At 43.3% G+C, this 123,227-nt stretch overlaps 16 protein-coding genes, 3 long non-coding RNA genes and 1 other non-coding gene across 27 annotated transcripts; 7 read left to right on the top strand and 13 right to left on the bottom strand.

Annotated features, from left to right (window-relative positions):
• Positions 1–3,963: 3,963 nt before the first annotated feature.
• Positions 3,964–5,687, bottom strand: LOC127762416 (FCS-Like Zinc finger 3-like). Its single transcript, XM_052286926.1, has 2 exons — positions 5,319–5,687; positions 3,964–4,431 (listed from the first exon to the last, which is right to left on the bottom strand). The coding sequence occupies exons 1-2, from the start codon at positions 5,579–5,581 to the stop codon at positions 4,260–4,262; spliced, it is 435 nt and encodes a 144-aa protein (XP_052142886.1). The 5' UTR covers positions 5,582–5,687; the 3' UTR covers positions 3,964–4,259.
• Positions 5,688–9,095: 3,408 nt separating this feature from the next.
• LOC127762415 (heavy metal-associated isoprenylated plant protein 20-like) lies at positions 9,096–10,683 on the bottom strand. The gene is made up of 2 exons (XM_052286925.1): positions 10,467–10,683; positions 9,096–10,103 (listed from the first exon to the last, which is right to left on the bottom strand). The coding sequence occupies exons 1-2, from the start codon at positions 10,657–10,659 to the stop codon at positions 9,808–9,810; spliced, it is 489 nt and encodes a 162-aa protein (XP_052142885.1). The 5' UTR covers positions 10,660–10,683; the 3' UTR covers positions 9,096–9,807.
• Positions 10,684–11,278: 595 nt separating this feature from the next.
• Positions 11,279–16,794, bottom strand: LOC127762403 (aspartic proteinase-like protein 1). The gene is made up of 10 exons (XM_052286911.1): positions 16,283–16,794; positions 15,800–15,935; positions 14,145–14,377; positions 13,291–13,518; positions 12,988–13,126; positions 12,838–12,908; positions 12,588–12,687; positions 11,736–11,799; positions 11,583–11,654; positions 11,279–11,499 (listed from the first exon to the last, which is right to left on the bottom strand). Exons 1-10 carry the CDS (start codon positions 16,579–16,581, stop codon positions 11,279–11,281), a joined length of 1,563 nt encoding a protein of 520 aa, XP_052142871.1. The 5' UTR covers positions 16,582–16,794.
• Positions 16,795–26,174: 9,380 nt separating this feature from the next.
• LOC127762414 (uncharacterized) lies at positions 26,175–27,097 on the bottom strand. The gene has a single exon (XM_052286924.1). The coding sequence runs from the start codon at positions 27,020–27,022 to the stop codon at positions 26,339–26,341; it is 684 nt and encodes a 227-aa protein (XP_052142884.1). The 5' UTR covers positions 27,023–27,097; the 3' UTR covers positions 26,175–26,338.
• Positions 27,098–32,366: 5,269 nt separating this feature from the next.
• On the top strand, positions 32,367–35,852 carry LOC127762417 (membrane-anchored ubiquitin-fold protein 3). 2 transcript variants are annotated; one of them, XM_052286928.1, is made up of 3 exons: positions 32,367–32,766; positions 34,319–34,486; positions 35,324–35,852. In XM_052286928.1, exons 1-3 carry the CDS (start codon positions 32,634–32,636, stop codon positions 35,377–35,379), a joined length of 357 nt encoding a protein of 118 aa, XP_052142888.1. In that variant the 5' UTR covers positions 32,367–32,633; the 3' UTR covers positions 35,380–35,852. The 2 variants fall into 2 exon arrangements, with proteins under 2 accessions (XP_052142888.1, XP_052142887.1); XM_052286927.1 differs by having other exon boundaries at positions 34,319–34,489.
• Positions 35,853–36,277: 425 nt separating this feature from the next.
• LOC127762408 (tRNA (carboxymethyluridine(34)-5-O)-methyltransferase) lies at positions 36,278–38,901 on the top strand. Of its 2 annotated transcripts, none has more exons than XM_052286917.1 (3): positions 36,278–36,717; positions 36,898–38,019; positions 38,640–38,901. In XM_052286917.1, the coding sequence occupies exons 2-3, from the start codon at positions 37,001–37,003 to the stop codon at positions 38,722–38,724; spliced, it is 1,104 nt and encodes a 367-aa protein (XP_052142877.1). In that variant the 5' UTR covers positions 36,278–36,717; positions 36,898–37,000; the 3' UTR covers positions 38,725–38,901. The 2 variants fall into 2 exon arrangements, with proteins under 2 accessions (XP_052142877.1, XP_052142876.1); XM_052286916.1 differs by having other exon boundaries at positions 36,279–36,717; positions 36,994–38,019.
• Positions 38,902–39,172: 271 nt separating this feature from the next.
• On the bottom strand, positions 39,173–41,564 carry LOC127762404 (pentatricopeptide repeat-containing protein PPR5 homolog, chloroplastic). Its single transcript, XM_052286912.1, has 2 exons — positions 41,128–41,564; positions 39,173–40,799 (listed from the first exon to the last, which is right to left on the bottom strand). Exons 1-2 carry the CDS (start codon positions 41,443–41,445, stop codon positions 39,630–39,632), a joined length of 1,488 nt encoding a protein of 495 aa, XP_052142872.1. The 5' UTR covers positions 41,446–41,564; the 3' UTR covers positions 39,173–39,629.
• A 164-nt stretch (positions 41,565–41,728) lies between these two features.
• TRNAW-CCA (transfer RNA tryptophan (anticodon CCA)) lies at positions 41,729–41,800 on the bottom strand. Its single transcript has one exon. It is a non-coding gene; the product is annotated as a tRNA-Trp (tRNA).
• An 818-nt stretch (positions 41,801–42,618) lies between these two features.
• LOC127762412 (ATP synthase delta chain, chloroplastic) lies at positions 42,619–44,255 on the bottom strand. Of its 3 annotated transcripts, none has more exons than XR_008015524.1 (2): positions 43,318–44,254; positions 42,619–42,937 (listed from the first exon to the last, which is right to left on the bottom strand). XR_008015524.1 is itself a non-coding variant. In XM_052286922.1 (2 exons), exon 1 carries the CDS (start codon positions 44,165–44,167, stop codon positions 43,436–43,438), a length of 732 nt encoding a protein of 243 aa, XP_052142882.1. In that variant the 5' UTR covers positions 44,168–44,255; the 3' UTR covers positions 42,619–42,923; positions 43,393–43,435. The 3 variants fall into 3 exon arrangements, 2 of the variants coding, with proteins under 2 accessions (XP_052142882.1, XP_052142881.1); XM_052286922.1 differs by having other exon boundaries at positions 42,619–42,923; positions 43,393–44,255; XM_052286921.1 differs by having other exon boundaries at positions 43,393–44,254.
• Positions 44,256–46,306: 2,051 nt separating this feature from the next.
• On the bottom strand, positions 46,307–47,996 carry LOC127762406 (uncharacterized). The gene has a single exon (XM_052286914.1). It carries the CDS (start codon positions 47,649–47,651, stop codon positions 46,503–46,505), a length of 1,149 nt encoding a protein of 382 aa, XP_052142874.1. The 5' UTR covers positions 47,652–47,996; the 3' UTR covers positions 46,307–46,502.
• A 132-nt stretch (positions 47,997–48,128) lies between these two features.
• On the bottom strand, positions 48,129–50,110 carry LOC127762405 (transcription termination factor MTERF8, chloroplastic-like). The gene is made up of 2 exons (XM_052286913.1): positions 48,754–50,110; positions 48,129–48,514 (listed from the first exon to the last, which is right to left on the bottom strand). The coding sequence occupies exon 1, from the start codon at positions 49,979–49,981 to the stop codon at positions 48,782–48,784; it is 1,200 nt and encodes a 399-aa protein (XP_052142873.1). The 5' UTR covers positions 49,982–50,110; the 3' UTR covers positions 48,129–48,514; positions 48,754–48,781.
• Positions 50,111–54,475: 4,365 nt separating this feature from the next.
• Positions 54,476–56,831, top strand: LOC127762419 (putative laccase-9). Its single transcript, XM_052286929.1, has 5 exons — positions 54,476–54,680; positions 54,790–54,941; positions 55,038–55,282; positions 55,392–56,495; positions 56,589–56,831. Exons 1-5 carry the CDS (start codon positions 54,573–54,575, stop codon positions 56,717–56,719), a joined length of 1,740 nt encoding a protein of 579 aa, XP_052142889.1. The 5' UTR covers positions 54,476–54,572; the 3' UTR covers positions 56,720–56,831.
• Positions 56,832–59,695: 2,864 nt separating this feature from the next.
• Positions 59,696–71,180, top strand: LOC127762401 (exocyst complex component SEC6). 2 transcript variants are annotated; one of them, XM_052286907.1, is made up of 25 exons: positions 59,696–60,077; positions 61,894–61,932; positions 62,097–62,185; positions 62,312–62,402; positions 62,548–62,637; positions 62,772–62,851; positions 63,265–63,357; positions 63,518–63,544; positions 63,865–63,972; positions 64,523–64,661; positions 64,758–64,805; positions 65,216–65,271; positions 65,702–65,810; positions 65,981–66,121; positions 66,200–66,379; positions 66,499–66,582; positions 66,670–66,756; positions 67,410–67,454; positions 68,662–68,740; positions 69,166–69,235; positions 69,712–69,799; positions 70,054–70,143; positions 70,343–70,459; positions 70,560–70,622; positions 70,799–71,180. In XM_052286907.1, exons 1-25 carry the CDS (start codon positions 59,955–59,957, stop codon positions 70,928–70,930), a joined length of 2,268 nt encoding a protein of 755 aa, XP_052142867.1. In that variant the 5' UTR covers positions 59,696–59,954; the 3' UTR covers positions 70,931–71,180. The 2 variants fall into 2 exon arrangements, with proteins under 2 accessions (XP_052142867.1, XP_052142868.1); XM_052286908.1 differs by having other exon boundaries at positions 59,697–60,077; positions 64,526–64,661.
• A 2,809-nt stretch (positions 71,181–73,989) lies between these two features.
• On the top strand, positions 73,990–74,719 carry LOC127762421 (uncharacterized). The gene is made up of 3 exons (XR_008015526.1): positions 73,990–74,107; positions 74,207–74,314; positions 74,688–74,719. It is a non-coding gene; the product is annotated as an uncharacterized LOC127762421 (long non-coding RNA).
• Positions 74,720–74,761: 42 nt separating this feature from the next.
• On the top strand, positions 74,762–76,983 carry LOC127762420 (uncharacterized). Its single transcript, XR_008015525.1, has 2 exons — positions 74,762–75,480; positions 75,616–76,983. It is a non-coding gene; the product is annotated as an uncharacterized LOC127762420 (long non-coding RNA).
• An 824-nt stretch (positions 76,984–77,807) lies between these two features.
• On the bottom strand, positions 77,808–80,479 carry LOC127762411 (shikimate kinase 1, chloroplastic). Its single transcript, XM_052286919.1, has 10 exons — positions 80,176–80,479; positions 79,619–79,665; positions 79,477–79,531; positions 79,300–79,372; positions 79,126–79,213; positions 78,914–78,996; positions 78,684–78,813; positions 78,393–78,471; positions 78,181–78,245; positions 77,808–78,073 (listed from the first exon to the last, which is right to left on the bottom strand). The coding sequence occupies exons 1-10, from the start codon at positions 80,378–80,380 to the stop codon at positions 77,972–77,974; spliced, it is 927 nt and encodes a 308-aa protein (XP_052142879.1). The 5' UTR covers positions 80,381–80,479; the 3' UTR covers positions 77,808–77,971.
• An 8,734-nt stretch (positions 80,480–89,213) lies between these two features.
• LOC127762456 (uncharacterized) lies at positions 89,214–99,435 on the bottom strand. 3 transcript variants are annotated; one of them, XM_052286978.1, is made up of 24 exons: positions 98,756–99,435; positions 98,531–98,655; positions 98,368–98,462; positions 98,066–98,293; positions 97,482–97,569; positions 97,313–97,364; positions 96,589–96,654; positions 96,103–96,257; positions 95,936–96,006; positions 95,622–95,819; positions 95,495–95,536; positions 94,313–94,414; positions 94,034–94,123; positions 93,854–93,929; positions 93,242–93,338; positions 93,080–93,149; positions 92,785–92,961; positions 91,546–91,668; positions 90,413–90,496; positions 90,137–90,321; positions 89,909–90,047; positions 89,739–89,798; positions 89,599–89,670; positions 89,214–89,503 (listed from the first exon to the last, which is right to left on the bottom strand). In XM_052286978.1, exons 1-24 carry the CDS (start codon positions 99,187–99,189, stop codon positions 89,390–89,392), a joined length of 2,943 nt encoding a protein of 980 aa, XP_052142938.1. In that variant the 5' UTR covers positions 99,190–99,435; the 3' UTR covers positions 89,214–89,389. The 3 variants fall into 3 exon arrangements, with proteins under 3 accessions (XP_052142938.1, XP_052142939.1, XP_052142941.1); XM_052286979.1 differs by lacking the exon at positions 95,495–95,536; XM_052286981.1 differs by lacking the exon at positions 96,589–96,654.
• Positions 99,436–100,659: 1,224 nt separating this feature from the next.
• Positions 100,660–101,898, bottom strand: LOC127762654 (uncharacterized). Its single transcript, XM_052287127.1, has 3 exons — positions 101,757–101,898; positions 101,295–101,678; positions 100,660–101,156 (listed from the first exon to the last, which is right to left on the bottom strand). Exons 1-3 carry the CDS (start codon positions 101,896–101,898, stop codon positions 100,660–100,662), a joined length of 1,023 nt encoding a protein of 340 aa, XP_052143087.1.
• A 1,001-nt stretch (positions 101,899–102,899) lies between these two features.
• Positions 102,900–107,833, bottom strand: LOC127763601 (uncharacterized). Its single transcript, XR_008015727.1, has 3 exons — positions 106,778–107,833; positions 106,310–106,680; positions 102,900–106,168 (listed from the first exon to the last, which is right to left on the bottom strand). It is a non-coding gene; the product is annotated as an uncharacterized LOC127763601 (long non-coding RNA).
• Positions 107,834–112,410: 4,577 nt separating this feature from the next.
• On the top strand, positions 112,411–114,245 carry LOC127761323 (uncharacterized protein At3g28850-like). Its single transcript, XM_052285597.1, has one exon. The coding sequence runs from the start codon at positions 112,740–112,742 to the stop codon at positions 113,847–113,849; it is 1,110 nt and encodes a 369-aa protein (XP_052141557.1). The 5' UTR covers positions 112,411–112,739; the 3' UTR covers positions 113,850–114,245.
• The last annotated feature ends 8,982 nt before the right edge of the window (positions 114,246–123,227 follow it).

Here is a 123,227-nt window from a genome sequence, read left to right as displayed (position 1 = left end):
AAGTACATGGGACCTCTCTCTTTGTGAGCAGCTAATGGGGAATCTGCATCCATTTCTTAACTGAATTTTATATCTATCGGCTAGATTGCTAATGTTCTCTTTCAGACTCCAGGTACAATCAATATATTTTAATCAGAAGACGGTCTGATGTGAAAAATATATACTAGTAATCAATTGCTGTAACTTGTAAGATTACCAGGGAGTCGCTGTCCACCAAACTGCAAACCAAAGCAACCGTGATTACATGCAAATATACAATAGCATGAGTACAACAAAAACCATAACATGATGTAGGAGTACTAGTTAGTAGATTAATTGGTGCAGATTTATCGAATTGCGGCTGTCGTGTTACTGCCGCAACAAGTGCATGTAGTAGTACAGTACCCCTCCCTTCAAAAATAAGTGCAGTTCTATACTTGTGTTTATGTTCAACGTTTAACCGTTCGTTTTATTTGAAAAACTTTTATGATTAGTATTTTTATTGTTATTAGATGATAAAACATGAATTGTACGTTATGTGTCTAATTCTTTTTATTTTTTCATAAACTTTTTAAATAAGACGGACGGTAAAACGTTAGACACGGATATCCACGGCTAGATGAATTTTCTATACTTACGTGCTTTTAATACTCTCTCTGAGAAGCAATGGATAGATGTAGAAGAGGTGATTAAAGGTGGTGTTTGGGAAGGAGGGAGTAAACTTTAGTCTCTCTCATAAAAGTACAAGTCCTTTCCATAGTGACTAAAATTTTTGTGAGATAGGCTAAAGTGTTTAGGGTGTGTTTGGTTCACGGTCAAGGTTGGATGGGATACGGCGGTCCATATTTTGTTGGATATGGCGATCCAGTTTTTGTTTGGTAGAATGAATATGGCGATCCAGTTTTTTGTTTGGTTGTAGGGATGAAGGTGGATTTGGTGATCCAATTTTTTGTTTGGTTGGAGGGAGTAGGTTGGATTTGTAGGTGTGGTCACCTCTCACTTAAGATGGTGAATATACCTCCATCAAATTAATGCATAATGCATTTTATAAATTATGTAGCAAATTTACACCACTACCTATCCATATTATAAATACACATATAAAAAAGAAAAAAAAAGAAAAAAGAAAAAAGCAATAGATCTAGAGCTCACCGCCACTCCTCCAGCCGGCGGCCGCCTACTCCCGCCAGCCGCCGCCTCCCGCCTCCTCCCGCCGGCTGTAGGCGCCGCCGCCTCCTCCCGCCGACGCTGCGCTCATCGTCGTCGTCGTCGGGTCCGCGTCGTCGTCGGGTCCGCATCGTCGTTGTCACCAGCAGGCGTCGCCGGCGACCGCCTCCTCCTGCCAGCCGCCTCCTCCCGCCGGCCGTAGGTGCCGCCACCTCCTCCCGCCGAAGCCACCCGCACCGTTGTCGTCGTCGTTGGGCCCGGGCGACCGCCTCCCTCGCTTGCTCGCCCGGGGTGACGCGACTCGCTCGCCTAGCTCACCCGGGCGCTCGGGCGGCTGGATCCGGGCAAATCGGCCGGATCCCCCCATCCAGCATCTGGGAGGAATATTTCTCCCTGGGCTGCCCCATCCCACCCCTGCCGAGCAACCAAACACCCACAAAAAATAGGCCACCATATCCTATCCACCCATATCCCTCCATCCAAACACACCCTTAGTCCCTCCTTTCCAAACACCACCTAAAGAATGTGATGTTTCCTCTTCCACCGCAGGAGATGGTGAAGTAGGCAGCGCGGCATGTGACTGTGGGGAGACAGGCGGCTTGCGCAGGAGGCCAGCTGTCACGAAAGCCATGGAGTACCAAACTGTACGCTCCAATGCCATAACACAAAGCGATGTACTTTCTGCATACTTCTGATTTGACACAGACAATTCGTCCCGTAACCGAGAAGATCGAACATCATACTCCTCGTAGTGCCTCCTGGTAGTACCCTGTTTCATAAGCCATTTTTTTTACTCCATTTTGCGAAGATTTATAGGTCGTGTTTAGTTCCTTTTAAACTTCTAAAATTCCATCGCATTAATATTTGGACATATGTGTGAAGCATTAAATATAGATGAAAAAAACCAATTGTGCATTTTGCATGTAAATTGGGAGACGAATCTTTTGAACCTAATTACGCCATGATTTGACAATATGATGCTACAGTAAACATTTACTAATGATGGACTAATTAGGCTTAATAAATTCGTTTCGCAATTTACAGGCGAAATCTGTAATTTGTTTTATTATCAGTTTATATTTATTACTTCAAATGTGTGTCCGTATACTTAAAAAAAATTGGCACAAGAACTAAACACGGTCATAGGGATAAGTCCCATTTTGTTTTGTTTTGTAGGGATATGGTGTGTGTAGGGATATGGTGTGCTTGTATTCATAGGGATAAGTATGCTCGCGTTGTGGGTGTCTGTGTTTATATTGTGTTTTTAGAAAAGTAGCATAAAAGATGATAGTAGACATTAAATAAACTAGTATAAATTGGTGATATGTGAGGAATAAAATAGCACATAAGTGGATAGGTAAAAAATAAAATACTATCACGGGATAAATTTGAAGAATAAATTCTTTATATTATAAAACAGAGAGAGTAGAATAATAGGGATCCACTGCGTACCATTCGGAGGACGCGCCACTCAACGTATACAACAAGGAGCTGTAAAGCGTCAGAATGTCAGGCGGAAGAAGCTGTGAACCGTGTGCTTTGTCAGGCAGAAGAAGCTGCAAGTGTATACTACTCCATTGATGTGAATGAGCCTTTTTATAGGCCTGCTTCGCGTCGCAATAAACAGCTACTCCTGCTCGTTCGTCGGATTCCCAAGACATGGTGTCGCGCCCATCTTCGTCTGCTGCTGCTGATGGATGGATAGGGATATGGATATACTGTATCGAGCGGTGTCACGCCATGCCATGTCAACCGGTCAGCAGTATAGCTTTAGGCTAGCGTTGGTGTTGTCATGGCGCACGTATGTAGGTGTACGTGGCCGCCGAATCGCGCTTGGAAAACGATGCCCGCGCGGCGCGGCGTACGTGACGACGGCCGCTGCAGCCACCACCAGCGAAGCGCCGCCCATCCAGCGGCGCGGCACGTCGCGGCGTGCGGCATCGGTGTACGTTCGTTTCGTCGTCGGTTACGGTACCACGGCCTGGACGGCGAGATCAAAATCGGTGGCGCCGCCGTACCGACCAACCTCCTCTCCCCTCTTCGATCTTCTCTTCTTCCACGGAAAAAAAAAACAGCGCAGAGTACCGTACAGTTCTCGTTTGCAGACGAACGGTGTTTCGGTTGGACTCTTTCAATCTCCTCTACTATAACACTTGGACTCCAATTTCAGGCTCTAGTACACACAGGTGTCAAAACTGTACGCATCGAATGATGCACATTTTGCCCCGCGAAAATGCTCGGTCGCCGGACGGTCAAAGCGAGCGAGCGCTGCCGCTGCCTGCACGCATATGGAGTGTGCAGCCGTGCAGCGGTGGCGCTGTCTATGTAGTTGTAGGTAGGCCGGGCTGCCGATTGATTGCATCAATGCCGATCGGATCACGGGTGTCTCACCTGGATCTGGACCACACCGTCTAGAATTTGCAGGATAACAACATGCACTTGTCTTGTTTGCTCCAGCACTAGCTAGACCACTTCTCTGTCTTTCTTTTCTCCCAGCCTGAGGCAACAGTAGCTAGTACACACACTATATACTACGCTTAATTCGCTTGAGGGCGAGACTTGTTCTCCTACTCCTACCCAGTAGCTTTGTCAAATTCCGCAGCTGAAACTGGCAGGCAGCCGCCTCGGCACTCACAATCTAGATATAGCTACTGCATGATCCATAACTTGCCCTACCTGCTGCTTGTATATCTTATCACCGGAGCGAGAGGCGCCTAGGACGACTTATCATCATCATCTTGGCAAGAACCCAGTGTGCAAAATTAAGAGCAGAAAGGGTGATCACCACAAAAGAGAGAGAAGATTTGTGCAATCTGCTGTTGCAATCACCCCAAGTTCAGGTGATGGTGTTCTCCTTTACACATGAAAGGAAACCATGATTCATCATCATCATCAGTCACGACCGCCCGGCACATTCATCTGAGCGAGCTAATAGCTAAGCTGTATTTACAAAAGCCTGTAACATGACATGTACCACATGGCACACGCCCTGCACAGTCTAAGCTAGGCTGAAGCGAATGGATTTGATGGTGTTTGTTGTTCCTATCTGCAGGGACGAGCCAAGACCTCCGGAGACACTCCCTCGCCCCCCTCCTCCTGCAGCCGGCGGCCGGCTAAGCGGCGGCGACGGTCTCACTGCCGCTGGCGCCGGACTGGTCGGAGCCGCTGGCGCCGGAGACAGCCGGGGTGTCCTTGATGGAAGTGAGGGAGCAATTGCGCTCCTTGCGCTCGTAGTACTCGATCACACACTCCCTGCACTCCTTGCTGCAGAATGCCACCTCCCCTCTGCAAGAGAAACGGAATCAAATTAGCATCATGTGTCACAACCATTGCTAACCATGAAAAAAATAAAGAACAAAATGGATGTCGTTCTTCTTCTACTCCACTCTCAAGGAGCTTTCTTTTCTTTAATCTTCGGTTGATGGAGAAGACTGTGACAACTGACAACTAAAGAAATGCAAGCTGATGATACCAAGTGGTACCAAGTGACCAGGATTATATGATAATCAACGAACAGGTCATTTGATTGGTCACTTATCTTTGTTTAATACGTTGCATAGGTGACTACAGTATTGTAGGCTTGCCTCATAATCTAAAATGCATCCAAGTATTCGCAACAACTAACAAGTACCCGTAGTAGTAAACCAAACAGATATAATATAGACGTACAGTAAATCATACGCCGAAAGAAGAGATTCGCATCAAATATTCCCCTAAACTATGGGAGAGAATTAGATCCATACTATGAACTCGGACCGTATTGAGTGCTTATAATTGCACCAGATCAGCATTACTTCTCTAATAAATGAAAGATTACATAATAGTTACTGCAAATCAACACACGAGGTAACATGACATATATACCACCAAAATCAATGGAAGACGACAGATCGAAAATACTTCCCTTCACAAACCAGGAGAACCCAAGACATGATAAAAAGATTCGATCTAGGTGCAACCTTGACGTGGAAAACGAACTAGCGGAGCAAAATTCACTTCGCAAAAGCGGAACTGGAGATCGCTTGGATTTCAATCAAGAAAAACACTCGGTAGAAGATAGACTAAAAGAGAGTCGATCCATGGAACGAACGAGAGTTTTACCGGGCAACCCAACGCTAAAACGAATAAAACAAACAAAAAAAAAACAACAAAAAAAGCGATGATCCGCGTACCTGTAGATGTAGGTGTCCTTGCCAGGGCCGAGGTCGCGGCCGCACAGGGCGCAGTTCTTCAAGAACGCCGCCGTCTCGACTCCGCCGTGGTCGGCTGTGGCGGGGCCTCCTCCAGCGAGCAGGGAGGCGGGCGGCGCCCGTGGTGGCCCTTCCACCACATGGCGCCGCCCCTGCTTCGCCGCCGCCGGCACCGACGCCATGCTGGTCGTCCGGTGCATGGTCCCCTGGCTCCTCTGCCGCTTCCCCAGCATCTTCCCAGACATGGGCTCCCGCTTACCTCACTCCCCGCCCGGCGATCTCGGATTCGATGGCTTTCTTGTCCCGAGATGTGGAGAGAGAGAAGGAGACTGGATGGTGGGGAGGGGGGGTTTTGGGGGAGGACGGGAGGAGCGGAGGGGGGGAGGGGCATAAAAAGAGGCCGAGGGGAATGTGGCTGCGCGATCTGGGCCGTCTGCTCCCCTCTTCTGGAATCTCTTCGACGGCTCAGATGTGATGCGGCCGAGGCTGCAGCTGATGACTTGCAACGGACGGACGATTAAAAAGGCGCTTTTGCTAGGCTTACCCGGCCCCTCTTGCGCCCGCCCTTAAACAAGACAAAAAAACGCTTACGCGATTTCTGTGTGTCCGTTTTGAGCTACGTGTATGGTGAAATAGAAGACATGGAGAATTCGGCTGGAATTCCGCGGGTCTATTTTTTGATACATGTATGCCGAAAGAGAATACACGAAAAATTCAACCGGACGACAGTATTAGAGGTACCAAAAGATGGCGCCATCGCCATTCGTGTGACTACTTTTAATCTCATCAATGTTTTTCGCGAACAGGCAAGAGAATTACACATAACTATCTTAGTTAATCTCATCAATGTACTATGTGTTTTTAAAGTTACATAATTCATTACAACGATTTGTGGCATGCGAGCATGCAGCTGTATAAATACTTCCTCCGTTTCATATTATAAGACTTTCTAACATTGTCCATAAATATTTCCTCCGTTTCATATTATAAGACTTTCTAACATTGACCACATTCATATAAATATTAATGAATCTAGATATATATGTGTATAAATTCATTAACACATATATGAATGTGAGCAATGCTAGAAAGTTTTATAATATAAAACGAATGGAGTAGTTAATATATGTGTGCCTTTCTAGCCGAATAAACTCACGACACGAGTTTATCTATGTTGATCCGGGAATAAGAGTATTTTAGCTAATATTGTTTGGATTCGCATTGAATGTTTTTAATTTGTGTTCTAAATAAAAACCATTTAGATTCGTAATATTAGGATATGCCTAATCCCTATCTAGATTTATAAGACTATGATATGTCTAATCCTATAATAAACTACTATAACCTCTCATAATATAAAAAAATATACCATTTTTAGTAAAAATCAAGGAAGTAGTGAAAGAATATGTGATGGTGTGTACGAACGGTGATAGGTGAAAGAATAGAATAGTAGAAAAGTTAGTAGATAATGAAATAAACTAGTATAAAAGTAAATGGTGGGGACTAAAGTAGTATAAATGTTGGTAGGTGGAAAATAAAATATTGTTTCGTAATTCTAAAATATTTTATATTTTAGAACAAATTTAAAAGACGAAATATCTTATATTATGAGATGAAGGGGAGTATAATTTTAAGATGGAGGACTTCGAAGAAACTACTCCTATGTATTAAGGTTATCAACCTACCTTAGCTTGCAGCCCTGTAAAATAATCCGTGCATTTTGTTGTGCCAAGCACAACTATTTTTTTTTAAAAAAAGAAGGCTGATAATGCATAAATTATTGGGAAATTACTCATCGAACACATTACACATGTAACGTAAGTAATGTGGAATGATTTTTTTAAGGAAAATGTAATGAACTTGACCTTAATTATAAATCCCAAATACATGGAATCCCTTATAAGTTGAAACAACCTAGAAAAAGATAAGTCCAAACTTATTTCATGCGCTCTTGTTTGGAATCACTTCCATGATATGCTCTACCATTTACAACGAGACATACATATCCACATTTGCCTACGCGCTTGTATTCAATCATCTAGTAATTAAGATGCCACATTCATATCAGGTGTTGGTTGGAGACAGCACCAAAATATCACTCGCGTGTGACAAAATATGTGACTGCAACAGAAGCTCCCCTCATCACATGCATGCGTGCACTTTTGTGGGTTTCTGTTCGAGCTCGACAAATTAAACCCCCGCCTCGGACGACAGCCACCACCATATCCTCAGAAAAAAAAAAAAAACCGGCCGGTCCGACGTACTCCCCCGCCGCGGGGCCACGGGTCACCAGCAACGCGAGGCAGATCACGAGGAAGCACACGTATAGGTGACTAAGTACAGTGTATCAGCGCGCCCACCAACCTTGGCAGTACTGTGGCACGGCGAATCTCCGAAACTAACGAGACGGCCGCGCGCGCGCGGTTGGGGAGGGGAGGGAAAAAAACCTCGTGGGCCTCGACCGCGATCGATGGCGCATTGGCGCCAGTATCTATCGCGCGTTTCGCGATCGATCGAGCGCAACCGCGCAACCGGTGGGATGGGAGACAGATCGCGTCGTCGCGAGGAGTCGTCGTTGGCATATGCGACCGAGCTGATCGGACGAGGTGGTGGCCGCGGGCAGCGGCAGGAAACATGCCAAACCCGTACGTCGCGCTCACCGTCGCTCTCGCGGCCTGCGCGCGCAGGCAGGCAGGCACACACACCTCGTATTATGGCGGCAGCCAGCGCGTACGTGGCTCGCGCGCGGGGGCAGCGGCAATGCGGCCACTGATCACGACCGCGCACCGTGACGTACGTACGTCTCGCTCGCTCGGTGGCGCGTCGCGCGCGATGCGCTGCACCTGCACGCTGACTGACACATGGGTTGGGTGTGGGGGATTGGGGACCTTGGGTGCTAGCGTGCATGAAAGACGTTACTTCCGCGTTGGTGTCCCGGACGGACCTGTATACATGACCAAGCAGCCATACACACGCAGTAGCTACATAAATTGGTCTTTGCTGCCCGGTTCTGTTCCACTTTTTGGTTCATCTAACGCAGAAACAGACAAACAGTAGTAATGCTGTGTGAATTTAAAGTGGGTGATGTCTTAGTTTCCACTATCAACAAGTACTCCTACACTTTTTTACCGGGGAAGAAAAAGAACACAGGACGATCCATCGCGCCCAGCTCGGTGCCGTCTAAACTGTACCAACAGGCTTCGGATTGTTCTTTCTTTTTTTAGATAATGAAAATATATTACATCTACGGCCTTTGTTCATGGGCACATAACCAACAAATCTCACAAGTAAAAATGAAAGGAATTAAAAAAACATGATAAGACAAACCCCCACTTCCGCTAATAAAAAGATCATCTGAAATAATGTTTTCAAAAATCACATAGATTATTCTTGATATTATGGACTCGCATACTCTAGTTATGGTAGCCAACATGTTAGTACTAGCATATAGTTTCGCAATTGAACTTCTGAAGCGAAGCGGCTACAAGCATGAGCAATTGAGCATCCCATCGGGCAAGTTCAGAAAACGAGACCGCACGAATAGCAGTGGTCCGGCGAGAGTTCAGCTGTTGCCAACCCACCTCGCCCAAAAGCCATTGCTACGAACGACCTTGCAAGACCGCAAAAAGATGCAGACGTCTGCACGCACCAGGAACACAGCAATCTAGAAGAACAGATATGAGCTCAAAAAAGGAGGGGCTTTGCACTGGTGCAAAAGCTGGTTTCACCTCAGCATCTGCGACCCCCTTTTTTTTAGTTTCTCCCCGTGTATCTGATGGTGTCATCGTGCACTCAACTCCATTACTCTTGGACTGCTTTGCCTGAGAACATAATAATAATTTGGCAGAGTAGAGAGAGGAAAGTTGAACTGCATGACGTACTAAAGTTTTCAGATATCTTAATGATCATCGATCGACCTGCTTTTGGAGGCAGTTTTGAACGAAAAGTGAGGGCGAGAGATGCTGACCTCTCCTACCTTTTCTAAGCTCTCAATTTCTCATGTCCCATTACATTGTACTATCAGATAAAACTTCAAAAGATTTACCAGTGAGCGATGCAAAGAACAAAATATCGTTGGCTCGATGTCAACCAGCTTGGTAGATACTGCTTAAATATCCGGCCAAGCTTTCTAACCTGAATGACGCTCTAGATTTTCTGAAATCCCCACTGTGATGTGTCACACAATGTTTCAAGCTATGTCTCAGGCTGAGATTAAAATTCAGAGGAAGTTTTCATCTAAACTTTGGCCCATTCTGTAGCACCATACAAGTAGTAATTAAAACCTCTTAAAGTTTGGCCCATATCGCTAGCTTACTGCCGCACACACTACTGGAAGCTAATCTAGACCTCAAATAAGCACAGCCTGGTGATCTCCTACTACTATCTAATAAAGAGTAGTAACAAACTAGAGTGAAGTGAACCCAACTGTATGATGGAGCACAATGCTGACGGACAGTAGGTGGTGTAGGCGTCACATGAGCGAGCAGGCGTTGGGGTTGTCATCGCTGAACAAGTTGGCGATGTGCTCGGCGCCCATGGCGGCGTCCATGTTCCTCGGGTGGCAAGCGGGTGCCCACCTGTCGTGCGGTGGTCCGAGGCCGCAGTGGACCACGGCGGCGGCGGCGGCGCTGCCGTAGGTAGGGTACTGGGGCCATAGCTCGGCCTTCTTCCCCGTGGACTGGACCCTGCGCAGGACCTCGTGTGGGTCCACGCTGCCAGTGACGGTCACCTTCTGCTGCCTCCTGCTCACCTCCACATGCTGCACCCCTGCAGCTTCACAAATGACCTTGTAAATGCAATGCCCTCTCCATAATCAAGAACTAGGATTGTTGTGTTATTATGCATTTGCAACGGATTCGTGTTTGGGGGCCAAGAATTGCTGAAAAGAAAGGTGCAACGCAACCTGCTCGTCTGACAGTATATGATGATGCATTTGTTCGCAGAAAGTGTGCTGGGAAAAGCTTAAGCAGACATGACAACGATGGTCATTACGCAGGAGGAGTCGAGGGACATGGAAAAGCAAGGCCCTGGGCACAATGCTAGCGAGCAGAGAAAACAATGGGGGGCATAGTATGCGTAGGGCCAGCAGGTAGACGACCAACCGGACGGACGGATGGACGGAGGACTAACCTCTCATGCCGGCGAGGGCTCTCCTGACCTGACGCTCGCAGCGCTCGCAGTCCATCCTGACCCTGAGCTCCACTGTGATCTGTAGCTGCTGCTGCTGCTGCCGCCGCCGCTGCATCCTCTTCCCCTTGTCCCTCTGCCCACCACTGACCGCGCTCAACAACATGCTAAGCAGCCGCTTTATGCTTCCCCCCATGGAGAGAGCAGAGAGCTAATAACACACCAAATCAAAGAGACCGATGAGGGGCTCGATGGTGAAGGAGGAGGCAATGGCAATGGCAATGGCGAATGCGCGGTGCGAAGGGACAGGAGAGGGGTGTGGTGGTGTGGAGAGAGGCACGGAGAGGAAGGGGGAGGTGTGTACAGTGGATGTGGCATGGTGGTTCTGTGCCGGGGTGGTGTGTTGCAGTAGGCCAAAGCCAGGGCCGCAAGAAACCGCCTGCTGCAAGGCTGCACGCTGCACTGCAGCTCTCGCAAAAGGGGATTCTTCGCCCATCAGCGTTATCACTACAGGGATACGCTCATTTTGTGTACAGTAGACCGAGACAAAGACGATCAGCTCATTTTGATCACCATGTATGTGCCATGGTGATCAGCTCATATGCATGCTCCAATGCACATGGATGCACGACACATATACTTACATACAGCTGCACGCAGTGCACGCAGGAAACGACTTATCGGCACGGCACCCAGAAGCATGCAGCTGCTGATTTACTGAGCTCTCTAAGCAACAAAAAGACACCATATAGGCATATACGAGGCACATACAATTTACAGAGCTACTATAAGTTAGATCATTGTCAGCGAGTTGTTCATGAGATGAAGAACACGGACATAGTCAGTAAGAGCAGCATGTTAGAGTTAGCAAGTAGGTTCTGCAGAGTCGTCGATCCGCCAGAGGACGGAGCCCTGCCTGCGACAGCCGGCGTGACAGCCGGAGAGGTCTGCTGCTCGTTTGACGGTAGGGGGTCCTCTGGACTGTTATGCTGTGATGGACCTAAGGACACCGTCGTGCTGTTGTCAAGATCATGGCCTGCAAATCACGATGATCAGCAACGTATTAACGTCGTAGTTAGAAGTTTTGTGGTATTTATTGTGGCATGGTTTCTGGCTTACATTCAGAGCGGTACCAGCCCAGCTTCATATTTTCTCTGTCAAAAACTACGTGATAGCCAACCATGAAATTCTCTGCATTCGATAGTATTGTCTCGTAAGAGAACATAAAATACCAAAAACAATTGATTTTTCAATATAAATATAAGTACTCACGCCCAATAATCCCAACAGGTTCAGGTGATGGTAGTACTGCTAAGCAAAAGACAGCAAATTCTCCCTGTAAAAATAAATAAAACAAGACAACATCAACATCCAGCTAATAACCTACGGTTTTAATTTTGTATGAGTTGATGCACTAATCATCATACCTAAGGTGTCAGCTCCAAATGTAACATGGGTTTCTACTGGTAATTCTTACTAGAGTTTGGTTTTGTCAAACCCTTGGCGGTGGAATAACAAATCATGGGAGTTCAATATGTGTAGCATGCAGATGCAACAAGGACAAAATTACTAAGTTCAAAAAAATGAACCTAGGAAATCCTAAAATTTCAGTAGTAGTATTCTAGTAGAAATCATTAAGCGTCATATTCATACATGCCATTTTGCCCAAAAAAACTTTAAAAGGAATTTCGGCATTGATACCCTATTTAAACCTATTTATGAAATAACGGAGTGTAGTAACGATTAGCATTTTACTCCCAGCACAACAGTCAAAACCACTGAGCCATGTCTATAAGATTCATAATGCTATATCAAATGGGAACACGAGTATTTAACAACTGTGCGGGTGGACATATATGTTTAGAAGAAAAGAATGTACTTCCAGCTAGCTTGGATGGCCCTATATATATCTATTTTTGATTATGAAAGAAGCTAAATGAAGCCAGATATGAGTTCCAAGACTCAAGAGTCAAGAGCACGGACTTGAGAAATAAAGTGTAGCGGAAAAGAAGACACTTGGAATTTCTAAGCATAGATCACAATACACAACATGACTCAATATGACCCTTAACTGACTGTTTTTGGTGCTAGTGCCTGATATTTTTTTACAACTCAAGTACATACCTGTCTGTCATTAAATGGAAGTATAGGATTAACAGCCTGGAAACTCTTGTTCTCAGCAAAAGTCAGAGTTATAGTTGGAACATCAGGCATCTCAAGAGGACTGCAACAAACAACTCATAAAATCAGAAGTGGCAGAAACTAAGTGGTTGCACCATCTTAACTTGTTTGATTTTTGTTTTTGGGCTAGGTTAGCTTGTCTGATATTACTCACAAAAATGGAACAGAAGCAATTATTTCAAAATAAAATTACCCGGTGCTGTAGCAATATTCGAAAGAATAATCATCAGAAGATGCTCTTGATGCATTGATTTGTTTGTCGAACTGCAGAATCATGAATTCATGATAAATAAGCACAGGCGATATCCACCAAAAGAATTCCTCCGAAGGAGTAGATATTTACCTCCATAGTGATACTCTTGTAGGCATCGAGGGGAAGACTGGTGAAGGATGTTCCAGTGTCTACTAATGCCTGGAAGCCAGCTCCCTCCGTACACTTATGTCCAATACAATATTTGTCAACATTAACAGCATAAGTCTGACTGAAAAAAAAAGGAGAAAGCATGTGAGTGGAACTGTCAAGAAGTACATCCATTGCTTCCAATATAAAGTGGACATGGCTTGACCCCCCCAAAATGGATAACATAAAATAGAGAATAGAAACTAATGGTATTGCTACACATATCTATTCCTGTGGGGTACTCACAGCTTGCCATTCATCGGGACAAATGGTGTAGACTGTTGGGTAGGTACTCCTTGATCACCAAAGAAAATTCTCCCAGAATCATCTTTCTTGAAACACATTGAAAAGGAATTTCGTACTAATCCAGCTCTTGCAAGGAAACTAGGTACTGAGATATCTGCCATTCCAAGACCAAGAAGTCCATCTGGTGCAATACCTTCCAAATAGCTACCACTCTGCTTTTTACCACAGCTGTACACAGGGATACACACTATGTTAATGAAGTTGTAAATTTCATTAAGCAAACTAATCATTAAACTAGAGGTGTTTCATACTAGAGCACAACATCTAGTTTGTATCATTTTTGTTCTAGGAGTACATTCATGACTTGTTGTATCGATAATGCCACGAGATAATATTATAAAGGTAATTAACACTTCTAGTTTAAAGACGGAAAGGATAGGGCCTAACCGCCACCTATGTACACAAGGCCTAAGGCAAGCATGGTTCTTTTGGAAGGTGGATCAGTAGAGTTATTTTCCATGTTAACAGCAATGTCAAAAGCACCCACTGAGACCACCTTAGGGAGTAAGCTCACCTTGCTTTCTAACTTTAGGGTTAAATGATTTTATAGTTGAGTGTCAATTGAACATTCGGCAAAGTTTAGGGGTTTAAAAATGGAATTATTTCATTCTATATGCAGATGCATGCTGCTACCTGACATATCAGTACATGTACAAGTAAACATGCGGCCATGCGCGCAGGTGATTGTATTGTTGTTCAATTAGAATGCCCTAGTAGGAAATAAGCAATCTGATAATTATTATTGCTCCAGCAATAGTTAATGTTAAAAAAGGGCAGAAGACAAAGAAGCATACCCTATAATGACAGAAGCATTCACAGGTGCATGGCCCTCCCTAGAATCCAAGTGTAACATATCCTCAATTAGCAAACCGGAGCTGGTTGTATTTTCTGAAAAGTAGTCAATATTGTATGGACAAGGCTGCTTCGGGTTTGTGCAACCTGAAGCCGGTGAGCAAAGCTCATGGCTACAGGGCAGATGCCGACTTGTAGTTGATTCAGATGGCTTGTAAATCCCAAGATCTCTATCCTGCATAATAGATGCTCCACATATGACGGAGCACCTGCCAATCAATTATTCCAAATAAGTGCTAAACCTGCTTTAAAATATAAAACAAATTCCTCTTGTTTGTGTGCTTCATATATACTACTTAGCATCATAAGAAATTTAGAATTAACAAACTAAGTAACCTCTAACAAACTGCCATTTGGGTTCCTAAACTTGAAGATCAACTTCGTAGACCTGCAATCCCGTAACTAAGTGTTACTCCCTCCATCCACAAAAGTTACACATATTACTTTTGTCATCAAGACCAAGGAGAAATTAAATCACCTTGCATGTTACAAAATCAAGGAGTGAATGCAAGCATGCAACCAATGAGTATTTAGATAACTCCTTGGGTTCTAATCAAACATTTAATTTATCTATTCATTTAAGTCTTGGATGCATAAAGACTACAAATAGGAACAACTTATTTGGAAAAGCTCAAATGTGAAATATGTCTAACTTTTGTGGATGGAGGGAGTATTCCCTAAACTTGCCTCTTAGCTAAAAATTGCAGTCTAAATTGTTTTTGATCATCTGAGTGGACAATATGGGGAAAATTAGTTTTACCTGACCTGAGAGTGCCAAAACAGCTACTGCATCTTGGTCTGAAACTTATTTGCATTGTATTTATTGCAGAGTTCACCAGGACGGCTGCCTAGGCTGCAACTAACGGCTAGTCGCCAGCAACATCCCCCAGTCTAGTCACCACTTAGACCCACCTAGTTGCCACCTAGTCTCTATTTAGTGGGTACCCAACCTACTAGACTGATCTATTGAAATGTTCAATAATTTATGATCAGCATTAGATTTGTACTTATATTTCCAACATCAGCAAATTTAGATAAATTAAGAGTGAAATTGAGCTAAGTAATATAATTTGCATGTTCACAGGTCTGGCAGAATAATTACAAGAATCAATAAAAGTAATAGCGAAACATATATGCTACTGAATTGCTTGTTCAAATTCATGTAATGATTGCATGTTTTACTTATTAAGACTTCATAGACCTGTGGTGTATATTCCAGGCATGTTCAGCTTGCTGCCAAAATAAACCATTCTAAAGTTTGACAATACCAAAATTTTAGCAAGTTGACAACATTGCCAAGTTTTTTATATGGATTAAATGTGATATTGCCAAAATTCTCTAGATATTACCAATGTTTGGTAGAAAACTAAATGCAGACATATGATTGTTAATTTTACCGAATAATGGTATGGTTTAAAATGACACCAATCTAAACAGACCCTCCGCGACAGCAATTTTATTATTAGTCAAACCATGAGAAAAGAAATAATTTCTTAGGAAACAAATTTGATAATCTGTTAACATTGCCACGAACATCCCCATATAGAGCATCGGTATATCCTTAACATGACGTTACTGATCACAAAGAGATGCATACCAAACTTCCATGGTAGCTGGACAATGGCGCACATTGGATACAATCACAAGGCACCCAAAACAAGTCACTTCCAGTATCCAATGCGACCAGGAAGGAAGTATTTGGCGTCCCAACGTCCACCCAAGTGTAGTATAACCTGCACATCCATCCAAAGACAGAAGAAACTCCACAACTCAGAGCGCAACCTAAGCACGACTGACTCTGCACAAGGCTGCTTGGCCCATCACAAATTCACAATGTAACCCATACTACACAACGAGAAATACTACAAAAGTTTGTGATAAAATAGTAGCGCATTGTTCTATATCGGCTGTCCTATAGCACTACTGAAGTAACTGAACTACTACAGCATGTGAACTTGCGAAGAGATGCTACTGCATCTACAGTACAACAGAAGATTAAAAATGCTGAGGAAGAAATGCAGTAAGATCCGAAGGGGGCTAGAGGGGCGAGACCGTAGCCCAGGCAGGAAGTGTAGCTCACCAGCCCAAGTCGTTGCCGGAGGGGAAGATACTGCCGCCCTGGGAGAGGGAGAGGAGCTGGTACTTGCCGCCGACCCGCCGCTTCTGCCGCTGGAGGTCGCTCCGCACCAGCGCGCGGAAGTAATCCCCGCTCCCGCGACGGGGCCAGCGCCGCCCCCCACGCGCGCCCGCCGCGAGCCGAGACTCGTCGGACAGCCGGTGCACCATCCTCGCCGACAGCGTCGCCGCTTCCGCCGCCGCCACCGCCGCTGCCGCGGCGAGCAGCAGCAGCAGCAGCGGGAGTAGCACCGGGAGGCGCATGGGTGGATCTGGGCCGGAGGCGGTGGATCTGGGGGTAATGCGGCAAGGCGGAGGGGAGGAGAGGACCTGGGGCTAGGTTTTGCGGGGTGCGAGGTGAGGAGGAGGAGGCGGTGGTGGTGGTCGAGCGGGTGGGAGTGAGAGCGTCAGGGGGAAGAAGAAGAAGAAGAAGAAGAGAAGAAGAGCGAGGGGGCAAGGGCGGTGTGGAGGTGGTGATGGCGTGGTGGTGTGTAAGTTTGCGCAAAAAAGACGACGGCGGACAAGGTTTTTGGCGGTTTTGCCACCTAGCCCTTGTAGAACTTCCATATGTGATATGTCTACTTTTACTACCCAAACATTTTCCTTAATTTCAACATTTTCGTTTAGAATTTCATATATTCCAGATCTCCAATGTAGTGACAAAAGGTTGATATTTGGGAATGCAAGTTGTGAGTGTACACCGGAACAAACCTACATTTTTTTAAAAAAAATGAAGAGCAAACCTACTCTAGCTTTGGAAAACGCTAAAACCAGTTTCTTTATTGAATATACAAAATGCACCTAAAGTTTGAACAATAGTTTTCATATGTATCCTATACTTTTTTTTTCTAGAATTGTGTAACATCCCAGCCTAGGACTTAATAGAATTAATAGAATACTCATATCAACAAGTTGCAACTTCTTTTCCGGAAGCCGATCTCCAAAGAACTCCAGGGTTAAGCGTGTTTGGCCTGGAGCAATTTGGGATAGGTGACCGACCGGGAAATTCTTTCTGGGCACACGAGTGAGGACAAAGTGTACAGAAAAGACTTGTGTTGGTCTGTGAGGGCAGACTATGACCTATAAAAGCTGCCAGATGTAAGCGGGTCCGGTCTAGGAAAGGCGAGACGAACTTCAGGTAATGTTCGAATAGATGTTTTGAATCAATATACAGGACAAACCTGAAGTTTGTCTACTTTTCTTGTATTCTTGTTTTTTTTCCAAGGCCACTTGTTTATCTCTTGCCATTCCACGATTTTTTAAAGCTTTGTTACTACTAGAACGAGGATGTTAACTATGAGTAATATCTCTTGTTTGGTCGTTGTCTCACCTATGGCTGCAACTCATATTTACCCTTGCTGTAGTATAGGTTACTAAAAAACGCTTATGGTTATAAAACCACTTCATAATATAGATAATAGAGTTCCTCATAAAAAGAGATAATAGAGTTAAAAAAACAACTCGCTATACTTTAAGTTGCAATGACATGGTTGTGTAAAAGTGGCAATGAGCTTTTGGTAGGTGTTGTTTAAGGTTTTAGGATTTATCCCCGTTCATTCGAATACGTAGTTAGATGGTTATATATGTTTACAATGTTTACTTCCGACGGTGTGCACATAAGCATTCATACTTCTACTAGCTTGTAATAGAGTGATCATGTATTCAATGAGTAGATGTAGATGATTGGTGTGGAGGAAAGAAAACCACTTGGGTTCTTTTGGGAATATTTGAGAGATGAAGGTCCCGGTTGCTGCTGTTCCATAAGTCTGTTTAATTGGAGTTTTTAACAGCAACGGTCCATCCAAATGACCAGAGTCCCCACAGCCCACTCGAGGCACCGCGCGTGGTGGTCCCCACGTGGTAGTGGCGTGTGCCGCCCCCTCGTCGCCTTGCCTTTTGGGTGGGCCCCCAGATGGACGGCGCAGATGCTGATGAGGCGTGCCGAGCGGCCGCAGCCTGTGCCAGCTGTTGAGTGACGTGGTCCCTCCTATGATTTCTGAGTATAAACTTTTTTAAAATTTAGAACAATTAAGGACCATTTGGAATGAATTTGCTGGTTCCACAATCAGGCCGACTTTATTTCTAAACTTTCTCTTCAAACTTCTAACTTTTTTATCACATTAAAATTTTTCTACACACAAATTTTAACTTTTCCGTCACATCGTTACCATTTCAACCAAACTTCCATTTTTGACATGAACTAAACACACCCTCACTGTGGAAATGAAGGCTGCTCTGTATTTCGATTTCGACGAATTTTTTTTATTTGAGTTAGTCCATTTAAGTTTGATTAATACCACTCCGTGTGATTGATTCTTTAGCAAAGTATAAACGAATCGTTTTTTTTTAAAAAAAACGTACGGAATAGTACGAGATGTACGCATGCCTGAGTATTCCTGGCTTTCTACGTTGTCTCTAGAGTCCACAGTTCCACTCTCCACTGTATTTGTACTCCCAAACAACGTGTCAATTTCATTGCACGACATGTTCCGTACTAGTATCACTGTGTATCCAAATCCAACCATCATATGGCAAAAAGAGCTAACCGATTAGACAATTCCCATGTTTCTTATGCCTCCTTTAATGGTTGAGCTAGTACACTAGCTCATATGCTTGTCCACATCATCATATAAGAGATAGCAAAAAGTCTAACTCTCCAATAGATTGTCTCATAGCACATTGTTTAAAATGTTTTGGGTTTCACAATTCCTCTCGCATTTTCTTTAGGAGCTTAGCTCTTGAAGAAGAGATAGTACATTCTCTCTCCTTATCTTCTCTCTCTTCCACATCATACAAAAGCTGATGTGGAGATTTATGAGCTAGCTGACTAACCCTTGTTGGAGGAGGCCTTATGCTACCTGTCAAACACACTTTTGCCAATATATCGTTCCCTCGATATAAAAAATCAGCTCCCGGCGCAGAAGAACGGATATACCGTATCACACACGCGCTGGCTTCTGCTTGATTACGGCTGTGTTTAGTTCCACATAAAGTTTGGATTTTGGTTGAAGTTAGAGATGATGTGACTGAAAAGTTATGTGTGTATGACATGTTAATGTGATGAAAAAGCACTGAAGTTTGGATTCAAACTTTGGATCTAATCACAGCCTACAGAGAGGGAATGGAAGGAAAAAAAGACCAAGCCAGGCAAGACTTCCGCTGCTCTCCAAGACTCGGCACGCTAGCTAGCTCTTCGTGTCCCCTCGTTTGCTCTGTACGAGGCAGCGGCCGAGGTGAGCGTCACATGCCGCTGAACTCTTCTTTTTCTCGGTCATATGGACTCATGATGCGAGAAGACCAACACGCGCCGCACAAAAACAGAAGCGACGACGCATCACGCATACTCCTATAGCCTAGGAAAACATGGTCCCTTTGTTGTTAGGCCTAACATGGGCGCTAGTAGTAAGATTTTACGGGAGACAGTGTGTTTTAGCATGGGTGCAGCAACTGTGCAAGTCCTAATCACCAGTTTGTGCTTGTGCACTCGACTTTTTTTTGCTGATGACCACATCTACGAGAGTCCGGGTGAAAGGAACTTGATGTCACCTAGAGGGGGGTGAATAGGCGATTTTTAAAATAAATGTGGAAGCTAAAACAAAACAGGGTCGGATTGTCTGACATTAGGTCGGATAGTCCTATGTGATCGGATAGTCTGAACTGAGATCAGACTATCTGACCTGCACAACAACAAAACAAACAAGAGAACAACCTAAGAGATCTAGATTTAATCCACAAGCAAAGAGGTGAGCTCAACCAACAACAATATTAGCATGGCACAAAGCAATGCAACAAGAAGGTAAAAAGAGTGAGGATATCACCGAGGTTTATGCGCCGATGTATTTCCCGGAGTTCAAATCCTTGAGGGGATTCTAGTCTCCGTTGAGGGGCTCGCAAAGAGCCGGGTCTTTTTCAACCCTATCCTCGTGAGGTTGCACAAATGCACTCCTCCTTCCACTAAGGGTATCTCTTTCCTTGCGGAGGCGAGATCCGGCCTTCACAAACTTTTCTTGGCCAACCACACGTAGATCGGTGGCCTAAGAACGACACCTAGCCGTCTAGGAGTTCTCAACCTCCAAGAGTAATAAACACCACACTATTCTTGGACAAATCCTAGTGCTCAAGATCTAGAGAAACACACACTAGGCTCCCAAACTTCAAATCCACACACAAAGATCCAAGTCAAAAAGAACAAGGGGGATTTGAGATAGAGAGGGAGAGAGCTAAAAAATCCAAAGCACTTAGCACAAAGCTCAACCCAAAGCAAGATTGGAATGAAATCAGTTTTGGGCGACCCTAGAAAAGAGTTGGTGGGGGTTTATATAGATCCCCCAAAATGTGACTGTTGGAGGGGAATCTTTCAGCCCACGTCGGATAGTCCGATATAAGATCGGATAGTCCGATATTTTAAACCTCCAAGGCAACGAGAAACAGAGAACGAAGTTCCATGAAATTTTGGACTTTCCGAGACATCGGACTATCTGATGTTAAATCGGAGTATCTGATATTTTAGAAGCAAAAACTTCGTCCTCAAACAGAGACTCAAGTTCCATGAAATTTCGGAGTCTCCGTGTCATCGGACTATCTGATCCGACATCGGATACTCTGATACTTAGAAAAACTCACTCGACAGGATTTTTTCAAATCAAGACAGAGAGTGAAATTCTATGAAAAATCGGATAGTCCGATACATCGGATAGTCTGATTTCAAATCGGATAGTCTGATGTTGCTCAAGTAAAAATGCAATAACTTTTTACTCCGAACTCCGATTTCGAAGATCTTGGACTCTATGTAAAGCTAGTCTCGTGGGCTATCAAACTCAACATAAAACATGGTCCAAAACCTTCAAGAGATGTTGAAAAACTTGCATAGAAACCCGGTGTAAGTGTTGTGACAAGTGAAACAACTCGGGATTGAAATTTTGGCTTAGGTTTTTCAACTCACATAAAGATGAAGCATTTTGAGCACTAGTATTCAACCAATTATATGCATGTGGTATCCCTCTTAATAGTACGGCATCCTAAACTCAGATTTGAAAGGCAAAGTTATACCAATAGGAGTACCTTCACACCATATTGTTTCTTCACTTGGAGGGTTACCAACGTCAAGGTCATTTGATCATCGGGAAGATCTCATCTTCTTGATCTTTGACATTTCATCTTCCATTTCTCAAATGATTGATGTGGATAATCCATGGCTTCAAATGGCCTCGCACGGTTCATCACGACACAGTCTTCACTCGCCCTTCACCACCGATTTCGGTTCGTCGGTGCCAAGCCCCTTGCTTGCCCTTCACCACCGCATGGTCCATCGCAACTGAGCGTCCCTTGCGCTTCACCGTCTTGCCATAGGTAGACACTTCATACCCGCATCTTCAATATCTTCTCTTTAATTCTCATCCATCAATAAGTCCATTTCCTAACTTTTTCATCGGACTAATCACTTGCTTATACACTCAATAAGTGCATTAGTCCCTTAATCGTTTGTCATCAATAAACCAAAACCCACTAGGGGCATAAATGCTCTTTCACCGGGCTATAGCTGTAATCAGGGAGCGAAACGGGGAAAGTGAAAGGAAAAGGGGGGCGAAAAGAGATTCGCCCTATGCGCAGGCAGGCAGCAGCTGCATTGTTGCTGTTGGTTGGGAAAGGTACACCGGTCGGCGCCGGATGGCTCTGCTTGCAAGGACACGTGTTGCTGCTACAAGGAGAGAGACCTTTGATCATCCTCGGCTCATCGCCCTTTCCTCTCTCGCCTTCGAAGGTGCACTTAAACCCCCTAGTGGGTTTTGGTGATTAATGACAAGGTGGTTAAAGGGGACTAACGTGTTTATCAAGTTTATTCACAGGAGTTTAGTCCCAAAGCAAGTTGTGATGGCTAAGAATGCAAGGAGACCCCCCAATTTGAATGTTCCTAAGTGCGAAAAACGTCGAAGGTGATTAGACTAGGTTTTTCTCTTTCGAAATTGAGTTTAGGAAAAACCGTACTATTAAGAGGGGTTTCAAGTGTGGTTCCAGGGTATACAAAGTGCTCTTAATCATATCCATGAGTCTAAAGGTTTTTGGAATCATTTTTGGAAATGATTTTCCCCGAGACAGATAGGCCTACCCGGAGGTTCTGGCTGGAACCTCCGGACACCAAAGTTTATTTTCTCCCCGGGACAGAGAGGGCTACTCGGAGGTTCTGGCCGGAACTTCCGGGCACCGAAGTTTAGCTAGATTTTTCCTAAGTGCTGCCCGGAAGTTCCTGGCACTTTTGCCCGGAACCTCCTGGCAGGTTTCCAGTTCAAACTTGTGAGTAACGGCTAGATGACGTCACCTAGCCGTTATATATATGGATTTCGTCCCCAGGTCACCCTTTGGCCATTCCACTTCAGCTCTTTCATGTTCTAGGGTTTTCTAGCCACTCCCAAGCTTCTTTTGCTTCCTCCACTCAAATCTAGAGCCTATATTGTGAGATTGAGAGATTAGATTAGAGTGTAGGAGTGTTTTGGAGATGGCTTGAAGATTAGGTTTGATTGAGCACTTTGGATACCTTGTGGGCTGTCACTTGGGCTTATTACTCTTGGAGATCTTCTCCTAGACGGTTAGGTGTTGCCCGTGAGCTTCCAAAGATTTTGTGGATGTCCCGGGAAAGTTTGTGAAGGTTTTCCTCACCTCCACAAGGAAACGAGGTAAGTGAGTAAAGATTCTTGTGGTGAGTTTTCAGAGGTTGTCCTCGGTAGAGCAACTTGCACTTGTGGTCTTTTCTAGAAGGAATTGTGAGTTGGATCTTGGTGGTCACTCAATTCTAGAAAACGACCTAGAAGTGTTGAGTTGAAGGTTGTGGACTTCTTCTGGGATCTTTGCATAAGTGGGGCAAGGGGTTAGTCGAGACCCGGCTCTTTGAGCACCTCAACGGAGAGTAGGATCCGTGTGGTCCGAACTTCGGGAAAAAATCGCCTTTGTCTCCCTTGTGCATGATCTGTGTTTGAATCTGCTGGTATCTTGAGAATTACATCTTGTGCAACTCTGTGCCTGATCATCTCTAGCTAGGACCTGTTTTACTTCCCTTAATTTCATATTTTCTCTGCTGCCCGGAAGTTCCTGGCTCAAGAACTCCGGAAGTTCCGGGCTACTTATCCTGCCCGGACGTTCCGGTGTTCATCACTAGGAGGTTCTGGGCCCTGTCAATTTAACCGCTGCGATTGTTGAGAAAATTTCAGGAAAGCCTATTCACCCCCCCTCTAGGCTACATCTCTGTACATTCAGCCTTTGTTAGGCCGAATGGGCTTCTTTCTCTCTGGGCTTTGGACGGTGCAGAAAACGGCAGCCCTTTTGGAAAAGCTAGTCCTCTCTCTTTTTCATCAGGATGAAAGTAGTCGTACTAGTGTTTAGGGGGTGTTTGAGAACTAGAGACTAAACTTTAGTCCATATGTCCCTAGGAGAGGGACTTATGCTTTTGTGAGATGGGCTAAAGTTTAGCCCCTCTCTCCCAAACACCCCCTTACTGTTTAACCTTCTCAAGTAAAATTTCTTTATTGGAGCACATATGCTAACGGGAGTGATGCTCTGTTTAATTCTGTAAGAGCAGGTACAATAGCAGGCTATAAGCCAGCTGCAAACATATTTTAAGGAGATAAATCAGGAGAGAGAAGAGCAGCGGGCTACAGATTTGTAGTCAGCTGTAACACGGACCCCAAGACGCAGTGTGTCTATGATAGGTGGGACTAGGTATTAATAGTATAGTATGTAACTATTGTATGAATGAGCTATTAGATTGGCTATAGATGAATTGGAGCTAGTAGTTGGCTATACTATTGAACTTGCTATAAGAGCAGGATCAATAATACCGCCCGTTGCTGGCTAATAAAATTCGCCATGTCATTTAGTAGGCTATATAGTATATAGATGTAGCTTGCGTTTTCTTCCTTGGGCAGGCCAAAAGCTGCATGCACAAACCGATTGCTGTCCAATCACCATTTATCCTGAACAGCTAGTACCCAATCACTATGCGTAAGCAAGGGTATGGCCAATTGCAGTAAATTCACCTAGTCTTGGAGGCTACGTGCAGCCGGCGCTAATATAGTCGCCCGCTTAAGTTCTTTGTACTTGATTCCCTCTGCCAACTCAGCTTTTTGCCATGATGGATATATTATAGCCTGCTTAATTCTCCTATTGTACTTGCTCTATGAGCTTCAGTTCCTGTGCCAAGAGATCACCAGATTAGAGCAAGGCTAATGGTATAGCCTGCTGCTGGCTAATAGCCCACTCCTAAAGCCAACTATAAGTACAATAGCTTGTTCATTGGATGACTACATCTTATAATCAAATAATTAATTATAACATGCACATGTCAATGTGTAGGATCAAGAGTGAATTATATCTCTATAACCATTTGTGTTGTGACATGAATTTTATTCATCAAACACTACCACTACCATATAAACCAAGTTCTATGTAGTATGGAAACTACAAGCACTAATAGATAACTCAAATACCATAGCAACTAACTAGATTAACCCATAATATTATTATCCCAGGTAGGGACCGGACCGTCGCTGCCTTTGGAGCTTCTCTCGCTTCGTCTACGTCAGGGACGTGGGGTGCCATGCTGCTGCACCTAGCTCCAGCGCTCCAGGCAGGGCCGCCCGGCATGCGTGCACCTGCTGTTTGACAAGGACGACGTCCCCGTGCCCACCGCTTCCCGGCCTGGGAGCACGCCGCTGCACCTGGCCGCCCACGTCGGTAGCCTGACTGCATCCAGAGATGGCGCGCTGGAGGGAAGCGGAGATCGAGCGGGCGCCGAGGAGGCAGAGATCGCACGCCGCATATGCGTCGATGGGGAAGCGGAGGGAGCATTGCGGGATCGGCTGTGGTGTGCGCCCACAAACCGCGTTTTTTATCGCCAGGGCCTGCTGCAATCGAGCGGTAGCGCGTCGAGAAAAGTGTATCGCCCGACGACAGATTAGTCGCCCGCTTCCTTCTCTCTCATCTATTCTCTCTTCCCTCCACATAGGAATAAGATGATGTGGTATACTTTTGTAGCCCACCTAGCCAGCTTATTGTACCTGCTCTTAGCAGGGCTGTTATGATTAGAAGGTTTTCTTATATTCTGAGAACTTTTAATCGACTCTGCTGCTCCGTGAATCCCTTTGGAGAAGCAGGTGGCCATTGATTCGCCAGCACAGCTTGAAAGTTGACAAGAATCATGGCTCGAGTCCTTCCCTGTGACGTATTTAAAACCTTCGCTTTCCCGGGTAGCTGGCTGGGAAGACGGCCACCTGGCTATTTTCTGGTTGCCACAGCCATTTGCACCCGTGAAAATAGAAGCTAAATTCAACGCATTTAATCTTTCTTGGTCAATGGTCAGATATCCTTTTTATTTCTTTTTATTTCATTTTTGGATAGAGATCTTTGCATTTCAGACAGGAAAATTTTTATGCGTGCAAAAGTCCCAAACACTATACACCATATAAAGACCTATGAAGTTACACCATACAAGGACCTAGGAAGATTTTCTAGAAGATAAAAGAAGATATCGATAATAAAGAGTCTTATTGCAGGGGATAAAAAGGATAAGATATTTATTTATTTATATTTTATCCGGGAAGTGTTCGTGCACGTTTCTTCATGTCAAATACTCAAATACAATACTTGATCAATGCATGTACGCTTCTTGATGCATCATGCGTGCCAGGTAGCTAGATGAAAGCTGAAAATTGTTTTATTATATTAATTATTATCATGTTAATTTGTGCACGTACGTCTAGCTCTGCACCTTATATAATTCAAATGGGTCTAATTAAACACCTAAATCACTGTGGCGTGAGATTGATCGTTGACTTGAAGAATTTTTCAGCAATCATGGGACTAATCAACCTGCATTTATACACATGGACCAAACAAATCTTTGTTGGCTGTGTGTAAATCTTTATGGTTTGTATAGCTAATGACAGATATTTGGTGTACTATGTACATTTACAACGTGTCGTGCCCTACGCGTACAAATTTAACTACAAAAATTATCCTACTTGTTTATATCTCAGTGCACCATTCTTAGCCTAACGATCTGATGCAGTGAGGTGCTCCCGATCGAGTGGTACTTGACCACGTCCTCGAAGCATCCAATGGATGGCGGCGATGGCGGAGGTGGCGCCGTCGCCGGCGCCTTCTGCATGTGGCCAGGATCGCATTCTCCTACGGTTGCCGCCGCTGTCGACGTGTCGCTGACCGCTTGCGTGACATTGACAATGTCGTCGTCGTCGTCGTCCTCTTCCGCCGGCGACGGACACGGGTAGAAGTCCTTGCTCTCGACGAGCTGCATTGTCACGCGCCCGCCCCGGCGGCGCGCGCGGATGTACTCGTGACGCCGCCTGGCGCCGGCGGGCGCTTCGGTGACCACGAGCCTCCCGTCTTTGGTGCACGTCCGCCTCATCGCGCCCCGGAGCGACGGGAGCGGCGGCGGCAGCCGGCGCATCATCCCCCGGCGCCCGTACGCCACCCAGCACCCGTCCTCGCCGTCGTGGACGTCCTCCTCCTCCTCATCATCACTGCAGCCGTTGCACTGATCCCCCTTGCAGCTCGTCGTCGTCTCCTGGTGAACCGCGACGATCGTCCGCGTCACGACGCGGCCGCGGCCGTAGCCCGCGGCATCGGCGACGAGGAGGGATCGGAGGCCGAGGCTATCACGGTCACGGGCACGGCAAGGCAATCTCTGCGCGGGCATCGATCGGATCGGTGTATCTGGCTCGGCCGATCGATCTCGGCGCGAGCCCCGGGTTGACGCGGAATTTATACGTGGGGGCGGAGGAGGAGGAGGACGCGTTTACTTTACTCTCCGAGATGGCAGGAAGAGGACAGTCGCGGCGCCCGTGATGCCGACCTAATTAATAGGCCACCGGCCCGATCGACCGAGCAGTCGTCATCGATCCACCGCTTCCTGATCTGGTTTTATTTGATTACGCTGCGTTGGAGCTTATCTTATCCGTCCATTCGGTTGTTAGATATTGCTGCGGAACGGATAGAGGCGGATCGGACGGCTGTGAAGCCTGTGCTTGCACGTACTCCCTCCGTCCAAAAAATCTCAACCTAGAACTGTGATGGGACATAATCTAGCATGTCTAGATACGTTGTACTAGATTATATCCCTTTATATCTAGATACGTTGTACTAGGTTATGTTTCATCACAGTTCTAGGTTGAGATTTTTTGGGATGGAGGGAGTAGTGGGCAAGATTGGTATACGGCGCATGGTGAGAAAGGTAAGGCTGATCTTTAGGATTTAGCTATGGCCTATATACTTATGCTTTTAATTATAGGCCTTGCTAACTTCCGCTATATATGCATTGGATTGCTTCAGCCCATAGCTAACTTCCGGCCCAGAATAGTATATGGGCCTGAGCTAGAGTGAGGCATTTTTTTTTGGCAAAATTTGCTACAGGACACTTAAAAAATCGTGTAATTGGCTGGGAGACACTGTAAAAACGAGACACGGCAAATGGACACTACAAAAATTATGTAATTGGCTATAGGACACCAGAGACAATATTTTATAATATCCGAATCAAAAGAGGCGGGAAATTTTTCAAAATGGCAAGATTGCCCCTGGCTCCATCTTCCTCCACCTGAAATCACACACAAAAAAATAGCAGGGAGCAGCCGCCGCGCGAGGTTGTCGACGGCAAGGGAGCGGGTAGCGGCGACCGCGCGCCAGGAGCGGCCGACGGCACGGAGGCGGACGCGGTCGCGGAGGGAGCGCGAGGCCGGCGGCGTGGAGTGCGAGCAGGAGGCGGCCACTGTCGTCACCGTGGTTTGAGCGGCCATCGCCGCAGCCCAAAGCGCCGATGCCTCGCCCTGCCGTTCCTCCTCTGCCGCCCAACCATACCACGGCCACCACGTGTGAGCGTCGCCACCGTCGACCAATCCATGGACAGAGCTCCACTTTTCTCCACACAAAACCGACCCCCTCTCTCTCTCTCTCTCTCATGCCGTGTCAAGCCAGCCGCCGGTCGATCTCCTTCCTCGGAGCCTCACCGGCCATAACCTCTCACCATTAGCCTCGCCTCGCTGAGGAGAACCCATTTCATCCATTTCCCCTTTCCCTTTGCCACCACTTTGAACCATCCACCCAACCTCTCTCTCTCTTCCCGATTCACGGCCTTGCACTCGTCGTTCCGGCCATTTCCCTCACTCCCTCGACCTACTACCACCCTCCCTTGTTGTGCCGCACTCGGGAACATACTCCACCGCCAGCGTCGTCGTCTCCCGGCTACCGGAGCACCAGCGCCCTTCTCTACCTCCTCTCGGTTCCCTGGAAAGAGGCAGAGAAGAAGATGACGGGAGGAAGAAGAAGAGAAAGAAAAATAAAAAGGAGTAGAGAAGGATTGAGAAAAACAAAAAGAAAAAAAATCGAAGGGTAGAACCGTACTTACACGGTTCTTTCTCTCTCCAATTTCTTCGGATATAATAAAATAATCCCGTGGGTGTCCAGCGGCTAATTACCAGTTTTTCGTGGTGTCCTATAGCAAATACACGTTTTTGTGGTGCCTCACAGCTAATTACACATTTTTTGAATGTCTTGTAGCAAATTTTGCTCTTTTTTTTTTTAAGATAGGTTGGATTTGGATCGGTCTCTGTCAATCTCAACTCTACAGAAAGCAGTTGCTGCGAAGTGTGACAAGCGTCTAGGTATTCAGTTCAGTTCAGTCAATCACAGCTACCATTTCAGAATTCAGACACAAACATTTCATCGCAAGAGAATGGACGGGTACTCTATAAAAATGTGGAAACACGAGTTGGTAGACCGACGTTTCACCCTGCTACTGAGAAGGCAACGATCATCAAAAAGACCCGAGCTTATGCCACAACTCGACAGTTGTCCGAAACCACCGACCTAATCATGGCACTGTCAAATTCAGAGACGATCAAATCAAATCAAGGCGTCAGAAACACAAAGCATCTTCCATTAACCTCCCTCTTCTCCATCCACAACGAAACTTGCTCGCCACAGCACACAACGTTAGCTTGTCGTTGGCGGTGGATCACCAAATATCTCGAGTCTTATTGTCTCTCTCACAGCCCTGGTATCCTCTGTGAACTGATGCTCAAACCAGTACATGAACAAAGGTACTCTATTTCTTTGCACTTTTTCTATCATAGTTATTTACCACTTGTCTGAAAAGTTACACTTTCATCTTGTTTTCTTCTTGTAGAGTATGCATCTTACCATTCTAATCTACTCATACTTACCGGCATGAATGCAAATTGATTACATATGTAGTGGAGCTTTCAACTCTCACTTAGTAGGCCCATGACTCCACTACTGCTAGTAGCAGAGAAAAAAGCTGTTTCAGAGAGGATTGTGCATAACAGCATAAACAATAATTGGCCATTTGGCATATATCTCAGGCACACTAAGCAAGCATGTTTGCCACTAACAGACCTGCAGATTTGCAAGATAGAGACAAACATCACGCAGCATTGCAGCATCAATATTTACTGCCAAATCATTGGGGAATGTAAAGAAAAAGAATTATACCAGGGAAAAAGGGGAGAAATGGTTAGTGGAGTAGAGCACCTAAGATGCACACCCAATCATCAGTTAATGAGGCAGAATTCAGTGTAATGCAAACTGCAAAACTCTTTTCTGAAGGCTCAGAGGTAACGGATCAGATTCCAACTTGCATAATAGACAACAGGGGTGATGATTTTCAGTTGAAAACGAATGAGATGTTGATCTCCTGGGTAGATAAAGACAAGTTGTGGTGTCTTGATGAAGACTATTATAATTATAATTATAGTAGGAGTACCAATTAGCAGTATTCAGAATACCAGCTAATTAGGTAGGTTGGTGTCATCCCCCGTATCAATTCGAGCATAGAAATTATCCATTACTTCTGGTAACCTTCTTTATGTGATTACTTTTATCTCAGCTGCGTGAGTGCATGTAGCATATATTAACATTTTAATTGTCACATTCATTGATAAGAATATACCATCACCGAATTTGTTTTCAATGCTGATTAACATACTAGTCAGGAACCGGAGATAAGATTGAGCTTGAGGGGGTTTGGAAACTGACCCCTACACCCTCCATTAAAAAAACAAAATTCTGATTACGAATCTAAATATATATCGTGTCTAAATTCGTAGCTAAAAATTATTATTATTTATGATGATGTGAGTATATATGTAAGTTAGTATTTGACACGAGAATTCTACAAACTTTGCTTGCACTGCATCCTTCTATCATTGCTTGCGGTGGCGAAAGCAAGTAGTACGGAATCTAGAGCCCCACTATATGACACTTCGGTGGTCTTTGCCACTAAAAAACAGCTCCTTTCTACCTGAAACCGTGGAAATCTTTGCAGTGGCTCGTTCTAATTCAAAGTTGAGCGTGACAATTTGTTCTATAGTACCAATTATTTTTTCAGGTATTCGTGCACTATTGCTTTGATTTCTTTTTTTCTTTATATATTATAAAAATAAGAGCAATGCAGGTACATGCTTTTATTCTTGTTGCTTATGAAACTAATAGTAGTACTTGGCATTTAGCCAAAAGAAAAGGGAATAGTACTTGGCTGAGACAACATCAGTATAGAAATTAATTGGAGAGCGACATGTATAAGATTCAGTTCCATTATTTCGGGAAGACCTTGTAAATCATTTGTGATATATACAAAAATTACCGGAGTCTTTGCTGTCCTCCAATCATAATTATACCATTTTTTGATTGCATCATACGATAGAACAAAGAAACCCAACCACTGCATATGTATGCCGTTTTGTCCGTGCGTTCAGCTGTGCGGTTACCACGTCGTGTCTTCCCTTTTTGCTTGAAATTTCAGGTTTGTCATAGTTGGTGTAGCCTGGACTTTTTTCAGATTTCACTCCTGTAAATGTATGGATATGCACATAAGCAAAATCGTGTTTCCTAGTTCAGCCGAGGACCAAATCACCAAAAGATACAGTAGTAAGCCTGACAAATGCAGCCTTAACAAAGATTCAGCTGTCAGATGCTTTGCCTGCCAGGAAATGTTAAGCAGCTGACCTCGAATAATTGGGTGCTTCCTTCGTTTGGTTATCCCTGTCTGTGGATTGTTACCTGAGATTCTGAGAATATACAAACCATATGCAAGTCTCATGCAACTATCAGATGCTGTATGGATGGGAATTCTACTATTTTCTAATTGTGTTAGTTGATCCGTAAGTCAAAGGAGAATTCTAATTTCTAATCGTATTGGTTAGCAAGTCAGAGTATTAGCCAACCTTCTCAGACTAGCTAATCACAAACTCATGACCTCTAATGGGGTGCAGGTGCCAGTTTATCACCGGAAAGTGCAAACAGTAATTACCCTGCTTGAGAACCAGAGACATTTAGATGAAGAGACGTGTCAAGATTTTTCAGAAAAAAAGAGTTGCGTCTGGTGCTCCACATTTTCACAACAACTGTCATGTGACAACGACCATCGTTTAAAGAAAAAGCTCCGTGCTTCCGTCTCCGACCATTTCAACCTCCAAGGATAATCTTTTACTATCTGTATTAAATCCATTTACTATCTGTATTAAATCCATTCATGTGCTACCCTTTCAAAACTCAGGAAGAGAAGTCATTTTGACGTCAACAGAAGAAGAAAGAATTAAGATTAACTTTTTTTTTTCCTGACTGGAGATGTAAATAGCGTGCAAAACTCATCCAAGCTGCTAAAAATATGCATCACGCGTGTGTGTTTGTTCAGAATCAAACCAATCTTTTGTACCAGTACAACCACTTCCAGCGAAGCCAGCAGCTAGAGTAGCAATGTATGCGCATGAGCTCAGCCGCAGCAGCAGTGGCGCAGGAGAAAAACAGGGGAGAAGACGCCAACGACGAGGCAGGTTCACGCGGTCAAACCAGCCGTCGCCGACGTGCAGTTCCGACGATTGATTCCATCGTCTCGGGCATAGAATTCCCCGCCTGCTTCTCACTTTCACAGGTCGCAACCATGGATGGCTCCGTCTCCGTCTCCGTCTCCGTGCTAGTGGAAAAAATAATTGAGGCTTCTCGTTGGGTGTATCTGTTAAATTACCGAGGAAGGAAGCCCCAGTGTGCCTGTGCCCCCTCCTCGTCTTTCGTCTCTTCTCTCCTTCCTTCCTCCCCTTCTCCTCTTCCTCTCCTCCCACCGAGTCGCCGCCCTCTCGCTTTCAACCCCCACACGGAAGCAAGAATTGTTCATCAAAACCCGATCTTTGGCGTGGCCCCGTGGATTTCTTGCGATCTGTTTGGTGCTATGGACTTCTGATCCGGGGTTTCTTGGATCTTGGGGAGGAGGAGGTGGGGGGCGGCGATCTGGCCAGGAGATGGCCGGCGGGAAGGAGCCGATCGAGGTCAAGTTCCGGCTTTTTGATGGTACGGACATCGGCCCGAGCAAGTACGACCCCTCCACCACCGTCTCCGCGCTCAAGGAGTTCATCCTCGCTCGGTGGCCGCAAGGTGAGAGGCAGAAGATTCCTGCATCAATTCGATAAGAGTACACGGATTTTTTTTTCTTTTTTGCCCTGATCTGCTGCATCTTTGATTCGGTGAAAGCACACGATGGCTTGTGATAATTCTTGATCCCATGTAGTTTCTTGGATCATGTATATTGCTTTGTGTTGCGCCGTCTTATTTTTGCGTGGTGTTTATGTGGGGCGTTTTTTTTCTCCTTTTCCTACCCTCTCTTTCCTATGGTTTTGCTCGTGTCAGATGAGTAGACGACTGTTAATTGGTAATCTGTTCTTCTCTGAATGGATACGGTGACCAACTGAGTAGCGCGTAACTAGTTCTTTTCCCCCTTAGCTTTCTAGAACTGGATATGCCATATAAATACATCGTCAATCGACAATTCCCCTTCTCAGTGTATGTTTATCATCCATGAAAAATCCCGACCACACGAATTCGGATATTGCCAGAATTATATTTCTGCTAGTTTGTGGCAGAAAACCCCCCAAAAAACACAGTTCAGGAAATGATTTGGATCACAAATAAGTGCGATGAAGGGCCAAACAAGAAAGAGGGTAGTCTTCCTATGTCCTATAAAGAGTAAAGACACAAAGAAGACGGCACAATGCCATGTTAATAACAGTATTATGCCTTTTGTATACCTATTTGCTTTCCTACATTATCTGAAGGTAGTTCTGCTAGCACTATAGAACTTAGCACATCTTTGGTCCTTTGCGTCAATATGATTGCTGGGCCATTCACAAGTAAACGGTAAGGATGAACTCTGGACACCGACTGTGGTGCTAATGTATCATTTTTTTGGGTGGTGAAACCATCAGGACGGATGTGACGATTTCAACCACAGCTGTATTTCTATTAACACTATGGAACACATAAATGATTTGGTTGTTTGTACACTTAAGCATAATGATCAGCAAGGGCCAAATTTGTCATGTGGCACATTGAAGTTACTGACAACCACCAGAATCTTTTGCATAGTGCAACCTTTTGTCTGGCTGATGTTTTGCCAAAAAAGATGCTGCTGTATAAATGGATGTCCGTTTACATTAATTGGGACCACCGGAGAAAGATTTGGTGTGTAGAATGGAAAATCTAATAACTGAGGAAATGGATAGGCCAACAATTGTAAAAAAAAAAAAACCATCTGACTATCACACTCAGACAGGAGTTCTTTTCTTGATGTGCAATGCTTGGCTGAGGTGCTCCTTCCTGAGTAAACTAGAGCATGTAAAATTGAATCCTTTGATCCTTTCCCAGTTGAATCAGTGTCTGCAAGCAAGATATTCCTCCTGCAGTACTTTTACCTTCATTGAACACACACTGCATTACAAACTCGAAGGCTGGAAATGGTGCAATTTCTTTTTTGAGATACTATTGATTACAAATGAGAATTAACATTTTCTGGATGTCCTCAGATTGACCTGCATTCTGAAGTTCTCTTTGTAATTTTGTAAAGATTCAATTTCTTCATAATCCATACTTGTTATCCTTATATTCCAAATTTATTTTATTAAAGGGATTGTTCTTTATCTTTTTATGGCAGATAAGGAAATAACTCCAAAAACTGTCAATGACCTGAAGCTCATTAATGCCGGACGGATATTGGAGAATAACCGGACACTTGCTGAGTCCCGTGTTCCAGTAGGAGAGGTTCCAGGAGGTGTAATTACAATGCATGTGGTAGTACGCCCTCCACAACCCGACAAAAACAGTGGTATTGCCGCCAATTTTGTTTCTTTTTTTTCACATTGTTTTTCTGGCTGGACTGATGGCCTATTTCGCTTCTCCGTTGTCACAAAACTCTATTAAATTCAACGAATGAAATTATGCTACAGCTGGGTATCATTCTAAGAATGTAGTGTCCTGTCCTCCAAAGATGAACATGTATAGGGATAGTATCTGTAATCTGAATACAGTGTCCCACAAGAAGAGCCCAGCCCTTTTTCCAATAGCGGTTTGTTCCTTGTTTTATTTTGTGTAGGGTTTAATTGATCAAGGTATATTGTTTGGTCAATTACTTGCATGGAAATTGTAGAGCAGCTGAGCTGGTGTTTCCTAAGTTGATAGAGGCATGAAATGAATATTTCGAGTTCTTTTCGCAAATTAACACGCTTTTATGATGGATAGGTCTATGGTAGTCTTGTGGCATAAGAAACTGTATTAACTTTTTTGATAGCTTCAGTTTAGATTTGTTACATGTTAGAAGATTTAAATAAGACAGTTTGGCGCCGTTACTTCTATAGATTGAAATGGGTGTTGGGTTGGTTCTCAACCATGTTTACACTTTGCACATAAAACTACAGCCTACAGATTCACAAAACCTTTTTGTTTATAGACATCTGGCTAGAAAATAACTAGTTATTCTAATGAACTAAAGTATTTTAAAACTACGATTCTGCAACTATTTTTGGTTTTGACTCTCATGGAACTATAATTCTGTTGTTTATATGGTAGTATTTGGCTAATTAAATGCTTAAAGCTTTCATCTAGACCAATTTGACACCTCTATATACACATCTATAATGTGTTGTTGGTTTCTCCTTTCCAGAGAAGCAGCTTGCGAATTCCCCCAAGCAGAACAGATGTGGGTGTACCATACTGTGATACGCCGCCTGCCTGATGATGATGTACAATGTCTAGCTCTAGGATTTTGTATCTGCTTTCCTGTGTTCGCAGCTCTTGTGAATTCATTTTGACATCCAATTTTAGAGCCATTCAAATCCTAGAAATATACATACTTTAACACCCGTCAAATATGCTTGGGAGCTGGAACTGAAGGTTTCTGGAGGATGCGTCATGGTGATCTTAATGTTGTAACGAGTGTGCAGAAGACAGGGATTGGATGCTTTCTGTTGTATAAATTGTAATGTGAAAACGAAAAAAATTCTCTCCTCTTCTTTTTCTTTTTTCTCTTGCCACATTGACATTTTATCGATTCTTTTTAGCACTGGTGTTTGTCATGTAAAACCAGAATATTGTACTCATATATGTAAGCTGAAAAAAGGGGTGTTTTATTCTGTTATGTGGACGGAAAAAGGAAAGAAAAAAAATAGAATCTGTCCTATAGTTATCCCATCTGGAAACACTTTTGGGCCAAATTTCTCATTATGCCAAAGAATCACTTTGCTACCATTTTCAACCCTTTTTTTTTTGGCAAAGTTAAAAAAAAAGTAGCTATATTTAGTTTGCTATTAAATTTAGTTAGTAAGTACATATACAATCTTGCTAAAATTTAACAATAATGCTAAAACTTGGTAAGGTTAAAAATGGTAGTAAAGTGAACAAGTCCGGAGATACCAAAAATCTGAGTTGCAAGATAGGAGTATGAATTTAACTTAACTTTATAGTGTCACTGACATGTGGGGCCTGGCTGCGATGTGTCGATGTGACAGCAACAGCTTTACGGCCCGGCCCAATATATCTAGCGGCCCATTTACCAAATACAATAGCATCTCTCCCGCTTGTTACAGGCCGTCCGATTCTGGCCGCTCGCCCATCTCTACCGTTGGTTTCCGCCGCAAGGCTCGCGCGTCTCCCGGGCTCCGCCTCCGCGCCGCTTCTCCGCTTGCGCGAACCCAACCCCGGCGACCCCGCCGCCGCAAAACCCTTCCACCCTCTGCTCTCTCTCTCTCCGGCTCGGCGTCGCGCGCGCCGTGGAAGAGGCCACCAGTCGCGGGGGCGCGGCCTCCCGTCGGTGATCCGACGGCGCTGTATAAGCGTGATCGCTTGGAGCGTCCGGACCCGTCGCTGGCTCGTGTGCGTGTCAGGGGTTTCTCCGGCTGTCCGTGCGGGTGCCCGTCCGGTACGGGATCCTCGGCCCTCCTCCGCTGTCTCCGCCGAGGGAGGAGGCAGACCGGCCGGTCGCTGACTCGCTGCATCGATTTTTGGTTTGGTGGAGTTCAGCCTTAAAGACGGCTTACGCCAGATTTGATCTCTTCCAAGGTTAGCTTCCGCTTTCCCCACTCTGGACTCGTAATTTCTGATAGGTTTGCTTGTGAACGGTTGAATAATTGAGTCTAGTCTTATCCAGAGCTTTAGGGCTCACTATCTGTTGTGCAGCGAATTTATTGTTAATTGTTGCATGCTGCTAATTAACCGTTGCCCTTTTCTTTGTTGTAAAAGGTTCTGCAGTCGAATAGTACCTGCGATTTCATTTTATTGAACGAGTTAGGCTTACCAGCATGCCAGTGTGGCTAATCTTCAGTTTTTCACACGTAGGATTTGTATGCTACAAATATTTTCGAGGATAGCAACACGAATCCCTCAACGAGTCATCTGTGCATCGAATTCATATAGTTCAAATTATCGAAGTACTAGCACAAGCAGTCCCATGAATTCAAATGAAATGCTGGGAGCTCAGGAAACGGTATCTACTGAGGGGAACAACAGCTGTTCTAGTGTTCAGTCCACTCCTGACATAGAGAAGAAGTATGTGCATCGTGTATATGATGCCATAGCCCCGCATTTCAGCTCAACACGCTTTGCAAAATGGCCTAAGGTTGCAGGATTCTTGAATTCGTTGAGGCCAGGGTCAGTTATACTGGATGCTGGCTGTGGTAATGGCAAATATCTGGGCTTCAATCCTGACTGTTTATTCATAGGATGTGATATAAGCCCACCACTGATTGATATATGTGCTGGGAGAGGGCATGAAGTGTTGGTTGCCGATGCTGTCAACCTTCCATACAGGGATAATTTTGGTGATGCGGCAATTTCAATAGCAGTACTGCATCATTTAAGTACTGATGCCAGGCGGAGGAAGGCCATTGAAGAGTTGATCCGTGTTGTTCGGAAAGGTGGTCTGGTGCTCATCACTGTCTGGGCTGTGGAGCAGGAGGACAAGTCACTTCTCAACAAGTGGACTCCCCTCTGTGAGAAGTATAATGAAGAGTGGGTTGATCCGAGCAGCCCTCCAGTGCGTAATCAATCCAATACTGTGCTTGAAAGCATATCAGAGACTGATGAAGACACAGGTGCAGTGAAGCAAAGGAATGATGATCTGAAAATAAGTAATGATGGTTTGGATGATAACGCCGATGTAACTTGCAGCAATTCCAACATTGATGAGCATCACAAAACCCAGCAGGAGTACTTTGTTCCTTGGCATCTTCCATTTCACCGAGCTGAAATTGGTGGTGCATCTGCTGCTGCTCTTGAAAATGGATTTGCAAAAAGAGATGACAAGAAGGGTACTGTGGTCTACAACCGCTATTACCATGTTTTTGTTGAAGGAGAACTTCAAAGGTGAAGCATTCTTACTCTGAGCTTTAGTATAAAATGCTCCTCTATTCTTTCTTTTTTTCATTTTCCCCAATTTTTTCTATGAAAATGCGTGAGTTAAGATATATCACATTATATATAAGTTCACCAGAATATCTCCATTTCATGTTGTTGACTGATGATTTGAAATTTCTATTGTTTGGCTTTGAGATATTTTCATACAGTTTAGTAGTTTACTAGTATCAGTTTTTGTGTTTAGCTATGCAACAATGGTATGATACACAATCCTTGCGATTCTAAAGTTTTTCTTTTACTCCCTCCGATTCATACTATAAGTCGTTTTGACTTTTTTCTTAATCAAACTTTTTTTAGGTTTGACCAAGTTTATACAAAAATTTAGCATCATCTACAACACCAAATTAGTTTCATTAGATATAACATTGAATATATTTTGATAATATGTTTGTTTTGCGTTAAAAATGTTGCTATATTTTTCTATAAACTTGGTCGAACTTAAAAAAGTTTGACTAAGAAAAAAATCAAACAACTTATAATATGAAATTGAGGGAGTATGTTTGATCTCTGGTCTTTTGGTTGGAAATATCTCCTATCTCTGGCACATTGTCTCATTAATTTCATTTCAGGTTAGTTGCTGGTATAAACAATGCAGTTGTTGTTGACCAATTCTATGACAAATCAAACTGGTGCATCGTTCTTGAGAAGCTTTGAACATGCAGCTAAAAGTGCCGGGGAGAAACTCATCTGGAGCCTGTGCCCTTGTATCTTTGTAAGGACTGCCAGTTGTAGGCGAGCACGGTTTTGCGCTCCAAATGTACGAGGCCTGACACAAAAAAACTGCATTATTGAATTTAGCATGTCATAATTCTCTATTCACTTGTTGGTGAAGATCACTTTTGCCCGTTGTCATCGCGGGAATCTTCAGGTTGATCTTTTCAGGATTGCCCAATTTTTTAGGGTCATCCGGATTTGCAGAAGTTTGTACTTATGTTCTCATCGAACTGGTGAATTTTGCAGGTTTGCTTGTCTCTCTCTTATGAGAGTATGATGTACTGTTGTCTGATGTATACGCTAATTGGACATTTCCGCCAGCTTTCACGCTTTTCCTGTGTACGCAATACGCCCGTAAGCGTGTTACAGACATGTTATTTCCGAGTGGCAAAATTGCATCGTCAGGATGCATCACCTGCGCAATAACGTCTTACAAGGTTGATAAACTGATCCATGTACAAAGAAAGGTAAGCTATCAGAACATGCGCACGAGATGCGAACAACAATGAGAAGCGATACTTCAGAAACCTCAAGGTTACTGACAGACAGAATTGCAGGCTTGCAGCTATACGAAAGAGGAGCTGAACAAAAAAGAAGGAAAAAAAAAAAAGAAACCCCTATGTTGATTTTACAACACAACTATGAAATCTACAAGACTACAAGCAGCATTAGCCGACGCACAAAAGATCTCAGCATTCACATAAAGAAAACTGCGTTATGAGCCAATCAATCGCTCGTATCTCCAAAGATACTGCTATAGACAGTTTTAGAGATAAATTAATTGCATTCTCCGTGCTGTCAGGCAACGCAGAGTATGAGCTTGTAAGAACTAACTGACCGCCCCATCACGCAGCAACTTGCCAAACGCTTAAATTTGGCTTGCTTGAAGTGTCAGTTCCAGAATTGTTTGCGGACTCCACATCTGGCTTGCTTGCAGAGTTTTTGCTGGGTACCGTCCGGGGTTTCTTGTCAGTGTTGCCAAATGCCTCCAAAGCATCCAAGAAGAACTTTTTATTTGGAACAATACCCTGTGAGTTCATCCGTTTGAGCAACTTCTGAATAAGCTTCTTGTCGTTTGCTTTGGTGTAGGCCTTGTAAAGCAATTTGTATGTGGAAGCACTGGGCACAGCACCTTTCTTAATTACAGAATCCAACAGCTGATCTGCTTCCATGGGCAAGCCGTTCATGCAGTACGCATCAAGCATTGCGTTCACTGATGACAGGTGTACATTATTTTGTGAGCTCACAAGCTCATCGAATATCTGTCTGGCCCTTGAGACACAATCACAATATGCATACATCATGATTAGACATTCTTGTGTCACATAGTTCGGTTTGAATCCCATTTCAGTCATCTTATCAAGCACACACTCTGCTTTCTCCCTGAGTCTCGCTTTCCCGTAGTTGGTTATCATGGAATTGAAAGTTGGGTGTGTAGGCTTCTCCTTTGATCGTAGTAAGCTCTTGAACACCTGCTCCATCTTATCGAATGCCTGCTTTCGCCCGTAAGAATCTATGAGTATGTTGAATGTGATTACATCTGGACGACATTGATTGCTTTTCATCCGTACTAGCACAGATTCCATCTCTGTGATCATGCCATTCTTCCCGTAAGCGTCCATGACTCCATTGTAGGTATAGATATCAGGAGAGACAGGGTTTTCATCCAGATCCTTAAACAAGATGTCTAGCTGTTTTGTGTCACCAGCCTGAGCAAAAGCTCTTAGGAGAATGTTATATGTCACAATATTTGGTTGGCACCTATCAATAGTCTTCATCTTTTCAAAATAGCCGAGAGCTTTCGCCAAAGCCTTGCTCTTGTCTCGCGAATGCAAATGTGCGCCGATAAGAGAATTATACACTGAAGTGTCCGGCCTACACCCACTGTTCCGCATCTGAGAGAACAGCCACATTGCCATCCGTATCTGGCCTTTCCTTCCCATCACAGATATCAGCTTCGAATATATGCCGTTATCAGCAACATACCACCTTTGTTTCTGCATCCATCTGAAAACCTAGCAAAATAGAAGAGCAGTAAGGAACCAGTAGATATGTCCAACTTACAGGAACTTCAAAATTCATCTCTTGTTGATCCACATCAACACCCTAAAATGGCACTTATGATAGCAATCAGGGGATTAGTACACAAAAGCAGGCATACTGCTAGTCAATTGTGATTTGAGTTGGGCTCATAGGCAAAGATTATATGTGACACGAAATGTAAACCATGGTAAAAGTCTCTCACTTTCAGTAGAAAGGCGTTGTTACTGTAGAAACCTAAAGGGCGTAAGGAGAAACAGGGTTTTTCACTGCTCGGGCATTGGGGCACTTCGCCATGCTCACCTCGAGACACTGGAGCCAGCCGTCGCGGCGGCCGAGCTCCTCGAAGAGGAGGAAGCAGTGCTCGGTGCGGACCACCTTCACGTGGCGGTCAAGCACGGCCACGAGCCGCTCCTTGCCGCCGCTCGTCCTCCGGAGGAAGAACCGCACCAGGTCCGCCGCCTCGGCGGCCTCGTCCGCCCCTTCCGCCGCCGCGGCACCCGCGCCCCGCCTCTTTCCCCTGGCTGCCGCAGCCGCCATGTGCCGCCGCGCGGCGGGGGCAGCGGCGGCGCCGTGGTGGCGCGGCGGCCACGGGCTCGACGTGGTAGGGTAGGCGAGCATCGGGTTAGGTCAAAAGGAGAGGCCCCTTAGGTTTGCATTGGATAGGGTTGGCCGGCGGCGAGTGGCGGCAACTGCCGTCGGGAGGGAGGGGCGCGGCGCGGGTGGGGGGAGAGGAGGCCGAGGGGATAGGGGGGGAGGAGATGGATGGATTAGTGCGATTTTGGACGGCTCAGATTATCGGCTTCGTACGATTAGTGTGAGATGGACGGTGAGGATTGAACAGTTACCAGAAAAATGAGGCAAAAATGAAAAGAAAAAAGGAGATCCGTTTGGATCGGGGATTTGAACCCGACGTGAATCGAACACGCAACCTTCTGATCTGGAGTCAGACGCGCTACCATTGCGCCACGGATCCTTAGTGATTACAAATGCTAATTACAAGTATTAATTAAAATATTAACTTAATGAGCAAGCACCTCAGCAGATCCTGCGCCTGAACTTTTGACGTGGGACGGAAGCACATTCCAAGTGAAAATTTGAATGGTTTTCGAAAATTAAAATTTAAAACAGTAAATTTGGTAGAAATTTGATCAAAATCTATCGAAATTTGGCAAAAACTGTCATACCGTCGAAGGTCGGGATTCAGCGCTCAATCAGAAAGATGAACCCTAATCCCTAGTAACACTTGCCACATGCCATGGTCATGGCTAAGGTTGCAGCAAAACGAAGAAATCTCAGCAGCAAACCTGGTACGCTTATAAGACGCTGCAAAACTTGAATTTAAAGCTTAATTTTAGAGTTGATTTTGAGAGGGTTTTTTTCATCATATTTTAGTTTTCAACAATGCTTTTAAACCACAAATAACACAGATAAAAAAAGTTTTACTTATAAATTAATTTTTTGTTTGATTGTGCTCCCTCCGTACTCGTAAAGGAAGTCGTTTAGAACAATGTTTATGTCAAAACTTAGGAATATAAATCATGAATAACTCTCAAGTTATTGAGTTTGAAAATGTAAAAATTATATGAATAGATTTGTCTTGAAAAATACTTTCATAAAAGTATACATGTATCAATTTTTAAATAAATATTTTTACAGAAACAAGAAGTCAAAGTTGTATTTTGGAGACCGTGTCGCTGTCCAAAATGACTTCCTTTCCTAATATGGAGGTAGTATAACGTTTTATGGCATATTACCCGACTTACATTGAAGCAAAAGTTCAGGGCACGCATAAAACGGAACACCACATGATATATTGATCTCGTTTATCAGATGAAAACAATGGCACTTTCTATACATATCTGCAAACTCTATCGGCAGGTACATAATGGAGGAGCAGCCTCGCTATAGTTTAGTATTTGAAGCAAATTACAAGGGCAACGAAAGAAAAGAGAATTACATTGGCTCCGGCCAAAAAATGAAAAGAAATGCAGAAAAGAATGTTGTCGTGATCGTCATATGTATTTGAGCCTCCTCCATTATATCTTCAGTTCTGAAGGGGATGAGGACCAGCATTCTTGACAAGCCTTCGAGATTCCCTGTGACAATGGAGCTGCAAAAGGATGAACACTCTGTCACTAATTAAACTGCATTTGCATATTAGATTGACAGGTTTGCAGATTATAAGAGCAGCCTCATGTGATCACAAAAGCCAAATTCCTTCGCCACTTTGCCCTAATGCCCTCACACTTATGAACTACTTTCAATGATTGTTTTCTCTGCTCCATCGCACAAGACAATCTTCTACAGTTCTACTCTGAACTTGGCAGAGCAAATCTATTGAAAACTTCCCCCATGAGGCCGAGACATGGAGCTAGTGAACGCAACACACGCTACTCTACAAATTCTGCTAAAAAAAATATGCAGGCCAAGATAATCAAACAGTGCAAATTTTGGAATCCAGCTATGTATTATTTCAGCAGTAATGCTTACCAAACATTCAACAATCACATGAGAGCAATGTATGTTGCACTTGCACAAGAGTAAGAGACAACAGGAGGAGAGGACCTAAGGGCCAAGGCAGCGCCGCCGGGAGGGTGATGGATGCCGATCAGACGTCGAGGGTTACTGCGGGCATCTCGAACTCGGAGGTGATCTCCTCGATCTGCTTCCGGACGCTCATGTCGATGAGGCTGGACCCGTCGCGGCCGTACTGGATGGTGAAGCCGGCGATGAGCTCCGGGTCGATGCGGGTCTTGACCCGGACGTTCTTCGCGCCGGTGAGATTCTGCACCTGCTGCGCGATCTGCGCGAGGTCCTGCGACTCGAGCTGCACGACGGAGGTGACGGTGGCCACCTCGGTGCCGGTGAGCGAGTTGAAGGCGTTCTCGAACTCCCGCACGATCTGCGTCATGAGGCCCGCGCGGCCGTTGTCCACCACGACGTTGAGGAAGTTGACGACGTGCGCCTGGAGCTCCGACGACTTGGCGATCTCGTCGATGAGCTGGGCCTTCTCGTCGCGCGGCACCGTCGGGTTGTCGAAGAACTCGGCGATGGCCTCCTCCGCGAAGATCTTCTCCAGCTTCTCCAGGTCCGACACGGTCGCCTCGAGCGTGCCGTTCTCCGAGGCCACCTCGGACAGCGCCGTCGCGTACCCCTCCGCCGCGGCGTCGGCGGCGGCCCTGCGCCTGGCGAGGTCCCCGCGGCGGCGCGGCGGCGCGAGGCGGAGCGAGGGGAACCCGCGCGCCGCGGCGCGGGCGAAGTTGGCGGACCGCGGCGCGGCGGCGGACGAGGGGGAGGCGGCGGGGCGGAGGGTGACGGAGGTGAGGCGGAGGGTGGCCATCTCGTCGGGAGGTGGGGAGTGGTGCGCGGCGGAGTGGTGGACTCGAGGAGTGCGGCTTGGCTTGGCTTGGCTTTGCGCTGGCTTGGGAGGCGGAGAGGCGAGAGAGGAAGAGAGGGGTTTGGGTGGGGGATGGACGGGCGGGATCTGCTGGTCTCCCGATCGGACGGTGGAGGCGCTCGAGCGCGCGGCGTGGCAGGAGGTGTGTGGCCGGCGGTGGGGATGATGCGGATAAGGAACGGATGATTGTGAGTAGGCTGATCGAGACGGGAGGATAGACAGACCGCCACTGCGGCAACAACGTCTACCCCGTCCATCTTATAAAAAAACCAATCTAATATTAGATATGACACATTTTAATACAATAAATTTGGACATATATCTAGAGACACGGTATGGAGATGAATCTGGATATATCTCTAAGGACACGGTGTTGAGACGGGCGAGCGGATTCTTCAGAGATGGGAGCATCACGAGAGGCTGCGTCACGGAAGGATGCTATAGCTAGAAAATTGAAGGGTTAATTGGATCCATGCCACTGCAAATGTGGCAAATCAAAAAAATGCCACTACTATTAATAAAATCGGATAGATGCCACTGTAATCTTCTAAAATTAGAACCATGCTACTCCCGTCACTATTTTCGGCCTCCTCTCTCACGTCGTCATCCTCCTCACTCACGTCTGCAAGGGGAGAAGGCGACGCGGTGCCAGCGAGCGGCGAAGATGAGGCGGTGCCAGCGAGAGGACGGGGAGAAGGCAAGCCGCGAGGACGAGAAGGCGCTGGCGAGCGGTGAGAGGTCAAGGCCGCCGTCGGCGAGGATGCTCGCGGGGAGGTCGTGGAGGGGCGCGGGGAGTGGGCGCAGTCGCCGGCGAGGACGATCGCGGAGGCGGGCGTGGCCACCGCTAGCGAGGACGATCACAGAGGGGCGCGGGGAGGGCGGAAGAGCTTGTCCTCTCGCCGCTCCTTTCCCATCCACTGACGTGCTACCCTCCTCCGGCGCCGTGCTGCCATCTATCGTCATGCTGCCGTCCTACAGCTGCCCATCCGTCATTGAGACGAGGACGACGAGAAGATGAAGACGGAAACGGTGGAAATCATGGAGTGGCATGGTTCTAATTTTAGAAGATTTACAGGGGCATCTACCCGATAACGTGAATAGTAGTGGCATTTTTCTGATTTGCCACATTTGCAGTGGCATGGATCCAATTAACCCAAAATTGAATGGGCTGTTCAGATTGATGCCAATTTTTGGTAAAGTTGTCAAAGGTGTGCATACATTTATTTTCTTGCTAAACTTTGATAAACACATGAGAAATTCTACCAAAATTATGATAATATTATTCTCAAAAAAAAATTGATAATATTACCAACTTATTAAAATTTTTGGCAATACAGGGTTTATTTTAGCAACAATCTGAACAGCCCCGTGGTAGGTTCTAGCACCCATATACAGTAGGACGGAACGACCCATCAGAAAAACTGTAAACATTGAATGTCGTGCTCTATGAAATCCCGTAGCATTTCAAAACATGGATACACCCTATCAAAGCCAACTCTATGCATTGCATTCTATCAATTTCCTCCTCCTTGCTGGGTTTTAGCTGTAGCCTGTAGACTTGTGTTAACACCATACTGGAACTCTCCATTTCTCTACCAAATTTTGTACTTCCTCCGTTTCACAATATAAGTCATTCTAGTATTTCCTACATTCATATTGATGATAATGAATATAGATAGATATATATGTGAAATGCTACAATAACTTACATTATAAAACGGAGGGAGTACATGACACCACAACTTCAATTCTTCAAAGCAGGACCATCAACTAAATATCACCAGCATTTCTCTCTCTTTTTTCTCCCCCAAAACAGGAGAAAATTTTCTGTGCTGTAAAACTGCTTACCTTGAAAAAGCAACTTCTTATTTGGTTTCCTATATAGATAATTCTACGGATGGGTATAACCAATAAACTCTGGTACAACCAGATCAACAAACCGGCGCAATTACTGAAGTCGTCAATGCACTAAACAGTAATATTCATGAGCTGGCTATAGATCTGTTCAAATCATACAGAAGCATCGGCTGACAAACAAATTGCAGCATTGCAGCGCAACTCCAGGCTAAAACATTCCTTAAGTAAGCATGCAAAAATCCTTGTGGTGTGCGAGGCATTAAAATGAGAACAAGAGTGCACTAAAATTAGATGTTTGTCTCAAAAAGCACAGATGAAATCACAAATACAGATCGCTAGAAATCATCTAAGAACTGAGCAAGATGTAAAATGCAGAACATTATCAAGTTCCTAGGCAGAATAAACCTCCAGCATCTCTGTTTTAGATTTCAGGAAACATTTTCCCTTCACGGGCAGCCAGATAAGCTTTTTCAAGTCCTGGAACAGACCTGTGGTATGGGAGAAGGAACTTCTTAAAAAAGCTCTCTTCAACTATTTTAACCATAGAGTAAAAATCAGTGTCTTTCTTCAGCAGGCCCTTTTCATTCAGAACCTTCATGACATGATAACGCGGCATCAGCCGTTTCTGAATGCTATAGCCGAGCAATGCTGGCCGGAGCACAATGTACTGAGGCTCCAACCCAACCTCCGCTTTCAGGAATTCCAGTGAGCGGCTCAGCTTAACTTCTGAGTATGTCAGGATTAGTGGAAACCTAGACACCGCAATGTGTAGCTGGGCATCTGAGCATCCAATAACCATCCTCAAGAAATCAAGTTTTGCGCTGACCCTCACTGGGCTGATGCCGGTAACAGCCATCAGGGCATACCTGAAACCAGCTGACTCACGGGGCATACCGAACTTGTCTGCACACGCCACAATTTCCTTGACATGCTCTGGCTGCATAATGAGTATCCTAGAGCCAGACATGAGGATCTTGGCAATATCACAAGTAGTTAGGCCGCACTGCTCCAGGAATGCAATGTTGGGCTTGACCTCACTCTCGATGTTGTTTCGCCGTAGAAGGGAGGAATTGTTCCGAAGGGCGGAGTGCACCCTGGGGTAGGAGCCCAAAAAGGAGAGGTAGAATTCAAGGCGGGAGATCGTGCGAGGATTGGAGAGGATGCAGGGGGCGATGGTAATGAGGCGGCCAATCTCGGGAGTGGATAGGCCGATATCCCGGAGCCGGGCTACTTGGGAGGTTAGGGTTTCGTCCACCTTGAGATGGAGGAACCGCGGGTACCGTGAGCTTGCGGCGGCGATGTCGTCTTTGGAGAGGCGGAAGTCGGCGAGAAAGGCGAGGAAGGTGAGGGCGGCGTCTAGATTTGAGGGTACCTTCTGTAGACGCTTCGAGGCCTTGAGGGCTTCGGCTCCGGTGAGGCCGCAGGCGGCGACGAGGGCGTCCTCGTCGACGAAGCGGGTGGGGGATAAGGTGGCGGTGGAGGCGGAGAGAAGGCGGCTGCTGAAGTGGGAGGCAGGGAGAGGGAAGGCGGCGCGCAGGGCGGGAAGGAGCTGCTTTTGGAGGCGCTGCATAGCGCCGGCGCGGCGGCGCGGCGGCGAAGGGTCGCGCCGCGAACGGACGGCGGTATCGTGCCCTGTGGTGAGGGAGATTTGGGCTTCAGTCTTCACGGGAAGAAGAAATAAGGCCCGTGATCGAGTTCCATCTTGGGCCTACGGAACACAATTTTAGCCCAAAGTACTGTAACCCATGAAATCCCGGATTTGTTGGGCCTACTCAACTCCACGGCATCCTTTTTCACTCTCTTTATTACTCCCTCCGTTTCTAAATATTTGGCACCGTTGACTTTTTAGCACATATTTAACCGTTTGTCTTATTTGAAAATTTGTGTGAAATATGTAAAATTATATGTCTACATAAAAGTATATTTAACAATGAATCAAATGATAGGAAAAGAATTAATAATTATTTAATTTTTTTTAACAAGATAAATGGTTAAACATGTTTAAAAAAATCAACGGCGTCAAATATTTAGAAACGGATGAATGAAGTATATGGAGTAGTGCTTTTTCTAATCTTGGGTTGCCTAAGTTTTTGCTTTGCAACAGTAGGCATGCAATCCAAGAAACATGCTAGTATACGATAGGAAAGCCTCTGCCTATCCAGTTGAACAGCTTGAAAAATAACCTCTTCTAAAGCTTCAGCCGCAACTTGTTCTATGCCGTAGAGGAACACTCCTCATTCTGATGATTTGCTGAGAACCAGATCAACCTTTTCCATCTCCTTATGTAGAGTGTTCTCCCCTAGTCCCGCAATTTATCTAGTTATATCTTCGCTCAGATGGTTCTTCACTTTCTCTCGTTCAACTTGGAATTGGAAGATGCACATCAGGACATCGTGATCGCTGATCATGCCAGAAGCCAGCTAGAGTGTAAGCCTGTAACAAAGAAAATGAGTACCATAGGAGACGTAATGCTCACAGATTTTATATGAAAACCCACTGAACATTGTTCAACCACAACTGAACAGTTCTCAAGGTTGTTATACACATCCACCTCCTTGTCAACTGCAAGAAACCTACACTAAAATGACCATGAATTGAATCTGCCATCCCTGCTATAGTTGATCAGTAGAATGAAGTTATCCAATGGAAGTGAGACACACACACATACACACCTCCATTGTTCTCCCCCAAGTCCGGTCACTACTCAGCTTGCACCGGCGTCTTCCCGGCACAGGCAGACTCGTAGGCGTCGGCGAGACCCGGGACGCACCCCTCAAAGGGGACAACAAACTTCTCCAAGAACTTCTCTTCAGTTGGCGCCACCGCGTTGAAGAAGCACCGGTCTTGCTCGATCAGACCCCTCTCCTTGAGAAGTTTCACCACGAGATGGCGGGGCACCAGCCTCCTCTCGAGGCTGTACATGAGCAGCACCGACCGCCGCGCGACGTACTGCGGCTGCAGCCCGACCTCGTCGATCAAGAACTCCGCGTTGCGGCGCAGCCTCTCCTCGGACGCGACCAGGATCCGCGGCGCCTTGCTCACGGCCAGGTTCACCTCCTCCTGCGACCACCCGAGGCTCTCCTTCAGGACGGCGACCTTGGCGTCGATCTTGTCCTGGCCGATGCAGCCGGCGGTGGAGAGCGCGTGCCGGAACATCTGGGAGCCCGGGGCCACGCCGAGCTGGATGGCACGCCGCACGGCGTCCTTGACGTAATCCGGGTGCATGGTGACAAGCCGCGGCGCGGCCACGAGCAGCTTGGAAATATCACGAGCACTTAGCCCGCATTCCTTGAGGAAGGAGACGTTGGGCTCGACCACCTTCTCGAGGTCGGAGGTGAGGAGCCAGTAGTTCCAGTCGCTGGCCTGGAGAAGCCTCTCCGATGAGCCGAAGAGGGGGAGCCAGAACCGCACCTTGGAGACGAAGCTGCGGCAGAGGAAGTAGCGGCCGGTGATCTGGGCGAGGCGGGCGATCTGGGAGGGGGAGAGGCCGACGGCGCGGAGCTCCGAGCAGATGGGCGCAAGGGAGCGGTCGATGCGGGCGCACAGGATGCGCGGGTTGGAGGCAACAATGGCCGCGACCTCCTTGGGGGAGAGGCCGAAGTCGGCGAGGAAGGCGAGGACGGCGTCGGGGTTGGAGCGGGACTTGAGGTGGGCGATGCTCTTGGACGCCTTGTGGGCCTGTGGCTGGGTGAGATTGCAGTTGGAGATGAGGTATTCCTCGACAGAGAAGTGGTTGTCGGGCGCGGTGGTGGTGGTGGTGGTGGCGGAGGCGGCTTCGGGCGCGGCGCGGGAGAGGAGCTGCAGGCGGAGGCGGCAGCGGGCGGGGAGGTGGACGGCGGCGAGGGGAGTGGAGGCGAGGAGGAGGAGAGGCATGGGAGCGAGGAGCATGGCCGCTCCCATGGCCGGGGAGGGGAGACGTGGAGGGGAGAGAGTGGGTGATTTTTTTGACCGAGGTTGTGTAATCCGCAGCTTGGGAGGCGCAGCTCCGCAGGCGCTCGCGGTCGCGGAGGGGATGAGACGATGAGCCTAGTACTCCCTCCGTACCCACAAAACAAGTCGTTCTGGGCTCTTGGCCCGTTTTCACAAAACAAGTTGTCGTTCCTCAGTGGGTATAGTTTGGACGCGTATGCCCCTGATGCGAGAGCCGAGTGACGAGCGGCGAGGCAAGAAACGAGGCGACGTGATTAATGCCGCCTTAAGCTGAATGGACGTGATTAATGGCACACGCACGTCGCTCGCACACGCTCGCCGCTCGCACACACACGTCTCTCTTCCTCGCCGCCCGGCTACCGAGCGCCATGATGGAGTACGTCAAGTCGCTGGAGTACGTCGAGGCGCCGGACTCCGTCGACGCGCTGGACACTGTTGACGAGCGCCCAAACGAGCACCATGCAAAATCAGAAAAAAAAAAAAAACAAGCCCACCAGGAATCGAACCTAGGCACTATGCCTTCAAACCTCACTGCACTAGCCATTTGAGCTCTGTTTGTTTCTCAAATGAATGCACCCGCACCCTTATTTAATAGGGACAGTCAAGCAAGAATAGCCCTGATTAATCACTCCTTGGTAAGCACAATTTTGTTCTAAACGACTTGTTTTGTCGGTATGGAGGGAGTACGCTGTACGCCCAAACCTGTCCTGTTCTTTGGGCCGTAGGCTCCGCCCTTTGCTTGTAGCGGTCGCCCATCAACGGCCTAATTGGAGTCCAGCCAATTTGTCCGGCTGTTACGCTGGCTTGCTGCCCGTGCGGTCACGATCATTTTTGCAAAATTCAGCTGTAGAATTTGGTTTGCATTTGGATGTTAGAAACGTAGCAGCAGTGATAATTATGTTGGTTTCCGCATGTTTGATTCAGCATAGAATTATTATAATTTAAATTATTAGAAGTAAACTAAAATAAACAAGTAAATTATTATTCCCTCCGTCTCAAAATATATCAACTTTTACTTGGATAAGATGTACCTCATGTCCAGATTCATAGTACTAGGATACGTCTCATCCAACTAAAAATTAATATATTTTAGGACGGAGGGAATATGATAGATTATTATAATCCATAAGTCAGATTAGTATAAACTTATTATATTATAGATTATTGGAGACATATAGGACATATAGGACATTTTTTAGCCACCCAATAAAAAATCACTACCCCTATATGTCTTTAATAATAAAACAAACAAACAACTCACAACTTATTTTATATCAACTTATTATAATCTAGCTTACAGTAACATGATTTAATATTTTAGATTATAATAACATTAATCTGAAACAAACGTCATCATTGTGCACTCTCTCGATTAACTTTTCACATTCTGGAAGATTAGTGTTGCCATTGCCAGCGTTAAGTGACAGTCACAGTCGCACAGTAGCAATGGCAGCGTTGAGCTTTGAATTATAAGTTCTATGACCACAAATGCATATTTCCTCGACTTCGCTTTTTTTTTTCTCACACACATTTGCATTTTTTTTTGAGGTCCCTAGCACGAATCTCAATAAAAATACAATTGTCAAAAAATTGCAATATCTCTAACAAAAAATCGATAGATGTATAACAATTTCAGTGTTTATTTATAGGAAAAATACTATAATTGCGTTGACATATTTTTAGTGGATTACAGTTGATTGTCATGGCGTTTGATTTGTTTACCGTGCAAGATACGATTCTTCAGTGCAAACTATGGAATATATAGTGTAAATGCATGTTGAAAATTATAATTATTTTTAAGAAAAGATTATATCAACATAAATATAGTCGGTCCAAAAAAAATCTGACGTTTATATTGTTGTGTATCTTCACTTTTGCACTAGATCAATTTGAAAACTTCCTTCCAATAACTTATAAATAGATATGAGAAAGATATTTAAGTCATGCTTGACATAGCTTCAGATTTTATTATACATAAGAAACACAACGGGGTGTCAGACGGTCCAAGAACACGATATTCCGTGCAGATACGAGGAGCTTTTTTAAAAAAGAAAATCCCAACAGGCGTAAACCTCTCCGAGGAGCCGAAAAAAATCAAAAAAGGAGGAAATCCGTAGCATTACAACTGTTAATGGCTAGTTATATCCACGGTAAATCTAAAGTTTGTATGTTAAATTATAGTGGTTTAAAATTTGAAAATACACCTAAAATAAAAACGAAATAACTTATCCAAATATTATATATCGACGTGATTATAGCTTTATCGATGATTTATCAAGTATTTGTGATGTTAAGAATACTCAATTTAAAAAATCTTGGATCGGGAGATGCGTCAAAAGAGAGCCTCAATGTTTGATATCAATTTCAAAATCTTCCTGCGGCCCTTCTTTCCTTATTTATTTTTTTTAGAAAAAAAGAAAACAAGCTTCCTGGCCGCCGAACGCATGCAAACGTGCCCTTTGAGGCTGGTGTGTTCGGAACCCCTTCTCCCAACCCTCTCGCTAGTTCTCTGCGCTCACGCTTTTCAAACTGCTAAACGGTATGTTTTTTACAAAAAAGTTTATATGAAAGTTGTTTTAAAAAATTAAATTAATCTTTTTTTTAAAAAAAAAGCTAATACTTAATTAATCACGCGCTAATAGACTGCTTCGTTTTTCGTGCGGAGAGAACGAGTTCCCATCCTAGAGATGCAAACACAACCTTCGAATTAACAATCTTCATGGCCGCCGAACACATGCAAACGTGCCCAATGAGACTTTTGATCAAGTGCTTACGTGCCCCACCAGGGTACAACGAAATACGGATGTGTGTCTTCTCAAGGTCAATTTCCGCGTTGATTAGTCAGTTCGTTAACAACCTCGACTACTGCATAATTAAGTTAACTAGCATGGTGGCCCACACAGATTGCGTAGCTAGCATCATTATATTTTCTCTCATATAATACCATATATGTTTTCTCATTATATTATTAAAATATATTACAATGACAACATAATTGTAAATTTTGCAATAACTTTATGAAACTACTAATGTGTAATATTCATATTATATTTTATATACGTGTTAGTTATTAATTATTTTTATATAAAATTTTAATTATTTGTAAATTATATATATTCCTACATGGACTCTAAACTCGTCTTTTAATATTTATTTTTTTAATTCTGAATTTTTATTATTTATAATTGCATTTCTATGTGGGCTCTAAACTCATCTTTCAATATTCTTTAATTTTTAATTTCAAATTTTAGTTACTTCTAAATTGTATTCCTATATAGACTTTAAACTTTTCTTTCTATGTTTTTCTTAATTTCGAATTTTAGTTATTTTTAAATTGTATTTTTATATGGACTCTAAACACTACTTTTCATTTTATTATGTTTATTCTGGATTTTAGTTAGTTTTAAATTCATATATGGACTCTATACTCTACTTCTAATATTTGTTATTTTTTAATTCCGAATTTCTATTTTTTCCTTAATTGTATTTCTATATGGACTATATACTCTACTTCTAATTTTCCTTATTTTTAATTCCGAATTTCTATTATTTCCTAATTGTATTTCTATATGGACTCTAGTCCCCTCTTCTAATATTCCTTATTTTTTAATTCCGAATTTCTATTTTTTTTCTTAATTGTATTTCTATATGGACTATATACTCTACTTTTAATATTCCTTATTTTTAATTCCGAATTTCTATTATTTCCTAATTGTATTTCTATATGGACTCTATACTCTACTCCTAATATTCCTTATTTTTAATTCCGAAGTTTAGTTCTTTCCTAATTGTATTTCTATATGGACTCTATTCTCCTCTTCTAATATTCCTTATTTTTTAATTCCGAATTTCAGATATTTCTAAATTATATTTCTATATGGACTCTAGTCTCCTTTTCTAATATTCCTTATTTTTTAATTCCGAATTTTAAAAATTTCTAAATTGTATTTCTATATGGACTCTGCTTTTTCTTTTTCTTCAATTAATGTGAGAATTTCTAGGCCATAAGAGCGAACGTGGAGGCTCCTTTTTCTATTCCTTTAATAATATAATAGATGATTGGGTAAAGACGCAGGAAACGGATGCGCATGTCTGGGAAGGACTAGTTCAAGATGTCGTCGTCAGTCAGTCAATTTCAAAATCTTCCTGGCTATACATTTTTTTAGTGGCTGGTCCAAAGGCTGGACAACGTCGCCACAGCAGCATGCATACATACATACAACTACAGCACAAACAAAACACGCAGCGAGAGGCCCGACAATCAACTCACGCCATTTTTAACATTTTTCACGCCGCGGCTGCTGGAGAACGATTCGCTAGTTCCGTGGGACAATAGGTGGGCTGCAGGGCGGTATATAGAATAGTCATCAGTCGTCAGATTCATGCATGGGTGCGTTGCGTTTCCTATAAATACATTTGGCCATATGGCCATCTGCAAATCAGCAGCTTACGGCACTAGTTAGCTACTGTGCAAGAACCAAACAGTTAATCGCATACAGAATCTCAATTAGCTCTGTGTTTCTTACCCTTGGATTGGCGATTGAATTGTGTGCGTTCGGCAATGGGAACAGCCAAGTTACCTGCATTGCTTTGGTTACTAGCAGGCGTGGTGTTAGCACTTGCAGTTAACCCCGCTCATGGCGCCAAGACTCGCCACTACGATTTCTTCGTAAGTGATCTACTTGAATTCTAGCGTGTTCACTAATGGATGCCGATGTACAGGCATGAATGCACGAAATGAGTTTTGAGTTTTAACCATGCGTGATGACCCCCTGCAGATTACGGAGACCAACTACACGAGGCTCTGCCACGAGAAGAGCATCCTCACCGTGAACGGGCAGTTCCCCGGCCCGACCATCTACGCGCGCAAGGGCGACCTCGTCATCGTCAACGTCCACAACAATGGGAACAAAAACATCACCATCCACTGGTAAACCACATCCGTTTTGCCACCTGCTGCAGAGAAGAAGAGCATTATCCTTGGCTTGAAACTTACGGTGTTCTTGATGATTTTACTGTGGCGCAGGCACGGCGTGGACCAGCCGCGGAACCCGTGGTCGGACGGGCCGGAGTTCATCACGCAGTGCCCGATCCGGCCGGGCGGCAACTTCACCTACCAGGTGATCCTATCCGAGGAGGAGGGCACGCTGTGGTGGCACGCGCACAGTGACTTCGACCGCGCCACCGTCCACGGCGCCATCGTCATCCACCCCAAGCGCGGCACCACCTTCCCCTTCAAGAAGCCAGACAAGGAGATACCCGTCATCCTTGGTATACACAAGCCACAACAAACTAATCTTGTTAATTTGATAATGTTCCATTGCGCAATGCAATGCTTTGTACGTGTTTTGATCTTAACCATCGCTATGATGTTCTGCAGGTGAGTGGTGGAATGACGACATAGAGCACGTACTCGACAAGGCGCAGCTCCTCGGCGGAGACGTGGATCCGTCCAACGCCAACACCATCAACGCCCAGCCTGGGGACATGTTCCCCTGCTCCAGGGACGACACGTTCAAAGTGGCCGTGCAGCAGGGCAACACGTACCTGCTTAGGATCATCAACGCTGGACTCACCAACGACATGTTCTTCGCCATCGCGGGGCACCGCCTCACCGTGGTCGGGATCGACGCCCGCTACACCAAGCCGCTCACGGTCGACTACATCATGATCGCGCCTGGGCAGACCATGGACGTGCTCCTCGAGGCCAAACGCACCTTGGGATCCAACAGCCGGTATTACATGGCCGCGAGAACGTTTATCACGTTACCGCTCGACACTATCCCTTTCAACAATAGCACTGCCACGGCCATCGTGGAGTACACGGACAGCGCCACCGCGAGGCCGGTCGGGCCACCGAAATTCCCCATCCAGCTGCCGGCCATCAAGGATGAGAACGCGGCGATGGCGTTCATCACGCAGCTCAGATCATTAGGCAACCAGGAACACCCGGTGCACGTACCGACACATGTCGATGAGCACATGCTCATCAACATCGACATCAACGTTCTTCCCTGCGACCCCACCAACATGGCAGAGAAGTGCAAAGAAGGACCCCAAGGCAACCGGTTCGCGGCGAGCCTCAACAATGTTAGCTTCCAGAGCCCGGCTATCGACGTCCTCGACGCCTACTACTACAGCTCCGGCCACGGCGTGTACGAGGAGGACTTCCCCAACAAGCCGACAGCCTTCGTCGACCCGCTCGTCAACAACGGCAGTGGGCCCTTGATGACGAAGCGTGGCACCAAGGTGAAGGTGCTGGAGTACGGCACTGTGGTAGAGGTGGTGTTTCATGACTTGTCCAGCGAGAACCACCCTATGCATCTGCATGGCTTCGCCTTCTACGTCGTGGGACGAGGGAACGGCACCTTCGACGAGAGCAGGGACCCGGCGACCTACAACCTCGTTGACCCGCCGTTCCAGAACACGGTCTCCGTGCCCAGGTCTGGCTGGGCCGCAATCCGCTTCCGAGCAGACAATCCAGGTGAGAGTTATTCAGATTTCGGATTATGGTCTTTGATATTGGTCTTTATGTACAGTTTTTAATATTTTTTTCGTGTTTATTTTGATTGTTCAGGTGTGTGGTTCATGCATTGCCATTTTGATCGCCACGTGGTGTGGGGGATGGACACTGTGTTCATCGTGAAGGACGGCAAGACACCGCAGGCTCAGATGCTGCGTCGTCCTCCAAACATGCCTCAGTGCTAATGACCGTGGTTCAAGGAAAATAACAAGAGCATGCATCACAAGCAAGCGGAAATTTGTTTATTTTGTTAATTGATTTAGTGGTTTATATTTTTTCCTTGTTTCGATGAAAAGGAAGAACGCATTCTGTCCTGACTTGTAATTGTTAGTCATTTCGTTCTGTCATGTAAGTTTGGGATTTTATGAATATAACTAAATAATGTTTATGCAGTGGATCGTTATTATGACGTCTTTCTTTATAAACACACACATCCTTGCTATCTTATCTATGACATTGTGTTACAGTACTGTTTTAGTTTTTCGCAAGGTGATGTCCTTCCCTTCGCTTAGGGTAGGATGAAAAGCTCGTAGCTCATTAGCTCGCTCGGCTCGGATCGTTGTATTTTTGTAATGAGTCGAGCCAACGTTTTAGCTCGTTAGTTATAAGAAAAAAGGACAAGAAAAAGGCCCATCTTCTGTACCCTTTTTTTAAGAACTTTTTCTATCGTAGTTGGAGTTGTCTCCAGTACGTTCCCCAATCCCCTCGATCTATTGCTGCTCTCTCTCCTCTAGTTGTCTCTAGCCGGTCACACACTCCACCCGTTGCTCCACCATGCCTGTGCCTCACCTTCACCGGTAGCCATCGTCTTCATAGGCTAGCTGGCCGCCCGTAGAAGCAGGAGCTCGTCGAGCACTCAACGCTATCCACAGCACACCTAACCACATTTCTCCTGCTCCAACTTTGTTGTGATTTTTGACCTTGCCGGTGTGCCATATGCCGCCGCCTTGGCAAGGCAAATAGATAACTCCCCATCTCCTTTCGTTGCATTGCCGGCATCACCTCCCATCCGCGTGTGTTCATTCGTCGCCCGAGGAGTACGTCGCTCCGACGAGGTCCAGCCAGCACCGCCGCGCCATAGCCATGTGGCCCTCCTCCTGCTCGATTTGTTGGTCGTCGTGGAGTCCACTGCTCCGACGAGGTCTGGCCGGCGCTGCTATGTGGTGCTCCTTCTTGACTCGTCGGCCATGGAGTCCGTCGTTCGCTCGCCCTTCCAGATCCAGCTCTGCTCTGGGCATGTGTCGTCCAAATCTAGCTCGCGAGCTAAATGAGCTGGCTCAAGCTTACAACCGACCCGAGCCGAGACAGACTTTTAGCTCGTTAGGATAGCGAGCCGAGCCGAGCTAGCTTGATATCCACCCCTACCTTCGCTTAGTCTCACAAGGTTTTTTGTTTTTAACTAGTCACTACCTCTTGTACTATAATTGCTAAACCAAGGGAGAAGAAAATAATGACACAATTGAACAATCTTACTATCAAATAGCTACTCCATCATTTTTAATATATCACACCGTTGACTTTTTAAGACACGTTTGACCATTTATTTTATTAGAAAAAATGTATAATTATCATTTATTTTGTTTGTGCTTGATTTATCATAGGTCCTGTAAGTATTATGTACAAAATTATATATTCGAAGAAAAAAAATACGACGAACGACCAAACGTTTGTCAAAAGTCAATGGCATCATGTATTAAAAAACATAGATGGTACATTATAAGTACATTTCTATTTTTAAGACAACTTCTTAATATTTTGTTTGTCTTGAAATAAAAAAAAGCCTATGCTTCTACCACTTTATTGTGAGCTACATAGCTCCGAAAGCATATCCTAGAACTAGCGAACGCTTAGTTATGTTAAAGATTCGGTCAAAAATTAAAAATTTTGCATATCAATGTGAGTTATTTCTCAAATGCTTAGTTTAGAAAACAAAATAAATTATACATGTGGATTTTCCTAAAAATTATTATCATAACATATCACACATCTATTAGATTTTACACTTTTATTCTAATGTGAAATTGATTGTCGAAATTTTTTAAAAAACTGAACAACCTTTTCCCTTAAACCTTAAATATCTACCCACTCCGTTCCAAAACATAAACATTTTTAGGATTCAAATTTTGTATATAGGAGGGTAATCCAAACAATTCAAAATTCAAAATTTGACTACTGAGATAACTATTTCCCTTATCTTTAATATTTACTAAACAACCTTAAAATACCGATACACATGATGAATCTCTTGGCCAATCCAGTCTCAAATCTTCCTTTTAAAATACATCATACGATACTTTATCTTTTGCATTGCTATTTTGTTCGAAAAAAAGTTAAACACAATGTAATTATTTAATTCAAAAAAAATAAATATAATGTATAACAGATAGAAACATCAACCAATTGTATTTGCAATTTGATTTTGGTATTTTGGAACATTCATGCTTATTTTGGACATTTGGATTGAATATTTCTTTCCACTATGCCCACTTATGAGGTTGCTACAAAAGCTAGAATGCCATAAGCAAATATTATCTGTCCAAAGTCTCTTGGCGAAATTTTCGAAAAACTGAAAAACCTAACATAAAATCTTTATGACACCTTGAAAATTGTAGCCAATTTATTTCTTACGTAGTAAAGGACTTTGTAATTATTTTTAAGATAAGTTAAAACGGCTCATTACTGTAATGGGATGGTTTCATTGAGTCTAATTGAAATTATTGTGTTTATGTATAAAGACAAATACTGTTGATGGGTACATGACGTGATTTCATAGGAAGAATTCTTGTTGTCCACCTCCTTCGACATGAAAATTTGATGACATCAATTATTAAAATTTGTATTCATCAAATATTATGTCACGTGGATTGCTGTACCAGTGCTTTAAAATGGGTTGAATATGAGAGGGAAAGAAACACCATGCTCCTGTTTATTTTATTTGGACTATATTATACAGCCCTCCCTATATCCTAAAATATATCCACACTAATATTTTAGGGTGAATTATTATATTTTAGAATGAAGGAATTACTTTTACTCAAAAAAAGTTGAGTGATTTTCTCTTAAAAAGGACTTCTAATAGTAGATAGTATTTCTTTCGGATGAGTGAATATTATTCTGCAGCGCGTAACGTTTCTCTCGAAAGAACCCGTCAGATCTCACACGGTCACGCACACGACTCACACCCGTTCGCTTCTCTTCTCCCCGCTCCGCTAGTCATCAACCACCGGGGTCCGACGAAACAAAACACCACGCCATCTTCACGATCTCCGTCTCCCATCCCCGCCTCGCCGCGCCGCGCCCTCCTCCTCCTCCTCCTCCCACCCCGCCGAGCACTCACCCGCCGCCTCGGTTTCGTGCGCCTCTGCAGCGGCAGGCCGGGGGCGCGGGGCAGCGGTTGGCGTCGGCCGCGGCCGTGCGGTCATGGAGGATCTGGGCATCGAGGCGAAGGAGGCGGCCGTGCGCGAGGTGGCGAAGCTGCTCCCGCTCCCGGAGCTCCTCTCCTCCATTGCCTCCATCAAATCCGACTACCTCGCGCGGCAGCAGGTGATGTGATCCCTCCCTCGAAACCCGATTCGCGCCAAACGTAGCGGAATTTCTGAAGTGTTTGGTTGATAGATTCGGCGAACTCTGATAGTCATCTCCATTCTCCTTCTGAGTGACCTGTCGCATTGAACTGATTTGTTTTTCGCTCTGAGCTCTGATGCGTCGCTTGTGATGTGGCTGCAATTTAGTGGTGTGGGTCGCGGCAGGATCCTATCTCTCAGCTTCTAGCACTTAGATTAACCAGCATCAGGTAGTTATTTGTTTGTTACGGTGAAATGCTTGAAAATTAGGCTGGTTCAAATTCGTTGCTGATCAATGCAATCACAAATTGTAGTACTGTGCCTGTGAAGTGGTGAGGTGTGCGGAAATCCTGATCCGGTACCCGTGATATAGTTGTCCCTGAGACTTCCGTCGAATTCTAATAAAATTTTCCATGGTTTCTGAAAATACTTTGCTACCCTCAGAATTTTGTGGTGGCTAAGTTGCAAATGCAAAGTGCTAAAAAATTGTGTTGCTCGGTGAACCCTGATGGATTATATGCAGCATCTATGCAGATTAGCTATTCCTGGTCTAATGTTCATATCAGCAGTTACTGTGCAAGCAAATTCGTTACTATTCATATGGTTTGAAAATTAAACTTTAGTATACAGATAAGGATAGTAGAGAGAAGAACCAGGGAAAAAAAAACAAGGAGATGGCATGGTTTAGACCTTTTCTATTATTTCCTTTTACTTACGTTTTTCAGTGGGCCCACTTGCTACTTTTATCCTAAGGCATACCTATAATTGTGGTGCCATATTTTTCATCAAAAAACAGTCAAATTGTTTTTACAGTCACATACAACAAAAAAATACAAATGTAAGTAGGAAGTAATTATAGTGTAACTAAGATGTAATTGATATGTAAGTAGTATGTAATTACGGTGTAATAGATATAGTGGCTACTGGTGATCCTCTTCGTTTCTCATCATGATAATGATGAATAATGAATACTGATCAATCGGTCATATCAACATGCATGTTTGGTAGACTGGCAGAAATGTTAGAAGGCTCAGGAGGCACGAGCAAGTTTCGAGAAAGGAAGCCAAGAAAAGAAGTAAAACGCATGCGTGAATGCTCAGCAAACACAAATCTCTATGCCATCCTAAAGCTGAAAATTCAACTGTGTTTTGTGAAAAAATTTGTCACCATAATTATAGCAAATCAGAATGAATATTCAAGGGAAGAGATTTCAATCCTTGCGTTTACAATAAAATTGATTGCTGGACTTCTTCCAAAGCTAAATGACATTTGACCATCTAATGCGTGCATCTATCCTCAAACATCCTGCTGATCACAACAAGGCTTAGTTTCTCCTTATTGATTACTCCACTCTTGCGTGTAGCTTTGTACAGTGTACTCCAGGATTTGTTTTTAGCCTTTTTGGTCCTATGTCGACGGTTTGTCTCAATGGTATTGTTCCTCACATTCTTGATGGTTGTTATCTCTTACCAAAGGGTTTCAAAACATACTAATTAAGCAAAGGTTTGTGTTAGACTTGATTGGGCATTTCTTAAAAAGGTTTGGGCAGAGTTGTCTCAGTTCTCAGATATGGCTGGGATGTTCGGCAAGCTTAAATGTAGACATGCAAGTAAATTATAAAACATGGCTAAGTGTATGTGCGTATGTGCTCACACCCATTTTGTAATGCATATATTGGCATATGCATATTATCTTCAGTGAGATATTATGAGCATGTTTACCATTTTGTAAAGCATATATTGGCATATGCATATTATATACCTCTGGATTTCTAACTGTCTTCTATAAATTCTCAGACAAATGATGCACAGCTCAGTACAATGGTAGCAGAGCAGGTATTCCTTGACATCTACTATGAACTGCCAAACTTATTAGTTTTAATGCTATTGTTAATGCTTTGCTCGAGTTACGGTTTCTGCTACTATCATTTGCATTCCCCCCTCAATGTTTGTCTGTTGGATTATAGTTTTTCTGTATGTGCATATTTTATCACTTATAGGTTGAGCAAGCCCATGCTGGCATCAATGCTCTTGCACTATCTCAGGAAACAATAAACAAACTACGCGAGAACTTCATAGATATAGACAAGTAAGCTAAAATATTTTTATCTCTACATTTTCTTATGCTCTTGCATGATTGATATGCTAGATCACTTCCTTGAGGTTATATGTTTCTCCTCATTTCTCAGTCCTGTTTATCATAAATGTCTGGCAGGTTGTGCCAGGAGTGTCAAACATTAATTGAGAACCACGACAAGATTAAGCTTCTTAGCAACGCAAGAAATAACCTGAACACAACTTTAAAGGTGTGCTGACCTTACTTTAGCAATAACAACTGTATTAAGGTTGTACTTGCTTGTTATCTACTAACGTTCTTATCAATACATTAAGCTAACCAAGTTATCGAGCACGAAAATTTCATCTGACATGTTGATTGTCAATGCCTATTAGGATGTGGGAGGTATGATGTCTATTTCTGTTGAAGCAGCTGCAGCACGCGACTCGCTAAGTGATGATAAAGAGTTAATTCGCACTTATGAGGTTCTATTTTTCCCTCTTTGGATCACTGATCAATACCATGATTGATATTATAGCTCTTTTTTTAAATCAGGAATTGATCATAGTTATATCCTACTTGCCTGACTTTGCTGTTTGATCTTATTTGTTGAAATTAGAGATTAACAGCTCTTGATGGAAAGAGACGTTTTGCTTTAGCTGCTGCTGCATCTCACAAGGAAGAAGTTGGTCGATTGAGGTGGTGTTTCTCCCCTGAAACTAGCTAATATTAATGATTATTCAATGCATACCTGCCTCCCCCCCCACGCCCCCACCCTTTAACGTCCCCATTGTCTTTCTCGTTAGAATAATGTAAAGCATTCTGAGCAGAAGTAATACTACTGCAATCAGAAAATTATCTGAAGAAAATCAGACTTATGATCCTATGTTGATTCTACTATATTATGAAACGACTGTAGAAGATCCAAAATAGAACAAGGTATATAATGGCTCAATGACTCTTAAGGAAGAAATGCAGAAATGATCTTCTCTACATATTACAGTATGATAGCAAATACTGTTAGGGTTAACAAGGGATTTTAATCTTTCTTCTAGTTTGTAGTGCAATGAAGTATATATCTATAATTTGCTTGATTATTGTCTTCTCCACAGAGAGTACTTTGAAGATGTTGATCGTTCATGGGAAACATTTGAGAAAGCATTGTGGGGCCATGTCACTAACTTTTTCAGACTTTCAAAAGATAGGTACTGCCTTTTATTACGATTCACTTTGTCTTTGCTATTTAACATGGTAAATGAATGAATTGTCTTATTGTTTTTATATGAATTGCACTGCCTTTCTATTTAACGCATATCCGCTACAAATGCTCCTGTATTAAACTCACTATCTTTTTTCTTTGTGCAGCCCTCAGACGTTAGTTCGAGCAATAAGGTATGCATGAACTATTTAATATCTACTTTGATCATTTTGTACAGTCAATTGTGAAAGCTGAATGTTTGGACCAGCTCATAGTTTGATACTTGTTGCCCATCAAATTCTTCTGTGGAGCAATTATTCCCCCTGGCTTCCTCCCTTTCAGTTCACTTCTTGAATGAAAGACTATTTATTGATTTATTAGGGAAATAATACATAAATACAAGCTGATCATTTGAGATTTAGAAAATTGGCTTGATTCTTTTTTCTTATTTAGTTTCTAGGTAATGGGCACTTATATATCTTGCACATAATCCTTAAATTCATTCTTATGTTAGGGTTGTTGAAATGCAAGAGATCCTAGATCAACAAGTTGCAGAAGAAGCAGCTGAGGCTGAGGGTGCAGGTGCTATGGCGACAATAGCAAACCAGCGTAGAACTGCAAAGTATGCTTCTTCCTTTCTTTGCTTCACACATGTTTCTGTACTTCCAGTAGGTGCTAGGTAGTATGATATATTTATATTATATCTTTCATGTTTCAGAGGATCAAAGAAATAATGTATCCTAGGATACAAAATTTGTCATGTCCCTTTACTTTCATGCTGATATAACTGTACTGAAGATATGAGTACTAACGCACTTCTTGTCCATATCAGCATCTGTGCATCTGCGCACCTGTAAAGGTGGCATTAAAGTTTTTACATCATGCTTTTCATATATAATATCTTTAATACCGGAGACTGGCTACCAGATCAACAAATTCAAGCTATTGTACGGGACTATGGGTGTAACTAACTTGGTTGTCTGCTATGGTCTGCATGAATTGCTTTACTATTGTCATGATGACTTGTATAACTGTTGTTTTATTCAAATTATCTCTAGATATCTATTATCAACCAACAACCAATGTGAGAACCACTCAAATAGTAATTATTAAACCATTTTATTTATTATACTGACTGCTCATAGTTCTGACTCATCCTTGCCCAACTGTAGCAGGAAAGGTGGAGGAGCAACATCTACCCCAAGAAGCACTCAAGATAAATCAAAGGTCCAGGGAAAGGGCTACAAGGACAAATGCTATGAGTATATCAGGAAGGCTGTTGAGGCTCGCTTCGACAAACTGCTCACCGAGGTAGTGCTTAAATATATCCTGGACTTAAGATTTTATTGTGTGGTCATCACAGTCCATGCAGTTAGCAGCAAGTAGCTGATTTTTTTTATTGCACAGCTTGTTTTCTCAGAAGATTTGATGGAAGCTTTGGAGGAAGCTAAGGCAGTAAGTACTCTGTTGTTTTTGCACTTGCTATAATACAAATGCATATGAAGAATTCTAGACTCCTTAGATTGTCTTGGTGCTCTAGCTTCGTGGCCAATGCTTGTTCTATCCATTGTTCTCAACTTGATATTTTCTAACAAATTGAAAAGAAAATGGCTGATGTGGTTGATACGCGATGGAACCCACAGTACTGTTGTTTATGACTCGGTGAAGTATCGATTGACATTGTTTCTTTTCTTTCTTTAAGTTATTAGTAGCAATTAGTATTCCATTAGTACATCTTAACCCTTCTTGTTCTTCAATTTGCAACCTGGCAAAGAATAGCTGCTATTTCTGTAGGACACACTTATCTTGATTAACTGAATTATCTAACTGATATGGGTCATTCTTCTATTCCTAATGCAATTCAGATTGGAGATGAGCTTGGTGATATCTATGACTATGTTGCACCATGTTTTCCTCCTAGGTATGTTGATAATTATTATATGAAATACTTATCCTTAGAAGATCTTCACAACCATTTATTCTGTGTACACAAGAACTGAGGATCTGTTTACTGTAGCAATACAAAGATACAGATTATCTCCTATGATGGGCCACACTATATGCCATCCTAATCCAATAGATGGGAACATGACATAATTTGTCATGTTCTAACTTTAAATACATCAGCTCATACACAAATTATGTATTGCTTAATGAAACTTATCGGATGAAGAATATGATACTTTGCTTTTTCTCATTTCATTTTGATATATCATCAATTGCTATTTCTTTTGGGACATGGGGGGCTATACTTACTCCTTAGAAATGGTGATTTGCAGAAAGATACCTAGCTGTTTCTTCATATCCCACTAACTTCTTTCAGTCTCATGTTTTTTTTTGTTTCTATACAGATATGAAATTTTCCAGCTCATGGTAAACCTGTATACTGAAAGGTTCATCCAGATGCTAAGACTTCTCAGTGATAGAGCAAATGATATTCCAAATATAAATATTCTTAAGGTATATGAATTCAAATGCCATCGTTTTATTCTGCTAAATTTACTTTCCACAAGATGAAATGTGAAAACCGCAAGCATTGTCAGCATTTTGTTTTCCTTGATTCATGAATATCAATTGTTTGGTTTGCTTTCTCGTATATTGCAAAATCATTAAATGAATGGTCACTGTAGGTAACAGGTTGGGTTGTGAAATACCAAGAAAATCTTATCGGTCTTGGTGTGGACGAGTCTCTTGCCCAAGTTTGTTCAGAAAGTGGTGCATTGGATCCCCTCATGAATATGTATGTCGAACGTATGCAAGCAACAACTAAGGTACTCCTTTTGATCTGTTGAATTCATTTTGAACTTAATCATTATTATTTGTGTAACTTCACTCGTTTGCTCCTGTAGAAATGGTACAGTAACATTTTGGAGGCTGACAAAACACAACCACCAAAAAGTACAGAGGATGGGAAACTATATACACCTGCAGCTGTGGATTTGTTCAGAATATTGACTGAGCAAGTGCAGATTGTTACAGAAAATAGCACAGATGTCATGCTGTATCGTATTGCTCTTGCAGTTATACAGGTATTTACACAGTTAACCCTTCATGATGATGTTCTTTACATGGTTTTGTTACGCTTTGCTGTTGACATGAATTACTGAAAGATGCCAAATTCATCTTCTTTGTTTCCTTTATAATATAGGTCATGCTTGATTTTCAAGCAGCTGAGAGGCAAAGACTTGAGGAACCAGCTTCTGATGTTGGCTTGGAATCTCTATGTGCATTGGTATGTAAATTTTTCTCGATTAAGGACTGCATGTGAGTTCCCTGCTACTTTAATTTCATATCATTTGACATAAAATTTGTTGAGCAGATTAACAACAACCTGCGTTGCTACGAACTTTCATCAGAGCTAAGTAGCAGTACATTGGAAGCGCTTCCACAAAACTATGCTGAGCAGGTGCGAATGAGTCACTAATATTGCTCCTTAGATTCCATTCTGTCAGCTACTTCTAACTTCTCAGCAGAGAGAAAGGGAGGGATGGATCTCCAGTCTAAAGGACATTTTAGGAAGCATTGGTTTGCAATTGAAGTTCTGTGTTTTCTAGGCTACATTTTGACCAAACAGTCCTATTGATAGCCTTTTGTCAGTACTTTTAGAGAGATGGGTAATGAATAGAGGCAATCTACGTAAAAAAAAAAACTAAAGTTCCTTGGTCTTTGTGCATGGATATAAAATGAACTAAAACTGGAGGTAAAATATTTCCTACTTCGTTGACCAAAACTTGTAAAATCATGCCTCTATTGTGGTATCCTACAACCTACATAAATGCAGATGCGTCCGAAATACACACATTCCCTTTTTGCCTATTGTGACTTCGCCTGGAATCAGTTTTGCTGTTGATGAGTCCATAGTTTGAATTGATTGAGCAAACTGGGTGGATAAATATCTGCTGAGAGCCAAGCATATTACAGGTTGTAGAAATGTAGAATACATAGAGACTTTGGCATTGACATAGGTTAAAGATGTGTTTTTCTGCAGTTTGTCCTTTGCAGTTACACACTTAAGCATTTTAAAGCTCTTCACGGCAAAGCAAAATTTCTGTTTTGCAGGTTAATTTTGAAGATACCTGCAAAGGATTTCTTGAGGTTGCCAAGGTTTGTTCTACATCTTACAAGCATAAGACATAACTGTTACTACCTCCGTCCCATAATAATTATATTTCTAGGATACAAATTTGTCCCAAAATAATTGTCACAATAGAGTACTAATTATCTCATCAATTGCTTCTCATTTAAATTTCTCCCTATTCTACTCTCAACCACCCTCCAATTCTTACCTATACACCATTTAGTGAGGGTATAATAGTCTTTTTTCTCAAACCTTAATTTATGCTAAACAACCTAGAATTACAATTATTTTGGGACGGATGTAGTACATGTGTATGATTCATTTGCTTAGGTTTAAGAAATGAAACCTCATGTGCTGACCACTGCGTAAGTGTTTCTTGAGGTGCCCAAGGTTTACTATACAAGGATGCCTTAATTGCATATATTGTCATTACCTATAGATAAGGCATCTTTTAAGTAATTTATATCTATACTCTATAGTACTTTAAAAGAAGGTAGTGGTGATGGTTAGACTGGCAGTGAATCTGCCACCCCACCTACTCCCATTGTAGTTTTGCAAATTACCCCTTGAATTTCTTAGTATTAAAAATCAATTTAATCTAAATGGATAGCCACATATAAAGTCAAAATAAGGTGAATATTCCCTATAGCAAAATGATAGGTAACACATTTTATTTTAGGTAATATTATAATATATTTTTATCGGTAGCAAAGCACGGGCATAGCTAGTGTTCAATAAAGTTTGTAGTTTCTCTTATGGGCAAGTTGTGATTTACTTTGCTTCTAGAAAGTATTGGCTAACTCTGTGCATGTTACACATCTGACTGTGCACTTCATGGTCTTGAGGCCAAAATTCCTGGTTAGAGATGCTTGGATTATACAGAAACTGAAACACTGACAAAAGCAGGGAGGTTGACACTTGTCAGAAACACTCTTTCAGCACCACCTAGTGAATCCAGCACAATATTTTCCAAGACTGTAGAAAAGCCAGCTCAATACTTGAATAGTTAAGTGAGCACGGAGCTGGTTAGTTCATGGTAGTTGATGCTAATTTCTAGCCAATTTTATCCAGTATTATCTGACAACTGGTATTGGGCACCAATGAACTCAACTTTCCAGGAATGTCCTGAGAACTAGCCAAGTTTGGCTTTCTTTCGAGCAATTTTATTTGATTTAGCTACATCTTTAGACTATAAAAGGTAATTGTTAACTAGAATTTTGGTTATTTCAACAGGAGGCAGTCCTTCAAACTGTCAGCGTTATTTTTGAAGACCCAGGTGTACAGGATCTACTAGTGAAAGTTTACCAAAAAGGTAATTCTTTTGCAATATTAGTTCCAAACTGTCATTTCTTCTGTTGTTTGTGTCATGTTCTTGATTAGATTTGGAATTGAAAGCACCAGCGACTCCTGTTCCCTTGTGAGAGTCTTATCGACAAGCCCAGAAAGGCACCCAGAATTTTCTAACATGTATGCTTACACAATTAAATTTGTGCTTAGGACCAAGTATAGCCATCACCGATGTGTGATTTGGTGAAACTGATATATTAGATTTTGATGTACCAAGGATCATATACAACACTGTTTATATATTTTATGTACTAGTCTTTTCTTGTTTACAGTGTGTTCCTGAGTGTTTAACCTTAATGGGTAGTGTGCACAAGTGTTTTTTTTCGTGAGTCTCTCTCTCTCTCTCTCTCTCTCTCTCTTTTCTAACATTGATTCTTTTTATTTATTCAGATTGGATGGAAGGAATGGTTACAGAATATCTTGTCGCAACATTTGCTGATTATTTTGGGGATGTCAAACAGTAAGTTCTCATATAATTGAATATAAGTGGTATGGAACGGAAGGATACATTCCCTAAGAAATGCTGACTTATGTTTATTTTATTTGCCTATGTCTTCATTATGAATATATGATACTCTACACATTTTGAGAAAATCTCATCCTATCAAATTGTGTGCCACGACGTAAAAAATCTCAACCCCAAATCTCAAGCATGAACCATTTTCATACATTGTTTGCCAAATAGTGAAAATGTGTAAATTGATAATTTTCCAAATGCAAGTGAGAATTCTCAAAAAGTATATAACATAGGTAGCTCCAATGCAATTTTTACGTACACTTTTTACTTTTTTTTCTTTGTTATATAAGTTCTATTCTTAACCTTTTGTAGAACATTTGTGTTCCTTGTGGCATGTAAACGGTCACTTATTCCTGATAATAGTTAGTCATGTTTCTTTCTATACTTGATTTGAAGACTTCCGGGTCTATTTTTTCTAGATATATTGAAGAAAGATCATTTCGAAGATTTGTGGAGGCTTGCCTGGAGCAAACAATTGTGGTATACGTTGATCATCTCCTTACTCAGGTTTGCAGAACTGCCCTTAGTACTGAATAGTTGTATACTTGGCCAGTTGTGGTTCTCTGTACAAAAATGACTGTTAACAAAAATATGAATTGGAAAATGTTTCATAAATCATTCTGTACTGAGCTGTTGCTGGGTCAGACAATCTTTTTACCAATTACACCCATCATTTCACACTACATGTCTACTTATCTTATGCAGCTGCTGGCTGGTAATTTATTTCAAATTGATAATATGTATTCCCTTTGCACCTCCAGAAAGGCCATATAAAAGAAGAAACAATCGAAAGGATGAGGCTTGATGAAGAAGTGCTTATGGATTTTTTCAGAGAACACATTAATGTGACAGTAAGTATACTTGCAACTTCCATTCATGTGGCTTTCATTCAAAGTCCAAGCTACCCACGATACCATGTATTTTGTGCTATTGTATAATTAAACTGGATTTTACAATTTTAGCATCGAACATCTGTAATCCTAGACTTTTCTTCACAAATGCTGATTTGTTGGTTCTGTAACTTTAACCACTCTATGATTTGTGCTCCAGAAAGTTGAAACCAGAGTGCGGATTCTGGCTGATCTAAGGGAGCTTGCTTCAGCTGAGAGTCTGGATAGTTTTACTCTCATTTATACAAATATTCTGGAACATCAACCAGATTGCCCGGTAATTTTTTCAACAAGCTACTCGATTTTGCCAGAAATTAGTGGTTTAGTAGTGCATTCATTTCTGTTGATGTGCTGAACTTGATATCTACGTTATGTAGCCTGAGGTTGTTGAGAAGCTTGTGGGAATGAGGGAAGGCATTCCAAGGAAGGAAGCCAAAGAGGTAAGAACATAACATTTTTCACATCATATGCATGTGCGGTTCAATTTTGTGCGAAACAGTGCAAATTAGACCTATTCCAGTGGTCAAATTATGCCTTTTGAAAGTGATTAGAAAAACTGTTAGTCAGAATTTTTTAATTGATAATTACGTGTTCACTGTTCATTCCTCGTTCTTAGGTTGTACAAGAGTGCAAGGAAATATACGAGAACTCTCTTGTAGACGGGAACCCTCAAAAGTCTGGTTTTGTGTTTGGCAAATTGAAGTGCCTAACAGCACGGAAAGGCATATGGAGCAAGCTTGGACAGTAAATGATGCTGCGACTTTCGAGTAGAGTGAATTCACGCCCTAAGAGAATTGTTTCATGTTCATGTGATAATTCTTTTGTTCATTTGTTAAGCTTATGGTATTGTCACCATGCCCTTGTGTGATTTTTTGCACGGGAAGAGCTTAGGGTGTATATTCTCGTTGGTAGTAACAGATGATTTAAGTGTATAGATCTAATCTTTTTGAAATTCTATTTTTATCTATTCCATAAAGTGGTTGGAGCGAGCACTATAACTAAGCGCAAGCTGGCGGGCTATTTATGTGTGCCTTTCTTTCTACTCCCTCAGTCCGAAAAAGTGATATATCCTAGTACAATGAATCTGAACAGATGTATGTCTAATTCGTAGTATTAGAATGTGTTACATAGGTTGGTTTTTCGTGGGACGGAGGGAGTACTTCAGTACTTCGTGACCTGTCTACTGGCTACTGACTTGGTTGTTGGTACGCCACATGCCAGACCAGATTGCGTGAAAGGATCGGTTAACGGACATGCTAGAGCGGCGCCTACCGCCGGCAAAAATCAGGCCGGTCGATTTCATTCGGGAACATACGTCTAAAAGAAGCGTGTGAATACTCTCGTTCTTGCTTTTGCTGCAGAAGCCACGAGCTTGCCGTTAAACAAAAATCATTCATGACTAAACTAATTAAAAAGGAACACTAGCATTGTTAACTGGTTATGGATGCTTTTCACCATCGATTTGCTCATTAACACAGTAATACCCTAAAAAAGAGATGCACAGATACATATACGAGTCCTTTCCTTGCTTGGAACTGGAGATGACAACATTGCCGCCGCCGACGGCGCCAGCGGCGGGAGTGCCACGGAGGGAGCGCCTTCGTGAGCTTTGCCATGGAGCACACCTGCATCTCCAGTGCCCTAATATAATCCGAGGGCCAGCAGCGTCGAGAACACAAGCTTTCGGAACCTTCGCCTTGGTCACCACATGCGGCCGTGCGCGCGAGCTCTGCCGGGGAGTGCAGGGAAGATCCGGACAAAGCCAAGGCCACTTCACCCCGGGACTCCTGCGACCTCCTGACACCGGAGCTCGACTGGCAGCGCTTGCCTTCTCTTCCCCTTCCAGCGGCGCTTCGGCTGTGTCGAGAGTGGAGACGGGCGGACGGCAGTCAAGCCTCTTCGTGGGCCGATTTTTCTTACGTGGGCCGCGACAGCTTAGCTTGTTCGTTCCTGTGTTCCATCGCTCCCGTTCGATGCCGATCGAACGAATCGGCATGGTCGGACGTCCCTCTGACGTAGAAGCCACTACGTCAGAGGATCCGGTTTCCAACCAGAACCACCTCCAAATCCATTGCGTCTGCTAAGCATTTCATGCGCTTGAGAAGCACAATCTAATTATTTTAGAGAAAATCTAATAAATGTCATCGATAAACTTAACTTTCTAAGTACAAGCGTTTTTGCCTTAGAAATGCCATCATTATTGAGTTTTCGTTAGCATTCCTATGTAAAGTGTTATAATAAAATCATTTTACCCCTACAAATTATTAAAAGTTCACTAAAACTTTTACTCTTTCCATTAGTTTACACTAATTTGTAGTTTGCTCTTTACGCTAAATTATTTACGTTGATTAAAAGAGTAAAAATTTTTATTCATCTTTCAACAATTCATATCGGTAAAATAGTCTATTTATAGCACTTAACAGAGGGTTACTAACAAAAGCATAACATCATCATCCACTAACAATTATTACATCTTAAACATCATGTAAGCATGCTATATTATCTATAATTTTATAATTTATTAATTTTAATACAAGCATGTTTAATCATCATCCCACATAATTCACATAATATTTCAATATATCTCCAATCATACCGTGGAGACAAATTGTAGTGGGCTTGCCATAGCACGAGACTATTGCTAATAGATAACTCATATTTAATTGTGCTAGAGAAAAATAAATAAATTACAATTTGTACATGTATCCTTAAATGTTTTGATGTGATATCATCCTTTAAACATTCTTTTTATCTACACAAAAACGAACTTTACATTTTTGTTACAATTTAGACCACCTCATTCTATCCATCAAACTCTAAGTCCGGTGACTCCACCATCGCTCCACCTCCAAATCAGTGACTCTGCAATCACTCTGCACACTAACTCTCTCTCTCTCATTTTTCTTTTTTCCTTCGACAATTGGGGAATCGTCGGATATAGTAAGGAGGAGTCCAAATCTAGCATCTTCGCTTTCTGTTGGGTTGGCTCCTGCCTTCCCGAGCCCTGCAAGTCCAACAATCCCATCCTCAACGATGACCATGACAATAACATGTATAACAACGAGGGAAGAGAAAATACATGTCGGGATTTAAAGTGTATGGCTGCGCATACGAAGGCAGAGTGGAGTAACGATGGTGGTGGTGCTGGTGTATAGAGCGACAGTTAGTTGCCAGGGATCCAAGAAGTTTATCGTCGTGAGTACTGCTGGCAAGTGGTTTACCAGTTATCGTAAAGAATTTTAAAGTGAAAATTTTGAGATAAAAGGTGGAGCACTCCGTTATCTCCCCCTTCCCTTCGCGTAAAACAAAATCTCCCGTCTCGTCGTCGCCGCCTCCGCTCCTTGCGCCATCTCGCGGCTGAACAGGGGAGGGGCGCCGATCTCCATTGGCGAGCAGAGCAGGGCGCGGGAGGGGAGGGGATCCTGGTGAGCATCCACATCCTCTTTCCGATTTATCTCTCTCTCCCACCGGGAGTACTTTTGTCTGGAATTTGCTTGCGTCCGTTAACCCTAGCTTCTCTTCTAGATCTGGAAGAATATCTTCTCTTAATTTCAGAGCCTTAACCTTAATACAAGTAACAGTTTGTTTGTTCCCCAAAAAGTTTAGGGGTTCAACTGAATCCCCGTGTCCCAAGTTGGATCCGCCCCTTCATGCTTGTGCTAAGTCTGCTGGACTTCCTACTCGCCATGGGTCTGCCTTAGTGCTAGCATACTGAATTGCTAGTGCAATTATGCTTGCAATTCATCATTTGAGACTGTAACATTCGGGCACATTTTATTTGCCGTTCTCATTTGGTTTATCTTGGCAGAAAACACTTGGTTTCCCAAATGAAGCACATATTCAAGATAATTGCTATGCTGGTGGCAGTCTCAGCTATTTGGATTGCCCTTCTTGAAACCGCGACTGTTCCTCGAAGTTATACTTGGTTGGTCAGTGCTATCAATTTTCATTTCAATTTCCTTGATGATTGTAGTGCAAGATGATTAAGGATAAGGGCTTTATTTATGACTTTTTGTTATTGTAGCTTCCCATCTACTTGGTAGTGGCACTTGGATGCTATGGCCTTTTTATGGTTGGATTTGGGCTTATGTTCTTCCCAACTTGCCCGCAAGAAGCTGTACTACTACAGCAGGTTAGTTGTTCTAGATCCATGAGCCTAAAATTTCTGTGCATGGGCCTATGATGATCTTAATTAGTTTGAAACTAGGACTTCTATGACTTGAAGATGTTAGTTAGTATATACCAGTGAAAATTTTCGACTTCCTACTCTATCTCCCCCCTTTATTCTCTGTTGATATGAGAAATGGGTGTTCAAGGTATTATTATGTGATGTAAATGAATATTTTTAAAGTATGCAGTTTGCACTATGGTAACATGAAAATCTTCGCAATTGCCGTTGCATGATTCAAAGGAAACAACCCAACTGATATTGAGATAATTCACACTTCCATTCTGCTTCAAAGAAATTATTAGTCTATTCTCAGTTGTATTTACTTAATTTGCAGGATATCTTGGAGGCAAAGGAATTCCTATCAAAGAAAGGTGTTGATGTTGGCTCTGAATAATGTCAAGATCGATGATAGATGACTTGAGGCTAGTTTGGGGACAACTTTATGCTCCCTTATATGAGTTGTTTTGGGGGCTTTATAGCTAGGTATATGTCACTTCGTAATGATCATTTTGCTAACACAATTTTTCATGGTGAGTCCTTGTTACATACTGAATTTAAGACCTTTTTCTTTTAGGAAATATTTTTTATGAAAAATGAAATATGATTGTGAAGTAGGAATGGTCTGTTGACAAGTGCATTACTGTTCAGGGTGTTTGTCTCCTCATTTCTGGATTTCCCTCTAGTGGTTATGTATCAATTGTGCAGTGTAATATTACCTTGTCCCTGGCACAGTGCTGAAACCGACTGCCTGAAATACTCTGTAGGCACGAAGCCTTGACCAATATTACAAAACAATAGTAAAATCAGACATGATACACGTATACTTTTAAATTATGCAGTAAACCTATGCTAGTTCTTAACCCTATCTTGCTTATCTGACAGTAAAAATATCACACATCATCACAGTTCACACCAAACCTTGCCCCTATGAACCAGCTATCACACTGTACATAGTAAAACATTTTCAGTTACAGCACAATTGTGTGCAGATGCAGCAGACAGAATCCTACCTACTACTACCTTGAGGTAGTAGCAACCAACGACGAGACCTCCTTATTGGAGGCTGGTTCATCATCGTCTCCGACTCTCCGCCTCCTTGGAGCCCCTGCTTGCAAGAGTTCTCAGTGGTGAGTAGTGACATCGTCACAGCTGATTGCTACTCCCTCCGTCCCAAAATAAATCAATTCCTTATGTGTAGGTTTGTTGTCAGAAATTGATTTATTTTGGTATGAATGAAGTATGTATCTTATGTGCATGTTCAGAAGCAATGGCAGATGAAGAAGGAAGGCTTGTATGAGTAGATGACAAGGCCAGCTGCCATGCCAGCAAAAGCAACGAAGCAAATCCAATCAACCTGCAAATGCTCAAAATTTGATTAATATCAATTTCAATTTTAAGATTGAAGTATTGGCATGAGGTTATGGAGGGAGGAATTGATGTTCAGAGACCTTCTCATGGTAAGCGAAGATAAGGATTAGAACAGCCCACATGTCCGAGGTCAAAAGCGAGAGGTTGAGCTTCAGCATTGTTGCCCCACATATCTGAAGCATTCAGCCCACATATCTGAAGTTACATACAACATTCAGGAATTTTATGAATTTGTGCACAAGAGGATCATGGTTAGTACCTTCAATATAATCGGTATTGTTGAGTTGAAGAAGAATATTGTTACCGCAAAAAATCCGATGAAAGGTAGAATCTGAAGAAAAAAAAGAGAGAGAAGGTTCATGAATAAAAATCATGGCTAACTGATCATCTATAATAATTCATCCCCTTCATGCTTATTAGATTTTTAGACATAGAATAAAAAATAACCTAGAACTGAAACATCAATTTTACCAATTAAAAATTTGGACCGTGTAAATTCGAAAATGCTTCCAATCGACCATGCGATGCGGGAGGAAATATCGGACGCTTCATCTTAGGTGGGTCCCACGGAGCCTTTTCTCCCTCGTCCTTTTCTCCTCTCTAGTCAACGTATCGATGCAGTCTTATCCTCATTCTTAGCCGCATATTCTCTCCTCTCTCCCCATCAACAACTTCCCATGGCGAGCGGCTAGGTGCTCGGTCGTTGCTGTCGATGAAGGTGAAGGCCGTGCTGGTGGGACGAGGACCACGCCGGAGGGAGAGGGAGGAGAGGGGCTGCGTACGCCGCCGTCGGGAGGGAGGCCGCCGCGCGCCAGATCCCGCGCGAGGGAGGGTGGTCGGCCGCCGGATCGGTGTGGGGGTTGGCCGTCGCCTGCTAGATCCCGCGTCTCCACCGCCGGAGGGGGCCGCCGTGCGCGGGGGAGCAAGGAGGAGGCCACCGCGCGCCGTCGCCCACACCTGCCGGTGCCCTCTCCTGCCGTCGCCGTCGCATATGCCCGCCACTGCTAGTATGGCCGGAATAGAAGAATAAAGAGGTGGATTTTGTTGGGGATTTTTAGTGATGTTGAATCATATTTGTATTTTTTATTGCATTTTATTGTATTAAGGTGTTATATTTCATTTTGACTCAATGTTGCATACATTGATTTCTTGGTGTTACAATCAGCATGTTTGAATGTTGCATTGTTGAAACATTTTTGCTCAAGCGCTGTAACATTTTTTGTTGGTAGTGAAACATCTGGAGCATAGTGTTGCAATCAGTATATTTGAATGTTGCATTTGTTTGAAACATTTTTTCTCAAGCACTGAAACATTTTTCGTTGGTAGTGAAACATCTGGAACATTTTTGTTGAAACATTTTTTAGCGAGGGATGAAACATGTGAAACATTTCTTGATAACACACTGCAACACCGTCCGATGATTTGCACCAGATCGGACGTCCGATCTGTAGCAGTCTCCGTGTAAATTGCGTCGAGTACAATACAGGAGCAGGAAGGGCCTCAAGGGGCTTCACGATGCCCAAGCAAGAGCAAGCAGCAGGGCGTTGGCGTATTCCTCTCCGCTGCGGCCAAGCACAACGAGTGAGGGTCCTCAGTACTGCTCACTGACATGTGAGCTTCAAAGATCCTCGGGCCATATGTCAGTGAGCAGTACTGCGGAGGATCTGGCGCAACAGTCTCCGTCGTTGTGTGGAGATCGGCGTGCTTAGTCAGCTGACTCAGCTCCACGCGCTCGGTGGCCCGGTGGGTCAAGCCAATTTGGAGCACATGCTCGCGTTGCTCCTGTGCCGATCTCATCGGAGTATCCTGCCCTACCAGCGCCCCTACTACGGCGACGTCAAAGTATCTGTGACAATGATTAGGCGCCAACTACGGATTGGCCCATCGTTATCCAAAACAAAACCATGGAGGACGACGGTGAGTGGACGGTTGAGAAGGCCAGTGCCCAGTTCGTCTCAGCCTCAGGATTCCGGTAGAATCTCCTGTGGCATTTTGTATTTTTCTGAGACCTCAGATGGAGATCGTCATCTTTTGGAACTAAGATGTTCAGCTGTTCAGTGAAGAACGAAGGCCAAAATCCCCAAGGTATTGCAACCAAACGCTGATTTTCTGATTAGCTCCATTATTCCTTTTCTTTACAGTTTACAAGGAAAATACACTTCCGGTTCTTTTCATCATCTTGTCGGTACAACGAACAAATAACTCAACAGCGCTACAAGGTAACACTAAGGTACAAAAAAGATCAAAATTCTACAAGGTCTGTATCCTCTGAGCACGTGAGTCAGCCTGGGAGTCACCAACCGGATTGTCAACGGTATGTTCAATGACAAAGTTCTCGATCTTATGAAACGACTGTAAAATGCCAAGAATGTTGTTAGGGAAATTGTTTCAGTACGTTAGAAAAAAATAAGATTCATATTGCTCCTGATTGTGGGTTCAGAATAGCTTATCATGCATACCTCAATAGCAATGTCAGTTGGTGTTAGCTTCGATACATCATCATGACCCTGTTTAGATGCAATCTCTGCAAGTTCCAAAAACATATATGTTATTCTATGCAGGGAAAAATGGAGTTATCAAGCATTACTTAAAAGTAATGTGTCGCACATAACTTAGCACATATTCTCTAAATGGGAAAGCGCGGATTTGCGAAAGACTTGTGAAGTTATACCTTCAAGAGAAACCCTCACATCAGCATTTGCATAAGCATCGCCCCTTTGCTCCGCGAGCATGCTGAGTTTAGAAAAAGCCTAAGATAGGAAGAATCCAGTGAGCAACTCATACTAGCACTGAAATGAAAGAATTACACTACCAGTTGTGCAGATGTGCAGGATCATACTGGAAGTTTTTCATTTCTACATTGAATGAATGAGCCTATATTGACTGATTAAAAATTTAAAAAAATACATCTGAAATAATATCATATTCATGCATGGCATAAATTCATGGGCCAAGTAGTCACCATTGTGTATGGATCACCAGATGGTTGATCTAGAAGAGGACGGGAGGCAGTCCCCACTTTAGCAATACGCCTAGCAAGAGCGTCCAAGGGCACATCCAACCAAACAGATAGGCCCTTCTTCATGTATTTCCTGATAATACAACAAAGAGATCACAATATTGTTAATCAAAATAAGAGAAGCCACAAAATAAACTATTCCAACAGGAAAAATAGAAGTGAACTCCAGATACCAGTTAACTGGTCGGATAACTGCACCACCTCCAGTAGCAACAACTAATCGCTTCATTGAGGACAAATCCCTCAAGACACTACTCTGTAATGCATAAAAGAGAGCCACAAAGAAAATAATCAGTCTCAGATTTTCCTTCTGATAACTACAAGTAAACAAATGCTAAGATAGTAGATCATGTTAGCAGAAGATGGATTCAGAAAAAAAGATTACCTCATTATCCCTAAAGAAGGCTTCACTATGAACCTTGAAAATTTGAGCGACTGAAGGCATGCCCACAGCTTGTTCGACCAATTTATCACTGCAAACAATTCCAGAAATATAAAAGCTTAGATTACCATGAGCACCAAGGGCAAGATCTCCTTGGCAAATAGCAAAAATACAAACCTATCAAAGAACGAATAACCCAAAACTTCAGACATGATCTTTCCCACAGTACTTTTTCCAGAACCCATCATTCCTGCAGACATGTTTTAATTTATCAACCAGAAATTCAGATGCCATCTATATATTGATCTTTTTCAGTGCTGATAATTTGGAGGAATGAGAAGTTTCAGAACTAACCAACTAGGTAAATACACCGCCCATTCAAATAGAAGAGAACTTCTTCTGATTTTCTCTGAAAATAAAACAGATGGTTAGAACATAGAGTGATGGAAGAAAACAAGCAAACTCCAGTGTCGCCTTTGATTTGATTATGCAGTACCTTTAGCAAGAGGGCTTCATCAACCGAGTTATGCAATGTTTCATGACCTGCACAAGAACAATATAACGAGGAGCGTCAATTTGTCTGAAATTTGTAAAGACATAAATCACACCTCGTGGAATTTTCAGGATTGGCTTGATCTAGAAGGACCAATCATAGGCGAAACTTCATCTCTTCCTACCTTTCCAATAATAATCCCAATCAACCTATCCATTTTGATCAATCTAATCCGAACAATAGGACTCAAAATCTGAACCAAAATGGACGCCATAGCAAAAGCAAACAACAGAAAGAGGCACAACTTTTGCAGTATTCGATCCATTCGAAGCCAGCCTTACCACCTAATTCCTTACTTGCAAGCTTTTTTTTTTGACCGAATCAACGCACCCGTTCCATGTGTTCCTCCAAATATCAACAATCCCGATCGACAAAATCGGACACACACAAAAAAAGGGCCCAAATGGCGCCAGACTGCCAGTTCGTCCAAAACAAAAACACAAACTTTTGCCAAATCAACCAATCTGACAGAACGAAGAAGAAAGGCAGCGACCCTGTACCTCCGGACGATTTCTTGGCACGGAGCGGGGCGACCGGCTTGGACCCGCGAGCCCACACAGCGGCCTTCGCCACCGCCGGCTCAGCGACCCTCAAGCTCCCGATCCGCGCCCGCCCCTCGCCGCCGTAGAGCGCGCTCCGGCGGCGGTCGGAGCCGCCGAACCCCGCCGCCCGCGACTGCAGCGCCAGCCCCACGCCCGCCTCCATTGCTACGCGGCGAGCTCCGCAGCGGAGGTAGAGAGAGAATTGAAGAGGAGAGAGAGAGAGAGGCGAGAACCGGGGGCGGCGGCGAATGGTTGGAAATGTGGGGACGTAAAATAGTGCGGAGGGCGATGCCGGACCGGCTAGACGCTGCCGAGTAGTTGCGTAATTTTGGAGAGGAAATTACACATTTGTCCATCATCCTTTGACTTAATCTTGGCTACCATAATTGTACAATAATTGTTGTTGTCATATGTAAGGGAAAACAACATCCTCCTATCCTATTCTACGCGAAAATAAGTATGAGTATATTATCATTTATCCTCGTGCATAATATAGTGAAAATACTTAAGTTGTTTGTCCGAACAAGACATAACGATCATATGCTCTTCTCATATTTTTGTTGTGCCTCTTCTTTCTTGGTCTATTACATGTTTGTCCTCCATTTTCTCACCATGGTGTATGGGTGCTCGCTTATTACAGCTCTATCAGTAAGGTTTAAACGATCTACGATTCTATTATGTTGTTATATTTATTTAAATTAAATATTATTATATTCCAATGATAAATATATATATGTTTCAACAGTTAATATTCGATAATTAGTATACAAGAGCTAATTGTTTTAGCGAACATTTTATAGTATTTCACATATCTTTTAAATGTTTTAAATGATTTTTTTTACTTTATGATGATCAACTGCAACATTTTATCACCTTTTTTTCATCATATCAGGTGTTTTACACCTAGTCGTTCTCATGATATGGCGTCTTCATTGGGTGTAGAAGTAGACTTACATAAAAAAACACAAATCCCCCAAAAATAGATCCAATAGCTTTTTGTTATGTTTTTAAAACCATAATCCACTCTTACATTATCGTCCAAAGGTTAAGTTTAAATAGCTACTACCTCCATCACAAATATAAAAGCCTAGATGCGATACATCCTACTACTACATACATGTCCACTATTCATATTTGTAGTACTGGAATGTGCCTCATCCAGAACTAAGTTCTTATATTTTGGGATTGGTTTGTGTGAATTAGAGTTAGAACTCCACCCTTACAGCTGATAGTTAAAAACCTCTTTGTTATAAACCACAAAACCAAAAAAAACTCTTAAAAGCCTAAACCGAAAAAAGAGTCTATAATAAAATCTTTCGGCCTAAGACTTAGGCACCATTCTAATCTCCAACTTCAAACTACAACTTTTTCGTTTTTTTGTTAGCACACTTCCCATTTATACGAGTTAACAGCGTGTTTTTCGTTAACAATACGGTGCATTTTCTAAAAAAAGACATTTTTATAAAAAAACTTCTTTATAAATTCAAATAAAGTCATTTTCAAGTTTTATAGTAATTAATTAATCGTGCGCTAATTTCTCGTTTTGTTTTCCACGACCATGATGCTTAAAAAATTCATTTGATCTCCTTGAACGAACGCAGCCTTCATAATACCTGCTGGCTGCTGCGATCAAACTACTTGCAAGTTGCGATGATGTCAAGTTCATGTCTGAAGAAAATATCGAGATTCTTTCTATGCTTGGTACTTCGTGTGATTATCAATATTTGCGGATTTGTGAGGATCAAATATTTCTGTGGTTTATCCAGTTGATCGGGGGCATTTTGGTCACGGGGGCATTTGGGATCTAGTAGCAGCAGTTGTGGATTCAGTACGGAGATGACTCACCTACCGAGGACTGCCACGTCGGAGTGACGACGGGGTTTGGTGGTCCGGGGGAGCATCTTTTGAGGGATCGTGCGGTCGGCGGATGCGGAATCGTGTCGCCGACGAGTCGACGGGAGACGGTCCAGCTTTTGCACCTGTCCTGCAAGGCTGCCCTGCAATGTAGCAACGTGTTTGTAGATTTTGCTAGAACTCAATGTGTTCTGGTGAAGTGTATTTTTGGACGCAAATATGCTTACACCACAGAGGCATCAACGTGTGTGTGCATCAGATCGTGTGTGCCTCTCAAGTAGTACAACGCTATCTTCTGGAGCTCACGAACGGCTCACACATAGCATGAGCTCAGAGCACTTCACTTCACACACCATTGCAAAATGCAAACGCACGTTCATGTGTACTTTCATAATTAGCGGACATCAGCCCCAAAACTATAAGGGCATTCCTAACCCAATGACTAGAATGATATTCATAGCATTAAATAAGTTGTCACCTAGGACAAAAAATGACGTGGCAAATAAATAAATGAGGAAAGAGAAGGAAACCATGTCCTGCATGAGACATGATTTCTACACAACATCCAAGACATCATGTGAGATAAGTAGTATTAAATTGAAGTATGGAATAGTGGTGTTTGTATTGGAAGAGTAGTGTTTAGTACTAGTTTCTTGATGATGTGGAGTTTATGGAAATCATGTCTAGTGTTATGGGTTGGGACTATCCTAACAACACTAGCTATTTGTTACCATTTTCGACGCAAAACCAATAAAAAAACATAAAATATTGAGGTTTTGACGCTGGATAAAAGCAGACTTACGAGTGAAATTTTGAATTATTCTCCAGAAATCAAATTTGAAAAGGTAAATTTTATCACAATTTGATTGAAATTTGACGAAAATTCGTATAATACTAGGGGTCTGGATCCAGTGCTCAATCAAAAAAGGTGAACCCTGCTGGTGAGTACTATAGTTGACATTTATGTTGCTACCTCCTAAACTTTTTCCAAAAAAAAAACTAAACGCTCGTTCAAAAGTGTAGTTTAAAACGACTAATTAGCTACACGTAAAACAATAAAGGTGATTAGCATATGATTAATTGAATATTAATTATTAAAATCTTGAAAATAAAGTTATTTGATTTTGTAAAGCAACTTCTATATAGAAAGTTTACACACGAAACACACCATTGAACAGTTTGAAAAATGTGCTAGTGGAAAATGAAAAAGTTAGCCAAGCCAAAACATAGTTTACAACGTGCCCCAAGAGTGTGTTCATAAACCAAACTTATACCAAGTCAGGAGAAATCTTTTACCATACTAGGTAAAATGTCCATAGGTTGCAACGGAATTTAAAATAGAAAACCCCATCGTACACTCTAAGGTCCCAAAATTTATAATAAAACATTTCCATTGTAAACAATAATTGGCATCGTTTTTTACATGTATGTCAAGCTACATAGTTGCTTTCAAGGGTCCATTTGGTAGAGCTCCAACTACTAAATTTAACTTTAGGAGCGGAATTTGGAGTGGAGCTGTGGAGCTATAATGATATGAGAAATGAACAATATTTGTACATCTGTTTATAAAAGGAGTCCACCTAAGCATTTAGGTCTCACATGCCATCAGTGGTAGGTGATGTTAGATTCACCAATTAGCATTGAAATCTTTTAAAGAATTATAGATTAACACAGTTACTTCATACTATGTGTGAACTAGTTATAAGAAAATCTGAAAAGTTATAAGACATAATTAGGAATTAACACAAATATAATACTCAGTGAGCACACAAAGTTAAATTCGATCCACGCTATGAATAGGGTGCATGCGCTATTTACAACTAAAATTTGTTTTCCCCTCTCTAGATCAAGTGTGAACTACTCTTTTGTGAGATCGATTGATCCCTATTGTATTATTATCAGTCCTATTTTTTCTATAGTTTTTCATGACTGTTTAGTTGGTATCTTAAAAAGTGACCAGCATGAGAGAGCGCATCTAATTGTAATGGAAAAGGCGGTGCTAGAAAAAAAATGTACCTCAATCTTATGGGAACAGAATTTGCAACCTTCGGTTTCGATGAAAATTCGGTGGCACCAAAATTTCATGAATTTTGGTACTTTTTTATTGAAATTATTTGAAATTTTAACTAAATTTGAATAAACTTTGCTCAAATTCAACAAATTTTTTTTGCGAAAATCTAAAAATTTCAGGCTAGATAATGACTTGCCGGAGGGTCTGAAATTTCCGAAATTTTAAACTAAAATTGCAATCACTGTATGAGGCTCGTAAGGAAATCAGAACTAAGGCCAATGTTTGCCGATATATTTTATTGTGCTACTCCGTTAAGTTTTATATGGCTTATTTCCATACGTTGTACAACATGTGTACTAAGTAGTTAGAATTATATTGCAGAACAGATGGATTGTTGTTTCCTTGCTAGAAAATGGGAAAATTTAGGGAAGCTTTAAAAGTTTATAGCGGTGAAGTTGTACAACCTGAAACGACTATGCTTGCAATATATATTTAATAAAGTTGTGGGTTTGTTTATGTAAATGTGTACGTATATAATGGTGTAAGTGTGTGCACCTTCCATGTAATCGAAAGGAAAAAGAAACCTTGGAATTCTCTCTTCTATGTGATACTGTAATATGAGACTACTCCAAAGTATTCAGGCACGAAATTAAGCCACCAACCACAAGACGCATGCTCATTGAGAGGTGGTGTGGTAGATGGACCAACTCTTTTCAAAGTTGTTCTCAAAAAAAAAAAAAAAACTCTTTTCAAAGTTGCAATGCCACCAACCACAAACTTCAAGTGCTAATACTACGAATCGTGGCCCGGTCCAGTCCAAAAATTAACATATAACGATGAGAGAGAGACATAACAGCTAATTCGGTCTCAAAAGAAAAAAAAAAGAGGGAGATGCATGGGGAAATTGACATATTTTAACGGGTCAAATACGTTAGAATGTTAGCTCAATTAAAGCAGAACTTTTTTTTTGAAATATATATATATATATATATATATATATATATATATATAATATTTACTACTACAGTTTTCTTCTTCAATTCTCAATTCTTTTATATATATAAGAATTGAGAATTGAAGAAGAAAACTGTAGTAGTAAATATTTTACGCCCTCTACCTACCCCCTTGTCTCTCTTCAACTGAAGTGAAATCTGAATATATAACTTTCAGCGGATGGATGTTGAACGATATGAACATTCCTGACTAAAGCGTGCGTTCGAACCGGTCAATGCATTCAGGTAGAGGGTGTTCAGAGAAGTTGCCCCAAAGACACAACATCAATCTGGACAAATTGTAACATCTTAGTGTTACTGTATCGACTATCGACAAAAGTGTTTTCAGTTAGATTTGTAAGTACACGGCAGCGCAAGTCTTTCAAAAGGATCTGGGGAGTAACTTTTGGTGAAACCGCCCTCTTGTATTTCTTTGTTATTCGCTGCCCTTCCATCATTTGATAGAATCAATTGGTTATATTAGCAAGCAGTGATGTGACTAGTCACATTTCACACCAGTCTTTCTTCGAACTATTTGTTGATAGATAAAATTCATTCCGACTATACTATGCGTGTATATACAATGTAAATACGAGGAGTATGACTTATATAAACAAAGTTGTAATGAGAGATAGTTGATAGGGCTTTTTTTAGGTTTAGACCCTGTGATGAATAATGACCCTACCGATCATGTCATGTTTGGCCAAAGACTGATATTTTTTCCTTTACTAGAAAAAATACCCGTGCGTTGCAACGGGTGAAGTCTATTTTAATCTTATTATAGTTATATGGTTCAGTTAAGATGAAATTCACTGTGGGAGTTCGCTTATCTCTACTATTATAAAAATTAAAGATATTTTAATCGGTATTTTGATACGTCATCATGAGTCGGTTTTTAAGTTTGTTCATTTTTTGAAATACATATCCATGTTTGAGTCGGTTTTTAAGTTTGTTCGCTTTTAGAAATACAGAAGGAATCGTATAAGAAATCTTTTTAAAAAAAACTTGCCTGCTAACTTGAGACGATTGGACTCCTAATTGCAGCTCATGATTTTAAAAAATATATATATCCAAACGAGTTCCCACAATAGATTTCACGTTAACTAAAATATATAACAATAATAAGATTAAAATAGCTTTTAACACACGGATATTTTTCGTGTGTGTGTATAATCATGACCTGCAGTTAGAAGTCTGATCGTTTCAAGTTAGTATATGAGTTTTTTTAAAATAGAATTCTTATATGATTCCTTCTGTATTACCAAAAATAAACGATCGTAAAAACCGAATCAAATACGGATATGTACTTCCAAAAGCCAACGAACTTAAAAACTGATTCATACACGGATGATGTACCAAAATACCAGTAAAAATATCTTCAATTTTTATAATAGTAGAGATTAATATTACAAGTATAAAGTATGAGGATGGTAACCTTAATATATGTAGTAGTCTATAACTATGTCGACGTAATACCCTGATAATTAAGGTGGTTAGCAGTATGTTGGCGTAAAGTCCTAATGAAGTGGTCGGCGACTAGCTTCTGGATCTCCCCTAATGAAGTGTGATTGGATGTGGCTGATATCGGCTTGTGGTGCGTTGATTTTGGTTGAGTTGTCATTTTTTTCTCCCCCTCGTGACTCTAGGAAGCTTTGTGGGGGTGTCAATATTGCCTCTCAGGAGCGTGGGGTGTCCTATATTTGATAGTTTTATGTTCTAATCGTTCTAACATAAGACTGATAAATTATCATAATACTTTTTTCGTTGTCTACTTACTTTAATTACACTTGTGAGGATGATATGTGGACCATCTAAGTGAATAAAAATAGACCATGATATCAAATAATCAAAGTCCATTTTAAAAGTGTTAATTTATCAAATCTCCATTCTACTTTTTTTAAGTCGGGGAATCCTTCAAAGTGTGGTTAGTATGAATTGAATCAGGCTTTGAGCGCCACTATACACGGCAACATCAGTGCCGTTAGTGCTAATCAAGGCAATCAATAAAAGATCAGGAAATGGGCGGTCTTTTGGTGAGTTTCTCCTGGTTCTAGTTTTCCTTTTTTTTGGGGGGGGGGGGGGGGGGGGGGGGGTAGCAGTAGTACTGGCTGGTTGAGATCCATCCTACTCTGTACTCTCTATTCTGCAGATGGAGCCCAATATAACTTGTGCTACAATGTATGTACAGGTGTGCAACAGCTATTTTTCCTTTTTGAAGTGATTGGCCATGGACGCGAAGAAAAGAAAGAGAAAACTGGTCCTGAAGATGACTGGAACATGACTGTGGATCTGCATAAAGAGCATTAATTTGATTGGCTGCCTGATTAATTGATTAATTCTCCAGCTGCATCACATTGATCACGTCGTGCTCCATCTTGCGAATTGCGATGCCTACCATGCGATGCGACGCAAGGATGAATGCTTTGCTAGAGTGGTCCCGAGTCCTGACTCCTGAGACCTTACTCATGAGAGCATGAGCAATGGTATTCTCAACCCGTGTCTTCGCAAACACCGTCCATTTTCCGTCGCTGGGCCCTGAAGGGAGGCGTGACCCCTACTAAAGGAACGGGCGCCTCCACTCCCTTTTTCTAAGCATGGCTCGTGGTCCCGTCTCCCCTGCCTCCTCCCTTTCGGATTCCCCTTCTTGCCCCTCTCGCCTCGGCCGCTGACGAGGCCTCCATCCGCCGGAGCGGAGCAAGACGAGTCCACGCGCGGTTACAGCCGTCGTCACGACCTCCTCTGTTGGTGCCGCGCCCGCCACCGCCGTATCCATCCCGATCTGGCCGCGGGGAGGGGGGGTGGGCAGAACCGCCCACGATGGCACCAGATCTGCCGCCCCCGGCTGGCGACGGCGTGAGGTGGAGGAGGACGGCGACGACGGAGACAGAGCGGCGAAGCTCGCCCGCCGTCGGCCACCCCACCCCTCGCGCCGCTCGCTGTCAACCAGCGTATCCCGCGTGCGGCTCTCCGTTGGCCACCGCGCGGAGACGGGCACCGGTGGTGCCGGCGAGAGGGAGAGGCGAGCGGCTGGTGATAGAGAGAGGGAGGGAGGCGGCCCTCCGGGCGAGTGGTGGCAACGATAGGGAGAGGGAGAGGTGAGCAGCGGCGGCGAGAGGGAGAGGGAGAGGAGATGCGAGGAAAAGAGAAGAGGAGGGGGCGGCGGCGGCGAAAAAAGAGAAGAGGGAGACTAGGGGTAGTGAAGTAAAAATATACATGGAGCTTTGTGGGCTGGGACACTCGTTGTGGGCTAGAGTATCTTCACCAATTTGCTTGAAATTTTGAGGAGCTCATTTAGGATATCCTCTATTAAGAGAGAAGTGTCTCAAAGAGTACTCTCAGTTAGTGGGGATACTCTAGGTGTGATTTTGGTTATAGATGCTCTGAGTAGATCTTTGGTTTTAAATGCCCTGAGTGGATCTTTGGTTGTAGATGCCCTAAGTGGATCAGTAGAGATGCGAGCCTGCGGTGTCAACGTTCACTTGTTCGAACTACTTCCACAGTTCCGCACTCGCTTTCCCGGACTTAATTTCATCTTTTGCCTTAAAAATGGGAGTGGGACTCCAATCAATAGTGATCACGATCTCTGCAATAAGCAGAATCAAACGATAATTTATCACTTACCCCACGAGCTATCACGTTCACCAAAGCAGCCTCTCATGTGTGGGAACCGGTTCCCGGGTTTCAGCAGACGAACATTCAACTTCGAAGTTTTTAATATTGGCCAGTCACTGAGTAACAGGAAAAAAAACAAATTAAATTTTAAATTTTAGTTCGTAGCCTTGCAACCGGTAACAACCTAAGCGGTCTCTGGCTCCACTCTAGTAACTAGCCAGTTCCCATCGTCTTTTTAGGGAGCTGCCTTTCATCTCCAGAACTACGGTCCCCGAGATTCAATTTACATCAATTACACGAGTATTTACATCCATCTGCTTCTAATATCAGAGAAGCATACATTGGAAAATATATTTGATTGAGTTCCACCATAGTGTACATCAATCAAACTATAATTCCTGGAGCATTTACATCTTGATCAGGCTGAAGCAAAGACGGAGCTACTTATGGCTCCTTTTGACCTTTTCAGTCCATCTAACCTGATTTCTGATCTTCTCATAATTGTACAATGATAACACCAGCCGGTATGGAAGGTAAAAAAGAAGCCATTTCATTAGATATTTTTCTATGGTACAAAATGATTGCAACGTTATAAATAGCTCTAAATAAAAAAGGGAGACCTCCTCCTGTGACTAGGCAGCCTATTGGTGTTACAAATACAACAGGGTTGAAGAATCACTAGTACAGATGTGTATACAGTATGTCAGTTGCCGAACCCAAAAGGTGATCTCGTCCTGCTGCCACCTTCACCATACTGTTCGTTCCATTTTCTTAATTCGTTCATGCTCGTCGCATCATACGAAACAGACGGGCTTACCTAAATGGGGGAAATAATAATCAATGTGAACAAAATACTACTTGCAGAGAACTGCGCTAAAAGAAAAAAAATCTTAAGTTTGCAGTTTGCAATACCTTGGCTTTTGCTTGAATGAAATCATCAAGTCTAAGGGGTCTTAGACCCGTATTTTGGCTACACGGACCTCCCTACAGAAGATGTTAAAGTTAGTGAAAATGAGAGACCACATAATTTCCATAATTATAGAATTGTTTACCTTCTTTTCTTCTTCTAAAAGTTCATGAACTGGCCTATATGCTGAAGCTATACATAGGTTCTGCAGAAAAGGAAATTCAGATTGCCTGCTCACATGGCAGAAAAGAAGGACCAGAACAATTCCAATTTCCACAGGAAAAAAGATATTATGATCGTTGGTGTATGTGATACCTTCAAATCACTTCCTGAATAACCTTCAGTGGAATTGGCAAGTTCATCAAATCTGAAATCAGATTCCAAGTTTTCTTTAGCAAGTAAAATCTTGAGAATTTTCATTCGGTTCTGTGCATCTGGAAGGTCCACGTATATCCTGTAGATCATGAAAGTCAATAACCAATGAAAATCTTGCTAGATCACCATATTACTATCCTGGAAGCAATAGTGTGAATGTAAATTTACCGTCTAGGTAAACGCCGTATTACAGCATCATCTAGATCAAATGGACGATTTGTCGCACCAAGAATAAGGATTCGCTGGCTCTCTTTGGACCTTAGACCATCCCAAGCTGCCATAAATTCGTTCCGCATCCTTCTTGTTGCTTCATGCTCAAATGCACCACCTCTTGCGCCTAATAAGCTGTCAACCTGTTATGTCAAAACTAAATTATATCATACCAGGAGAAAGCACATAGGAGGGGAATATAAGCACTTGTTTGTTTCATTTAAGTAAACATACCTCATCCACAAATATGATAACGGGAGCTAATCGGCTAGCAAAGGAGAAAAGGGCCTTTGTCAACTTCTCAGCATCTCCAAACCACTGTTCAAAGAAAACAGAGCGGTGAAGTGGTGCTCAGTTGGGAAATAAACCTTTATCTATGTGGGACAGTGCAGGAGGATGAATCTTCTAAAGAATCTCAAAATTTACTTATTTGGTTCCGTGAATATAAGATGCAGAGTGAAACGCAAACATCACAAATAGCATTTTAGGAGAGCATTCTAAAAAATTGCATCCACCTACTCTGCCTGCATTTATGCATACCATACATTCAATCAAAACAAGCTTGTCCACTATCATCCCATGCCCCAACCACCCACTAACAAAAATGACTAAAGAGTGAGGATCCTTTGGTATAATCTAGGGACATACAGAGACCTCATGCATATGATAGGATTCACATCAGTAGCTTCATTTGTTCATGCAAAGCAGCAGGAGACATTTAACATAAGAGAAAAGGCCTCAACCTGTCAACTACATTCGTATAATCAATGTTTTAAGAAAAAGCAGGACCCACTCAGTTCACATGTGAACTCAGAAGTCTCAATTTGGCGTGTGATGTTACAAAACGAAGCAAATCTTTTGAAAGTTTAAATTCGCCATCTTAAATAGGTTGACAAGTTGGTCCCGTAGATAGACTGCCCTTTTATCTAGAATTGTATATGCAGACTGTTTCACTTATCCTTTGATTTTTGATATGTCTATTCTACATGTGTGTAAAACTTTAAAAAGAAACTGTTTTGCTTCACCTTTTATCCCTTTTGGTCATGGGAAACATAAATCTGCACAGAAAAGTTTCAGATCCAAATCAAACATGTAAAGTTTATTCTATGGGCCAAAAATGGCTGAGGGGTCGGTTTCTTGTTTTGGCCATCTTCCTGTTCTTTTGGCAAAAGTCAAAAAAAATGTTGACTTAGCTGGCGACTAGTAAAAAGTTGTCCCACACTAAAGTCGTGTTCAAAATTGTCTAAAAGCTAATAGGTAAGTATGGAAATTTAACTAGTTGAATGATGTTTGTAATTTACTGGGTCACACCAAGTACGCCATCCTTAAGAGCTTTACTGCAACAGCAACAAGTCAAATCAAATTACCTTTGATGTGAGTGTAGAACCAGTTATGCTGATGAAATTTGCTCCAGCTTCTGTTGCAAGTGCCTTTGCCAGGAGTGTTTTTCCTGTTCCAGGAGGCCCAAAGAGCAAAACACCTTTGCAGGGCTGAAAAGGGGTCCATGTCACATTAAAAATTCAGCTAACTCAATTCAAGTATGTTTAAATCCCGAATAAGATGAATACAACAAATTACTAGGGCATCCAACAGTCAGATTAAGATAGCTGAATTCTAAGCAACAATTTGTCAAGAACCAAAGGAAAATAGTAAGAAACTAGATGACACCCTGTGCGTTGCTGCAGGATATTAGTGCGTACAGTGCTGTTGCAAATTTGTTAGATATGGAACTGAGAAAATGATTAATTTAACAGCCAAAAAAGGACTCATCAGGTTAGAAAGACTATGGGCTAATCTGAACCGTTAAAGGATGTCAAAGAAAAGTGATGATGTGGCTTCTTGCAGTGACTTCTTTGTAGCAATAACTGCACTAAGTGAGTTGCAAATGTATAGGAAGAAAGGATGATGCTTTCAATTGCAGAATATCCCAGTTTAGTTTTATCTATTTGCCTTGAAAGGCAGCATGTATTTCTTACGATGTTTATAGACATTGCTATACTTGCATCATCAACTCCACCTTGCATGGCAAATACCATAAGCACTAGCGCTGAACAGTCAGGATATAAGTATGTCATTTATAGTATGATTTTAACATATTTAACCTAAGAGATCAGAAATAGGTCCAACATTCAAAAGAGAATCAACTAGTTGAAGTCCATGAAATACTGATAATGATTCGGTAAAGAGTCTTTAACAAATATTTTAGGGTCAATTCAAATACCAGGCTTTTTTTTACAATCTCATTTTCCCCTGATATAGCAACTGGCCATCGGAGGACCACTTGAGTAAGAGTAACATCTCCATTCTAAAACCATGTGATTACTACACATTATGGTACTCAATGTTGACTCAAATACAAAGGAACTTTTGGAAAGATTATGCAAATGTAACACCATTTTAAAGTATTAGTCTAAAACTGATGCAAGGAGGAAAACAATATATTATTCCTGCAATCCATCACACCTCGCTTTCTGAGCTCATACCAAAATAAAGTAATTTCTTTCTAGAAGACAATGATGACCTAAATGGATGTTCAAGATCACATGGTATATACAGCAGAGCTAGTGAACAGTCAATAATAAGTTTAGCAGAAAACGAAGGCGTACCCTTAACAAATTCCCATGGGAGAAAAGTTCAGGTCTCCTCATTGGAAGAGTAACAAGCTCATCCAGCGTCCTCTTAACATCCTCAAGTGCCCCAATATCATCAAATTTCACTCCAATTTCATCAGGAGGGACAACAGCAGAAATGAAATTGCGTTCATACTCGTCTTTAGCCAAATTCTGAAGTTAGGGAACTTATGAGTTCGGATAGGAGTAGGACTATCAGATAAAAACTATGAAGGTGGCAGATAATAGAGATGTGGAAAAGGTCAACTTGCGGAATATAGAAGCTAAATACCTTTATATTTTGAGAGGGTCTCTTAGTTTTAATGCCCTGTTCCTTCAGCCTTTCAATGGCCACATCCAGACTTCACAAAATGCAACAATTAGAGTAAATACCTGGCAAAAGGAAATTGGCCTAGTGCCCTAGTACAATAACTATCATCTTGAAATGAAGTACCTCTCACGGGGGATGATTAATCTGTCACCCTTAATGTTAGGAAGAACTGCTGATGAAAGATAATGACTTCTAGCCCATCCAACAACCTTTTCCGCTTCTGCAGACAACAATACACTAGCTGGTAAGGGAGGAACAAAATAAATTTTAATTTAGCATCCATAGCAGATTAGAAGTGGCTGTAAGCTGTTGTATTTTGTCCTTCCAACTTATTTGCAACATACCCATTAATTTCAAAGGATAATTAAGATATCTCCCTATGCAGCCACCTGACTAGAACTCTAGAAGTCTATAACCAGTAACCTAGAATAAGTTTTCAAACTTTCACTGATTCAAAATCCATATTCCACTGGTTTTACATGTAGGAGCACCACCACATGTATAGACTCAGTAATGAAACCTATGACTTAATTGGGAATTGCATAGAAAAAATCACCCAAAACATGAAAGCAGCATCTAATCAAAACAGTTGGCAGGAAGCCCAAAGAACTTTTTAAAGAAAAGATCTTTCCTTCTATCTATTTCTATAATGCACCAGCACATAACAAAAGCCAACAACTGATATCATATGAAAATTCAGCACATGTCTGAGCAGAAAATATTGAGTAGACATACTTTGTCTTGTTAAAACAACACCATCAGATTTCACATGCAGAAGCTCAACACATGATAGTTCATGCTCTTGAAGTACCTGTGTTCATCAATCATGATTTACTGTTAGTTACATGAGAGGAAGCAGTAATGCTACATGACATAGGCAGCAGATAACTGGAAGCAGAAGCATTGCATCCAAACCTTGTGCAATTCAACAAGGTTATGCCTTGAAATAATAATTTTTCTATCCTCTTCGATCTGGTTATTGAAAATTCGTCGTTGCTCATCTTCCTGTAAGTAAACAGAGACAAAGTCACAGGCGGTAGGCCCTCCAAGCTAAAGCTCACTAGTACGGATGCACTAGGCATTGCAAGTCAGTGATTCAATTATAAACGCCATCATGACATCAACACATATGTTACTTAATCGTTCATTCCGAATAACATAACTTTGTAAACTAGATTAGCAAATGGTACAAACCTCAGGAAGAGGAACGATAAGACTATTTGTGAACAGCTTCGATATGCCACTGGATCTTGAGTATTTTGGTCTCCCCCCTACCAATCGCTTTAGTGATGATGGCTGCATATAAACATTTCAAATAAGTGCCAGTTGTGAAATACAAAATGGAAACCTTTGCTTAAGTAGTTAGATACTGTCAGAAAAGGGAGTTAGTTTTTTCAACAGTGCAAATGGAAAAGAAAAGGAGGTTTAATCATAATTCCTACAACTAAACAACTAGCATCCCAATATCCTTACCTTATGGCATGCTCTTGATAGTTTATACAACAAATTATGATTTATAAGGAACTAAAAAGTCGTTTAGTTTGGGTACCAAAACTGCGATTGTGTTACAAGAAAAAGCATGTCCACAGGCAGGAGTAAACCATGTGCAATCATTCAATGACCCACATTCTCTATTCAATCTATAGGGAGCACTAAACGTCGGTAATCGTCTACAGATAAGGTGGTTATAAGCGCATCTTACTGACTTGGCAGCCTGTCATGCCTAAGAATATAAAGGTGGCTAATAGAGGTTATTCCTTTACATTTTTAGGTCTCTTGTACTCCTATATGTTGCCTCCTTGGGCTTATTATTCAATACAAGCTATATCCATAACATGGCATCAGAGCAAAGATCCGAATTGTAGCCATCAATCCAACATCCTCGCTAGTGCTGGCAGCAACTCCATCCAACAGATCCAAGCATTATGAATATAGCTTGTATTGGATAATAGCCCCAAGGAGGCAATACATAGGAGTACTAGAGACCTAAATACGTAAAGGAATAACCTATTTATGTAAAGGTAGTCTATATTCCTTAACAATGCATATAAGCTGATGGTTGGTTTGTGCAAATAAGCTGGTTCATTTGCACCCCTTTTCAGAAACTAATGAAGGGTTAACTCCACAAATCTATGGGCACAGCCATAGTAAACCAAGCTCGTCAATGAAAACAAAGTGACAAAACCTATCAGAATACTGCACTGCATCCTCAAAGGGATGCAGGAACTAAACAAACAATGTTTAGACCTGTATTGTTGATGTACTCTTACGGTCTTGCTAGCACAAGGGAAGAAGTTGTTTTGTGATTAGTGATTATAGCAAAATTGTTCTAGAAAATAAACATGTATTAATTTGAACTAAATCCCAAGCAATTACCAGCGAAGACAGGCGAGAGAGATTGTGGAACATCAGCGCCGGCTGTACATGTCCACAACAGAAATAAGAACTAACAAAAACTGTTTTATTGGTTAAATTCAAATGCATAGAAGTTTGCAGAGCTTACAGGTTCCTTATCCTTGTCCTTGGGTTCTGCTTCCAATATGTTCTGCCCACATATCATTACTACTGGTCCAGTAAGTTTGTCAAACATCTCCTCTACCTTTTGGATAAACTCTCTGCGATTTGATTTTGGAACTGCTCTAGATAGCCACTGGGAACTGTCTGGAAAGTAGACAATTGCTGGCTGTAGAGATGGCAGAACCTAAATTCATAACCATGTAAGGCAGGTAAAAATTATTACATGGGGTTAGCCAACAACAAAATAGAAATGTTGGGGGTATGTAACACCAAAATTCAATACATCGTTTGATAAATCACCTCGCAAAGTGCTTCAATTGCGATATGCCAATCTTCTGACTCAGTATCATGGTCATGAACAATGTCCTGAGCTAAGCACAAGGAAACGAGATGAAGTCAAGGTGCCTGAAATTTCCAAATCAAATACTTGAACACAAAACTGTTCATGAAAAAGGATAGAAGCATACAATCAACCCAGTAAATGGATGCTTCAGTATTTTCCTCCTTGCTAGTTGCATCATTATCACCATCATGCAGCTTCTCTGCAAGAGGGTCGAATATGACTGCGACTTGATCCCCATTGATCTCATATACCTCTCCCCGTTGTCCCTTTGATAAAGTCCTGTAATTTTCAATTGTAGAAACATTACCCTTGTTTCACAAATTCATGGTAATGATAAGTTTACACAGAACAGTAAGAGAGTGTATAGCTTGGTTGCTTTAAGAAACTATGAAAAACACCACTTGAAATGAAGAGGATCAAAAAGACAAATGGAGAAACCAGTTCTCCTAAGCAACTGCAGCATAGGGTCTTTTGCTAATATCTTTCAACTGATCGGATTTGCAAAAGTTCCAAAATATTCAAAATTACAGAGAGCAATGCCTCCCTGAGGTTTTAGATCTACCAAAACCATTTTTATCCTGTTTCACATGGGAAAGATATATCCACCCACCTGCCACTAATAAAGGTATAGGCATTTCTTGAGCCATCTTTAGTAGGTACTTTCCCTAAAATGATCCTGTATATGATACATATGGTACAAATCAGTGTTTGCATGAAGAACATCAACTTCAAACTACGGTAAAGAGTAGATAGTGGCGTAATTTCTAACATGTAGAAGAAATAACAAACAACCAGAAGTAAAGTTTGTTTTTCAAGTTTCACTAATACGAGTGGACAAAATATAATATACCATTGCGTGCGTGCGCAAGCTCAACATAAGTAAACTTACTGCTCACTTTCTTATACTAATCCACCCAAACCCACAAGACTAAACCACAAATCAACCCACCATGTTCTTGTGTGCACCACATGTAAAGACATGAAAATTACAAGCAGATGCATGTGGGCACCCACACCCTGTAGCATGCAATACATAATTATGTGCAGGCATGCACATCATAAACTTTGTAACTTCTAATAGGAACATGGAGCGTTTCCACTTAGAGACACCTAAATATGATTGCACAACTTCAGAAATAAGGAGCCCTGTGTTGCTAGATGTTAAAATTTCTAAATCAGGAAAACTAAATAAATAGCTAAGGTTTTGGTGCCAAACTACGAAACAAGAAAGGTAATCCAAATCACTGCGGAATTGCTTATACTCGATGCAAGATCAAAGGTTGTCATGATGAAAAACTATAGAAAGAGCAAAAGAGCCAACATCTAATGATCACCTCTGATCTGCTTCAAAGGCTTCTGAGGATCCAACATACTTGACCCTATCTCCTGATAATAGGCATTGAAATAAGTAACTAGTTCCAATTTTTCCACTGAACCATAAGGAAGTTTGGAAGAGAGAATTTTAACTTGATTTAAAATAGAGTACTCAATGAAATACCATACCCCTTTGGTAAGGCCTTTTATCTTCCTCTGATGACTCAGGACTTTCAGATGATTCTGATGTTGTGCCTTCTTCTGCGCCAGCAACTCTCTAGAATCATAACCAAATGAAGAAGCATCATCAACAAGACATACAAGTGAAAGAAAACTCAGCATTCGGGGCAGATACTGGAAAACACTAATGCATTATTCTAGCTTAATTTTCTTCAAGTAAGAAAGGATAAAAGAACCAGCGCATAAGGTTATGATTCAGGTCCATGCTAGAATGACAACACAAATGTTTTTTAGTTGTTGGAAGAAACACACATTTTTAGTATAAAAAGTTATGTTTTTATCACGGGGTATTTTACTTATGTTATTGTATTACTTCCATGAGATTGTTTAACGTTGGAAACTTAGAATGACCTATTGTTTGCAGATATTGCAGGGAAAAGGACACCAATTGATGCCGCATGGTTTATATTGAATAAGAAAAATCATAGTTTCTAGAAAAACAGACAAAATTATGAAATATTTTGTGAGAAGAGAAATACAAAAACTTATTTCTTGTTATGGTTGGAATGTTGGATAGGCTAACAGAATATAACCTTGGCAAATTCCTCAAGAGTACATGGAACCAATTTTCTGAGGCGATCAACAGACTTCTTCAGTTCTTCCACAGATTTCAGAGCATCCTCATCGTCACTTTCATCGGTTTTAGCCTCACCATTGCTTGTCCAATCTTCATCACCTTCATCTTCAATATCAGATTCCTCGTCCTCTGACTCATCATGTTCATCCTCTTCGTCACTTTCTGAATAGTCATCCCCATAATCCTACAAGTTAGGAGTTACATTAAGTTTGCAACCACTCTTATATATTTGATAGGTATAAAGGTGCAGTATCTTACATATGGAACTAGAACGCTGCTGTCCAGGACCAGCAGCGGCACCTGCAACTCGTGTGCGAGAGCTCTTACTAATCTCTCCCTGTAAAGCTCAGTTCCTGCATTAAATAGGTCTCAACACAAGCATTTGATAGCACTTAGTATCTGCAGCATGTCCGCTCAATACCTGGTAAGCTCTGGAGCAATATCCTCCCCCCAGAGGATTGCAAACGAGAACCATACTCAGATGTGACACCATTGTGCCGCAGGTGGGACGCCGTACACTCCCTCAGCAGCCGCCTCGCATTCTCACTTGCGATCCAAAATTAAGTAAAAACGCAATTTCTCGTCGTTAGAAAACTGATGTGACTCACTCAAACAAAGTACCGAACAGGTGGTGCGCGCGTCATACTTGACGTAGTAAGGGAAATTCTGCCACGTGAGGTTCCCCTTCTCCCACGGCACGACGCGGCGCATGAACTCGTTGCGGAACCTCTCCCGTCTGGTGAGGAACGGCGACTCCCGCCGCTTGCAATCAGTGAGGAACCTCTCGCCGCTCAGCCACTCCTGCTGGTCCCTCTCCCCGAGCTTCGCGTGCTCCTGCTCGCTGCATCGCCCGCTGCTCCCCTCCGCCGCCGCGGCGCTCCTCGCCTCGGCGCTGCCCACGCCGCCCTTCGAGGAGCCATAGAACCGGCACAGCCGCCGCCCCGCGCCCCACGGCCGCGGCGCTACGGCGGCGCCGAATCTCCTGGCGAAGCATCCCTCGCCGCCGCCTGCGCTGGCCGAGATGGCGAGGGAGACCGGCGGCCGCGTGAGGAGGCAGCGCAGCCGCATCGCGTAGTACATCTCGGGCGGCCTCGGGAGGGGGAATGGGATGGAATCCGCAGGGTTAGGAGGCCGTGGAGCCGGGCATGTGGTGAGGAGGAGGAGGAGCGGATGGCGCGATGGGGAGATTGGAATCCGGCGTGCGACGAAGACGGTGGCGCAAGGCTGCGCTGTGACGGCGAGGAGGGAGACGGGGACGCCACGGCAATCTTCTTCGGTTCTTCCCCCGGCTCTCGGCCTCGGCTAATCCGCTTCTCACGCCGGGCCGCTCTTGCCTTGGGGAGTTGGGAGCTTCTGGTGTTGGGTCTCTACAATTTTGGGCCGAATTTGAAATGGGCTTCTGGTAAGTATCAGCAGTTCAGCCTGTATCATCTGTATTTGATAAAAGTCTATTTTAATTCCCTCCAAAAATTGACCTAATCCGATTCACATCTTTCAACAGCAAAAACCTGGTTTATCGCCTCTCGAAGTATTAAAACCAGTTTAAAATTTAAGAGTAGCTTGGCTGGCGTGACAACCAAGTCATAAAAAAATAAAAAATAACGTGAGACACATGTAAGTGACTATAGTCTCATCTTTCTCTGAGATTTACAGGCACTAAGAGCATCTCCAGTAGTAGCCCCTACTCTAGAGTCCCTAAAGTTTAAATGGGGGCTGCCCCCAATGCTTTAAGACCTTAAATATGCCTTTATGTCTAGCAGTAGTCTCCATATCTTAGCCCCTATTTCTTTTTCTCTTTTATTTTAGTATAGAATTTATATTTATATCTAGTTTAACACACAATAATTCAAACATAGATAACTCTAGCGCGTAGAATTCAACCATATTGAAATTTGCAATTTCAAACACCACGATTCAAATTTGAATTCAAAATTTTCAAACATGAAAATGATATATCCTACAAGCAAATATTGAACATAACCCATACATGATAGAAAATGCAACGAAACAAACTACCGAGCACCATGAAGCGCCCACAAATGTTCCACAAGATCATCTCGAAGTTGCTCATGTACCTTATACACGCAGCAACTATGGTTGCTGCGGGGATTTTTCTTATAGCTCGACTTCTTCCTCTTTTCATATCCCTACCTTTGATAATGAGTTTCATTTCTTTAATAGGTACACTAACACTTTTCTTAGGAGCCACTTTAGCTCTTGCTCAGAGAGATATTAAAAGAAGCTTAGCCTATTCTACAATGTCTCAATTGGGTTATATGATGTTAGCTCTAGGTATAGGTTCTTATCAAGCTGCTTTATTCCATTTGATCACTCATGCTTATTCGAAAGCTTTATTATTCTTGGGATCCGGATCTATTATTCATTCAATGGAACCTCTTGTTGGATATTCACCAGATAAAAGTCAGAATATGGTTCTTATGGGTGGTTTAAGAAAATACATTCCAATTACAAGAACTTGTTTTTTATGGGGTACCCTTTCTCTTTGTGGTATTCCACCTCTTGCTTGCTTCTGGTCCAAAGATGAAATCCTTAGTGGTCTTCAATTTCTTTATGTATCTTTAGAAACTTCTCTAACACAGGTTTATTACGCCGTTGGTATTCCTCCTTTCTCAACACCTCACTGTCCTCCTGATCATAGTCGTAGTCTACATCTTGATCTCGCTCATTGTCAATGATCATGTTGTGCATGATTACACAAGCTGTCATTATGTACCATAGGGTCTCTGTATCCCAAAATCTAGCAGGACCCCTCACCATTGCAAAGCGGGCTTGTAGAACACCAAATGCTCTTTCAACATCCTTTCTCACTCCTTCTTGAACTTTTGCATAATGTATTCTCTTGTTACCTTGTGGATTGGAAATGGTCTTCACAAAAGTGGCCCAAGAAGGGTATATGCCATCAGCAAGATAGTAACCCATAGTGTATTTCTTTCCATTCACCATAAACTCCAGCTCAGAAGCTGTCCCTGATGTAAGCCTTTGAAAGAGTGGTGATCTCTGTAGTACATTGATATCATTAAGAGAACCTGGTAGTCCAAAGAAGGAATGCTAAATCCATAAATCTTTAGATGCAACAGCTTCAAGAATCATGGTTGGCCCATCCACATGCCCTAAGTATTGTCCTTTCCAGCCTATTGGGCAATTCTTCCACCTCCAATGCATACAGTCAATACAACCTAGCAACCCTGGGAACCCCCTTGGAGTGTTTATAGCCATCAACCTTGCAGTGTCCTCAGCAATTGGTGCCCTCAAGTATTGATCAGCAAACACATCTACCACAGCCTTGACAAAGTGCTTGAAAGCTTCTATCATGGTGCTCTCTGAAATTCTCACGACTTCATCAAGACTATCGGCTGGAATGTCATATGCAAGCATGCGAATTGCACCATACACCTTCTGCAATGCAGTAGCACCGAGAAGACCCACTGCATTCAGTCTCTGCCTGAAGTAGTCATCATGAGCCTCCACACTAGCCACGATGCGCAAGAAGAGCTCCCTTGACATTCTGAACCTCCTCCTAAATAATTTTGCATTATATACAGGAGGATCTGCAAAATAATCAGCCACTATGCGCAAATTGCTAGCAAACCTGTCCCTATAAATTATCTCACGACCTGGGACCGAACCACGACGCTTTCTTTTGGTCCTCTTATGCTCTATGTCCATAAGAAGAACAGCTGCAATGTAGTAGTCATCATCATCAGACAACTCCTCTTGATCCCACCATTCGGTAATGAGATCGTCGTCGTCACCGTCGTAGAAGTCCATGTAAAAAACAATGCCATCACAAGATCATAAAATTAATAAGAAAATTTAGAGCATATGCACACGTATCCAACTACACATATACAGTATGCAACATTCAATCTATAAAAAGCAGTGCATATATATATATATATATGGTTATAATCAATCCATTGCAACAATTGTACAGTGCTACACAATGCAGTGCTACTATAAGTACAGTGATATATACTAGTTGAGAATTTAGATTGTCCTGGCCGACAGTCCACTACAATTCTTCAAAAAAATATTAAAAACAAATCAGTCTCCACCAGAACCATCTATCACCACGTCCACAGGTAGTCAAGAACGAGTTTATTCAGAAAAATTGACTGGTACTCTACTACTCATATCTCCTCTACTACTCAACCACCACACCACATGACCAACTTCAAGTTTTTTCTAGAAAAATCAATGAGGTAGCGGCGGTGTACAGGCTCCGGCTAGTGAAATCTGAAAATACGATCGGGCAGAGGCCAGCGTGGGGGCAGACACCGTGCAAGTGGGTGATGTGCGCGCGGGCAGTCTCGGAGGGCACGCGACGACCGGCGTATGGCCAGGCGGATGGCGGGAGGTCGGTGACCGCGCGTGCGCATGGACCGCCGCCGCCGGCCTTGTGGACGACGGGCAAACAAATGTATGGAAAAGTCTTACCTTTTGGGACAGGCTTGGCAGAGATGCTGGGAGTTCGTCGGTGGTCGCCGGAGAAGATCCCTCGTCGCAGCCGTGCGGGAATAACACGAAAAAGCGCGAAGCAAAATTGTTATCCGCGCCAAAAAAAGAACGATGGGGGCCGTGCTCGGAGCCCCCAGGACTGAGGCCTCGGGGGGAGGATTTGAGGGCCTTCTCATTTTGGGGGCTGTAGTAGGGTCCCTGCTGGATCTAGTTTTTTTATCTTAACTCTCAAAAATTGAATAGGGGCTGGATTTAAGGTCCCTGCTGGAGATGCTCTAACCCGCGCAAATAACTTTCAAGCCAGGTGAGCTCCACTTGATACAATGATGAAGCTGGAGCACAAATAAGAACCTCCTACCCCTCTCATCGGGACATGCTTTCTCCTGCTCGTTGTATCTTCCGCTTCTTCGCAAGGCCACCATAAGACATTCGTCTTGCTGCCACCCATTCTCCTCTTCGAGAAGCTAGGGTAGCCGACACAACTACCACTTAGCTTCCCACGGGCCGCGATGTACGTTGCTCCTTCCCCTTAAGTGGATTACTACTACTCCCTTCATCCCGAATATATTCATTTTCACCCATGCCACACATGCCATTAAAAAAAGTTTAAAATACCTTCACTTTATCGAATCCTAGTGCAATTATGCCCCTATCTACTTTAAATACATTTATTTATTACTTTCGCAAACTTCAATATAGTTATTACTAAAAATAACTTATTTTGAGGTAAAATGGGAACAGCTTAAAGAAAACTTAGTTTGTAACGAAGGGAGCAGCATTTTCTTCTCATTGCAGCAACGACAGCGGGGTTAGAGGAAAACGACGGTGGCCTCGACAATGATATTTGGTAATTTTTAACACCCCTTAAAAATAGGTTTCAATTATTTTGACACCCTGGCCCATCTTCATTCATTCAGATGGTCTCATACGTCATCCTCACAAGTGTCAATTTTAAAGTAACTAGTAATCATGCACGTGCAACACACGTCTCCACAAATATGTAATCCGAATGCACGGTACTTTGTAATAGCACAAGGAGAATCGTAAAATATGCCTATGCATGAAATCAATGTCACATGAGACAAAAACAAAATATAAATAACTACATATACATTTCAAACTCATGAATCATGTATTATATAGAAATTAAAATGTCAATCTAGAAATAATGTCCAAGCCTACATCATATATTCATGTTTATTACAATAAACTCATCCCTTCTAAAGATATCACTTGAGGCTCCTGCATATTTTTAGGCATCGAATTTTTTATCCATACTTGTCAGTTGTCAAAAACCGTGTTTAGAATTTAAAGAGAAGATCATACAAATTTATACTACATTTTGAGACACTGTTTGTGGCCTTGGAGCAAACAAACTTTGTGGCCATCATGCCATTTAGAATGGACTCTTCCAACCATGTTTCTGATATTTGAGGAGAGGTACACTGTTACAAGGCAGCCTCAATGTTAGCATGGTCAGAAGCTTGACAATACCTTTGAGAGACTTATGTAAATAAAAAAAACTACATTGATTATAGGAAATTGGTACAGGAAATAGAACTTAAAAAATGGCAAGGTATCAATAAATTAGCAAAAATAAAGAAAGATCACACTTGTTCAATAACATATATTATCAGATGACCCTTTAGAAAATCTAGGTCCTCCATTTTCCAGATTCAGTTAATCCCTCGAAATAAAACTTTTCCAGATTCAGTTAATCCCTCGAAATAAAACTGATAAGCACTTGTTTTAAGTATTATATCAGAAATACGCCAAAATATATTAATGACATGGTTTCACATAGACATATATGTTGAGTTTACCTCCATCAGAATGTAGAAAGGAAAATGGCAACTCCCTGGCTGCTAGCACATCAAAGTTTCAATGGTGCATGAAGAAACATAAAGAAGAATCCATGTGTGTATGGTTATTTACTACAAATAATTCAGAAAATACACAACCTGCAGCATCCTCAAGAGGCATTGCACATAAAGCTATACAGGCTAGAATCTTTTTCAGAACATCATCTAACATGAGTAGGGATGTTAGAGTAACAGTAATTTATAGTAATCAAATTTGAAAAATTTTTCTCATGCCTCATTACTAACCCACATGACCAACAGAAAAATAGAAATCCCATGCAAGTTGTGTTTGATAGTGTTACCTGTCTAAATCAGGTAGAGAGATCATGCACCGATTGTTGTTCCCTCCTTTGGTTAGATAGGAAACGGATATTAGAAAATAGAAATCCATGATAAAAAATACCAATGATAACTTTGTTTCACATCAACACTGATAGCACAATCTAACATATTAATAATTCCCTTTTATCTCAGTGTGATATATCCAAAGAAGAAAAGGCAGAGGATGTTGCATTGTGAATATTCATATATTATATATATTTCTAAAAAATCATGATGAAACTAAAACTATAACAAGAGGTCAATTCATCATGTATGTTCCCATGTCTAAAGCAATAGATTACCGCATTTTAAATCAGCATAACTAATATCATAATGCTCCACTAAAATTGTAATAATACTTCATTTAGCGGAGCTATAACATGTCAGTCATAGAAAAGCAAGAAGCAAACCTTGTCTAGAAGTAATCCAGTAAGCAAATAAATGTTGTGCCTCTCTACTGACACCTGAATATGTCGATCACTGCAGGCTGAAACATTGTCTATTGACTTAATAAAAATGTATACACTTCAAATATATCTCCTTAGTCACACCAATCTTACTAATTCCACTATGCACCAATATAACAATTCAGGTTTAGCAAGAAAAGACCAACATATTGTCTAATAATAATATGTACTATCTTAAGGTTTCATATGATTAGGTCAGTTTTTTATGTAGCCTAGAGCATTTCAAATGGAGAGGTCCCTCCTCTGTTTCCCTGATTGCAGCAAGAATTTCGTCATGGACCTTCAGAACAGCATATATATTGTAACATAACATTTGCACAATAGAAGTGCAAAGTATACATAACTGCAGAACTGCCGAATTCTATGATTAATGGTATGAAATACCACAAAAAAAATGGGTCCACTGTTTTCTCTGAATATTTGCTTGATACTATTCTCTGAAGATATTTTTTCTTAGGATCTGGATACCTAGTTAGATATTCACATCTCAGAAATGCAGAAGCTAATCATCTCTCTTCTTATCCTCTACATGTATTAATTACATAAATATGATTAAAGAAAAACACATCATAAGGATTATGCAAATTTCAGTACATAAAAAGATAGCAATTGTTTAAAGAAAGTATCGCTATAACTCAAGATATGTCATTAGCCTACAGATTGATGTATCAGATGCATGGTAGCCGTCCATTTAGCTACTAATGAACGGTCAAATGTGAAGGTTACGGTACCGGATTCATCCATAAGTCTTCAACCCCTACCCCTGGCCTTAATTAGTGTCTGCACAACAAACTAAACTAACCAAAATAATAAATACCTGTTTATTTGCGTGATGCAGGTCGTTGGTGTCTTTCACAACCTGTTTGGTCGTCATTTCTTTCTCCTCGTTTCCCTTACCACAAGGAGTGCCAAACTGGGGAGCATACTGGCCTGATGACAGTGTTGAGACAGAGGTGCCGCATTAGTTTGCAGGAATCAAAATGTTACTTCTAGAAGATCAATGATTTGTATCCAGTGCTCAAAATTAACTGCCAAAAATGCAAATGCTACAACACTCTCCTTTAAGCATACCTCCCAGTGCACGCCCAGTGCCATTGTTGAGCTGAGCTGCCGTCATCGCAACCGCTCTATTCAACTTTATACTCCCTGGGCCATGATGGCTGCAGAATTAAACAAAATTAAGCAAAATAGAAATCAACACACCTGCCGAGAATTCCTAATAAAACAATCAATCAATTAATACCATCCAACAACAAACAAGATCACCTCACAATAACAAGCTATCCAATATTCTTTTTCCTATTATAGGCTGTAAAACAACTATGTAAACTATGTAAACATGTTTGTTCAGATGAGGAGTATGGCCCAATGAAAACCGAACTTGCTGCTCACTCCTATCTTGAGACCTATTTAGCATATGGATGGCTTCTCCACCTGATGACCTAAAAATATAGTAATAAAACCAAGGCAACGAAGAATTATACCAGATATGTATTAGGTAAAGATGATTAGCAAATAAATCCATAAGGATTTTTTAACCTGCTAGTAAAGAAGGACATGAAGCATAGGCGTGTGATGATGCCCATTGAACCGTGCGAGACGGCGGGTCGATGATGGCAGCAGCCCCGTTGGCGGAAGTGGCCGGATTCATGGCGCCAAAGATGACCAGATGGTCCAGATCTTCTTGGCCTCGGCAGCTATGGTGCCGGGCGTCGACAGTTGGGGGAAGAGCAAGCGCGGCGTAGGTGGCAATGTGGGCAAGCACCATGGGAAGACCCTCGTGGTAGCCATTGACGGAAGAGAGATCTGCAAGCATGTTCCCTGTCGATATCTCAGGCGCCACCGCCGATCCTCTCCCGCCACATGCTATCAAGGTCACTTTTGCGTGGATCGAACGCACCGCCGTCGCTGGTGTCCATCTCTACCTCCCGTATACACCGTCAGCTCAGCTTGTCCGCCTGATTTGGCTCGATAGCGGCAGCTTGATCCTCACTCGCGGGCGCTGTTGATGGGGATCGGCTGTAACCCTCCACCGAAGGCAGCCCCTGCCCCTCCACCATGAGCCCGAGAAGGCATGGAGGGATTGGCGATGGCGAGGCCGCGAGGGCAGCGGCTAGGGAGGGGATGGAGTCACGGGCGAAGAGAGAGAGAGAGAGGGGCGAGCGGCGAAGGTGGAGGACGGAGATTCGTATGGGTCCGAGTGGGAGAAGAACGATACGGCAGCGGCTCCGGCGAGGACGCGGCGTAGCGCCGGCAGCGGGACGGAGGAGAAGCCCGTGAGGAGGACAGCCGCGGCGGTGGGGAAGAAGAAGGACGGCCGCGGGCTGAGGTCGATGTCGGTTCCGGCGGCGGAGAAGGGGCCAAAGTCGGCTCCGGCGGCTGATCCGAGTGGGAGAAGCACGATCTGGGAAGAAGGAGGTGGGGAAGAGCGGGGCGCAGCGGTGGGGAAGAAGGAGGACGGCCGCGGCGGCTCCGGCTATGGCGCGGCGTAGCGGCGGCAGCGGGGAGTCGCTCCTGCGAGGACGCTGGGAGGAGTGAGCGAGGAAGAGAAGCGCGCGGTCTCCGCGGCTGCGGGTGGAGGAGGAGCGATGTCTTCGCGCGTGGAATCCTCGGCTGTGAAATCGTGCGGTGGAGGAAGAGAAGCACGCGGATGGACGGTCCAGATTAGTCCGGATGATTTGGCCTGTAGCATTGGAGGGGGCAACTCCTCCTTTTTATATTAGTATATAGATTGGACAACGAAAAAGTGTTAAATTATCAATTTTTTCCTCGACAATACGGCCTTTGTCCTCTCGGCCTTTTCAAGATTAACGGGCCCACACTGGGACCTCTCGGCCCTGTAAATCTACTAATGCAATAACAAGCCCAATAAATAGCAAACAGTGTTTTCATGGGTCCAGTACTCCAGTCTATGTCCATCCCAGGCAGGCACCGTCTCGTCTCGTTTCGTCGTCCATTGGTCCATGGCCAACACGGCAACACCATCATCCTCCTCCGTGAGATTCTCGGCACGAACAGACCACGTCGTCGGCGACACCGTACGTGAGCCACCACCGACATGGCGACATCGACGCCGAACTGTGCCCGGGGAGGCCCAGAAAGTGATAGGAAGGCACACTAGCTTCTCCGGACATGTACAGTATAACACATTACACATCACTAGCTTTTTCAGATAATTGAACGCAACACCAGCTTAGATGGTGATACCGATCCGACGAGCCGGCAAAGACGGCCTCGGAATCGATACCATGAGTGCAGCAGCAGCCATGGACTGATGAGCCTTAGATTAACCGGGATGGCTGGAAAGAACGGAAGCGATGAGCTGTAGCGGCAAGTGGTCGCCCACGAGCTTCGGTCCGGTTGCACTCGATCTCGGTTCACTTTAGGCGTCGACCTTTGCATCCTCATCATCATCAGCCTTTTCCCTTTTCCTGATTCAGCAGGCAAGCAGCTAACTGAAAGGCGGTGTATGTCATTCAATTCGTCCGGATTAGCTAAGGGCGAACATGACAGCTTTGATCCATGATGGATGAGAGACATCCCCGCGACTAGCCGGGCCGAGTTGCCGGATTCAGGCTTCCAGCATTGATAACATGTGCTCGTTTAATGATATGCTGCAAAGCAGTACTCCCTCCGTCTAAAAAAAATAAACCCTAGTTTCCGTGTCCAACATTTGACTGTTCGTTTTATTTAAAAAAATATAAAAAAAATTAAAAAGATAAGTCACGCATAAAGTATTAATTATGTTTTATCATCTAACAACAATGAAAATACTAATTATAAAAAAATTCATATAAAACGGACAGTCAAACGTTGACACGGAAATTTAGGGTTTGCCTTTTTTTAACAGAGGGAGTACATAGCTCCATTGTTCATTCATTCCTTGGAGAGTTGGAGCTGCGATAGACCTTGCAAAATCTACCTAATGTAATACTGGGAATCAATCAACCAACAAAAAGGAAAAACCGTAATTTAATCAACTGTCAGTGACAAACAGCTTCGTACTACTGGTGTAGATGCTACTTCCACTGCACTAAACAGCAGTGTGAGTTCAGCATCTGCCGGGATAGAGAAAATTGACATTTAGCCACTTTTAAGGATGGGTTTCGCTGTAATGCCATTCTGTCAAGTTGCTTCGCTAAAATGCCATCCTCACGCTCGCGCAACACGCTGCTTCGTCGTTTTTCCAATTTCACCGGATTAAGCCCGTAAGTGAGTTGTCTGCTGACCAAATTGCCCCTGGGATCGTTTTGCGCCAAATGAAGCAGCAAGCGCCGTCCTAATCCAGCGCTCTCTCCAGCGCCGCCACGCTGCCGCTCTACTCCGTCGCCGATCTGCCGATCCACTCCGCCGCCGCGCTGTGCCGCTTTGCTCCACCGCCGCCACTCTACTCCCCCGCCGTCGCCGTGCAGTACAATCCATCGACTCCACCTTGTTCCTATCTCATGTCGGGGACGATGGCATCCGGAGACTGCCCTCGGCGTCAGCGAGAGGGGGGACTGCGGCGGCGGCGGTGGATGGAATGGCGATGGCAGCGCCGCTGTGAGCTACAGCTGGGTGAGGGTGAGAGGTGACTGCGGCGGCGGGTGGAATGGCGATGCCGACAAGATCGATCTAGGGCGCCACCATGAGCAAGAGCTGACGCATCTCGATTCCCTTTCTCTCACTCTCGATCCCCTTTGTCTCACTGACCTAAAGAATGACCAAGGGCATATTGGTCACAACACTCGTGATTTTGTGTGTTAATCCGATGAAATTGGAAAAACGGCGAAGCAGCGTGTTGCGCGAGTGTGGGAAAGGCATTTTAGCAAAGCAACTTGGCGGAATGGCATTACAGAGAAACCCATCCTTGAAAGTAGCTAAATGTCAATTTTCTTGCCGGGATAGGACCCCAATCTTCAGTGTTTACCCCCGTCCCGTTTCGGTGGTCCAACTGTGCTAGCAACAATCCCGATCCCCTGTCCCGATCAGCTCCAATTCGGTAGATTAGGCATATCTGTCATGCGTCCGTTCCGGATCCACCCTGTTTCGGACCAGGGAGTAAAAAATTCGACCTCGGTCTCATCAGGAGGACTTGGCAACACGCAGTCACGCTCACGCACAGCAATACTCCTTTTTGTAGCTGGGAAGTGCAGTGCACTACGCAAAAACAAAAGGCTAGCAGGAATCGGACAAACCACCGACTACTAGGAAAGCAGGAAGAAGCCGAGCTGGTAGATGGATGGATGGACGCCTGGGCAGGTGAGTGCTCGAGCGACATGCCAACCACGCGCCAAGAAAGACTACCACTCTCCTCTTCTCAGTTCTCATCTGGAAGGGAACGGAGGAAACCGGTGCTCGCTCACGTCCACCACCTGACCTCGCCTGTCGGCAGAGTAGTCACCGATCACCACCAACCGACGCATCATACTACTAAAAAAACATACTACTCAAATACTCCTTTGCCCGGAAAAGGCTTGGAAATATTCAAATCCCTCTTGCGCTGGTCTAACCCAGACTGGCTCCGATCGTGCAGAGCCGTTCAAAGATTCAAATGTTGTGGGAAGCGAGGAGCGTGTTACGAGTAGTAGACGAGAACGACGTGCCGGTGTTAGACTGTGTAAAAGCTTTGGCCGGGTCCGGCTCAAACTTTCTGACGCCGGCTCGCTCTCGTTCCAAACGTCAAACGACGAGCAGGCGCAAGCGGAGGATGGATTCTATTCTCTCGGGTGGACGTCCACCCGTTTCTTACATGCCAACTAAATAATTATAAAAAAATTTTAAAAAAAATTACAAGATATGTTAATATGTAATATATCACTTTACAAACATGCAAGTTTAAATTCGTCTTCTACAAGTTGTAACAAAAACAACAAATTAAACTCTAACCAGTATACGTATATTCACAGTCAAATTTGTTATCTTTGTTACAATTTATAGAAGTTGAATTTGAACTTGCATGTTTGTGAAGTGATATATTACATATTAACATATCATGTTAATTTTTTTTTAAAATTTTTCATAACTATTTAGATAACATGCAAGAAACGGGTGGACGTCCACCTGAGTGTTTAAAGCAGTTTTCCGGCGCAAGCGCGGTGTTTTCTTATCGAAGAAGAGTACAAAAGTGAGACACCTGTGTATTACTCTGCGGTACAGGAGGAGCGACGGCGACGGGTGATCCCCCGCCGCAACGCATCGCTCGTCGCTGCACTCTCCCGCTGTGCCGAATTCAAGTTCAGGAACGCGGCGATCTGCAGTTCAAGGTTGAAACGCGACCGCCGCATGTTTGTAGCAGGTTTTATTGCTACGCGATCTCAAGTTCTCAACGTCACAGAGTAGTACTATACGTGATACTAGTACGGCAGAACACCCAAGAAAATTTCCTGAATTCGGGTGCAACATCATCGCCGATTCACGTCAACCCACGAGTATTAAATCATCGACGGCCCTTGAGAAATCACGCCATTCCGGCACCGCGCTGACATGACAGTGCACCAAACTGATCACACTGAATTGACGAGCTCAGCGCGCTGCTGCCTGCTGACGAGTGACAATGAACGAACACTGGAATAGCTCCAAACACTCTGCTCCAAATAAAAACGACCCAAACCTCTACGCAGGGGTGCGCACCCGCTAATCCAAAGGCCTGATCGCTCGATAACCGACGTGGATAAATGGATAATCCCGTCACCAGCCTGGCTAACGCCATATTTGATTCAGCTTAGAATTATTATAATTTAAATTATTAGAAGTAAACTGAAACAAACAAATAGATTATTATGCTAGATTATTATAATCTATAAGCCAGATTAGTATAATCTAGTAATCTTCTCTAGAGGAGCTTTTTACAGATTATTGAGTGGCTAAAGACCCACTATTATTAGATGCCTCTAATAATCCAGAGAAATAAACAACTTACAGCTTATTATAATCCAGTTTAAAGTAATTTGATTTAATAATTTAGATTATAATAATTTTAAACTGAAACAAATATGGCCTAAATGACGTGGGATTGTGAGCGGGCAATCATTCCATCCACCTTGAGGCGTTCGTCCGGGAACTCCACGCTCCACGGAGGCCACGCCCCCGACCAGAAACGCGCGAGTTAATACGCACATTTACGCGCGAGAACCGGTGCGTGCCCGTGACCCGAAACGCTCCTCGCTCGCTCCCCCCCCCCCCCCCCCCCCCCCCCCCCTCTTCCGCGGCTTAAAGCGTTTCCCTTTCCCTGCTCGCACGCACGCACCTAGCTACCTCACCGGCCTCGCCATCAGATCTCGCCCACCGCCGCCTCCCCCAACTGTCTTTGTACCTCGCCGTCGAGCTCCCATCGCGGTGGCCCACCTCCCGCGCGTGCATTTGCTCCGGCCTTGCAGGGACATCGATCTCTCCTCTCCGCGTCGGGGCGTGATGGTCCAGTGATCCAAGGAGTCGTTCCTCTGCCGGTGAGTGGTGCGTTCGGGTTGGATTGGTGGCAGTGCGGGAGATTTTGGTTGGTTGTTTGGTGGAGGGATCGGGGATGGGCTGCACGGGGTCCAGGCACGCGTTCCGGGGTGGCGTCCGGGGCGGCAAGACGGCGTACGCGCGGAGCCGCTCCGGTCCGGCCGCCGTGCACCACACCGTCTCGCTCAAGTCCTCCACACTGGGTTCGCTCAGCCTCGAGCGGGACCGGGACGAGGAGATGATGAAATGGCGCGACGACGGCGGCGCGGCGAAGACCACGCCGCCGCCACAGCAGATGGCGAGGCGGCAGAGGCAATTGGTGCTGGCCACCACGGCGCCGGCCAAGACGCCGGCCCGCGAGCCGGAGGTGATAAATGTGTGGGAGCTCATGGAAGGCCTGGACGACAAGGATGAGGAGGGCGACGTCCGCGGCGAGGAGCGACGGGGGCAGTCGACGCCCGGGTCACCGGAGTTCGATCCAGACATCATCGCCGCTTTCCGGAAGGCGCTCGACGAGGTTCCCCCTGCCGGCGAATGCCCTGGCGACGAGGTGTGCGTCAAGAAGCGCGAGATACAGAGGTTTCCGGGCATCGTGCGCGAGCGGGTCAGCGCGTTCCAGAAGAGGATCGACGCGAAGCTCGCCAAGATGGCGCCTCCGCCACCGTCACCGTCACCGCCTCCGGAGCCAGAGCCGCAGCTTCCGCCGCCGCCGCCGGATAGCGACCGGAAAGTGGTGCTGTACCTCACCAGCCTCCGCGGCATCCGCAAGACGTACGAGGACTGCTGGGCGACGAAGTCCATCCTACAAGGCTACGGCGTGCTCGTCGACGAGCGCGACCTGTCAATGCACGCCGGGTTCAAGGAGGAGCTCCACGCCGCGCTGGGCGCGCCGGGCAGCCTCCCGCAGGTGTTCGCGGACGGCAGGCACCTGGGTGGCGCCGAGGAGGTCCGCCGCATGCACGAGTCCGGGGAGCTGTCCAAGGCGCTGGGCGACTGCGAGATGGCGCCGCCGGCCGCCGCGGGCAAGGGCATTGCGCTGGACGCGTGCTCCGGCTGCGGCGGCGTCCGGTTCGTGCCGTGCGAGGAGTGCTCCGGCAGCTGCAAGGTGTTCCTCGAGGAGCTGGACACCTTCCGGCGCTGCCCCGACTGCAACGAGAATGGGCTCGTGCGCTGCCCGCTTTGCTGAAAATCTCGAGCTTTTTTGCGGGATCTGTAGTGTGATTTTGTGAGATGCTTGAGGGTGTTGTGTTAGCGTAGAACGTGTACAGGGGAATTACACGACTGTTTCATACTAGGACTGATGAAGTAACAATATCGGTTGCTGTAATGATCTTATTTATGCTTTCTTCTACGGTGCTGGGTGTGTAGAAGAATTGAAGAAACGACTTCGTTCTGAAGAACAAGAATGGTTATCACTCTTTGTTCTCAACATCGTCTCAGCCTCTCACGTTTTCAATTCTGCATTTTTCTGCAGCGTATTGCATGACTTCGTCCATTACTTGCTCTGCGCCGAACTGAACCATGAGTATGAGTCCGGATGGCAGCAACCCTGGTACAGTAGTACTCTGAATCTATGCTACTCCCTCCGTCCCAAAATAAGTGTAGTTTTGCACTATTCATCTTCAACATTTGACTGTTCGTCTTTTGTGAAAAAATTTTATGATTACTATTTTTATTGTTATTAGATGATAAAATATGAATAGTATTTTATGTGTGACTATTTTTAAAAAAAATTCATAAATTTTTCAAATAAGACGGATGATCAAACGTTGGACACGGATTTTCACGGCTGCACTTATTTTGGGACGGAGGTATTACTGGATTAAGTGTAGTGAATTGTACTGCTCGAGAGTCAATATGTACCCGTACATGTACTGCACATAGTACATAGTGCATCTTGACCCGTACATGAGGCATGTCCTCTGTTTCCACCATGCCCTGAGGAATCAATCAGACAATTAAGGTTCTGTTGAGACTGTGATGTGCCATCTGAACTAGGGAAATGCGTGAACCCGACGAGGAGGACTTGCAGCGTGCAAAGCAGGCGACCCACCGATCAAATCATCACACGTAGAGGCACGCCAACTCGGCTTGCTGCTGAATCGGAAGAGCATCTGCTCGAGAGTTTTACCGGTTATGGAGCGGCGTCCACATCGACGTTTCCATGAGTGAGCTGCGAGCGTGTGCCGGGAGGAGTAGCTAGGCGGGGGACTCGACAGTGACCGGGGTTTGGCGTTGGCGTCGCGGCCATGCTTGGTTCGGTGGTGTCACGAGGTTTTTTCCCGGAAAAGCGTATGGATGGATGAACCCGATCTGCAAATGGTCTCCACAGGCCCCCTCCTACCAGTACCATCCCGTCCATCCGTGCTTCTTTTCCTGAGTTTTGGCCCACGATCGACCAGGTACCATGTGCCAAAGCAACTGACGATCTAGGAACATGTGCTACATTCAAGTAACTACCAGTAAGAATTTTAAGTTCGTCACGCAGGATTTTCAGAAGAGATCAAGATAGTTTGAGCGTTCCAAGCCCCGGGTAAACATTATAATGACTCCTTGGAGAGCAAAAGGGCCTCTTTTACATCAAAAACTTCCCCTTGGCAATTGTCTAATTTACATTTTGCATGCCATCGACGAGTGAAACTGTGAAAGTTCCAGTAAATGCTAATGTACATGTCATTTTATCCCCTTATTCTATCGTCATCATGGTTCTACCGATTCTACTCCACTAGCCCAATTCCTCATGTGATGTAGCAGAAATAGTATTGATTGTCCACATTTATACATTGATAATCGGAAGAAAAATGAGTATCAATGTACTCTTGAAAATTTTGCTTGACAATTATGTGAACATTATGACGAAATTGCTCTTAAACAAATGCGTGTTAATATTGTTTGGAAATTACTATTGACAAATTCTCACAACAAGATTGCCCCCCCCCCCCCCCCAAAAAAAAAAAGATAACATTTTATAGATAATCACCATGAGGAAATTGATTGCCATGCCGTATTTTAAGACAAAATAGCTTATACAATGGTATTACCTGAAACCTGCATATGGCAAAACGTAAATTTAATTACCCGCAAAAAAAACGTAAATTTAATCGCTCGTCAATGGAAAATTTAAACGAGAAACGCCTAAGGGTTTTCCGCTTTCCGGCTAGCTCCACAAGGTGATGGGCTAGACAACCTGAGTTCGAAACCTCACTCCTAATTATTTGATATTAGGTCCATCCCTAATATTCATGATTTTTTTTCAATGGAAAATCTGAACACAAAGGAGATGACTCCTGCTGCATGTATAATGTTTTTTCGACGAGGAATTTTACAATCCTTGAGAAAGTATCTTGAGGTACCTAAATTTTATACTAAAATTTTTTATACCTTAAGATACTTAGTATTAGTAGTAGAGGTACCATATTTTCTACTTTATAAAAGGATGGTAAACTTACCCTTTTTTGATTGGGGAATGATTGAAAGGCAACAGGAGAAGGTTTTTCTGTAAGTTTCTTGGGGGTCTGCTTTTGTTGGGCCCATGACCGATATTTGGGCCTATTCGACGCTAAAATGGCTGGCCCATAAAGCCTTTTATTTAGGTCAGCTGTTGTGCGGTGTGTGCAACACACGGCACAAAGGAATAAGTTTATTACTACTCCCTAATCTCTTGCTCTTGATTGAAGCACATCCCTCGACCACAAAACCCCGTGTAACGCATCCCCTATCTTCTAAAACCGGTGCAAATAAACTCCTTCTATGGTTTGAAAAGTGGTTTTTGCATGTAGGGCCCACATGTCTGTGAGATATGAAAAACCATATTACAGTGGGCCCCACATGTTAGTGAAACATGGAAAAAACATGTATGGCTTTCCACCTTTCATGAGGCCAGTAAGCTCCTTCCCACGTGCGCGGCGCGGCCGGTGACCCCTCCTCTTGCACGCACTGCAACCGGCAACCCCTCCCCTGGACTCGCCATGGTTGTCGACCCCTCCCCTCGCGCGCTCGACTGGCTGGGGACCCCTTCCCCCTTGCGCATGTCGCGGCTGGTGAGCTCCTCCCCACGAGCACAACTAGCTGGCAAAAGTGGCAACACCTCCCCCCCCACGGCCCCCGCACAGCACGGCCGACGAGCTCCTCCTTGCATTCTGATGTGAGGTGAGAGAGGAGGAAGAGGAAAGACAGAGGGGAGAGGATAGAATGGAGTAGGTCATTGACAGGTGGGGTCCACAGTTGAGTTAGCCAGTCAACTAGGTCAAAGCTACCACGTCAGATAAAACCACCTTCCAAACCACCTAAGGAGGTGATTTACACCGATTTTTAAATAAAAGGATGCGTTATATCCAGTTTTGTAGTTGAGGGATACGATTCAACTAGGAGCAAGAGTTGCAGGACGCAAAATAGACTTATCACGGCACAAATGACGTCAAAAAGCCTAAGCTATAGCCCATAGATGTCATCATCCAGGGACAGCCTGTAAGTTCCATTATTCCTTCCGTGACAGCCTAGCATAAACGCCCAGCGGAAAAAGGTTTTCAGTTCCAAACGCCATATAGCCCATTAAGTTCGTCCTCGCACTCTTCTATCTAATTATTCGCAGTTTGCACAATGCATCACCTAAGATAAAACAGTCCCTGTAAACTAACTATCTCCATCTGAAATATATGAATCTTAATTGAACTTATTTGAAAATGAATATATTCCAAAATGCTGTCAATACCAAGTGCAAAATAGACAGGGCCATATTACTATCAGACTTTCAGGTGACTTGCGTGTTCTAATTTCTTGGGCGAGGGGAAATTATTGTTAGTGCGGAAACTTGAAACCCAGAGGCGATGTTCCCATGGAAATCACTATAGGTTCCACAATTCTATGGGCCTAAGAGATCAATGACGAGGGAACGTAACACCAACCAATGGGCCGGCTCGTACCTCTTTGCCCATCTCATTGTCAGGCACAGGGAGCAATCAACTTTTGCCATGCAGCGGCGTTGGCTACGTGATAGCGCTGGCGCAGAGAGATGGTTGTGGGAGTGGGAGTAATCATATGTCGTGAACTCGTGATGGCAAAACGTCTGCTGTAATCATTTTAGCCATGCATGCAATTCGCTGGAAGACAAAGAATACTGCTAGTTGCTGTACTACTACTCCTGCTAAGTGACATATATAACAGCCAAAGTACTCACGTGGGATCAAACAACAGGGGGATTAATTACTAGTACACAAGTACAAAATGAACACATCTACCGTGACATGCCATTGGTTAACTAAACACGGGCCCCTCTTTTTTAACATAAAGAAAACTCGTGAATTCATCTACAAGGTACAGGTGCTGAGTTTTCAAATAAAAGGGGGCCCTGGTTAGATAGCTGTTCAATGCTCTTTCCTTCGGGAAAATAAGCTAACACGTGTAAAGCCATCACCTGGATCGTCTCTATTATGGCTGTCACCCTCAGCTCTGGAGTTTGTGGAGCGTTAACTGCCCCAACGCCTTTCTCGCTTTTTTTTTTCATTCCAGCAAGATTCACTCTCTCACACAGCCGCGTCGTTAGTGGCCCTGTTGCATGGATGGCTCATTGGTGATCTCGCATGTACGTGCGCGAGACGGCGAGGGAACCTTTGGAGCAAACAAAAGGACAAGAGGAGTTAGTAGTTGTCCATGTCCAAACCCAATCACGGCGAGACGCGAGGGGGAGAGAGAGAGAGAGATCGAAAGGGCCAAAAGAGAGAAAAAAAAAATTGCTGGAGATGGCCGGTATTGGGCAGGTTCGGGCGTCGCTCGCTGTCATGAAAACGATTTGGGGGCTGTACGAGCAGAAGAAGAAGCGATCGATCGATCGAGGGATTCACTTTGCTTAAACAGCCAACCAACCGATCGAGTGCGCGCCGCCGCCGCTTTTCTCTGATCTTCTATGTTTCGCGATCGCGGAACGTACGCCTTTCAGTTTCCACGGTCGCGCGCAGACAATCATACTACAGCGATCGCGAAGAAAGTAGTACGTACCTTTCCTGCCACTGTTCGATCGTGAAGAATCAATCATGGCCACACCAACGTGGGAGCGTACGTACGTACGCGCAGGAATACAGAATCGAAACGTGGCACAGTGTGTGTACACTGTACGTACAGTGATCCAACGGTGCATGCACGCATGCGTACGGCCGGCCGGATATATATCCATCTAATTCCACCTAGCTCGACCATCACGTAAGAGAAACCTGTGGTTTAATTGGCGATCGGGAGTAACCGCGTAGGCGTGGCGGCGCGCGCATGGGCTAACAACCACGCGGCCGAGCAGCAGATGGGTGACGCTGACCGGCCGGTGGTACGTACATGCCAAGTGCGAACCGAGTCTCGGCGCGCCGTTCTCTCCCGTAAACGCGCCGCTCAATTTTCCGTGGTCGCGCGCGAGAGAGAAAGGGACGCGTTTGTATCTTTGCGCGCGCGCGACCCGTACGTACCCATCTCTCCGTCCACCCTGTTCCGTTCGTGGTTGTTGAACGGAACGGTTAACTTGCCGTATCGGGATGGAGAGCCCCCCAAGCCTGTGTGGCCCTGCGCGTTGGTTTGGTTTCACGATATGATGATACGTAGTAGTACGCGCGTGGTACGTTTACCGGGGCTTGTGGAGACTGGTCACCCACACACGTCAGCACTTACGTCGGCCGTCATCGCACGTCTCATGCGAGAGCGATCCGCGCCGTTCGCGCTTGGCCGACTTAGGCGCGCGTACGCAGACGGCTCGTCCTTATCATCTTCCGCGATCGTCGCGCTGGCGACACCCATCGTCGTCGTCGTCGCGGCTGAACCGGTCGTCATTTATACAGCCGGAGCGGCCGGCAAACTGGCAAATGTACAGTACAGCGATTCACCAGTTGTCGATCGGGGCGAGCTAGCTAGCACGCGTACGTACGTCGTCGACGACCGGAAACGACGTACGTTGCCATCCATCCATCCATATGTGGGCGACGGCCGCCGTTCGTGCCCAAATTAGAAACGTGCGGGGACGTGGGTACGCGTCGGAGTCGCGCGCGCGCGGGGGAGGAGGACGGGGAAAAATCGGTCGACGACATTGGTGCGAAAACTGCCACGTCGCTGGTGGTGATGAGACTTTGTCCTACTTGAGATGCGCCCAGCTAATAATCTCTTCCTGCTCGATAGGATTATTCTATCACGCGGAAGGGATCGAACGGCTGAGACGTGCAAACTCCCTGTGTTGACTTTTGACTTTTGTGCGTGTTAGCTCGCACGTAAGTATTGGGGGTCATAATGACTTATAGGCTATAGCTAATCCACCGCTTCATCCGTTTCATATTACAACGCACTTTGATTTTTTTTAAAGTAAAACTTTAAATTTAACTTAGTTTATAAATAAAATTAACAATATCCATAACACCAAATTAATTTTACTAAATTCAAAATATATTTTGATAGTATGTTTTTAAAAATATTGATTAGATGTGCATCATTATAAGAGAAAGTTTAATAGTATAGCCCACTACTAGCTTCAAATCATCTATAGCCAATATAATAGTCAATTCATACAATAGTTACTTACTATACTATTAATACTTGGTCCCACCTATCATACACACATTACGTCTTGGAATCCGTGATGCAGCTGGCTACAGATCTGTAGCCCGCTGCTCTTCTCTCTCTTCTTTTATCTCTTTAAAATATGTTTATAGCTGGCTTATAGCCTACTATTGTACCTGCTCTGGATGACTCGTAATATGAAACAGAGGGAGTGCTAACACCCATGCAAGAAAAAAACTACTAATGCACATTAGAAATTGGAAAATGTTCTTATAACACACTCTGACACTACTCCATCCACATAAAATAACTTTAACTACGTGGTGCAAAATTAAATAAGGTGAAGGAAAAATACCAATGTGATCCTCATTAATAAAAAAAAATATTAATGAGTGGTATATAAGAGGTGGGTAAGAGCGAGTACAATAAGCGGGTTGTACAAGTTGTCACATCACGTTTATATTTATGTGGAGGAGAGAGAAAAAAACTCGGCCTACAAATTTGTAACTAACTATAGCATGGGTTCCAATAAACTATGCAAGCGAGATGTGTAAATTATGTATAAATAATGTAGTACATATCTACAACTAACTATTGTATGAGTTAGGTTGGCTACAGATGATGTTTCAATTTTTAAGCTAATAGTTGGATATATTATTGTATTAAACTTGCTCTAAGGGGTATTGAAAAAATAAAATTTATTAATTTACGGACTAATGATAATGACAGATAAGAGCATATAAAAAAACTTATTTTAGAACTAGAAAAAATACATGTGCGTTGCAACAGGTGAAGGCTATTTTAATTGTATTATTGTTAATTTTTTTCTAAAAAGTATATGGGATTTTTATTTTGATAGTATTGATATCTAATTCGGAATCCTTATTATGATATGATCCTTATTGGGATGATGATCGTATTCTATACGTTGCTTTTATGGTCTAGCGAGAATTATATAGCAATTAGGAGTCCGCCTTTCGTCCGAAGTTAGCATGCGAGGTTTTTAAAAGGATTTCTTATATGACTCCTTATGTATTTCCAAAAACGAACGAACTGAAAAACAAACACAAATAAGGACGACGTACCAAAGTATTGACGAAAACATCTTCAATTTTTATAATAGTAGAGATAACTAAGAGGTTAAAAATGAAGCTATTTTTTGGATGAAGGGATTACTATATAGGCAAAATTTGCTATAGGACACTAAGAGTTTATGGCATTTGTTGTGAGACACCGCAAACATGTGTTAATTAGCTGATGGACACCCTTCGCATAATTTTATTATATCTAGTCAAGATGGAGAGAGAAACTTAAATAAAAGACAAGTTTGCCCTTGGGCCAATGTTGTTTAACCCGTCCGAGACACGTTCGAAGCAGGCCAATTGCCCGTTCAGTTTCACAATCCCCTCTCCTCCAAACCCTAGGTTTAGGTGTGTCGACGACAGTGTGGCGCATGTCCCACGGCGAGCGGCTCGTGGCGCAAGCGGACGATGGCCCCCGTGGCAACGATGGAGACGAGTGGGTCGTCCTTCCTATCGGTCGCCCACGAGTGGGTAGAAAAGGCGGCGCTATAGACGCTAAGGCAGGCCCAGCAGGTGGCGACACGGGAACGCCGTCATGGATGGCGCCGGCAAAGTGGCAGCCGCACGGGGAGTCACAGAGGCCCCTAAACGAGTGGTGAACGTGCCGCCGACAGCGCCGACCATGAAGCCCACGCTAGCGTCAAGACCCCGTGTCGCCTTCGCACCATCATCGTTGCCCCAAAACATAGGGTTCGAGCAAAGAGGATCAAGTGCGTGGGGAGTGAACCGGGTCTGGTTTGAACCAGTGGTAGTCGTCTTTACAAGCCAAAACAACCTAGGGGCAAAATGGTACTTTCAACGCTCTTTCTCTCCATATTGACCGGATATAATAAAATAATCCAGAGGTGTCTAATAGCTAATTACCATATTTTATAATGTCCACGAAAAGATACACGTTCTTTGGGTGGTCTCGTATTAAAGTACACATACTTTTAGTGTCCTGTAACAAATTTGACCTACTATATTTGACTAGTGAGCCTAACGACTTCTTTTTTAATCCGCTACTGTAATGAGCTACTGCGTCCAGTTCGATCTGGTCGTGAATACTTTGAGTCTTGATCGAATTGTTTACTCTTTGACTAAAATAAAGTATCAACATAAAGATATGAATATCTTGTAATTGGTACAACGTTTATGACTTTGTATATATCAATAGAAAAAAACTAAATGACAGCAAGTCATTACTATTTCTAATGAGGGAAGCAGTTCTGATGTTGGTGAGACCGTGGGGACATAAAACATGGTAGTTTCTGAAATTTAATTCTTACCATTAAGTTTCTGTAATTTAGTACTCCCTCCGTACTTATAAAAAAAGTCGTTTAGGGCAATGTTTAAGTCAAACCTTAGAAATATAAATCATGAATAACTCTCAAGTTGTCGAGTTTGAAAATATAAAAATTATATAAATAAATTTGTCTTGAAAAATACTTTCATAAAAGTATACATATATCACTTTTCAATAAATATTTTTATAGAAACAAGAAATTAAAGTTGTGTTTTGGAGACCGTGTCGCTGTTCTAAACGACTTTCGTAAAGTACAGAGGGAGTATTCACAAATATATATTTTTTGCGACTACATGGATGGAGGACTAACATGTAAACCATCAATGCTCTGCTATAAGATCCATAATCTTTTCAAAAACAGGTACACCCAACTTGCAATCTGAAGAAAACTTCAAAAATTTGCCAGTAGAATCATACCTTTTGACCTATCAGTCTCTACAAGCCAAACTCTACCCTTTGACCCTGAGGTAATTTTTCTTCCCTTTGACCCAAAACTCAGCCCAATTAATCCACGCTGTTGACCTTTCTTATGCTGTATTTTTCTATGAATCAATATCTAAAAGTCAAAATTGACAATTGGCAAACGCAACTTAAAAAAGTGAGGTAGACCTAACGAATTCTCCTCCAATCATACATTGAAGATCACACGGTCAAATAAAAAACAAATCCACAT

The sequence above is a fragment of the Oryza glaberrima genome, chromosome 2, assembly GCF_000147395.1.
Source record: "Oryza glaberrima chromosome 2, OglaRS2, whole genome shotgun sequence".
NCBI lineage: Eukaryota > Viridiplantae > Streptophyta > Magnoliopsida > Poales > Poaceae > Oryza > Oryza glaberrima.
This window is presented reverse-complemented; position numbering and strand designations above follow the sequence as displayed.

Coding starts and splice junctions, on each gene's coding strand:
- LOC127762416 (XM_052286926.1), bottom strand. CDS start 5,581: ATGTCTGGGAAGATGCTGGGGAAGCGGCAGAGGAGCCAGGGGACCATG. Junction 4,432..5,318: donor AAGGACACCTACATCTACAG/GTACGCGGATCA, acceptor TTTCTCTTGCAG/AGGGGAGGTGGCATTCTGCA.
- LOC127762415 (XM_052286925.1), bottom strand. CDS start 10,659: ATGGGGGGAAGCATAAAGCGGCTGCTTAGCATGTTGTTGAGCGCGGTC. Junction 10,104..10,466: donor AGCCCTCGCCGGCATGAGAG/GTTAGTCCTCCG, acceptor GTGAAGCTGCAG/GGGTGCAGCATGTGGAGGTG.
- LOC127762403 (XM_052286911.1), bottom strand. CDS start 16,581: ATGCGCCTCCCGGTGCTACTCCCGCTGCTGCTGCTGCTGCTCGCCGCG. Junction 11,655..11,735: donor ACCTGTTGGGATTATTGGGC/GTGAGTACTTAT, acceptor TATCGAATGCAG/AGAATTTCATGGTTGGCTAT. Junction 11,500..11,582: donor GGGCTGGTACCGCTCTGAAT/GTAAGCCAGAAA, acceptor CGTGATTTGCAG/GCCATGATCTTGACAACAGC.
- LOC127762414 (XM_052286924.1), bottom strand. CDS start 27,022: ATGCCCGCGCAGAGATTGCCTTGCCGTGCCCGTGACCGTGATAGCCTC.
- LOC127762417 (XM_052286927.1), top strand. CDS start 32,634: ATGGCCGGCGGGAAGGAGCCGATCGAGGTCAAGTTCCGGCTTTTTGAT. Junction 32,767..34,318: donor CCTCGCTCGGTGGCCGCAAG/GTGAGAGGCAGA, acceptor TTTTTATGGCAG/ATAAGGAAATAACTCCAAAA. Junction 34,490..35,323: donor ACAACCCGACAAAAACAGTG/GTATTGCCGCCA, acceptor TCTCCTTTCCAG/AGAAGCAGCTTGCGAATTCC.
- LOC127762408 (XM_052286917.1), top strand. CDS start 37,001: ATGCTACAAATATTTTCGAGGATAGCAACACGAATCCCTCAACGAGTC. Junction 38,020..38,639: donor GTTGAAGGAGAACTTCAAAG/GTGAAGCATTCT, acceptor ATTTCATTTCAG/GTTAGTTGCTGGTATAAACA.
- LOC127762404 (XM_052286912.1), bottom strand. CDS start 41,445: ATGCTCGCCTACCCTACCACGTCGAGCCCGTGGCCGCCGCGCCACCAC. Junction 40,800..41,127: donor GCTGGCTCCAGTGTCTCGAG/GTGAGCATGGCG, acceptor CTATTTTGCTAG/GTTTTCAGATGGATGCAGAA.
- LOC127762412 (XM_052286922.1), bottom strand. CDS start 44,167: ATGGCCACCCTCCGCCTCACCTCCGTCACCCTCCGCCCCGCCGCCTCC.
- LOC127762406 (XM_052286914.1), bottom strand. CDS start 47,651: ATGCAGCGCCTCCAAAAGCAGCTCCTTCCCGCCCTGCGCGCCGCCTTC.
- LOC127762405 (XM_052286913.1), bottom strand. CDS start 49,981: ATGGGAGCGGCCATGCTCCTCGCTCCCATGCCTCTCCTCCTCCTCGCC.
- LOC127762419 (XM_052286929.1), top strand. CDS start 54,573: ATGGGAACAGCCAAGTTACCTGCATTGCTTTGGTTACTAGCAGGCGTG. Junction 54,681..54,789: donor CTCGCCACTACGATTTCTTC/GTAAGTGATCTA, acceptor GACCCCCTGCAG/ATTACGGAGACCAACTACAC. Junction 55,283..55,391: donor GGAGATACCCGTCATCCTTG/GTATACACAAGC, acceptor GATGTTCTGCAG/GTGAGTGGTGGAATGACGAC.
- LOC127762401 (XM_052286907.1), top strand. CDS start 59,955: ATGGAGGATCTGGGCATCGAGGCGAAGGAGGCGGCCGTGCGCGAGGTG. Junction 66,583..66,669: donor TGGAATCTCTATGTGCATTG/GTATGTAAATTT, acceptor TTTGTTGAGCAG/ATTAACAACAACCTGCGTTG. Junction 69,236..69,711: donor TATTTTGGGGATGTCAAACA/GTAAGTTCTCAT, acceptor TATTTTTTCTAG/ATATATTGAAGAAAGATCAT.
- LOC127762411 (XM_052286919.1), bottom strand. CDS start 80,380: ATGGAGGCGGGCGTGGGGCTGGCGCTGCAGTCGCGGGCGGCGGGGTTC. Junction 78,472..78,683: donor CTGGTGATCCATACACAATG/GTGACTACTTGG, acceptor TTCCTATCTTAG/GCTTTTTCTAAACTCAGCAT. Junction 78,074..78,180: donor CAACTGACATTGCTATTGAG/GTATGCATGATA, acceptor GGCATTTTACAG/TCGTTTCATAAGATCGAGAA.
- LOC127762456 (XM_052286978.1), bottom strand. CDS start 99,189: ATGTACTACGCGATGCGGCTGCGCTGCCTCCTCACGCGGCCGCCGGTC. Junction 96,655..97,312: donor GCCTTTGAAGCAGATCAGAG/GTGATCATTAGA, acceptor TATCATATACAG/GATCATTTTAGGGAAAGTAC. Junction 95,820..95,935: donor CAATTGAAGCACTTTGCGAG/GTGATTTATCAA, acceptor TTATGAATTTAG/GTTCTGCCATCTCTACAGCC.
- LOC127762654 (XM_052287127.1), bottom strand. CDS start 101,898: ATGGACTTCTACGACGGTGACGACGACGATCTCATTACCGAATGGTGG. Junction 101,679..101,756: donor GACCAAAAGAAAGCGTCGTG/GTTCGGTCCCAG, acceptor ATTATTTTGCAG/ATCCTCCTGTATATAATGCA. Junction 101,157..101,294: donor GTTGCTAGGTTGTATTGACT/GTATGCATTGGA, acceptor TTGGACTACCAG/GTTCTCTTAATGATATCAAT.
- LOC127761323 (XM_052285597.1), top strand. CDS start 112,740: ATGGGCTGCACGGGGTCCAGGCACGCGTTCCGGGGTGGCGTCCGGGGC.